General features: G+C 45.4%; 2 protein-coding genes across 2 annotated transcripts; one reads left to right on the top strand and one right to left on the bottom strand.

The window, feature by feature from the left end:
- Positions 1-23265: 23265 nt before the first annotated feature.
- LOC147423667 (uncharacterized) lies at positions 23266-136503 on the top strand. Its single transcript, XM_086501680.1, has 16 exons — positions 23266-23722; positions 90943-91047; positions 91134-91200; positions 91305-91492; positions 94037-94276; positions 94358-94441; positions 94517-94564; positions 99454-99518; positions 99663-99711; positions 99788-100031; positions 100224-100339; positions 100422-100502; positions 100616-100690; positions 135433-135596; positions 135672-135822; positions 136006-136503. Exons 1-16 carry the CDS (start codon positions 23390-23392, stop codon positions 136204-136206), a joined length of 2211 nt encoding a protein of 736 aa, XP_086357806.1. The 5' UTR covers positions 23266-23389; the 3' UTR covers positions 136207-136503.
- Positions 136504-138541: 2038 nt separating this feature from the next.
- LOC147423666 (3,9-dihydroxypterocarpan 6A-monooxygenase-like) lies at positions 138542-141668 on the bottom strand. The gene is made up of 2 exons (XM_086501895.1): positions 140771-141668; positions 138542-139197 (listed from the first exon to the last, which is right to left on the bottom strand). Exons 1-2 carry the CDS (start codon positions 141647-141649, stop codon positions 138580-138582), a joined length of 1497 nt encoding a protein of 498 aa, XP_086358021.1. The 5' UTR covers positions 141650-141668; the 3' UTR covers positions 138542-138579.
- Positions 141669-144179: the final 2511 nt, after the last annotated feature.

Below are 144179 nucleotides of genomic sequence, written 5' to 3'. Positions count from 1 at the left end.
AGGGTTACCCAATGCCTAATCCTGATAGCTCAAGCCAAGACATGCATGCCATGGGCCCACGGTCTGGGCCGAGCGTGCTTAGCCGCTTAAAGGAAACCTTTAGTAGAGCCACTCGCTCCAAACATGGAGCTAACGATGTAAATGAGGAGGGTGGGGAAGTAAATTCGCCATTCATGACCAACATAGACCCCATGGTCTTCGAGAGTGTGCACGTGAATACTCCATTCACTACACCCCCGGACTCTTGAGAGCTATTCCCCTGTGAGGTTATATTACCTGATGGTAGAAGCCTTGTCGAAGTGCAAGAGGTTGAGTGATATATCATTGCGGCTAGGGAAAAGGAAATTGAGAGCTTACGCAAGGCGGAGCAACGAAGAGAGTTAAAAGCAAAAGCCCCTATGTCAATATCATTGCTAGGAAAGCAATCAAGTGCTCCTGAATTAGCGACCACTAAGGGTCAACCCATAGAGAGCCACATTGCATCTAGTTCAAAGGACACCCAATCCTAGATGGAGTGTTCCTAAATGAGAATTGGGAGTACAAACTACAAACGGAAACTCTAACCGACCTATACACATGTCACACCTATCACGTGGGTTGGTTAGATGTCCTACAATCCACAACGGGTGCTACTAGTGGATCCACAGGCCTTCCACGGGTCTCATGAGTTTCTTGGATACAGGGAAGGATAAACAACCAATCTTATCGCAAATGGAGACTCCCTTGGTAAGTTTGATGGATCCTCCATATGTTGTTTCGCCAGGGGTCTCAGTGCAATTTGAGCCACAAGTGATAGCTTTACCTTTCCAAGTCTAGCTAATCTTTCCCTTGATGACACCACAGCTACCATGCCTACCCTAATGATGGGCATGCCAAGAAACACGCCATGGACCTCATTTGTTAATAAAGCACCGCTACATGGTAGCTCAATGCTTGCAACAGTACCTACAAGTGTGTACCAATCGTATACATCTATGGGTCCTCGTACTCATATAGTTCCTACCCCTCCCATTGTTTCAACAACCTATGCTCCACAACCACAACACCCAAGCTCTTATTTCAATGGGACCATACCGGCTAGCATTAGCATGTCACATCCGACGTCTACTATGCCTAAGGTCACACATATGAACTTTGGGCCGCCACATGTCACAACACCGTACCAAACGTGGAACTCAAGGGCTTCCTATGCGCCAAGCGCAATGCCAATACCTACTCTATATGTAGTCTTTGGAGCACCTTCACCCACGGTGCGTGCTCACTTAGGTGACTTGGCAACATTTGCTCAAGCTATTGGTCGATCTATTGCTGAGCGTAACACACCTGATAGAGAGCCTAGAAGTAAGGCAATAGAAATAGCCAAGCTCACAAAAATTTAGTGGAGACGTGGATGTGAGAAACCATATTGAAGTGTTTGAAAAACTATGCGTAAGAGTAATTCTTTAAGCCTAACCTTAATAAGTGGGAAGGCTGGGGATTGGTATAGAACCCTAAGGGTGGAAGAAAAACAATTTACCCTACTCTTAGGAGACTGTTCTTAAAAGAATACATACGAGAGGGAGTGCTTTGGGGTGTAGCATCTCAGCTCCAGAAAGCCCAACGAGAGGAAGGAGATTCGATAAGAGACTTTATTAGTCGCTTGAAGCATTTGAATTCTCGTTGTGATCCAAATGAGCGCTTCAATATTAATTAATTGCTTGATAGATTCACTAGGGGGATTACGACATGAAGATATATACAATGGCCTAGTCATTAGGGGTATCACCACTTGGGTAGCAGTCACCCACCAATGCGATTCAATTGGAGGATAATTTAATGATTCAAGGAGAAAGAGTGTCTGTTGAGCCTAAATCTACTAGCTCGCAAGCATCGAGGCATCAACCAATGACCCTAAAGCCTATTGCTAAGGAGCCAAAGATATCTGAGATGACTTTAGCAGATCTCACCAAGGCCATTCAAGAGAGTCTTAGAGACAATCGTGCTCCACAAAACAAACATATGTATCCAAGAAGGGAGCAACAATGGTGCTCAAGATGCTACGGTCCGCATAGTACCAGTGAATGCCCTACTTTTAGAGTAAAATTCAATGGGAATTGCAATGCATGTGGGAGGTATTGTCATCGAGCTAAGGATTGCATAGTATTTAAGCGTGCAATGGCCAATAGACCAACCTTAGCATGGACATACACACCTCGAGTGCCTACATTGATGTCGGACCCACCTCTTGAACAAACATCACAACACATGGTCCCTAGGGCCCAAAATGTTGTTCAAACAACACCCTTACCACCTCCAGTGCTAGGATCGCAACCACCACATTTGAGAATCACTTCTGTGAATCAAGTGGATTGTGAGTCATCTATTGCTTTTTTGGAAGGCTGTGAGGAAGATATAGACCCTAACATTGCCTATGGGATTGATGCGCTTGAAGAAAGTCCACAATACTACATGGAGGACTATTGGGGACAAGTCAAACCTATCAATCAAGTAGCTGCTCTTGCTGCAAGAGGCCAGAATATCAATTACACTGCCAAGAGACCACCTCTTCAATGCTATGAGTGTGGAGGTCCACATCGTGTGGCCGAGTGTCCTATTAGGCTACAAAAGAACGTCGCACTAATGCACCAATCAAGCGAGCACGTCTACAATGCCAATACTCATGTGTAATCGATGTGGCATAGATCATTTGATTGCTCAATGTCCGAATAATCCAAATGCGCCAAAGATCACGCCATTAAACTTGATTAAGGTTACCGAGGATCCATCACAAAGTACACATGGTACCAGTAAACGTACTCACACGATCGATGCTCCAAAAACAAAATTATATTCTTAAGGAAAGAGACACAGCATCAATTGCCCAATCTTTAAAATAAAAAAAAAACATGAACGATGTGATTGCAAAAAGCAGCAAAGTCAGGCCCGAGTTCAAAGACCAACATAGGGACTGGTGACGGCCCCGTATATATGAACGACGCTGAAGAGGATTCTGATTCAGGTGAAACCATGGAGACCAAAACAACCACTAAGAAAGAAACCAACAAGGAAGATTGTCATGAGCCACAATGGCCAGAATCCAAGAAAAAGATAAGAACTTACCCAAACCCTATAGAGGAGATCGAGCGAGTCAAGCAATTAAGGAGTTTGGTAGAAGATACCCAAAGGGATCTAGAGCCAGCACCTAGGTAGATCAAAATTACAGACACAATGTTCCCTACATAACAACAACCTCACCAAGTCCATAGACCCTTAGCCATACCTAGTGTCATCCTATAAGAAAGTGACTTAAAGTCATGGGAAAGTGGGCGTACTCACTTCTTGTTGGAAAGAATGTTTACAGAGGGACTACCTGACCCTATCAAAGAAATGGAGATCCCATCGTCCCCACGTCAAGGGACTGAAGCCCAAAAGATGCCGTTAAATATTGCCAAATTGATGGATTTCATGGCTTTAGATATTAGAACCACCATCATGTCCAAACTATATGGAGACCCTAAGCTATTCTTAGCTCTTGAAGCTTTCCTCAATGGAAAACTGAAGGTCGGGCTACCACAATTTGCATAGATGGATGGAGTATAAATACCTGTTAACAAGTTGGGACAATACTTTGAGGGTGATGAATCTAATGCAACCATACCGATCACTACCAAGGGATTAAATGTGAAGGGAATCCTTGATGGTGGCACTGGGGTTAGCATTGTGACAAAAAATTGTTGGGAAGCTATGGGAAGACCTCACCTTGGGACCACAAACATAGTAGTAAAGATGGCCAATGGGTCTATTGTTAAACCTATTGGGATGCTAGAAGATCCCAAGATCAAGGTCTTTGGACATAAAATAAGAAATACTTCATTGTTATGAATGTCTCCAAGCACACATGGCATCTGAGATTATCTTAGGACGTCCTTTCTTGAGGGAAGCAGGCTAAAATTGCTTTGCTGCGTAAAGAGCTGGAGTCGAAGATTATGCATGAGGAAGATGATATGGACACTTTCCTTGCTAGTGTCAAGGATATCAATGAGCAGCTTATTTCTGCAGGTGAAGTCATTTCGGACAGTTCCCTTGTGCAGACTGTTCTTGATGCCTTACCAGATTCCTACGAGACTTTTGCTAGTACTTGGAGACTGATGACCCAAGGAAATCCTGAAGTTGTCAAGTTTGATGCATTATGCACATTGCTGTTGCAAGAGTCACTTTCTAGAAAAAACAGGACTAGGCAGCGTGCAGTTGAACAGGCTTTTATTGCTTCTCAAAGAAAGGGTGGTAACAGTAATGCAGAAACTTCTTATGGTTCTGCTGCGAGTGGCAAAAATTCTGTTCCTAATGCTTCTGCTAGCAATATTTCGTCTGGCAATTTTGGTGATAAGGGCAAAAAGAAGATGTGTTGCCATTATTGTAAAGCCAATGATCACTTGATCAAGTCGTGTCCTAAGTTGAAGGCCAAAGAGGCTAAGAAGAAAGAGGGTGGTTCCACTGCAAATGCTGGTTCCACTACAAATGCAGCCATTGTTGAGTCTTTTGTGAAAGGAGACTGTAATGCTGATGTTGATGCAGAATGGGCTTTTAGCGCAGAGTGCACTTACAATCTTGCTGTCCATGATGCATGCTTGTCAGTTGCTGCAGATTCACATGTGTGGTATTTCGACAGTGGTGCTACAAAGCACATTACCTCACATCGTGAATTGTGTACCTCTCTTGAGTCTGTCCCTCATGGGAATTCAGTCACTTGTACCAACAACGCCTCTTATCCAATTCAGGGAGTTGGAACGATTGTGCTCACTGCTGCTAATGGCAGTTCCTTCACACTTGTTGATGCACTTTATGTACCTGGGATCAAGAAGAATCTCTTGTCTGTATCCGCACTTGCTAGACTTTAACTTGTAGTCAAATTTGTGGATGACAGATGTACAGTTCATGATCTTAGTTTTGGTGATGAAATTGTTGCATCTGGGCTTTTGTGCCGTGGGCTGTATAAGCTCACATTGTATGACAAGTGTGCACAAAATTTGCAAATGCTGTTGCAGATTCAAGGGCTATTTCAGATGCAAAACTTTGGCATGCACGTTTTGGTCATCTGAATTTTGCCAGTTTGCTGCGTTTGCAGAAATCTGATATGGTTGCTTCTTTGCCGCCTCTTGAAGCACCCGTCAAACATGTTTGTGAAGGCTGTATTTTGGGTAAGATGCAACATTCTAAATTTCCAAAGGATGGTTCAGTTCGGGCCACATGCAGGTTGCAGCTTGTGCATAGTGATGTTTGTGGGCCCATGCAAACTCCGTCCTTGGGCAATTACCTGTACTTTGTGACTTTGATTGATGATTACTCCAGGCATGCATGGGTATTTCGGCTTAAAGCGAAATCCGAAGTTTTTATGTGCTTCAAACAATTTCTGGCTATGGCTGAAAATGTCTCAAAATGTACTATAGGCACCCTCCATTCTGATCGAGGGGGGGAGTATATGTCTCATGAATTTAATGCATTTCTGGCTAGTCGTGGGATAAAACACCAATGTACAGTGCCTTATACACCTCAGCAAAATGGTGTTGCTGAGAGGAAAAACAGGTCACTGACGAAAATGGCACGATGTATGGTCAAAAGTCAAGCTTTGCCGCATTCTTTTTGGCTTGAGGCCATTATGTGTGCCACTTATGTACTTAACAGGTGTCCTACGAAAGCTTTGCAGTCTATTACTCCATATGAAGCATGGCATGATAAAAAGCCTTCTATTGAGCACATGCGTGTTTTTGGCTGTTTGGCATATGCTTTGGTGCCACAAGTGCAGCGCAGAAAATTGGATGATAAGGCTGTCAAATGTATTTTTGTTGGTTATAATGTTGAAAGCAAAGGTTACAGGTTGTATCATCCGCAAACAAAACGTATTCTGGTTTCTCGGGATGTAGTGTTTGTGGAAGATTCTTTTCAGCCCTTGCTATCATGTACCAGAGACAGTAATGTAAGCTCACATGACATTTATGACACTTTGTTGCCTCTTTTCAGTGGTGGAAATACGAATGTAAGTTCCAATGAGGCAAATGTACAGCCTATGGGGGTTTCTGAAAATGTTCTAGATCAGCCTATTACTGATGCAAATGTACATGATGTACTTGATGAGGAAAGGGCTGAAAATGAGCAGGCTAGAGGTATGCCAAAATGGCTGGTGCACACTTTGCGTGACAGTAAATTGGATGCACCTTTGTCTAGTCGTACTCGTTTAGGCTCTCGCCATGCATCAGATTGTTATGCTTTGGCTGTGTCTACTTTACATGATGTTGAGGAGCCTCTATCTTTTGATGAAGCACAGAATTCAGAAAATTGGATGGCTGCCATGTAATCAGAATATGATGCACTTATAGAGAATGACACATGGACTTTATGTGATTTGCCTCCTGGCAAAAAGGCCATTGGTACGAAGTGGGTTTACAAGTTGAAACGCAAGCCGGATGGTGAGATCGATCACCATAAGGCTCGACTTGTTGCAAAGTGTTATGCACAGCAAAAAGGCATAGATTATGAAGAGACTTTTGCTCCCACTTGTCGTATGACTACTGTGCGTTTTCTATGTGCATTGGCAGCTCATTTTGGTTGGGATGTACATCAATCAAACATTGTTACTGCTTTCTTGAATGGTGACATATTTGAGGAAGTTTATGTAACGCAGCCTCGTGGTTTTGTCATAAAAGGACAAGAGGACAAAGTGTGCAAATGTAACAAGGCTTTGTATGGGTTGAAGCAATCTCCTCGTGCTTGGTATGAGAAAGCTGACACTCATTTGGTCAAACAAGGCTTTCGTAACAGTCCAATAGAAAGCACATTGTATGTAAAGCGTGAGGGTGATGTATTTCTCATCGTGGTTCTTTATGTTGATGATTTGCTAATCACTGGACCAAATGAGAGACATATTGTTGAATTTAAGGCTGATTTGAATGCTACTTTCAAGATGAAAGATTTGGGGCTGTTGCATCATTACTTGGGTATACAGTTTAAGCAGTGTGATGGTGGTATTGCCTTGTGTCAGAAAAGCTACATAGAGACATTGCTATGTAAGTTTGGACTTAAGGATTGCAAACCTATTGTCACTCCCATGGAAACAGGTTTGAAGTTGAGTCTACATGATGTTGGTGATCCTGCTGATGTCACTCTTTACCAAACTGTTGTTGGCTGCCTCATTTATGTATGCAACACGAGGCCGGATATTCAGTTTGCAGTCTCACAGGTCAACAGATTTATGCATAGCCCAGGGTCTAAGCATTGGCAGGCTGTCAAGAGGATTTTCCGCTACCTTAGTGGCACTTTACATCTTGGCTTGTTTTATCCCAAGGGGGGATCATTGGCGCCAGACTTACATGCTTTTTCGGACTCAGATTGGGCTGGTTGTTTTGACACGAGAGTGTCCACAAGTGGTTTTTGTTTCATGCTTGGTAGTTCATGTATATCATGGCTGAGCAAGAAGCAACCTACTGTGGCCACTTCGAGTTGTGAGGCTGAGTACAGGGCAGTCTTCACAGCTACGGTTGAGTGTGTATGGCTCAGACGCCTTATGGCTGATTTGGGTGTTGGACATGACACTGCCAACACTATCTACACTGACAGTCAGAGCGCATTGGCAGTTGTGAGGAACCCAGTTTTTCATGCTCGCACAAAGCACATTGAGGTGCATTACCACTATGTCAGGGAGAGGCTCTCAGTAGGAGAGATCAGCTTGGCTTCTGTGCCAACACAGGACAACCTTGCAGATCTTTTCACAAAGGCATTGTCTCGTGAGAAGCTTGAAGCTTTCCGCAAAGCTTTGGGCTTACTCCCCTTTGTGGACTGATCCAATCCTCAGGGCATGGCACTTCCCTTTACTCATGTGCCAGCTCTCGTTCACCGCATCACTCCACGGGGGGATTTGTTACCATATACATGTGGTAGTGATGTGTGTGAACACACTAGGACCGCCGGGGCATTTTTTCCCTCTTTAGGAGGTTTTTTCCCCCGGGCATTGTATATACGCCCATCACTCTAGGGCTATCAATCTTTCCATTGCACACTAAGTAATACACTCTCTATTGTGTGCCTTGAGCTTCCTTCGTCTTCTCCAAGCTGTGTGTGTTTCTCTGCAACCCTAATTCCAACACCTTGTTCTTCTCTTTGAGTTTAGTCTATTAGTTGGCTTTAAGTAGGTATCAGGACCTTAGGCTAAACTAAGCCACTTAATTGCTGACTTTAATTCCTAAATAGTCTATTAATTGTAGTAACTTTAGTAATATTTTAGGCTATGAGGATATAGTTCTCTCTAGCTTATTCCATATAAGTGTGACTTGTGTTGTAGAGTCCATGTGTTAAGTTGCTATTTGAGACCTCGAGTCTCCCGGCTAGTTTATGCTCAAGCTGGTATTTGGGACCTCAAGTCTCCCAGCTGCTGGTATTTGAGACCTCGAGTCCCCCAATGACTTGTAGCAACTTTGACCAAAAAAAAAAAAAGAGAGAGAGAAAAGAAAAAGCAAATAGCACAAACTTCCTTGTATTTTATGTTGATCACACTTAAGTGGTATAAGTGACATGATCACTAGTCTTTAGACCCCGACGAGCATTCCTAGGGTTAACTACTCTTTAGTCGACATTTTTTAATTAACGTTGGTCAACCTAGTACTTACTTTAGCCCTAGCTCTTGTGTACTTCTCTTAGAGTCAACCTAATAGACTTTAACTTAATTGCATTTTATTCAGGTACCACGCTTGTTCTAGTTGGCAATGTTACAATTCATGAATTTGTTTTTGCATTTCCTAGAATATCATGTATGCATCTCACTTATTGCACGCCTGCACATGCTGCCTTTGAGCTTTCACAATGTTGTTTTTTTTCTGCTCCTACAGGTACTCCTATCGTGGATCTTGATGCTGCACTGTTATATTCCGAGTGCGGAATCTACATCAGGAAGAGGGGGCATGTTAACCACCGGTGTCCACTTCTAGTAGTCATGGGCCGGGCTTGCCAGTCCAATAGGAAAAGGGTAAGAGTGATCGCCGATGAGAGGTGCACTCTAACTGGAACATTCAAGGGTTAGTTGGCTAAGCATGGGCGCCCAAGTGTGAATGGGAGAGCTCATATAAAAGTCACATAAACCTAAAAATCACTCATTCTCTCATTTGTGCAATTGAAGAGTGTTCTTGCTCCATCTCCATCTTCTTCTTCATCTCCTTGTGTGTGTGTGTGTGTGTGTGTGTGTGTGTGTGAGAGAGAGAGAGAGAGAGAGAGAGAGAGAGTGATCGAACATTGTGACGGCACGCGGCGGCGAGGCGGTTGAGCGCGGCACGGTGGTAGCTCCCTTTTCTTCGCGGCGAGGAATCCTCCACGAAGGCGAGCGTAGGGCAATGAGTGACACACCCTTGGTCTCTTGAGCTTGCTAGATTACGACAAGCACACAGTGTACGACAAGTCCCTTGCTTTGACACATGCGACAGATGTGCACAAACTGCTACCACTAAATGGTTGCAAGCACACAGTGTACGACAAGTCCCTTGCTTTGACATGTGCAACAGATGTGCACAAACTGCTACCACTAACATGCCAAAAATCCTTAAAGGATTTTTTTGAGGTGCTGCAGATGGTGTTGCTTGCTATTGAAGTGGTTGCACACGCAATAAGGTTGATATGCGATGAAGTAATACATGAGGGAAGGCGGTTCTTGTAGACACAAGATGTTGGAGATGATTACGAGAAGCATTGATAAATGTTGTAAGTTGATTACATACCGAAGACTACATAGTGCAGGTCCTTTTCTTTTGTGAGTTGTAAGCTATGGATTCTTGCCTTGGTGTGGTGACTCTAGCCTTGGATGTGGTGAAACAAGAGAGTCTATGAGCTGCAATAACATGTGGCAAGATCAGGTGACAAGGATGGGCTGAAAATAATCAACAAATGACCAACACGCGGCACTATAGCTTTGTATACATCGAGAAGTGGATGATGGCGGTGTTGTAATATGGGATGCCAAGTGAGTGATGTTGAAAGTGTTAATGTCACACATCTACAATAGAAAGGTAGCCAACCGAGGTAGTGCAAGGCAAAACATACCCCCTGTCACACTAGGGCAGACAATGGTTGTCGAGGTAGCGGGCAACCATTTGCCGAGCCAAAAGTGGAGGATGGCCTTGCACCCATGTCAAAGGGATGGCCAAAGCCCCATGGGCCATTTGCAAAAGGCAACGCATGACATATTTCCAGACGCTTTGAACTCTAGCACCCAACATAGGAGTCAAATGCTCTACCACTTGGCTGTCGCTCGCTGATTTGTTGGATAAAATTGTGTTTTTTTTTTGTTATGAGCCCAATGAGATTTTGTTGTTATGACCTCAACCGAAGTGGGAGAGGGGCAGGGTGCCCTAGTGTGACAAGGGCAATCGTAGGTATGGACGTTCATAACAAACCCTTTCTCTCTCTTTGACCACCAAAAAAAAGGCTAAACTCTTATACCATATTAGAATAAAATCTCAATGTGCATGAAAGTGCACCATAGCCATTCTCAAAAGGGACGCTCACACTTTCCATTAAATTCAAGCCTCTTAAATAGGCTCCAGTAGGGGGTAACGGCTGAGATAAATTGAAAAAATGATGTATTAGTGTGCAAAGAAAAGAAGAAGGGCTTACATGCGAAAGAAAAGTGTAGGAAGATGTGAAGGAGTGGGTAGTCCAGATGGCCTCTCCTTCTATTTTCACCTCTCTCTCTCTCTCTCTCTCTCTCTCTCTCTCACACACACACACACCCATTCAACTGCGCTCATCTCTCTTCTCTCTCGGTTTGCTATCGTGAAGGCATCTCGGTCATCTCTCATACATGACCCCTGCAAGAGACAACTCTCTCTCTCTCTCTCTCTCTCTCTCTCTCTCTCTCTCTCTCTCTCTCTCTCTCTCACACACACACACACACACACACACACACACACAACCTGCTGCGCTCGCCTCTCTTCTCTCTCGGCATGCTATCATGGAGGCTTGTCGGTCATCTCCCATATGCGACCCCTGCAAGAGACAACTCTCTCTCTCTCTCTCTCTCTCTCTCTCTCTCTCTCTCTCTCTCTCTCTCTCTCTCTCTCTCTCTCTCTCTCTCTCTCTCTCCGTGCGTTCGCCTATGTCTCTCTCTATCCGTCAACTCTGTGCTGTGGCAGGGTTCAACACTGGAAAATGTTGTTGAGGGAGACGAGCTGGTGTAGGGTGGGGAGTTGAGTCGATTACACATGATGGGAGCGAATCAGGGGTTGTTGAGAGAGAGGAGGGGCCCGACCGCATGGCAGGAGCAAGGGGGACGGGAGGTGTTGCAGGCAGAGGGGCTGATCGAAGGAGCGGCAAGGGAATCTTTCAACCATCCCCCAACTAATGGGACTTTATTAAATTCTAGCATTTCTTTAGGGGGAATCTCGCAAAGATGCCCTCTGGAGATGAAAATGGAAAATCCAATGGAAGAGCAAAATTCAAAAGGGTGGGCGCACATGGATTCAATGGGGATTGCACTGGAAAAAACAAGAGAAGGCACGTGGTGGACGAGGAGACCACAAAAGGGCACAAATTGCAAGACTTAGGGAGGGTAACCAGGTGTTGCGTTGGGGAGGTGGCGGGCGAATTAAGGGGAGTGCATGTGAAGAAAAATGGAAAGCAGGCAGATATTTTGTGTGTCTCATTTCTTGACGAGTGCATGTGTCTCCACAGTGTTAAGGAGCAGGAGGCAAGAAGGCTGCAAGCAACCTTTTTTTTTTGGGGGGGGGGGGGGGGGGGGGTTGTAGGAGGAGCATCTCTCTCTCTCTCTCTATGTGTGTGTGTGTGTGTGTGTGTGTGTGTGAAGAGGGGCACATCATTCTGATTTGTAGGTTGATTGCAGAACAAAAGCACAGGGAGGGGTTGGGATGATCACAACATATAAGAGTCTTCTCATGGTAGTTTCAAACATGTAACGATAGGCTTCAGTCCCATCATGTTATGTCACATTCTCACCTAGCCATTGAGAACATTCACTAGGTTAGGGATTTTCTCCATGGTCATATAGATTTGTTAAGCATTTCTCATCAAAATGTGCGACACGCACAATAAATTTGTGAACAATATGCAAATGAAGGTGATTAGATTTTCTACAGGCTCTAAAGACTTTAAAGTTTAAAGACTGGATAATTACCCAAGTTTTCATTTGACATATTGCGAACCTTTTACATACTTAAGAAGGTACATGAAGCTACCTCCAAGTTATAGCTACTTGCTAACTCCTGGCGTTTCATGTGATTGGCTTAAGAAAATGACTTGAATGCAGTTGACAATGGTGTATTGATAGACTTTATTGAACCTCCGAATAAACCTCATGAGCTAGAACATATTTTGGTTACCATGAACGGCATACTTGACATTAAGAAACCAGTTACTTCTCAAGTGGAAGGATATACTTGAGGAAGGTTTGACTTGAAAAAACATTGAAATTTTGAAGAAGAGATTTCCCACTTCTTTACGAAATACAAAAACTCTTTCAAAAGGGGGAAAATAGTGTCAGGACATGCGTCCTATGGGAAACAACAACCTTCACAGGCGATGACTGTGGCGTTGGCCCACAGCCATTGGCAATGGCTCCACATCATGTGCCTAATTAAACTTGCATCTAGGATATATTTATCATGCTTAAAAATATGCTAAAGTGCTAATTTTGTCAAGAAATCTCCATATGTTTCTTTGTGTATAGGCCTTGACTTAAATTATATGAGAAAAACTTATCCCTTAAAAGCATGTAAAAATGTTGAAAATGAAAACAACAAAATATATAACACTATAGATTACGCTAAAATGATTTCTATGTGGCCACCAATTTTATGGAAATTGGCAAAAAACAACCCCATGATGTTTGACTCATTTGAGGTTATAAAAATCTTTTGCAAGCACAAGGTTGAAGGTGGAATCCATAACCCCAAAAAATGCCAAGTTTTAATCATCTCATAAGCCAAACTTGTGGATATCAAACACTTCAAAAGCTGGTTTTGCTTCTATTTCAATAATTCCATAGCGAAGAAAATGTTATGGAGCCTGATTTACCCCTTTGTAATTTTATGTGTAAAAAACGAACATTTATAAGGCCCCCATTATGAGGAGAAACCATCGTGCGTGAAGAAAAATCACTCGCCAGAAACCAAAATTTTCACGGCCGGAAATTTTCCTTTTTGTTGGAATATTATGGCCGGATGACAGTCAAAAAGTGGTCGGAAAACGACCGATCGTTTGGCCGGTTGGCCGGTAGCCGGTGGTCAAAAGTCAATGGCCGGTGGCCGATTTCAAAGGCGGACTTGTCTTCTCAAGGGCGGCCACACATGGACGGATTGGAGGGTCCGATTTGGACTTGTCTACACAAGGGCGGCTACACACGGGTGCCTCTCATGAAAGAGGGCAGTCCTTTTGGCCTATAAAAGGAGGCCTCTTCTACACACAAAAACGGATTGTAAAGCATTGTGGTGTAGTGTGAAGTTGATGCAACAAGTGGGTGTGAGGTGGTGAGAGTGAAGCAAGGCGGGAGCTCCAAAAGGGTATAATCCCTTTGTAATCTAGTTCTTGTTTTGAAGTACTAAAGCCATTGGGTGGTTGCTTTCGCGTGGACGTAGCCCACATTGGGTGAACCACGTATATCGTGTGTACTCTCTCTCTCTCTACTCTATAATCTCTTGTCTGTGAAAATTATCTCTCTCTATTAAGTAATCTACTCAATTATCTACTAAGCTATGCCCTATTTCATAACAAATGGTATCAAAGGAAGGTTTGCTCGTAGCTAAAGTATCTCAAGGAAAGGATTCCTTGAATTGAGTGGGATTAATGGTGGAGGAAGGGAAGCTCAAGATCGAGAAGTTCAACGGCAAAAACTACAAACATTGGAAGATGCAGATTGAAGACTATCTCTACCAAAAGGACCTCTATTTGCCACTAGGTGGTCTTGTAAAGAAGCCTGCAATGATGGCATATGAAGCATGCATTGTCCTTGATCGAAAGGCACTGGAACAATCCAATTAAGCTTGGCATCAATGGTAGCCTTCAATGTTTCGAAGATGAAGACCATGGAGGACTTGATGAAGTCACTTGACGGCCTCTACGAGAAACCATTGGCATCCAATAAGGTATTTCTCATGAAGCGCTTGTTCAATCTAAAGATGGCAGGGAATGGTTTAGTTGCAGAATACTTAAATGACTTTAACGCCAACATAAGTCAACTTCGATCGGTGAAAATCAATTTTGATGACGAAGTGCGAGCTCTCCTTATACTGTCGTCTCTATCGGATTGTTGGGTCAGCCTTGTGATGGCTATAAGTAATTATATCTCTGGCACAAATACTCTTAAGTCTGATGATGTTGTGGGTGTTCTCCTAAGTGAGGAAATGCGAAGGAGAAGCACAGGTGAATCATCAAGTGTTTCATTGTCAGTGGAAATGAGAGGAAGGCCTAAGGAGAGATTCAAAAACCAAAAGGGCCGTGATCGCTCAAGATGGAGCAAGTCACAAAGTCACTTCTTGAATGTTAGACCTGCAGAAGGTCCACGTCAAGAAGGATTGCTGGTCCAAGAAGAAGAAGGAGTCGGAGTCTCAAGATAACAAGCCAACATCGGAGGCCAATGTGGCAGGTAAAGTAGAGCAAGATGCTCTAATTCTCTCATTAGACAATGTGTCTAATTCTTGGCTAGTAGATTCTGGGGCTTCATTCCATGTGACACCACACAACCAACATTTCCAATATTACACCAAAGGTGATTTTGGGTATGTATATTTGGGAGATGATGAAGCTTGTGAAATTGTCGGCAAAGGTATACTTTGTGTCAAAACTGCTAACAAAAATGAATGGAAGTTTAAAGATGCTATGCATGTTCCTTTTCTTCTCAAGAATTTGACATCTACAGGACAATTGAACGATGAAGGTCACAAAATTGCATTCGGAAGCAAACGTGAAAGATCTCAAAGGGATCTTTGGTGGTTGCCAAAGGAGAAAATGTTGGTACATTTTACTTGTGTAGTGTTAGCTCGCAATCTTCAGCTTGTGCAGCAACTACAGAAGTCAACAGTACGGTGTGGCACTACCGGTTTGGGCATATGAGTGCCAAAGGAATGCAAATCCTTCAAACAAAGAAGCTTACCAGGTTTGAAAGAAGTGGACTTAGAGTTTTGTGAAGATTGTGTTTCTGGTAAACAAAAGAGGGTAAAATTTCAAAAATCAAAAAATGAAAGAAAAAATTAAAAAACTTGAGTGGCTCATTGTATTATGTAACATTCATAGACAATGCGACTAGGAAAACATGGGTTTATGTCATGAAGAATAAATCCGATGTGTTTTCCATATTTCAATGGTGGAAAGCCTTTGTGGAGAATGAAGTAGGTACCAAGGTTAAATGCCTTATATCCGACAATGGAGGTGAATATTACAGCCAAGCTTTTGAAAGATTTTTGTGCCAGCAATGGCATTCGAAGGCAAAAAACAACCCCAAGGACACCTCAACAAAATGGAATTTCAGAAAGGATGAATAGGACAATCATGGAGCGAGCACAAAGCATGCAGCTACATGCAAGCCTACCGCTTGAGCTTTGGGCGGAAGCTGTAAGTACGTTTGTGTACTTAATCAACCGGTCACCCTCAATGGCATTGGATGGGGGAGTTCCAGAAGAGGCATGGACAGGTAAATCGGTGAATTATGCATTTCTCAAAGTGTGTGAAGCTTTCATGCACATAGATAGAAGCCTAAGGTCAAAGCTAGATGCAAAGTCCAAATAGTGATTCTTCATTGGCTATGGAGAAGGTGACTTTGGGTATCGCTTGGAATCCTGAAGATGGTAAGATCTTTAGGAGTAGGGATGTAATTTTTAACAAACAAAATATGTACAAAGATTACTTGGAAAGAAAACAAATAAAAGAAACAGGTAATGAGTACATGGAGCTTGAGGACGGTGAAGACTCAAGGACTGCAAACAATGACAATGTGCAACAACGTCAACCAAATGAGGAGCCTCAACCTATTCCCCGAAGATCTATGACAGCAAGTAGACCTCCAGAAAGGTTTGTTCCGTCCTTCAACCATCTCTTGATCTCAGATTCTAGAGGGCTGGAATCGTATGAAGAAGCTATGTATCATGAATCCAAAGAAGAATGGATGAAGAGCATGCAAGTGGAGATGGACTCATTACATCACACTAAACATGGGAGTTGGTTGAGTTGCCTAAAGGTAAGTGGGCACTGCAGAACAAATGGGTGTATAAGCTGAAGGAAGAAGAAGGTGAGAAGAAAAAGTACAAGTCTACGCTTGTGGTAAAAGGGTTTTTTCAAAAGAAAGGTATTGACTTCAATGAAATATATTTTCCTATTGTAAAAATGAACTCCAGTAGGCTTGTCTTAAGCCTTATGGCTACTCATGATTTAAATCTTGAGCAAATGGATGTAAATATGGCATTCCCTCACGGTGACTTAGAGGAGGAATAGGCTTGTGATAAAAGGGTTTTCTCAAAAGAAAGATATTAACTTCAATGAAATATATTCTCCTATTGTAAAAATGAACTCAAGTAGGCTGGTCTTAAGCCTTATGGCTGCTCATGATTTAAATCTCGAGCAAATGGATGTAAATATGGCATTCCCTCACGATGACTTAGAGGAGGAAATCTACATGTTTCAACCAAAGGGGTATGAAGTAAAAGGTAAGGAGAAAATGGTTTGCAGATTAAAGAAGAGCTTGTATGGTTTAAAGCAAGCATTAAGACAGTGGTACTTGAATTTCGATCGATGGATGTTGGATCATGGATTCACAAGATGCAACTCAGATCACTGCATCTACACAAAGAATTTGGGAGATGGGAAGTTCATCATCCTAATGTTGTATGTTGATGACATGTTGATTTGCAAGTGCTAACATGTAGGATATCAAAGACCTAAAAGAGGAGTTATCTAAATCTTTTTTAATGAAAGATTTAGGTATTGCAAAGAGGATACTTAGTATGAAGATATCAAGGGACAGGACGAAGAAGACAATAAAGCTATCTCAAGAGGATTACATCAAGAAGGTACTAGAAAGGTTTGCAATGCAAAATGCAAAAACGATTTCTATACCTTTGGCTGGTCACTTTAAACTAACCAAGCATATGTGTCCAAAGACACAAGAAGAGATAGCATATATGTCTAAAGTTCCATATGCTGTAGCGATAGGTTCTCTTATGTATGCTATGGTCTGGACAAGGCCAGACATTGCACATGCAGTGGGAGTTGTAAGCAGGTTCATGGAAAACCCAGGTAAAGAGCACTGGCAAGCTGTGAAGTGGATACTTAGGTATCTAAAAAGGACAACAACAAATGCTTTGTAGTTTGGAGGAATTGATATTTTTCTTCAAGGGTATGCTGATGCGGATATGGCAGGTGACAAAGATACTCGAAGGAGGACTATTGGCTATGTATTCACAGTTGGAGGCACAACAATAAGCTGGGCTTCAAAGTTGCACAAAGTGCAGAAAGTGGTCTCACTTTCTACCACAGAAGCAGAGTATGTAGCAACGAAAAAGGCAAGCAAAGATTATTTGTGGCTTCACAGATTCTTAGAAGAGCTTGAATTCAAACAAGACAATTGTGTCTTGTATAGTAATAGCCAAAGTGCTATCCATCTTGCGAAGAACTCAGCCTTTCATTCAAGGACAAAGCACATTGAGGTGAGATATCACTTCATACGCACTCTTTTGGAAGAGGGACAACTAAAGCTAGGAAAGGTGCATTCAAGTGAAAATTTTGTAGACATGTTTACAAAGGTGGTCAACAAGGAGAAGTTGAGCTTTTGTTCATCTTCACTCGACATTCAAGGATAAGAAGCAAGGATGGAAAGCAGTCATAGCTTTGGTTTGGAGGTCAGTCTCCAAGTGGGAGATTGTTAAGTATGGACCCTGACTTACCCCTTGTAATTTTTTGTGTTAAAAACACACAATTGTAAGGCCCCCATTGTAAGGAGAAGCCATCGTGCGTAAAGAAAAATCACTTGCCGAAAACCAAAATTTTCACGGCCCGGAATATTCCTTTTTGCTGGAATATTATGGCCGGACGATGGTCGAAAAGTGGTCGAAAAATGGCCAGTCGTTTGGTCGGTTGGCCAGTGGCCAGTAGTCAGTGGCCAATGGTCGAAAGTCAATGGCTAGTGGCCGATGGCCAAATTCAATGGCCGGTGGCCGATTTCAAAGGTGGACTTGTCTTCTCAAGGGCCATGGGCGGATTGGAGGGTCCGATTTGGACTTGTCTACAAAAGGGTGGCTACACATGGGTGCCTCTCTTGAGAGAGGGTAGCTCTTTTGGTCTATAAAAGGAGGCCTCTTCTACACACAAAAACGGATTGTGAAGCATTGTGGTGCAGTCTGAAGTTGATGCAACAAGGTGGGTGTGAGGTGGTGAGAGTGAAGCAAGGCGGGAGCTCCAAAAGGGTATAATCCCTTTGTAATCTAGTTCTTGTTTTGAAGTACTAAAGCCATTGAGTGGTTGCTTTCCTGTGGACGTAGCCCACATTGGGTGAACCACGTATATTGTGTGTACTCTCCCTCTATCTCTACTCTATAATCTCTTGTGTGTGAAAATTATCTCTCTCCATTAAGTAATCTACTCAATTATCTACTAAGCTACGCCCTATTTCCTAACAGAAATTCTTCTTGGGAACTTGGGCCAAGGTGGGGAGCGGGAAGGATAGCAATAGTACTTGACATTCCCTTCCCTCAGTACCCAGATCTCCCCATCTTAAGAGTGCCAGGCAGAGTCCTTCGAGCTGCATGACCGTACTCTGTGCATGGTGATGATAACCTGGCTCTCTATCGATACTGACGCCCCCTGTCTTTTCCCTTCTCTCTGCCCAACTCTTTACTTCTGAGGGAACTCTAGGCTCCCCCAAGGGGGAGGTCGCCATGTCTCTTCATGAAGCTTTAGTGAACGGGATGCATGTTCTTTCCCCTGCTAGCACTTTTGTGGCTATGGAAGGCTCAAGGTTAAGCTCTCATGGTAACAATAACTAAATATAGCCTCAGACTAGCCCTATTTGTGCCCATGGAGACCTACAGACAGGATCCGTACTCACATAGTACGCAATCAACCCTATCCTGCTTCCTTCTCATCTAAGGATCTCTCCAGAAGAAGGCCTTCAACCTATTATGAGGGGATATACTCAACAAATACTGCATCCTCAGTACTTTCTATCAAGTATCAACTAGGCTCCGCATCTCATGCAAAGAGGTTCGACAACACGCTCTTTCGACCAAATTTACATGGTGATCAAGGTATGGGCTTTATGCCTTCTTTCATGCTTAGCAATTATTGGAATGTGAATACTTGTGCTAGAAACCACAACACTATTGTTTCTAGATCCATGGAGTCTGAAAATGTTGTTCCTCCCTCTTCCCCTACAAAAGACCCTTCTTCAAATGACTGTAAAACTGCTCAACAACAAACTAATCCTATAATCAAGAAGAGGCTAACCCTAATGCTCTGAATGAGGAGGAGGAATGTGTCACCATTAGCAAAAGAGAACTAGACTCATGGCATAATCAGATGGTAGATAGAGTGGTTATAGGACTCTGTCATGGACCCAGACCCTTACTAGAAGTTCTCAAAAGCTAGGTAGCTGTCAACTGGGAAAATAGAAATGTCTTCCCTCAGCAGATCCAATGACTATTATTTGTTTTTTTTAAAGGATGCTAATAGTGCTCTACAAGTCATCACTGAAGGACAATGGCTTATTCATAACACACCCATTTCCTTTTTTAAGTGGTTTAAGGGCTTCAACCCCAGAGAAGATAAACCTACTAAAGCTCATGTATGGGTGGACGTCCTTGATCTGCCGGTTGAGTTCTGCCCCTTGTTAATGAACATCGGTACTTATGTTGGCAAGGTCCTTGGACAAAAAGCCAGAGGGGGAATCAATCCCAAGTGGGACCCACAACTTCTTATTGAAGTTGATCTTTGCAAGGCCCCTAAGTTGTTTGTCCTATTAAGGATTGTGAAGGCAACTTGTTGCATGAACAGAGAGAGCTCTATAGAAATCTGCCAAATTCTTCCTTCCACTGCTTCTAGCAGGATCATCTTATAAAAGGCTGTCCTACCGCTAAGGAGAACAAACCCAATCCTCAAAAGATCTTTCAACCTGTGAATAAGAGAAATAATGATATAATACAAAGGAGAGAGGTGCTAACAATGCTAACTCTAACTACTTTGATGTACTTTTGGAAGATGTCTTTGATCCTTACTCTATCCAAGAGGTCTCTAATGTTGATGGAACAGATAAACCTACACACAAGGACAAAGGAGAAACCAACTCACCCAAGAGCCCTCACCCCACTCAAAATCCTCCAAAAAGCCCTAATGCCAATACAAGAGGACTGTCAGAATCTGATAGTGAACCTAAAGAATGTATCCAGAGCACTCAACTAAATACTATGGAAGCTTCGATGGATGTCTTGCAGTTTGCTAAAGAGCTAGATGCAAAAGACAATCTAACAAAGGTCTCCATGGCAAACTCCCCAACTCCAACTGTTGACACTGTCATGACTCAAGCAGAGGAAGAGTCCCTTCCTAATATGCAGGTAACCAAAAGCAAGAGAAAGGTAGAGAAGTCTAATGATCCCAATAGGGCTTCTGTTTCAATGGTCAAACCTAACAAAAGCAGTAAGAAATAACTTTCCCTAATCTTTCTGGTTTTTCCTTCAATTGTAAGGGCTTTCAGACCTTGCAACACCTATGGTTATCAGAAAATGGATGCAAGATCTATCATTGCATCCTGATTATATTTGTCTTCAAGAAATCAAGATTAAAGGTAAGGAGCTTGAGCACAACTTGAACAGACTTGGTTCTGGTTTTCAATGGTATTCAACTAATTATATTGCAGGCAAAGGAGGAGCAGTTATAGGAATCTCTTGCAATTGGTCTAATATGGTATCAAATGTGCAATACTCTTGGTAATGAAAAGGTACAATGGCTTGACCTGGTTGAGTACTTGAATTTTCTTGATGTATCTAAAGATGTTGGATTCACTTGGAACAACAAACAAGACGGTGAATGCTTCAAGTCAACTAGACTTGATAGAGTTTACATGTATGCCAATGTCTTACAAGATCACCGGTCAGTACAATGCAAATATGATGCTGCCATTCTTTTATCTGATCACAAGCCTCTTTTGTTTGAGTTGAGAAGAACTATAAATCTAGGTGGCCTCACCTTGATCAATCCTTGTTTGACATTGACTTCATAAAAAACAAGGTCCAAGTCATTATGAAGGAGTCCTTTTCTCTTCACCCCTCTCCTGCGAAGGCTTGGGAGACTACAATAAAAAAAAATACAGAGGGTCATGACCAAGTATACAAAAGTAGCTAAGGACATTAGGGCTCATAGAAGGATGATGATATCTAGGGAAATTCTTCAACTTGAAGAATCTCTCTCCAAAGCTGACCCTCCCCCTCCTAGGCTTTTAGAGCTTAGAGTGTCTCTCAAGCAGGAAGAGCTCCTCGATGCTAACAGTGCCCTTGCTTTCACTAGAGAGTTTTGGGAAGGTAAAATTGATAGGCCCCTAAATACATGTTTGATCTGTTGACAAAGAAACAATCTATAGATTTCATTCCTTTGTTGAGAAATAAGGATGGGATTTTGGCCAAGTCACATAAGGACAATGTCACATTGGTACATGAGTTCTTTGCTAATATTTTCTCTAGTCTTCCTAAGAGAGATAGAGCAACTCAAGAGGTTAGGTCTTTTATAGCCCAGTCCAAAAGGAAGACTATTGCCCCTCATCAAGCACACTTCCTAGACCCGCCTATTTCTCTTGAGGAAATCAAAGAAAGTATTAGCAACCTCAAGATTGGCAAAAACTCAGTATTGATGGATCATGGTATACCTAATGAGTTCTACATTCAATTCAAAGATTTTGTTGCACCTTATCTGATCCTAGTGTGGCAAGAAGCTGTCAGACTGGGAGGTCTTCCTGCTTGTGTTAACAATGGAGTTGTTAAGCTCATTCACAAAAAAAGGAGTTAGGGAAGATCTCGGTAATTGGAGACCCATTATTTGTCTGACTTCTATCTACAAGGTGTTTTCCTTGTCCTTAGCTAGGAGACCAAGTCCTCTTATGACCGGTTTCATTTTGCAAGAGCAAACGGGTTTTATTAAAGGCAGGTACATTCTAGATGCTATTATTACCCTCTGGGAGGGTATATAACATGCTATGGAAGATGATCAGGACTTCTACTTCTTCAAAGTTGATTTTGACAAGGCCTATGATAGAATGGATTGGGAATTTATTCTTCATTAATTATTTGATTTGGGATTTGGGCAAAAGGTTTATTAAGTTTGTTCATGTGTTGTTTGAAAATGCATTTGCAGAATTTTAGTAAATGGTGAACTGCCCAGATGTGGTCAAATTGATGAGGTCTATAAGGCAGGACTGCCCTCTTGCACCACTGTTTTTTGCCATTACTTCAGATGCATTGGGTTGGCTGATTAAGAGAAAAATGCAGGAAGGGAAGTTGAAGGGTATCAAAATTGATGGATCCTCTAATGATCTCTGTCTGCAAATGTTTGTAGATGATACAAATGCCTTTAATAATGCAGATTCTGACTCAACTGATTCTTTCATGGAATGCCTAAATATTTTTTGTCTTGACAGTGGATCCCAAATTAATCATCAGAAAACTGGATTCAAAGTCTCCAATGGATTTACTCCCTCTTTTGTCATTAAAGCTGGCTTCAAGGTTATTCCAGATGGACAAATTTTCAGATTGTTAGGGATACCTATGGATTTCAAGGTAACCATGGAACAAAGGTGGGAGTGACTTGTGGAAAAATTCAGAAGGAAAATCTTTATGTGGCATGCTTTTCAACCCTCTCTTGCTTCCAGGACCTTTATTTTGAATCACTTTTTTCTTCCCTTTCTGATTGATTTCCTGTCTTGTTGGAAACCTACCAGTTCCCAGCTCAAGCAGGTTGTATTTTTTATGGCTAGAAGATTTGTTTGGGGAGGATCACAGGACTCTAATAAAATTCCCAAGGTTGCTTGGAAGACTTGTTGTCTACACAAAACAAGCGGAGGACTTGGTATCTTGGATATGGACAGTACGGCTATTAAAACTGGAAGGCAAATGGATCCATAGATAGTGATATTCGTTACAATTATTCTGAAACATTGCCTGACTAAAAGGACATAGAAGTGGCCGATTGAGGCTAGAGCTAAGGCCTTTTTTTGCCTTTGAGTCAATGTGTAGGCCAAAAGCGCCCCCCCCCCCCCCCCCCCCCCCCCCCCCCCCAAATTCGGCAATATGCGGTGTTACAGCCGAAAACGGCGATTTCACAGCTAATTTTGTTTGATTATGCAGCACTACCTCCATTGCTGTCTGTAGCTTTGAGCTTCCGCTTAACTAGGGGCATGGAGCCCACTAAAGCCAGCGAGTTTAAAGAGCTTGAGTACTGGGAAAACTTCTTTAAGATTCGAGATGGAAAACCTTTTGAGTGGTATGGAGAATTTCCCGACTTTGCAGAGCTGCTTGCGAAGCATTGTGGAATGGCAGGGTATGAGTCCTTAAGGATTCTTATACCTGGCTGTGGTAACTCGGAGCTCTCTGCCTGCCTCTATGATGTCGGCTTCAAGCACATTGTAAACATAGACTTCTCCAAGAAAGTAATTGCTGAGATGCTTAAAAAGCACATGCGCCAACGTCCAGAGATGAAGTGGAGAGTTATGGACATGACTGACATGAAGGTAGCCCAATTTTCTGTTGTTAAAAGGAAGGGAATTTTTCTTTTTGCAAAGTTCATGAAACTTATGACAAAAAAATTCTTTATTGTTTTTTTCAAAAAATAAAGTAAAAAGCCCCATCAAGATCACCTACTAAGCTGGAGTAGTTTATTATTTCTTAGTGATAGGAATATTTGGCAGTTGCGTCCCTGCAGTTTAAGTGAAATGGGTGCCCATATAATTATTTGGCTACACTGAAAACACGATTTATGATGCTCGTGCATTCGAAGAGAGGACGTGGTCTACTCATTGAGTGGCAATACATAAGTCATAATCAATAACTTATCTTACCAGGTGCTTCAATCAAGGCATTTCAACCAAGGCTTACTTTTAACACCACTGCCGATGTTCCAATCACGAGTCAACCAAAGTAAACTCCCCCTCTTACTTCATTGGTATCTGATCTTCAGAGATCTCCATCTGTTGTAACGAAGGCTAGTGTTGGAGTCACTACTGAAGACTCCTCTTTTTGCAAAGGAAATTTCCTCTAGTAATGATCCTTCTGACCTTAATGATTGCAATGTCTCTGGGCTTTCAAGACTCCCCAGCTTTGCATTTGTCTTTGAAGAACTTGGCCCACTCTGTCTCACCTTCTGGTTCCCTTTGGAATCTCGAGCCAAAGCCTCGGTTGTATCTGAAGTTTTGATCTAACTTGGGATTTGAATTGCACCTCTTGGTTCAAAACCATTGGTATTTACTCCTCCCATATGATAGTAATTTAATCATTTGCTTGTAATCAATGAAGAATAGAAACCTGGTGGTAACTGGGACATCAAATAAATGGCCATGTTCTTCTTTCCCCTACAAAGGATCTCCTGTTGCAATGATTGCATCTTGTTGACGTGAAACCTCATGTCAGTAGCACGGGCTGCATCCACGTTGATCAGTGCACTTGTAAAGCAACACGGTTCATAGGATTAACATGCTCATAGGTAGACTCCCAAATGATCCCAAATCTGCTTGGTACTCATCGTTGCCTTTACAAGGTTTGTGGGATAGAATTTAAGATGAGAAAGGATCACACTCAAGTATTGACATGCTCCTAAAGCACCGCCTTTGTTGTTTAAGATGGCTTTTCAACCTTCTCGGTCACAAAGAACCCGAGATCATTGCCATCATCGTCATCCTCCATGTACTATAATTGGTACATCCAACTATAGTTGGTACCATCCAACTGACTATTAACTAATTGTCGATTAGTTGGAAAAGTTGGCAGGGTAAGTATTTTCGCCAGTTTGTCATTTGTCTCGTTGTTATACTGATTCCACATAGCACTTGACGATGATTCAACACCATCATCTTTATTACTAAGGGAGAATCTTTACAAGCACAGGAACGGGGCGAAAGCTCGTCCTCTATTCTTTCTTGGCCTTTTTCTGCTTCTAACTGAGAGAGTAGAAGAACTGCTCTCTGATTACTGAGAGGATCTATCCTCTTCTGCGAGATTTTGGGAAGCCCTTGTAGGGGAGAGTCTACCTTCCACAAAACTCATCGGAAGCTCTCACGAATGAGGGTCTATCTTCCGCTAACTGTGCCACTTTGGACGTAATCATTCTTGTAATCAACCAACCACAGAAACATGCAAAACACACACACACACACGCTTGCTGTAATTTTCTGCACATAACGAGAAATTGTTACCTGAGCGCGTTCCAATGTCAAAATGGAGGTCCTTTTCGCGATGGAAATGCTCCAAACTTGGTGTATGTGTAGAGTAGGTAGTGGGGAATGAGATTCTATTAAGACTTTGCTGAAATTCACCCTAATACAAGCGATTAGGGACTGAAAATAGGGAATTTGCAGCAGCTAGACAAGAGAGAAAGAGAGTTTTCTACTACTTTACGCGATGAAACTTCTCCCAAAGCTGCAAGCAACCATGAGAGGCCTTGTTCTAGGTGATGGGTGCTCAGAGGCTCCACATACACCACAAGGTCCTGCTCTCAAGCTTCAATGGAGAGCTTCACTGCATAGAGGATGGTCAACTTGGGGGGGGGGGGTAGTGCACTGCCAACCTGGCAAGAGGGGGAGGGGCTGCTCTCTTATAGCCTCCCAGAAGAGGGGGCGCTAGCATGAAGAGAGAGAGAGAGAGAGAGAGAGAGAGAGAGAGAGAGAGAGAGAGATTGCATGGAAAAGTGTGCCAAGTGGCACACTTACTTTAAAATTTAAAAACCATTCAACTTTTGACTTTAAAAATCCTATGCTAGTTAATGAAATGTGCAATTAAGTGCACAACTGCACACATAGATGCAACAAATGAAATCGTTAGGTGCTCCCTAACGCATTGCCGTGCCAGCAATGCTCTGGCATTACCTGTTCGCACTTGTCCGACCATTTCGTCCAACGCAAATCCTTTGAGAATACTTTTAACTAACTTATCTTAAGGTCGTAAAATAATCAGGCCTTAGGGTTAATAGTCTAAGGACCCCATCTCATTCCTGTGCTTGCACTAGCACGCGTAATTTTTTGAGCTTGAAATCTGAGGCTACTATCTACCCCTTCATTGAAGACCAGATTTCCCAATCGCTAGGGCTTCAGGGTATTTTCTGTTAGGGTCTCCCTGAGGTGCACTGGCTCAAACTTGCGCGCACCTGAGGCCCCAGAACTGATAAATATATTCTGATGTGCACACAACTAATTAGATAATTCTTTTCTCGTAAATAAATTAATTATTTACAAAGTCTGACTTAGTTACATCCCTCTTGGTTCTAAACAGTTGACCTCAACTGTAGAGCGTCAACATAACTGTGCAAGATGTCTGGGTAGTCCTTAAGATCGGACTCAGTCATCCACTTTGCATCTAAAAGAGTGTAATTCTTGAACTTGACTAAATACTTTCGATGTACACTCCTCTACTTGAGTTGTCTCTCCGAGTGGTGTATTATCTGTCCAGGTTGAAGGATTTTCTCAGTCTCTTCGACTTCTGGAGGATCTTCTTGTACTGGCGTCACTGGAGGAGGTCCAACATACGGTCGGAGGAGACTGACATGAAAAGCATTATGGATGCGCCAGTTAGAAGGCAAATCCAATCTGAAAGTTACGTCATTGACTTTCTCCGTAATTTTGAAAGGGCCGTAAAATCTATGGGAAAGTTTGACAACTTTCCCTTTGCCGACCCGCTTTTTCAATCTAGCTTTCTCAAACCGAAGCAGGACATATTGTTCTTTTTCAAGAGTGAGATTCCTTCTGTGCTTGTCTGCTTTTCTCTTTTGTTGCTCTTGAGTACGAAGAATCGCTTGCGTTACTTGTTGATGGGCAATATCAATATTGCGCACAAATTCATCTGCAGCGAAGATGTTTTCTTTGGTCACCATAATAGGAAGTAAGAGTGGCTTCCCATAAATAATTTCAAAGAGAGCTTTATCAGTTGAGGAATGTATGGTATTATTATACGCAAACTCAACGATTGATAAGTACTGTTCCCATTCGGATTGTCGTTCCGAAACATAGCACTTGAGGAGATCTAAAACAATGGCATTAGCGATTTCGCTTTGACCATCTGTTTGAGGATGATAAGTTGATAAAAAATCAAGCTTAGTTTCCAAGTTTTCGAACAATGCTTGCCAAAATAGACTAGTCATGCGGGGATCTCTATCGCTGACAATAGTCTTTGGCAATCCATGGTGTTTAAAAATCTGAGCTAGAAATATTCTAGCCATGTGATCATCTTTGATCGTCTTCTTTACTGGAAGAAAATGTGCTTGCTTACTGAATCTGTCTACTACAGTCCAGATTGCATCATTCCATTCTTGGATCTAGGAAGATCCGTAATAAAATCCATGGCAATACTTTCCCATGGTGTGTTAGGCACAGGGAGCGGCTGAAGCTTGCCATAAACTTTATGTCTGTCATATTTTACTTTTTGGCTGACTAACACTCACGTATATGTTTTTCAATGTCCGCACGGAGTGTTGGCCAAAAGAAATACCTTTCGAGGGCACTAGTGGTGGAAGCGATTCCCCGATGCCCGGCATAAGGAGAATTATGTGCTTCATCCATCACCTTCTGTCGTAAGGGCTGAGCTATGCATATTGCTTGTTGACGATAGAGTGTATTATCCCTAATGGAATAAGGTGGCCTTGAGTGACCAGCTTGAAGATCTGCCCAAATTGTGGCGAAGTCTGGATCTTGAGGATACATCTCGCTGAGAGATTCTAGTTCCTCATGATAAATTGTTGTTAGTGCATTGATCTTTGGATGCCTGGAGAGAGCATCTGCAACTGCATTCTTCGTTCCAGAAGTATGTCAAATCTGAAAATGGAACATTGAAAGAAAGTTGGCCCATCTCATCTGCTTTTCTGATAACTTTCTTTGTGTGAGAAAGTAGCGAAGACTTTGATGATCTGTCTTGATAATAAAATCAGCTCCTAACAGATAGTGTTTCCAAATGGAAAGAGCATGAATTACTGCCAATAACTCTTTCTCGTATATGGAAACATGCAACTCTGCATCTTTAAGGCGCCGACTTTCATAGGCTATTGCGTGACCCTCTTGGTTCAAAACTGCTCCCACACAATCTCCAGATGCGTCGCAGTATACCTCGAAAGGTTTGCGAAGATCAAGGACGGTGAGAATAGGTCCGTGAGACTGAGTAGATACTTAAGCTTTTCGAAAGCTTGTTTTTGTGACAAGGTCATCTCTCTCTTCCTTAAGGGATTGACGACTCTTGGCAGACTGCAGAAATGGGAGGACGCGAGATAGAGTTCTCTCTCCTTCAACAGCAGGTGGAAGAGTTGCAAAAAGCTCTCTCCCATCCAGAAGTCCAAAAGATTCTCCATACTCTTGAGAAAGGGAAGGAGAAAATGCCGATCGGGTCGGGAGGAATCCAGCAGAACCCAAAGGCGCCAGAACCAAGGAAAGATCCTTTGATTGGAACCTCCCGCATGCACGAGAGGCACAAGAACGTCATGTGCGGTTTAACCCAAAGGTTCAAGAGCAGGATCCCCCTCATTCCCCTCAGTTCTGTTTCATGAAGGATCTGGATGACATCGTTGCTCCGGAAGACATGTTTCTTGACGATGTGTCACAGCAAGAAGTGCATTCAAGGGAAAAGACTCCTGTCCATAAGGAGTCTAAGCATCATAAGAGGAAGCACCACAGGCAGAAAACATTCAAGTCGGGAGACAAAGATGTGAAATTCGACACCTACAATGGACGGCGTGATAATGACAAAGCTTTGGCTTTTATCCGCCAATTCGAAGTTGCATTTGTTGAAGGGAATTTTAAAGAAAGATCCAAGCTTTGCCAAGTTAATATGTACCTGAAAGGCACCGCCAGCAGTTGGTGGTTAACCCTTATCCTGGAAGATCGTAAACCCCAAGATTGGACTGCTTTCAAGAAGGAGTTCTACGCACAGTTCCTTCCTCCAGACTATGAGGAAGAGGTAAAGAAAGAATGGAATCGACTTTCACAGTCGGAGAACGAAACTGTTCCACGCTATGTGGATAGGTTTTGGGACGTTCTCTTGAAAGTCACTCCATTCAAGAAGATTGATGATTCGGAAAAGATGCGCAAGTTTGAAGCAGGATTGCATGAAGCTGTAACAGACTTGGACACTTCAAGTCAAGAATGAACCGCGACAGCACCAAATAACCACTTCAAAACAAGTCACAGATCACAATAGATGTACACTGGCCCGGCGGAGTTCCGTGCCTAGAGATATTGGCCCCAAAGATTGGCGCGCCTTTCGGTATTTCTTTTTATATTAATCAGATCAAAGTACAAGAGAGTGGGTCGGGATTCACTCTCAGACTCTGCATCCAGATGCTCTGAGAAGTGAAGCCCTCACCACGTATTTAATTTAGGTACAAGGGATGCCCAAAAGTAGAGCCCCAAAAGCTTTTAAAATAAAAAGGATCAGTTCTCTCTCTCTCTTAGAGAGTCTTTTCTCTTTTTTTTATAAAAAAAAAAAGCAAAATTCGCGTCGCTCATCATTTTCTTTTTTTTTTTTCCAGCCTTCGCGATTTCCGGAAATTAGGGTTTTTGGCAGAAATTAGGGTTTGCAGGAATTTTAGGGTTTCAGGCAGAAATTAGGGTTTCTGCTGTCCGCCACGTCATCACTTTGTGACATACCCCCCTCTTGAAAGCATTGTAATCGACCGCGATTACGCCTGCAAAACCGACAAAAGCCATAAACCGTCTTAGCAGACACTGACTGTGAGTACCTACATACTAGGAACACACATCTAGCACATGTACAAAATCGACAGTCACATCACACGACATCACAGGACATCACCAGACATCACAGGACATCACATGACATTCAACATTCATTCGGATCTTAGACCATGATTTATCGGCAATGTAGCTAGCAATCACATCTAGGTCCAATCGGGACCTCATCGATGTCCGATTGACTAACCCCTATTGCAACCATGTCTATTCGAGATCAATCAGACCAAAATGCTGCAGTCATTTCGGTTATCAGTTCCTGCACTCACAAGAAGTCAAGAACAAATCAGTATCATTATCAGGAATTCCATTTCATAAAGTCATCCAACAGAATACTGTCAGCTCTCAGTATCCCTGAAGCTCAAAGAGACATCAGTGACTTTAGTATCAAAATCAAGGCATCTGTTGACAAAGGAGCGGAGTAACTCCCTTGTTGTGCATCCCACTGCGCCAGATCTTCGGCCAAGCTGAATTTTTGGGTTCCGTTTGGAGTAGACTATGCTAAACCAAAACATCGAGGTAAAGTTTCACAATCCGAGGAGTATCTGCTAGGTCCTCCTCCTCCATCCACTTCGCATCAAATGCAGGAAAGTTCTTGAACTTAACCAAGGACCGCCTTCGAACTTTACCTTTCTTCGTATCGTTATGTGCCAAAATCTGTTCAGAAACAAGGATCTCCTCATTTTCTTCCACTTCGGGTTGCTCATCAGGCTCCCCATAATCAGACACATCACCCTTAACAGGTTTTAAGAGACTCACATGCAATGCAGTGTGAATCCTCCAAGTATCTGGCAGTTTCAATTAGAAGGAGACATCATTTATCTTGTCAGTGATCTGGAAAGGTCCGTAGTATCGCATACTAAGCTTTGGAAAAAGCCTCTCCTTTCCCTTTTTCTTTCATAGGCGTGCCTTCTCAAAACGTAAGAGCACCCAATCATCCTCCTTCAATTTCAAGCCGCGACGATGGCGATCCGCTGCCTTTTTCTGTTGTTCTTGAGACTCCTGCAAAGTCTTGCGAACCTTGGCAAAAGCCGTATCCAAATCTCGCGAATATTCATCCGCTTCAAATATCTAATCTTTCGTGCTTAGAAAGGATGAAACCTTCGCAGCACTTTCAACAATCGCACATGGCGTCTTCCCCGTCGAAGAGTGTATCGTGTTATTGTAGGCAAATTCCACCAAAGGTAAGTTCTTTTCCCATTGAGTCTTCTGATCCGACATACAAGACTTCAATAAATCTAGAATCACTGAATTGGCAATCTCAGATTGCCCGTCAGTCTGCAAGTGGAACGATGACGAGAACTGCAACCGCGTGCCAATGTTCTCCCAAATTGCCTTCCAAAACAAACTCATAAATCTGGGGTCTCTGTCGGAGACAATTGTCTCAGACGTGCCATGTAATCGGAAAATCATCGTGATCATTCTGTGTTCTCGGAAGATCAAAAAAATGAAATCCATTTCAATATTTTCCCAGGGGGCGGGTGGGTATGGGTAAAGGCTGTAACAATCCCTGTGCCTTATGCCTGTCAAACTTGACCTTCTGGCATACCAAGCAACTGCGCACAAACTCTTCCACATCCTTCTTGAGTCTCCGCCAAAAGAAATATCTCTCTACCCCTTTCATGGTGGTAGCAATGCCGCGGTGACCCGTAAAAGGTGGACAATGGCATTTAGTCATAACCTTTTCCCTCAACGGCTGTGTAACGCACAACATAGTCTTTTTCATCAAGTAGCCTTCTCGAAGGGAGTATCCAGCTACCGTCTCCCCATCTCGTATTCGTGTGAAAATATCTGCAAAGCCTGTATCTGTGGCATACTGATCGACCATATCCTCAAAGCTCCTATGATGTATCGCGGAAATAGCGAGAACCAACGGTTTCCGAGACAAAGTTTCTGCCACCACATTCTTCTGTCCCTACACATGGACAATCTGGAAGTGAAACTGTGACAAGATGTTCGCCCACCGCATCTGCTTTTCCGAAAGCTGCTTCTGTGACAAGAAGTAGCGCAAACTCTGATGGTCTGTAAAGACAGTAAAATCCGCTCCGAGTAGGTAATGCCGCCACTGAGTAAGAGCATGGATAACCACCAAAAGATCTTTCTCATAAATCTGTGCTGTCATCTCCGGCCTAGAGAACAATCGGCTCTCGTAAGCAATGACATGGCCTTCCTTCATCAAGACCGCACCCAGACTATGACCACAAGCATCACAATATACTTCAAATGACTTTTGCAAGTCCGGCAAAGTCAAAATAGGTCCCGTAGTCAATTTCTCTTTCAATGTCCAAAAGGTAGTCACCTTTGTGGGTCCCCACGAGAAAGGTACTCCTTTTAAAGTCAAGGTATGCAAAGGGAAAGCAACCTCTGCAAACTTTCGTATGAACCGCTTGTAGTACGAACATAGTCCCAAGAAGCTTCTAACTTCATGGACATTCCTCAAGTCGGGCCAATCACGGATAGTCTCTATCTTGGCCGGATCCATTTGCACTCCTGCTGCTGACACAATGTGTCCCAAAAAGTGTATCTCTGGTAGGAAAAATTCACTTTTCTTTGCATTAATCACTAACTTGTGATCTCGTAATGCCTGAAAGACCTGAAACAGATGATCTCTGTGTTCTGCCTCATTCTCGGAGAAAACAATGATGTCGTCAAAGAAAGTGCCAACAAATAGCCTGTACTCTCGAAAAATCCTATCCATCATCCGGTTAAATGTTGCAGGAGCATTGGTTAGCCAAAAGGCATCACCAAAAACTCAAATAACCCAAAAGTCGTCCGAAAAGCTGTCTTGTAGACATCCCCTGGCGCTATCCTGATCTGATGATATCCACTTTTCAAGTCAATCCTGCTAAAGCACGAGGATGGTAACCTGTCGAATATATCATCGATCCTAGGAATCGGAAATCTGTTCTTGATGGTGATTTCGTTGAGAGTGCTATTATCGATGCACATTCTCCAAGATCTGTCTTTCTTCAAAACCAACAACACTGGAGAGCAATACGGTGAAGTACTAGGCTGGACAAGACCCTTTTCCAAGAGGTCTTTCACTGGGTTCATAATCTTTTCATTCTGTACTCGGCTCACACGGTAAGGTGGCCGATTCGGTGGCGTGCTTCCAGGTATCAGATCAATGGTTTGATCTTCAAGTCCTCTGAAAAGCAATCGGCATGAGTGTGGAGAAAAATCTTGGCGTTCTTTTGTTCAGGTCAAAACATATTCAACCTTTATCCATCGTTCCGTTCTCTCCTAAAAGAATGAGTAAGAAACTGAAGTTCATCAAGTACAATCTGTAAGCCCTTCATTTATCAAAGTCGCTTTCTCGGCCCGGTAGTCAACCACGGCGTAGTTCCAAGGGATCCTGAGTAGAACGTCACTCGCGTGCCCTGAACACCCCTGTCATTGCCAACGAAGTTTGCCAATGCTCGGTGTAATGGCAACATCCCATCCGGGTGCCAGTCGAACTACCTCCGCTTGTGGCGTCAGTCTGTCGGGCGTAATTCCAAATCGAGCCGCCAATTCCAAGTGAAAAGAAGTTGGCCTTGGCTCCTTCAAACGAGCTTCTTGATCCTTCACTTTGCCCCAAAAAGCGGCAAAGTTTGTACTTTCATTCATTTGATTCGGTGCAAGTCCCACGCCATGTGGTACCAGTTCTGCTTTTCTATCTGCCTTTTCTGCCACGTTCCTCAGCTGCTCTCTAACTCTAAGGCCTGTCGTCGTTCTTATCATTATGTTCTTTCTGTGCCTTTTTAGGGCACTTCGCGGAGATATGTCCATGTTCCCTGCATCCAAAGCACTTCCCCTCTCTGATGAAGCGAGGTCTCTCCTCAGGAGTAAGCTTGGGTCGTGTATCCTTTTTCTCTGGGTTGCTCTTTTTCTTTCTACTTTCATTCCCAGAAGTCTGTTCGGCTCGTTGTGTCATGGCCTTATCTGTGGGGTAGGTCAAAGTGCCAGAGTCAATGGCAAAGCCCCGCTTCGCATGACTCATCAACTCCTAAATAGAAGCTGACTTCTATTCCAAGCAGTGATCTCGGATCTCTGTTGGTAGACCCAAGGTAAACCGCTCAATCTGTTCTCTGAACGAGATCTTCTTGAATGAAGAGGCGGGTAGAAAAGAGCTCCAGAATCTTTCACAGTAAGCATTGATTGTATCTTTCTTGGTCATCCGAAGATGGTTCCAAGCAGCTCGTATATCTCATTCATATTCTTGCGTCAACCAAGAAGAAATAAAAAGCTTAAATTTTAGCCATTGAATCGGCGCAGTCTTGTTGAAAAGAAGCGTGGACCACCAAGTACGAGCATTCCTCTTAAAGTAAGAGGCAGCTCTCCGAATCTTGGAGTGCTTTGAATAGCGTCCTCCCGCGAAAGCGATGTCAAACTGCTGTATAAAAGACAAAGCCTTCGAAGCATCTGAGTATCCTGAAAAAGTATCAAACCTGATCGAGTGGCCTCCTTCCTTAAACTCTCGGACTTTATTGCTTTTATCTTCGAGAAAGTCGTACTGGTTGGCTTTGTAAAAATTCTTCTTGTTCGCATAAAAGTTTCCGTTGTCAGAGTTTGAACTGTCCGTAGACGAGTCCTCTGTAGAAGTGTCACTCACCGGGCGAGACTTAGACTTCCTTGCCTTTTTCTTGCCCTTTCCGAAGCGTTGTTTTTTGCTTCGCTTTTTGCTTTTCCTGTCTTCTTCGCTCGAGTCTGAAGAGCTAGAAGAACTGTCAGAAGAAGAAGAAGAAGAACTGGGTAGGTCTTCAAACTTGACGCTCTTCTTCAATTTCTTTGCCTTGTCAAATGTCGACCGACGACCCAAATATCCCGGGAAGCTTGTGCCTTTCTTTTGCTTTTTGCTGTGCTTTTTGCCTTTCTTTTGCACGTCGAAAAGCTGAGCAATCCGTGCATTAACCACGTTCTCCAGTTCTTTCTCCGTATATTTCTTGGAGGCAGAAGGTTTCTTGAGAGCGGGTTTCGGGAGTGGTGTTGTGGTTCTCTGCCACTCCGTCTCTACCTCTTCCAAAGAGGTCTTGTTCATATATTTTGCAATTTTCGGGTCCTTGGCAAAATTGAGCATCATCTTCGTTGCATCGCCGATCAATTGATGACGCGTCATCTCTCTTTGCTCTGCCTGAGTAGGCTGAGGCGGGCCATACTCTCTGCCAGAATCTTCGTTGTGATCCTAGCCCGCATCTCCAGATGCAGAGGGAGTCGACTGATCCTTGCGTGAAGCCCTAGGTGCCGCGGAAAAAAAATTGGGGATCGGATTTCCCGTAGAAGAGAAATCGGCCGTGCTCTGATACCACTGTAACAGACATGGACACTCCAAGTCAAGAATCAACCCGCGACAACACCAAATAACCACTTCAAAACAAGTCACAGATCACAATAGATGTACACTGGCCCGGCGGAGTTCCGTGCCTAGAGATATTGGCCCCAAAGACTGGCGCCCCTTTCGGTATTTCTTTTTATATTAATCAGATCAAAGTACAAGAGAGCGGGTCGGGATTCACTCTCAGACTCTGCGTCCAGATGCTCTGAGAAGTGAAGCCCTCACCACGTATTTAAAGGTACAAGGGATGCCCAAAAGCAGAGCCCCAAAAGCTTTTAAAATAAAAAGCATAAGTTCTCTCTCTCTCTTAGAGTCTTTTCTCTTTTTTTTATAAAAAAAAAAAACAAAATTCGCGTCGCTCATCATTTTCAATTTTTTTTTCCAGCCTCCGCAATTTCCGGAAATTAGGGTTTTTGGTGATAGAAACTCAGCTCGTTGGTTTTGTAGAGTACGTTCAAAGCATGAATGACCTCTATATAAACCTGCACCTACTCTTGGGCACTGACGACGTGAGTAGGGATGTCATAGCTGTTGTCCAAGCTATGCATGATAAAGGTGATAATCTTATTCTTCCTGTTTGGACAAGCAGTGAAGTTGAGATCACATATTGTCAAGTTTGGTTCTTTGCTCTTCGTAGGTTTGTAGTAGTATTCATTTTTCGATTTCATATTTAGCTTACCTGAGGACTTAAGAATGTGTTCCGTTATAAGTTGTTGTGTGAAGTTTGATTTCTAGGATTAAGTTTTTAAGATGTCTTATTCTTTTTTTTTTGCTTAAAGTTGAGTACTTGTTTTAAGCTAAGTAAGTTGCGTCAACTTATTTTACACATGCCTTTTCTAAAAACATTTTTAAGTTAATAATGTTTTGTTTTATCTAGTTTTGTTTCGAAGCAAACAAAGTGATTTAGTTTGTTTGTTTGTTTGTTTTTGTTTTTCTCTTCTTTTCGTGTGTCCCTTGCTTTTATAGTTTTATGAGTGCTTTATTCCCTCTTATAATTCGTGAGTTCAGACTATTCTGAACTTATGAAGGTATATTTTTGGCAAAAATTAGGGTTTGCAGGAATTTTAGGGTTTCTGGCAGAAATTAGGGTTTTTGCTGTCCACCACGTCATCACTTTGTGACAGAAGCCTTGCAAAAGGCTATGAAGCTTTACCCTCGAGGTAACTTGCAGATACTTATGGAATCAGCCCGCATAGCTGATGGAATACATGACAAGGGTACTCCCAGGAAGATGGAGCAAAGCACTTACCATGCCAAGCAGAAGGCTCTCCGTGAGCAACCCACCTCTACTTCTTCTTCTCAAAAGAACAAAAGAACCACCTCCGAAGCAAAAGCAAAGCCAAATCACCCCAAGAAAGGGAGATATCTCTCTCCTGCTGAGTTGCGAATCTACATTAGTGAAGGAAGATACTTCAAGTGCGGACAAGTTGATCATATGAAGGGTGATTATCCTACCAAACCTCCACAACCACCCTCTTCCAATGCAGTCCCAGATGTACAGGTAAATACAACCAAGGATGGAAAAGAAGGAGCTCTTCTTAAAGCATGGGGTACCATCAACAACCAACGGGCTCTCATTTTGTTTGACCCTGGTAGTACAAACAACTTCATCTCTACCAAGCTAGCTGATGACGTGAACTTGTAGCCCAATCGTTTTGGAGTTTCTATTCAAGCACAATCTGCTTTCAAAGGGCAGAACTCAAACTCTACTCCAATCATAGGGAAGTTGAATCTAAAGGTCGACGACTACAAGGATCAAGAGTCTTTCTTACTAGCTTCACTTGAAGGATGCAATGTTATCTTGGGAATGCCTTGGCACTACAAGATGCATCCCATTCCTGACTATGTTCAGAAAACCTTATCCTTTGCTCATAAAGGAAAGGAGTATCTTGTACTTGCAGATGCAGGTGATTGGCGTATCCCTATTGCCAATCACATTGCCATCAAGAAAGTAATGAAAAAGTGTGTTTCAGCGTACTTGATTTTTGCAAGAGAGAGAGATGTGTCTGTTTCACAACTTTCTTCCTCTTTAGAGCAAAAAAGACTTAAGTTATTAGAAAGTTATAAAGATTGTTTTGCAGATGAACTTCCAAATGAACTCCCACCTCCTCGACCTGAGGATCATACAATTGATTTGATCCCAGGAAGTTCTCCCTCCAAATTAGCCCCCTTATCGAGTTAGTCTAATGCAGCAAGAGGAAATTCTCAAGCAGGTTAACGAACTTTTGGAGAAGGGCTTAATAAGGCCTAGTACTTCTCCATATTGTTCACCTGTCTTGCTAGTACAGAAAAAAGATGGCACATTTTGCATGTGCATAGACTATAGATCTCTAAACAAGATCACAATCAAGAATCGATTTCCAATCCCTCGGATTGACGACATTCTTGACAAGTTACAAGGAGCAAGTGTTTTTAGTCGTATAGACTTGAAGAGCGGTTATCATCAAATCCGCATAGCTCCTCAGGATGTGCATAAGACTTCATTTAGAACGACCTTCGGGTTGTATGAATTCTTAGTGATGCCTTTTGGACTCACTAATGCACCAGCCACATTTAACAGAATGATGGATAGAATCTTCCACTCATATAGAAGCTTCACAGGCGTTTTCTTTGATGACGTCTTAACCTTCTCAGAGACGGAAGACGAACACTATAAGCATCTCGCCTTAGTGTTTGAAGAATTACGCAAACACAAATTATTTGTGAATGCTAAGAAGAGTGAGTTCTTTCTAAAAGAAATCCACTATTTGGGGCCATATAGTATCTCACAATCAGGTGAGAATGGACCCTGATAAGATTCAAGCAGTTGTAGAATGGCCTACGCCAACTACAGTACATGATGTACAAAGTTTCCTTGGCCTCTGTTCTGATTATCGGCGTTTCATTCGAGCTTTTGCCATGATAGCAGGTCCCCTCCATGACCTGACAAAGAAGCGGATTCCATTCCATTGGGGGTCTGGACAAAAACAAGCTTTCGAAAAGCTTAAGTATCTACTCAGTCACGGACCTGTTCTCACCGTCCTTGATCTTCGCAAACCTTTCGAGGTATACTGCAACGCATCTGGAGATTGTGTAGGAGCAGTTTTGAACCAAGAGGGTCACGCGATAGCCTATGAAAGTCGGCGCCTTAAAGATGCAGAGTTGCATGTTTCCATATACGAGAGAGTTATTGGTAGTAATTCATGCTCTTTCCATTTGGAAACACTATCTGTTAGGAGCTGATTTTATTATCAAGACAGATCATCAAAGTCTTCGCTACTTTCTGAGACAGAGAAAGTTATCAGAAAAGCAGATGAGATGGGCTAACTTTCTTTCAATGTTCCATTTTCAGATTTTACATACTTCTGGAACGAAGAATACAGTTGCAGATGCTCTCTCCAGGCGTCCAAAGATCAATGCACTAACAACAATTTATCATGAGGAATTAGAATCTCTCAGCGAGATGTATCCTCAAGATCCAGACTTCGCCACAATTTGGGCAGATCTTCAAGCTGGTCACTCAAGGCCACCTTATTCCATTAGGGATAATACACTCTATCGTCAACAAGCAATATGCATAGCTCAGCCCTTACGACAGAAGGTGATGGATGTAGCACATAATTCTCCTTATGCTGGGCATCGGGGAATCGCTTCCACCACTAGTGCCCTCAAAAGGTATTTCTTTTGGCCAACACTCCGTGCGGACATTGAAAAACATGTGCGTGAGTGTTTAGTCTGCCAAAAAGTAAAATATGACAGACATAAAGTTTATGGAAAGCTTCAGCCGCTCCTTGTGCCTAACACGCCATGGGAAAGTATTGCCATGGATTTTATTACGGATCTTCCTAGATCCAAGAATGGAAATGATGCAATCTGGACTATAGTAGACAGATTCAGTAAGCAAGCACATTTTCTTCCAGTAAAGAAGACGATCAAAGCTGATCACATGGCTAGAATATTTCTAGCTCAGATTTTTATACACCATGGATTGCCAAAAGACTATTGTCAGCGATAGAGATCCCCGCATGACTAGTCTATTTTGGCAGGCATTGTTCGAAAACTTGGGAACTAAGCTTGATTTTTCATCAACTTATCATCCTCAAACAGATGGTCAAAGCGAAATCGCTAATGCCACTGTTTTAGGTCTCCTCAAGTGCTATGTTTCAGAACGACAATCCGAATGGGAACAGTACTTACCAATAGTTGAGTTTGCGTATAATAATCAGAGTTACCCGGAACGCGGAACGGGAACGGCGACGGGCCTCCCTGCGGAATGGGGGAACAGGAATGGGCCCGGAACGGGAACGGCAGGCTAAAAAAACACCCAAATATTATTCTTTTTAGCGTTATGTGTTTGAATACAAGTAGTATTAGAGTCCTTTGACTCTAATACCCACAAAAAACACGATTCGAAGACCATTTAGCCTTATTATGACTTGATTGGGATGTGAGGCGCCCAGAGTACATAGCCAGATGAACAACATAGCCAGATGAACAACAATGAGCAAACACAATGCCCATAGTACATACACAATGCTCTCAAATAATTGCAAGAGTAGTAGTCAGAGATAACACTTTGGAATTAATTATGGCTAACATAGTAACAAGCCTCAAGGGCCGCCAGCGGCCAAGGTGCTACAAAAAAACCAAAGGGGGGCAAAGTTCAAACCAGACTTCAGTGACCACAATACCAAAAGATTGAAGGTGACAAATACCATAAAGATGCTAGTAGCTACAAATGGCAAAGAGGGCAAGGCTCATGCAGCCATACAAAAAGGTGGATAAATGGCAAAGACTCAAGACTCAAGAGCCACTAGCCTGAGAGGCCTCCCAATCCGTAGTAGCCGGATGTAAATCATGCACATCCCCCCATTCCTCATCATCGAGGTCTAGGTCCGGCTCGATCTCAGCCACAGATGAAGTACCTGGTGTTGGTGGATGTGCATCTCCACCCGCCTGAGAAGCCTCTTGCTCCATCTCCCACTGTGTAAAAGGATTTGTCTGTTTGTCTGTACTCTTGCAAAGCATTTTCAAATTTGCGCTGACGAAGACAAGATCATTAGCCTTCTCCACTCCAAGACGATTCCTCTTCTTGGAAGCAATGTGGCTAAAGGTACTCCACAATTGCTCCAAGCATGAGGTACTAACTGACTGGCTGAGAATACGGATCGCCAATCTCTGAAGCTCAGGGCCATCATAGCCATAGTCCTCCCACCAAAGCACTGAACCTATTTTCCTGCGATCAATCTGAGCATCTGGACTGCCAAATGACCCTCGCATCTCTCTGTACTGTCTCAGCTGATCTCTGACAATGCGTCGCCCATCTCTGTCTAGAACCATCTTGTTTAAGATCTCTGTAAATTGGTTCATGACTTCCCTATCTGTCTCTTGCCCTGCACCTTGGAACTCTGGATCCACCATGTACGCTGCCCCGTGTAAAGGAGAGGCATATGAATTCCACCTCGAGCTGCAAAGCGCATGGATCTCCTCATATCGCTCTGCGTTCGGCTCAAGCTGTGCAAGCTGCTTAATCATGCGGTCCATTGCCTCATAAATCTTGCCAATGCAAGGATCCATGCCATCCAGAACTCGAAGCAAATGAACCACCGGTTTTACCTGTGCATCTAGACTCTTGAGCTCCTTCCAGAACTCAAGATCCTCTGCCTTATCCTTGCACAAAATCCCTGCAACTGTCTTTGCATAGGGGGAGGTGGTGAACTCATCACTGATGAAGACCTGTCGGACCGCATTTTGACATTCAGACAGCCTGCGTACAAGAAGAAAGTTGAATGCGAAGCGGGTATCTGAATACTTTAGAAGCACTTTGCCGCCCGACCTCTTGAGATACTCACTCCGAACCAAGTTGTGATTGTTGATGAAAGTAACCATCTTCACTGCATCAGCAATGACTGGAGCAATCCAGTCTAGCTTGCCGATGTCTTTCAGAAGGTTGTTCAAGCAGTGTGCCATGCAAAAGCACACTGTCACATGCGGATAGTGGCCCTCTATGATAGCTGCTGCTGCCCTGTTTGATGCCTCCCCATCTGTGACAAAGGCCACCACGTGTTGCTCACCGATGGTTTCTATGGCCGCTATCCACTCTGCAGAGAGGACATCGGCGGACTTGCCACTCTCAGTGGCATCATGAGAGTGCACAAAGTACATCTCTCCACTGGAGTATGCGACGAGACCATGGATAGATCTCTTCCTTGTATCGCTCCACCCGTCAGCAATGAGGGAAACGCCATGTTTTGCCCAAAGACGCTGAATGTTGAGGGTTGCTTGCTCCACGATAGCCTTCTCTCGATCGAGCAAGGTGGTTCGGAGAGCCTCTGAAGATGGCGGCACATAGCCGGTGCCATACTCTCCTATCCGTTGCACCATGACTTTCCAATACTCCGACCTATTTCGATCAAACATAGAAGAGGTTAGTATCAAAAAAGTGGAAACGACGATAAAGGAAGAAATGAGAGAGAAGATTGATGAATCATAAAACAATGTACATACCTCGCTGCGACAAATGGGATATGGTCGTGATAGAAGAATCGGGCCACGGCCGCATCCACCTCTTCTTTCTTCTTTGGGTCCCAAGAGGTGGTAAGAGTCTTTTGGCGACGAATTGGACCTTTTGAAGATGCACCAACACCTACACCGGGTAGAGAGGAAGAAGGGAAAATGAGGGTCTTTGGATCAATACCTTTGCGTGCCGGCTTGGCTTTATGGTTGAATTGCCGATCCTTTTCCTCGAGCTCCTTCCTCTTCTCGATGGTTACGTTGGCACAAAATTTCACCTCATGTCCCGGCACTCGAAGAAAGTGTGCCCTCACTTTGTCATGCCCCCCTTTCCGCGTGTAAGAGCATAGCTTGCATCCCCATGCACGAGAACCTCCCGCCGCCGACAAGGTGCCCTCCGAGGTCACTTCATCCCACCACGACCATTCCTTCGCCTTTTGAGTGTTGCCCGCATGAACGGAGGGGGTTGAACGAGAAGAAGAGGCCATGGATGATGGAATCTGGATTATCCGTGAAAGAGAGAGCTTGATCTTGAACTTTGAGAGAGAGAGAGGCTTGCCGCTTGATTCCGTGAGAGCTTGAGCCTTGAGCCTTGAAAGTTGAGGGTTAGAACTTAGAAGTTAGCCCAAGAGAGAGAGAGGTTGAGAGCTTGAGCCTTGAGGCATGCCGCGGCGCCACACTATGGCTTGAGAGTTGAGAGCAAGCTAGGGAGAATGAGCTTGGCTTGAGAGTTGAGAGCAAGGCTCAAGCAAGGGAGAATGGGCCTTGAGGCTTGATGAGTGTGTGAAGAATGGGGGAGGAGGGGGGCATTATATACTTTTTTGACTACTGAAAATGGCCGTTGGCTGCCTAACAGTCATTTTTTTCAATTTCAAAAACTGCCGTTTATGGCCGTTGGGGCCGTTCCAGCCGTTCCGGTCCGTTCCGTCCCGTTCCAGCCCGTTCCGGTCGTCCCGTTCCGGTGACAGTTTCCAGCCGGAACGCCGTTCCGTTCCGACGCGTTCCAGAAAATCCCAGCCGGCCGGAACGCCGGTGTTCCGGCGTTCCAAGGCCCGAAATGTCCGTTCCCTGGTAACATTGATAATAATACCATACATTCCTCAACTGGTAAAGCTCCCTTCGAAATTATTTATGGGAAGCCACTCTTACTTCCTATTATGATTACCAAAGAAAACATCTTCGCCGCAGATGAATTTGTCGCAATATTGATATTGCCCATCAACAAGTAACGCAAGCGATTCTTCGTACTCAAGAGCAACAGAAGAGAAAAGCAGACAAGCACAGAAGGAATCTCAATCTAGAAAAAGGACAATATGTCCTGCTTCGGTTTGAGAAAGCTAGATTGAAAAAGCGGGTCGGAAAAAGGAAAGTTGTCAAACTTTCCCATAGATTTTACGGCCCTTTTAAAATTACAGATAAAGTCAATGACGTGACTTTCAGATTGGATTTGTCTTCTCACTGGCGCATCCATAATGCTTTTCATGTCAGTCTCCTCCGACCATATGTTGGACCTCCTCCAGTGGCGCCATTACAAGAAGATCCTCCAGAAGTCGAAGAGACTGAGGAAATCTTTCAACCTGAACAGATAATACACCACTCGGAGAGACAACTCAAGTTGGGGAGTCTACAACGAAAGTATTTAGTCAAGTTCAAGAATTACACTCCTTTAGATGCAAAGTGGATGACTGAGTCCGATCTTAAGGACTACCCAGACATCTTGCACAGTTATGTTGACGCTCTACAGTTGAGGTCAACTGTTTAGAACCAAGAGGGATGTAACCATGTCAGACTTTGTAAATAATTAATTTATTTACGAGAAAAGAATTATCTAATTAGTTGTGTGTACATCAGAATATCTAGCAGTTTCTGGGGCCTCAGGTGCGCCCAAGTTTGGGCCAAAGCACCTCAGGAAGACCCTAGCAGAAAATACCGTTAAGCCCTAGCGATTGGGAAATCGGGTCTTTAATGAAGGGGTAGATAATAGTAGCTTCAGATTTCAAGCTCAGAAAATTACGCGCGCTAGTGCAATCACATGAATGATATGGGGTCCTTAGACTATTAACCCTAAGGCTTGATTATTTTACGGCCTTAGGATAAGTTAGTTAAAAGTATTCTTAAATGATTTGCGCTGGACCAAATGGCCGGACAAGTGCGAACAGGTAATGCCAGAGCATTGCTGGCACGGCAATGCGCTAGGGAGCAGCTAACGTTTTCATTTGTTGCATCTATGTGTGCAGTTGGGCACTTAATTGCACATTTCATTAACTAGCATAGGATTTTTAAAGTCAAAAGTTGAATGGTTTTTAAATTTTAAAGTAAGTGTGCCACTTGGCACACTTTCCCATGCAATCTCTCTCTCTCTCTCTCTCACTCCCTCTCTTCATGCTAGCACCCCCTCTTTTGGGAGGGTATAAGAGAGCAGCCCCTCCCCCTCTTGCCAGGTTGGCAGTGCACTACCTCCCCCAAGTTGACCATCCTCTACGCAGTGAAGCTCTCCATTGAAGCTTGAGAGCAGCACCTTGTGGTGTATGTGGGCACCCATCACCTAGAACAAAGCCTCTCATGGTTGCTTGCAGCTTTGGGAGAAGTTTCATCGTGTAAAGTAGTAGAAAACTCTCTTTCTCCCTTGTCTAGCTGCTGCAAATTCCCTGTTTTCAGTCCCTAATCACTTGTATTAGGGTGAATTTCAGCAAAGTCTTAATAGAATCTCATTCCCCACTACCTACTCTACACATACACCAAGTTTGGAGCATTTCTATCGCGAAAAGGACCTCCAATTTGGCATTGGAACACACTCAGGTAACAATTTCTTTTTATGTGCAGAAAATTACAGCAAGCGTATTTGTGTGTGTTTTACATGTTTCTGTGGTTGGTTAATTGCAGGAATGATTACGTCCAAAGTGGCAGTTAGCGGAAGATAGACCCTCAGTCATGAGAGCTTCCGATGAGTTTTGTGGAAGGTAGACTCTCCCCTACGAGAGCTTCCCAAAATCTCGCAGAAGAGGATAGATCCTCTCAGTAGTCAGAGTGCAGGTCTTCTACTCTCTCAGTCAGAAGCAGAAAAAGGCCAAGAAAGAGTAGAGGACGGGCTTTCGCCCCGTTCCCGTGCTTGTAAAGATTCTCCCTTAGTAATAAAGACATTCTCTTTATGGGGAGGGACCAGCCCATCTTCTGGTCCTCAATGAAGTGTCAAGCTTTCTCTCTCTCTCTAATTCTCTTGAGTATTTGAAGTCCAAATAAACGTCAGTTTATGCTTCTCCAGATGCGTCGCAATATACCTCGAAAGGTTTGCGAAGATTAGGGACGGTGAAAACAGGTCCGTGACTGAGTAGATACTTAAGCTTTTCGAAAACTTGTTTATGTCCAGATCCCCAATGGAATGGAATCCGCTTCTTTGTCAGGTCATGGAGGGGACCTGCTATCGCGGCAAAAGCTCGAATGAAACGCCGATAATAGGAGCAAAGGCCAAGGAAACTTCGTACATCGGTACTGTAGTTGGCGTAGCCCATTCTACAACTGCTTGAATCTTATCAGGGTCCATTCTCACCTGATTGTGAGATACTATATGGCCCAAATAGTGGATTTCTTTTAGAAAGAACTCACTCTTCTTAGCATTCACAAATAATTTGTGTTTGCGTAATTCTTCAAACACTAAGGCGAGATGCTTATAGTGTTCGTCTTCCGTCTCTGAGAAGATTAAGACGTCATCAAAGAAAACGCCTGTGAAGCTTCTATATGAGTGGAAGATTCTATCCATCATTCTGTTGAATATGGCTGATGCATTAGTGAGTCCAGAAGGCATCACTAAGAATTCATACAACCCGAAGGTTGTTCTAAATGAAGTCTTATGCACATCCTGAGGAGCTATGCGGATTTGATGATAACCGCTCTTCAAGTCTATACGACTAAAGACACTTGCTCCTTGTAACTTGTGAAGAATGTCGTCAATCCGAGGGATTGGAAATCGATTCTTGATTGTGATCTTGTTTAGAGATCTATAGTCTATGCACATGCGGAATGTGCCATCCTTTTTTTGTACTAGCAAGACAGGTGAACAATATGGAGAAGTACTAGGCCTTATTAAGCCCTTCTCCAAAAGTTCGTTAACCTGCTTGAGAAGTTTCTCTTGTTGCATTAGACTAACTCGATAAGGGGGCTGATTTGGAGGAGAACTTCCTGGGATCAAATCAATTGTATGATCCTCAGGTCGCGAAGGTGGGAGTTCATTTGGAAGTTCATCTGCAAAACAATCTTTATAACTTTCTAATAACTTAAGTCTTTCTTTCTCTAAAGAGGAAGAAAGTTGTGAAACAGACACATCTCTCTTTCTTGCAAAAATCAAGTACGCTGAAACACACTTTTTCATTACTTTCTTGATGGAAATGTGATTGGCGATAGGGATACGCCAATCACCTGCATCTGCAAGTACAAGATACTCGTTTCCTTTATGAGCAAAGGATAAGGTTTTCTGAACATAGTCAAGAATGGGATGCATCTTGTAGTGCCAAGGCATTCCCAAGATAACATTGCATCCTTTAAGTGAAGCTAGTAAGAAAGACTCTTGATCCTTGTAGTCGTCGACCTTTAGATTCAACTTCCCTATGATTGGAGTAGAGTTTGAGTTCTGCCCTTTGAAAGCAGATTGTGCTTGAATAGAAACTCCAAAACGATTGGGCTGCAAGTTCAGGTCATCAGCTAGCTTGGTAGAGATGAAGTTGTCTGTACTACCATGGTCAAACAAAATAAGAGCCCGTTGGTTGTTGATACTACTCCATGCTTTGAGAAGAGCTCTTTCTTTTCCATCCTTGGTTGTATTTCCCTGTACATCTGGGACTGCATTGGAAGAGGGTGGTTGCGGAGGTTTGGTAGGACAATCACCAATCACCCTTCATATGACCAACTTGTCCGCACTTGAAGCATCTTCCTTCACTAATGTAGGTTCGCAACTCAACAGGAGAGAGATATCTCCCTTTCTTGGGGTGATTTGGCTTTGCTTTTGCTTCATAGGCGGTTCTTTTCTTCTTTTGCGAAGAAGAAGTAGAGGTAGGTTGCTCATGGAGAGCCTTCTTCTTGGCATGGTAAGTGCTTTGCTCCATCTTCTTGGGAGTACCCTTGTCATGTATTCCATGAGCTATGCGGGCTGATTCCATAAGTATCTGCAAGTTACCTCGAGGGTAAAGCTTCATAGCCTTTTGCAAGGCTTCATGCAAACCTGCTTCAAACTCGCGCATCTTTTCCGAATCGTCAATCTTCTTGAATGGAGTGACTCTCAAGAGAACGTCCCAAACCTATCCACATAGCGTGGAACAGTTTCGTTCTCCGACTGTGAAAGTCGATCCCATTCTTTCTTTACCTCTTCCTCATAGTCTGGAGGAAGGAACTGTTCGTAGAACTCCTCCTTGAAAGCAGTCCAATCTTGGGGTTTATGATCTTCTAGGATAAGGGTTAACCACCAACTGCTGGCGGTGCCTTTCAAGTACATACTAACATGGCGAAGCTTGGATCTTTCTTTAAAATTCCCTTCAGCAAATGCAACTTCGAATTGGCGGATGAAAGCCAACACTTTGTCATTATCACGCCGCCCATTGTATGTGTCGAATTTCACATCTTTGTCTCCCGACTTGAATGTTTTCTGCCTGTGGTGCTTCTTCTTATGGTGCTCCTTCTTTCTATGCTTAGACTCCTTATGGACAGGAGTCTTTTCCCTTGAATGCACTTCTTGCTGCGACGGATCGTCAAGAAACATGTCTTCCGGAGCAACGATGTCATTCAGATCCTTCATGAAAGAGAACTGAGGGGAATCAGGGGGATCCTGCTCTTGAAACTTTGGGTTAAACCGCACATGACGTTCTGGAGGTTTCTTGTGCCTCTCGTGCATGCGGGAGGTTCCAATCAAAGGATCTTTCCTTGGTTCTGGCACCTTTGGGTTCTGCGGGATTTCTCTCGACCCCATCGGCATTTTCTCCTTCCCTTTCTCAAGAGTATGGAGAATCTTTTGGGCTTCTGGATGGAGAGCTCTTTTTGCAACTCTTCCACCTGCTGTTGAAGGAGAGAGAACTCTATCTCGCGTCCTCCCATTTCTGCAATCTGCCAAGAGTCGTCAATCCCTTAAGGAAGAGAGAGAATACCTTGCTTTGATACCACTGTCACAAAAATACGGAAGCGTAAACTGACTTTTAATTGTACTTCAAATACTCAAGAGAATTGGAGAGAGAGAGAGAGAGAAAAAGCTTGACACTTCATTGGGAACCAGAAGATGGGCTAGTCCCTCCCCCATAAAGAGAATATCTTTATTACTAAGGGAGAATCTTTACAAGCACAGGAACGGGGCGAAAGCCAGTCCTCTATTCTTTCTTGGCCTTTTTCTGCTTCTGACTGAGAGAGTAGAAGAAGTGCTCTTTGACTATCGAGAGGATCTATCCTCTTCTGCGAGATCTAGGGAAGCCCTCGTAGGGGAGAGTCTACCTTCCACAAAACTCATCGGAAGCTCTCACGAATGAGGGTCTATCTTCCGCTAACTGTGCCACTTTGGACGTAATCATTCTTGTAATCAACCAACCACAGAAACATGCAAAACACACACACAGACGCTTGCTGTAATTTTCTGCATACGCGTTCCAATGCCAAAATGGAGGTCCTTTTCGCGATGGAAATGCTCCAAACTTGGTGTATGTGTAGAGTAGGTAGTGGGGAATGAGATTCTATTAAGACTTTGCTGAAATTCACCCTAATACAAGCGATTAGGGGCTGAAAACAGGGAATTTGCAGCAGCTAGACAAGAGAGAAAGAGAGTTTTCTACTACTTTACGCGATGAAACTTCTCCCAAAGCTGCAAGCAACCATGAGAGGCCTTGTTCTAGGTGATGGGTGCTCAGAGGCTCCACATACACCACAAGGTGCTGCTCTCAAGCTTCAATGGAGAGCTTCACTGCGTAGAGGATGGTCAACTTGGGGGGGGGTAGTGCACTGCCAACCTGGCAAGAGGGGGAGGGGTTGCTCTCTTATAGCCTCCCAGAAGAGGGGGCGCTAGCATGAAGAGAGGGAGTGAGGGAGAGAGAGAGAGAGAGAGAGATTGCATGGGAAAGTGTGCCAAGTGGCACACTTACTTTAAAATTTAAACTATAGCCTCCCAGAAGAGGGGGCGCTAGCATGAAGAGAGGGAGTGAGGGAGAGAGAGAGAGAGAGAGATTGCATGGGAAAGTGTGCCAAGTGGCACACTTACTTTAAAATTTAAAAACCATTCAACTTTTGACTTTAAAAATCCTATTCTAGTTAATGAAATGTGCAATTAAGTGCACAACTGCACACATAGATGCAACAAATGAAATCGTTAGCTGCTCCCTAGCGCATTGCCGTGCCAACAATGCTTTGGCATTATCTGTTCGCACTTGTCCGGCCATTTGGTCCAGCGCAAATCATTTAAGAATACCTTTTAACTAACTTATCCTAAGGCCGTAAAATAATCAGGCCTTAGGGTTAATAGTCTGAGGAACCCATCTCATTCCTGTGCTTGCACTAGCACGTGTAATTTTTTGAGCCTGAAATCTGAGGCTACTATCTACCCTTTCATTGAAGACCCGATTTCCCAATCGCTAGGGCTTCAGGGTATTTTCTGCTAGGGTCTCCCTGAGGTGCTCTGGCCCAAACTTGGGCGCACGTGAGGCCCCAGAACTGCTAAATCTATTCTGATGTGCACACAACTAATTAAATAATTTTTTGTCGTAAATAAATTAATTATTTACAAAGTCTGACTTAGTTACAGGAAGAGTATGTAGTATGAGGAGGATAGGCTCGGGTACTTAGAAGAAACCCTCCAAATCAGCCCGCATTGTTAGGTGCAGCGGAAGTGATTGATGGTGATAGAGTGCTCAGTACTTACACAAGGTTTCTTTACTCTAATGAGAGAGCTATGCAATAGACATAGAGAGAGAAGAGAGAACGAGTATCGTGAGTGAAGGTTTTGTGAGTGATAGAGAGAGAGAAGACTAACACTTTACAGGGTCCAAACCCGCTTTAGATTGCACAAATGCTGATTCAATGGATCTAAATGCTGAGATGCTCCGTGAATGAATGCTTGGATCTGAGAGGTTAAGGGCTGAAAATGGAAAACACTATGCCATCTAACGTGGATCTGGCAGTGTCTGCAATTGCGACGAGGCTATGGCTAATGCCATTGTCAATGGTGCTGATGACGATGATGATGATGGATTGAAATCTGAAAACGCTGGCTGATCTGATGCAAAATGCTGGTGACGATTTGCTATTGATGGCAGGGATTACTAATGCTAGGGATGCTGAGAGGTGGTGGCTGAAAACACTGATGATGCTTGATGGCGAGGAGGTGGAAACGCTGGAGATGGTGGAGGTCTTGCTGAGGTATTGGCTACCCATCGGGTACTAGAATGCAAGCGGTGACCCCTTGATAGTCTGAGAATGCTGGGTCGAGGAGAAGTGTTAGATGATGCCCCACGACTTGGCTCATAAATGTCACTTATTAATAATGTTGACTTATTATCATTAAGAGGTGCTTCACATGTAGTGAACTACCTAAGCCATTTTAAAGCTAAAGTCCTATAATGCGGCCACTCCCCAGAGCCCACACCTAGCAGAAAGTGACAGTGATCATGTGCAATTAGAGGGTATGCAACTATTCTAAAGTGCTTATACATGTGCGTCTTGCGTATAGGCTTAGCAAGGTGCCAAAACACTTCCTAGGCTGTTCTAAACCCTAGAGCTAGAAGTTAGCTTGTCCACATGACATAGGGTTGGATGTGCTCGTGACATTCCTCCCTTTTCAAGGTGAGGTACTAGTACCGAGTTGCATGGAGTCCTTGTAGTCTGTCAACAACTATGGTAATCTGTGAAGAAACCTTCGTCGGCCCACACTGCTTCGTGGGTTCTGCGATCCTTGCACTTCAAGCTTCTTTAAGCTGTGCCGAAAGCAATGCATTAGAATTCGCTCCGGCTCAATGACTTCAGCTTCGTCTACAATATCGGGTTCATCCTCTTCAAGAATCTCCTTTGGGGGATCTCCTTGAAACTTTTGCCAAGAAATATGGACAACGTAGTGCACAAACCTTGAGTTAAGCAACCGCAATGTCATAGACACATCATTTACCTTTTCAATGACTGGGAAAGGACCGTCGGATGAAATGCGTATGAAAAATTTGACTGAGTGCCAAAAGTTTCAAAGAGGGCTTGCAAACCACAAATGGAATACCAATGCTTATGTAAGGTGCATCAGAAGTGATTGATGGTGAATGCTCAGGATGAGTGCTTAGTGCGTAATCAAGGCTCCTTTTGCTTCACGAGAGATGTGCAAAGATTAGAGAGAAAAGAGAGAATGATACTGTGAATGAAGGTTCTGTGAGTGAAAAGAGAGAGAGAAAGGAGATTGACACCAGATGGGGTCCCAACCCCCCCTCTCTATCGCTAAAGATGTTGCTAAATGATGATACAATGGTCCTAGATGCTCAGATGCTGATGGGATCTTGCAGTAGATGCTTGGATTTGCGAGGCTAAGGACTGGAAACTGAAAACGCTAGGGCTGATGTGGCGTGGAACCACGATGTGACAATGAGGCTAGGGCTGAAATCTGAAAACGTTAGGCTGGTTCTATTGTTGATGCTGGCGATGGGTTGATGGTTGAAAAATGCTGAAGATCCTTGTGCTGCGGGTACTGGATGTCTAGAGAGGTGACCCCTATGGCCTCCTATATAGGTGCAAAGTCTTGGTGGAGCAGTGTTAGATTGAGCCCCACGACTTTATAAAATGATTTTAAAATGTCACTTATTAATAAGTTGATGAACTACTAATAAGAGGTCTTCGTATGCAATTATTACGTGCTCTATGGGAACACTCCCTAATGCCTACATCTAGTAGACAATGGTTGTGCTCATGTGCAATCAGAGGGTATGCAGCTACTCTAAAGTGTCTGGACATGCACATCCTGTTACAGGTTCACAAGGGTGTCATAACACTTCCTAGGCTGTTTTAAATCCTAGAAATAGGAGTTACAGCTTGTCCACATGCACATAGGGTTAGATGTGCACATGACATCCCCCCCTTTTTATGGTGAAGTAATAGTACAGAGCTGCATGGCTTCCTTGTAGTCTGCCAATAACTTAGGGTAATCTGTGAAGAAGCCTTCGTCCACCCACCCTGCTTCGTAGGTTCCGTGATCCTTGAACGTTAAAAAGTAATGTCGTGCTTGATTCTTTGAGCCGAGTTGAAAACGATGCAGCAAAATCTGCTTCGGCTCCATGACTTCAGCTTTATCTATGATCTCGGGTTTGTCCTCTTTAGAAATGTCCTTTGGGGGATCTCCGTGAAATAACTTCAACCAAGAAACATGGAAAACGTTGTGCAGTGATCATGATTTAGGTAACCTCAATTTCATAGACACTTCATTTATCTTTTTAATGACTGGAAATGGACCTTACATCTGAAAAGACTACTTTGGACACTTCTTTCCTACTTGCTTAAGACGTTGCTTCATGATTCTAAGATAAACCCAATCCCGTTCCTTGATAGTATCATTTTGACGATGCTTATTAGCCTGGCGTGAATAAGATTCCTGAGCCTTGCTTAGTCGAAGCTTCACACTCTCAGTAATCTCGTCCAAGGACTGGCTCTCAGCATTGGCGTCAGGCAACTGATTGATTGATCTAGTTAACAACGACCGGAACGTAAGGCCAAATGCTGCCTCATACGGAGTTCCACCAATGACGCTAGAATAAGAGTAATGTAGATCTCACCTTGACCATCAGATTCTGGATGAAATGCAGATGAAAAATTCAACTTAGTGCCAAAATTTTCATAGAGTGCTTGTGATGTAAACTTGACATCTCTATTTGATACTCTCGACTTTGGCTAACCACAAAGGGGATATTAATGCTTAATGAACAAACGTGCCACATATTGTGTTGTACTGTGCCTTACAAGGAATTAACATGCATAACTTGCTGAAACGATCAATGATTATTAAACACTGTGTATTTCTTGAATGCAAACTAGGTGGAAGATTATTCACAAAATCCATGGAAATTTCTTGAAAAGGTATCAAATCTTATCGCTTGTCCGTCCTCCTTGAATTCTTTGGTCTTCTTGCTCTTATCTTCGAGAGTCGTATTGATTGGCTCTATAGAAGTGCTTCCTCTTAGAATAAAACATAGTCATCAATGTACAAACTTTTAGAAGAGAAAGAATCCTCCTCAAAACTGTCAGAAAATTTCCGCGATTTACGGTGGGATTTGCTCTTCTTGGCCTTCTTCTTGTTCTTTCCATGTCCCTGATTCTTCCATCGTTTCTTGCCCTTTTTGTCCTTGTCACTGGACTCAGAAGAGGAAGAGTGTCACGTGACACATCCAGCCCTATGTGTCCGTGGACAAGCTACAGCATGACCAGGGTTTAGTTCCGTCAAGTTAGTCTAGAATAGGAAGTGATCTGGCACTTTTGTGAGTCTGTTCGCAAACCGTGCATGACCAGTTACTTAGATTAGATGCATATCCTCCGGTTGCACACAGCATGATCATCAGCATTCCCATCATAATCCATCAGGGGAATTTTCCAGTGCATTAAACCTATTTTCCCTATTTTTTGATATTTTTCACTTATTTATTAAGTGACTTTTGTTGGGAACTAGGTAGGGCAATTTTGCTAAGATAATATATAAGCAAACCAAAGCTAGCACTTTCTGGCAAAGGAGGTAGCATGTTAGGTGCAGCGGAATGAATGTTTGGGCTTTGCTCAAGATGAGTGCTCCGAACTGTGCTCAAGGTTCCTTTTGTTCTTATGGAAGGTAGAGCCTTCCGTTCTTAATGAGAGAATGATATGATCATAAACAAAGTGAATGGACACTGTGCGTGCAAGTGTATGAGACTGAGAGAGAGAGAGAGAAGAGAGGTACGACACTAGAGACGTTTGTAAAACCCTCCTCCGAAGGTCCCACTCTCGTTGGTGAGAATGGTCTACTTATGATTGCCCAATCTGGTACAAACTGAATGCATGTGACTAATGCAAATCTAGGCTATGTCGACGATGACGACGGTGATGACGAAGTCGACCTAAGGGCTGAAATCTGCAATCTTTCTACTGCTGTCCCAAAATGCTATGGGCTGAAATCTGCAAATCTTCTATCTGCTGAATTCTGACTCTATGTCGATGACGACGATGCGACGACGACGCGCTGAAAACGCTGATGGTACTTGACTTTCCGTCGCGATGATCTGCAAAAAACGCTGAGGTGGTGCTGCAAATAAAAAACGCTAGGGGCTGAAATTGGTGTTTCTGTCGCCGGGATTCTGCAAATGCAAAAACGCTAGGCTGATCTGCGCCGTGGCTTTGCAAATGCAAAACGCTGGCTGATCTGCGGTGGTCTTGTCCAAAAACGCTAGCCAAGTTGCTGTGGAGCAAAAACGCTAGAAGTCCTTGGGGTCCTGCTGAGAAGGTGCCTGTTGAGCATGTGCTCCTGCTGCCTCTTCTGCCATTGAGTGCTAACTTGGGTTTGCTTATATATTAACTTAGCAAAATTGCCCTACCTACTTTTGTTGGGAAGTCACTTAAATTAATAAGTGAAAAATGCCAAAAATAGGCTAAATGCACTGGAAAATTCCCCTGATGGATTCTTGTGGGGATACTGATGATCATGCTGTGTGCAACCAAAGGATATGCATCTACACTAGGTGACTGGGCATGCACGGTCTACGAATAGACTCACAAAAGTGCCAGATCACTTCTAAATCTAGACTGACTGGATTGATTGAACCCTTGCTATGCTGTAGCTTGTCCACGGACACATAGGGTTGGATGTGTCATGTGACATCCCCTCCTTTTCAAAGTGAGGTACTGGTACCGAACTGTATGGCGTCGAGGGAGATCGCCAATAGCATCCGGAATCCAGGAAGGGACTCTTCGCCGGCCCACTCGGATGTGTGGGTCGTACAGTACTTGAACTTCATAAAGGTCTGCAATGCCTTTTTCTTTGGGCCGCGCCGAAAGCGACACAAAGTCTTTTGTGGCTCCTTATTGTAAGGTGTAGCGGAATGAATGTTGTATTTTCTCAAGATTGGTGATCTTTATTTGCTCAAGGTTCCTTTTAGTTCTTAGGGAAGGAGAGAGCCTTTCGTCTTTATGGAGAGTGGTATGATCACGAACAAAGTGAGTGGATATTGTGCGTGCAAGTGAATGAGACTGAGAGAAGGAGAGAGAAGAGATACGACACCGAGAGGTTGTAAAACCCTCCTCCGAAGGCCCCACTCTCGTCGGCGAGAGTGGTCTACTTTGATTGCACAAAGGTGTACAATGCGAATGCAATGGATTGATGCAATGGGACTATGCCGATGACGACAACGGTGGTGACGATGACGACTTGATGGCTGAAATTTGAGATCTTCTAATCGCTGAATTTCGGGACTGTTTCGGTGGCTGAAAATGACTGTTTTGGCTGCGTTTTCTTGGGCTAAAGATGGGGGGACTTCTGCAACCAATCTGGGTCGGTTCTGCTGCGATTTATCTGCTGAAAACTTACGTTTTTCCAAGGCTGAATTCTGCTGCAAAAACGCTACCAAAGCTGATGTCTGCTGGCATTTTGGCTGATATCGCTAGGGCTTTGCTGAGGTTGAAAAACGTTGGCTATGGCAGTGAGAAAACGCTAGGGCTGAAAGGCGCTGGGGGCGATCCCGCAAGGGATGGGGGATCTGGACCTATGGCGATGTAGCCATGCTAGAAAATGCCAGGGAAGGTGAGGGGTGGCGATGGTACTGCTTGAAAAACGCTAGGGGATGCTGAGGGGGGTATTGCTGAGAAGTTGCCTGTTGAACGGGAAGCTCTTGCTGCCTCTTCTGCCAATTACTGCTAACTTGGGTTTGCTTATATATTAACTTAGCAAAATTGCCCTACCTACTTTTGTTGGAAAGTCACTTAAAAATAATAAGTGAAAATAACCAATAAATAGGAAAATAGGCTAAATGCACTGGAAAATTCCCCTAACTAATGCTAATGGATTCTGATGGGAATTCCGATGATCATGCTGTGTGCAACCGGAGGATATGCATCTATGGTAAGTGACTGGGCATGGACGGTCTACGAATAGACTCACAAAAGTGCCAGATCACTGCTAATCTAAACTGACTGAACTGACTGAACCCTGCTGTGGTGTAGCTTTGTCCACGGACACATAGGGTTGGGATGTGTCACGTGACATCCCCTCCTTTTCAAAGTGAGGTACTGGTACCGACTTGTATGGCGTCGAGGGAGATCGCCAATAGCATCCGAAATCCTGGAAGGGACTCTTCGCCGGCCCACTTTGATGTGTAGGTCATGCGGTACTTGAACTTCATAAAGGTCTGCAACGCTTGCTTCTTGGGCCGCGCCGAAAGCGACACAAAGTCTTCTGTGGCTCCTTTGATGCTTCAACTTCGTCTTGAGTCCTGCTTCTTTCGTCTTCAAGAATCTCCATGGCTGAAAATTCTTGAAACCATCTCCAACACAAAACCATGAACATACCCATTCCATGTAAAGTGAAGGAAAAAATTCTTGTCTTCTCTAAAGACCGTGTATGCAATGTAGTTGAACATAGAGACGGAGTGACAAACCGTTCATCAAACACATGCAAACAATGCGCTCGAATCTTTTCTGTTTGATCGAAATCAATCAACTGTGGCAAATCACAATGGAAATGCCTATGCTTGGTGCTCATACTGTCATATGCTCGTGCGGAAATTGTGTCATGCCAAGGAAGAGACAGGGAATGCGACTTCCTTACATACAAACTTTTCAGCCAATCCGCATACATTCGTGCTCATCCATGAGAAAAACGTGCTCAACATACAATATGTCATGCCTAGGAAAAGGGATCACATAACGATGCAAACTAAAATACAGGAAACGATCACGAATGAAACATTCGAACAATGCGTGCGTATCAATCATGCGAACACATAGTACTTCCTGTGAGGGTTCTTTGGACCAAGGCTCGAGAGCCAAGATCTCTTCTTCTGGATCTATCGAATCTTCTTGTGGGGGATGTAACCGGCCTGTTAACTTCAAAAAGGGCGGTAGACTTTACTTCAAACCTTGATTTAGCTTTCACCCATTATTAGTCGTCTATTCTACCTGTGCTATAATGACACAAGAGAGGGGAATGGGATACAGATGCTAGAATGCATCTGTATGCGAGACTGACACCATATTGGCCCCTAAATAGGCGCCCCTTTCGGTATTTCTTTATTCTTTAAAAGAGGGAATAAAAGCTGTGGTTCCCTACAAGCTGCCCCGCACAACCTTTGCTGAATTTCAACTGTTATGGCCTGATTTCGGCAGCGTAACTGTACTAGGACCCTTAACAGTCAGTATTCCCACGCATTGGATGACTTTCCCGATGCATACGGACACTTTGCAAAACCTGGCGAGAATCTGCAGTACGCTGAATTCTCTGTTTTCTGCCCCGAAAATGCGCCAGATCACCTGCACACCGGTCCCCTTGCGTCCCCGAACCTCTTGGGGGTATTAGGGTCCGTTTAGGGCCAAAACCCTAAACCTGCAAAAATACACAGCAGGCTGTAATTCCCTGTTTTGGGCTCCGTTTCGCGTGCCGGTCGCATTTGTAGCAAGTCCTCGAGCTCCCGCACTTGTAGGGCTACTTGCCCTTTGAATCGGACAGGATTTCGCACGTGAAACCTCTCCGAATCCACCTGTACCTGCGGGGAATTAGCCGCTAGCTAATCCAGTACCTGTGCAAGAGGCTCTTGCCTCGGCAATCGCGCATGAACCCACACAATTGTACATTGGTCAATCTGATGAGCCCACTAGAGGGGCATAACCATAAAGAATAGGGGAGAGAGAGAGCAGTGAGAGGTGTGCAGGTCATGACATCCTGCACCTCACTGTACATAGAGGGTAAGCCAGCACTCCATTGAAGCTCTCCCACGTGTGACAGCACTCAAAAACGAGCTCACAGCTGAAAATCACGTTTTTGCCTTCTCTTTAAGTAGTAAACTTGTCTTAGATTGCCAAGTGTCACTCATTTGTGCATTTTCCCGCTTTAGACCCTCGGGTCTACAAATATCTCACGTGCAGCCTATGTTGACTTGGCCACAGAGTAACAAAATGATCCCCATGTCAAACTGCACGTAATGACGCGAAGACATTTTGCCGTCCAAAAATAGCAGTCCCTAAAATTTAGGAGTTTCTTCCATTACATTCTTCTAGGTCATCTGACCCTCTTTGTACACTGCAGCCACACCCAGAACTGAAATGTAGCCTATGTAGCAAAGGATTCCGCTTTGGCTGGCCAATGACCCCACTTTGGCTAACCATAGTCCTTGTCCAACCTTAGTGCTCTTTAGCCCTCAGGCCTGGACTCTCTTTGAACAGTTCCACACTGGCTATGCAATGCAGGGCAGTTAGATTTCCAGAGGGGTGTTTCCAAAAGATAAAACAAACGAAATTCCCCAAAGAAAGAGAAAATAAACAAAAATGGAATTGCCACTGGCTAGTGACATACCCCCCTCTTGAAATCTCAAACGTCCTCGTTTGCACCTATGTCGTACATGCTTACAGTCAACACTCGGGTGTATTCAACACCTGTCGACACATGCACGACACATACATGCTCATTGTCAACCCTGGTGTATTCAACACCTCGTCGACACATGTATTGCCTGCGTGTGAACCTTGTCCCAATGACATAGTGGAAGCGTCACACTCTGCCATTGCTTTGAGTCCATAACTTTCCAATGACAAAATGGAAGCGTCACATTTTGTCACTGTCTTTTAGTGCACGTTGGATCCAGTAACCTTTCGAGCATACCCAAACCGACAGTTTAAGAATGCATTTACACATGTACTCATCAATAGAAATAATTGATGTACTCTTGACAAACTGACAAGAAATACTCACTTCTATAGCACTAAACAAACTTTTGGACATTCCATAAGAGCAATTGCCAAACTGACAATCTGTACAGCTCTAACATTCATGTAACATGCACTTCATTTGAGCTCATTGTAAGTAACATGTACATCATTTCTTTCAGAAGCCATTGTCACACTGACAATCCATGTAGCTCTGAATCTCAAGGGGTCAAGGTAGGTTGCAAACCAAGGTTTTAAGTTCCCATACTTTTAGTGACTCTACAAGTTCACTTTTTTCCATCCACTTGACATCCAGAGGTGAATAGCTTTTGAACTTTACCAAACAGCACCTTGCAACCTTGCCTTTTCTTTTCGTTCTTTTTGTGCCAAAATCTGTTCCGGGACCAAGATCTCGTCAAGTTCCTCGACTTCCGGCTGATCTTCAGCTGGCATATCTTCTGGCACATCACCCACATAGGGTCTGAGAAGACTCGCGTGAAAGGCATTGTCAATCTTCCAACTCTCATGCAATTTCAGCCTTTATGCAATATCACTGATTTGCATACTGAGCATCGAAAACAATCTTTCTCTGCTCTTCATCTTGATCTTTGGAGATTAACCTGTGATCTACCCTTATGCTGTCACTTTTATTGGGCTGAGAATTCTCTTTTTGACCCAATTTTGGCAGCATAACTGTAGTAGAAACCTTCACAACGAAAAATCCACATATCCAAGTGATTATCCACACATAATAGAGCACTTTTGCAAACCTGTCCTGGAAATTCAGCACGCTGAATTCTCTGTTTTTAGCTCCTAAAATGCTCCAGATCACTTGTGTTACTGTTCTCTAGCTTCCCCGAAGCTCTTGGGACAAAAAGGCATCAAATAGGGTCAAAACCCTAAATCTGCAAAAAAATACAGCAAGCTGTATTTTCTTCTTTCGGGCTCTGTTTTGCGTGCCAATCGCACCAATTCGTAGCCTTTGATCTTCTGCATCAGTAGGACTACTTGCCCTTTGATTTACACGAGATTTTTCGCGAAAACTGTTGTCCTCTCATCAAAGCCATTGAATGTGTCAATGGACTCACTGATCATCTTCTTTGTATGGCTTTAGCTTATCCATTGACTCCAAATTGTCAAAAGAGACAGTTTGCATAATGGGTACACCTGTGGGAGCCATTTGTACTCCCTGGCCAGTAACATGTTGATGTCCAGGTGTCATATTCACTGATGGGATTGAAAAACCAGCCATACCCAAGTTGCCTTGTGACACCCCAAACTGACCTTGTGTGCCCTGAAATCTTGGGTGCAAACCAATGTTTGCATACATGGGGTTGGGCACAATGCCTTGCATACCCCTAAACACTATTCCTGGCATGCCAAAACTGCCTTGAACTTGATGTGCTATTGATGAAGATTGTATGAACTCCATAAATCTTGGATTCTCCATCAATTGCTTGAACATGGTCACAGCAATAACAACCTGCAAAGTTTTCTCTGCTTGGCCTGAACTCTCGCCAATTTCATGTGCAGTTGGAATAGGCTGTCTATCCTCTGAAGAGGAACCCTCTTCCTTGTTGCCATCCATCCTGTATCCAAAGAAAGACTCGTAGCTTTTCTCACTTGTATCCAAAGAAAGACTCTCGTAGCCTTTCTCACCTGTAAATCCAAAGAAAGACTTGTAGCCTTTCTCACCTATATCCAAAGAAAGACTCTCGTAGCCTTTCTCACCTGTAAATCCACTCGATCTACTTTCAAACTCTCTGTGTTTTCAAGGTCATCCCAAACTCTCTCTGTGTCTTTAACCAAACTGACCAAGGCTCACTTTTTGAGAAAAAAGTGATTTAATCCCGTCGATGGAACCATGTAACCGCCCTGTTAACTTCAAAAAGGGCGGTAGACTTTACTTCAAACCTTGATTTAGCTTTCACCCATTATTAGTCGTCTATTCTACCTGTGCTATAATGACACAAGAGAGGGGAATGGGATACAGATGCTAGAATGCATCTGTATGCGAGACAGACACCATATTGGCCCCTAAATAGGCGCCCCTTTCGGTATTTCTTTATTCTTTAAAAGAGGGAATAAAAGCTGTGGTTCCCTACAAGCTGCCCCGCACAACCTTGGCTGGATTTCAACTGTTATGGTCTGATTTTGGCAGCATAACTGTACTAGGACCCTTCATAGTCAGTATTCCCACGCATTGGATGACTTTCCCGATGCATACGGACACTTTGCAAAACCTGGCGAGAATCTGCAGCACGCTGAATTCTCTGTTTTTTGCCCCGAAAATGCGCCAGATCATCTGTACAACGGTCCCCTTGCGTCCCCGAACCTCCTGGGGGTATTAGGGTCCGTTTAGGGCCAAAACCCTAAACCTGCAAAAATACATAGCAGGCTGTAATTCCCTGTTTTGGGCTCCGTTTCGCGTGCCGGTCGCACTTGTAGCAAGTCCTCGAGCTCCCGCACCTGTAGGGCTACTTGCCCTTTGAATCGGATAGGATTTCGCACGTGAAACCTCTCCGAATTCACCTGTACCTGCGGAGAATTAGCCGCTAGCTAATCCAGTACCTGTGCAAGAGGCTCTTGCCTCGGCAATCGCGCATGAACCCACACAATTGTACATTGGTCAATCTGATGAGCCCACTAGAGGGGCATAACCATAAAGAATAGGGGAGAGAGAGAGCAGTGAGAGGTGTGCAGGTCATGACATCCTGCATGAAACCGGCCCGTAGGGCGGTAGGCGTTGGCTTTCACCCGAAATTCTTTACTTTATACACACACACAGAGCACTTTGCAAAGAGAACCTGTGACGAGAGTTAACACTTAAACACACACACGGCTCGGAAGCTAGAATGCTCCGAGCAGACGCCGACAACCTGTAGGCCCCAAAATTGGCGCCCCTTTCGGTATTTCTTTATTCTTTAGGAGGGTAAATTACAAGGTAAGGTCCTGGGAATCCTTCACGTGTATCCACCTAGATACCATTTGATTTGGCCAAATTTCAGCAGCATAACAGCCCCAAAACTTGCGCGGAACTAATTCCCCGGCTGGAACTCGCTTGCACTGACGTATACCCTCTGATTCCTGTCTAAAAACAGTAAATTCAGCACGCTGTATTTACTGGTTTTTGCCCTGTTTTCAGCCCCAAACAGTCCCCTAACTGTCCTTTGCCAGTGGGGCACGATTCCCAATGATCCTGGCGTCCGTATGGCTGAAAAACAGTCAAATTACAGCGCATACACAGCGCTGATTTTGCACCTGTACGGTGAGGTTATGACCCTCACCAGTGCCTGCTTTGGAGCAGCAGTTAGCTACCCCTGTTCCTGCTCAAGGAGGCTCTTGCCTCAGCACAAAAGCATGAACCCACACAACTGTACATCAGTCAAATGAGTAGCCCTCTTGTGGGGCATCACATAACTGCACGTAGGGGAGAAAGAGAGCAGTATGTAGCGTGCGGGGCATCACTCCCGTCACCATACTGTGCATAGAGGGCAAGGTAAGCATTCCATAGCTTCTGTACCTGTTGCAATCCGCCTGTGGCTGAAAATGGCGCCCCCTTTGATGATATGCAGCTCGTTTTTGCCTCCCAGAGTGGCAGAATCGCTCACAAGCTGACACGTCGCCCAGTTTCCGAGTTTGGGCTTTCCCTGCTAAAAATATCTCAACAGGTGCGTCAGTTGACTTCGCGGCAGAGTTGTAAAGTGTTCCCCTAGTCATACCGAAGGTAATGACGCGAACACATTTCGTGGCCCAAAATAGCAGTTCCCTAAATTTTAGGAGATGCTTCCGTTGGGCTCCCACTGGTCTTCTGACCATCTATCCTCATTGGGACCGCATCCAAAAATGCAATGTGGCCCAACTGTCGGATACTTTTTGTTGGTAGTCCCACCTTGACTTTACGCCTTAATTGAGTTCACTTCCTAGTATCCACCAACTTGCTAAGTGCGACGGGGGGACCTATATGATCTTGCTCTGAGCCTAGACATCCTCTTACCATACGAATTCCAGTGCCGACCACTTCCCGTCTGCAGGTGAATCTACCGTTCACATTGGCCATACAATGTCCGACCGTTTGCTACTTCAAAAAGAGGGTCTCAAAATAAATAAAATAAACCCCATTGGAAAGAAACCAACAACCAAGGTTAGCAGTTGCCACATCTCTGTGACATGGTTAATAACTGCCACGTCCTCGTGACACTGCACCTCACTGTACATAGAGGGTAAGCCAACACTCCATTGAAGCTCTCCCACGTGTGACAGCACTCAAAAACGAGCTCACAGCTGAAAATCACGTTTTTGCCTTCTCTTTAAGTAGTAAACTTGCCTTAAATTGCCAAGTGTCACTCATTTGTGCATTTTCCCGCTTTAGACCCTCGGGTCTAAAAATATCTCACGTGCAGCCTCTGTTGACTTGGCCACAGAGTAACAAAACGATCCCCATGTCAAACTGCACATAATGACGCGAAGACATTTTGCCGTCCAAAAATAGCAGGCCCTAAAATTTAGGAGTTTCTTCCATTACATTCTTCTAGGTCATCTGACCCTCTTTGTACATTGCAGCCACACCCAGAACTGAAATGTAGCCTATGTAGCAAAGGATTCTGCTTTGGCTGGCCAATGACCCCACTTTGGCTAACCATAGTCCTTGTCCAACCTTAGTGCTCTTTAGCCCTCAGGCTTGGACTCTCTCTGAACAGTTCCACACTGGCTATGCAATGCAGGGCAGTTAGATTTCCAGAGGGGTGTTTCCAAAAGGTAAAACAAACGAAATTCCCCAAAGAAAGAGAAAATAAACAAAAATGGAATTGCCATTGGTTGGTGACAGGGGATCTGTGGACCTTGACTCGAAAGCCAAGATCAATTCTTGGTGATTGATCGAATCTATAACGAGGTTAGCTTCGCTAGAAAAAGCATCAACTAACACATCATTCTTGTGAACAATCACATCTTCTTCATGCAACTCATCATGCTTGTGAGAAATCACATCTTGATCATGCAAATCATCATGCTTATCTTTGTCATCCAAATCATCATGCAAATCATTATCATTCAATTCATCATGCTTCTCATAATCATGCAAATTCTGTGTGTCATGCTTTGGAGAAGAAGAGACTGTGAGAGTCTCCTTTTCCCGATTTTGTTGCATCTGTGCCTGAACTTGAGAAAAGAGTCGCAAGAACTCTTGCATGCTTGCTTTCTTCTTGCGAACAAATCTTGCTTCTCTTTCTTTGGTTTCCAAGTCGTATCTACGCTGTATGGCTGTCATTCCTTCTCTGTAGTCGCGATCTATGGCTACCCTTTGTTCTTCGTAGGCTTTTCTTTCTGCTTCTCTTTCTTTGCGTTCTAACTTCCTTTCCATCATCCTTTGGTCGAAAGCCTCCATAGGAGTTAGTGCAAACCTTGCCGTAGATGAGGAAGGGTCGGAAAAACCTCATGGTGGGGAAAATTCTTCTTCGCCTCTCTCATGCTCATCACCTCTAAGCGAAGTATCCATTCCGCTTCGAGTGATGACCATTCTGCAATCGTGGGTTCTTGTGGGTTCTTAAGTTCACGAGGAACTTGGGTTCTTGGGGGTCTTGAGTTCTTGAGGTTCTTGATTCGTGAGAATCTTGGGTTCTTGAGGTTTTCTTTCGCTTGCAAATCGCGTTGGAGAAGGATCTTCTCTTCACCCGAGTTCTACTCCTTTCTGCGGGCGCACCCCTTGGCGGCCTTGCGCTCACACCAAGGTTGCTTTTTTCCACCTCACGTCGATTGGCCGGCCGCTAAGTGCACGGTCCGCTCTCAATGAGTGAAAAGAGACACAAGGTGTAAGATGCAATGGAATGAATGTTGTATTAGTGATCTTTATTGCTCAAGGTTCCTTTTAGTTCTTAGGGAAAGAGAGAGCTTTCCGTCTTATGGAGAGTGCTATGATCACGAACAAAGTGAGTGGCTATTGTGCGTGCAAGTGAATGAGACTGAGAGAAGGAGAGAGAAGAGATACGACACCCGAGAGGTTGTAAAACCCTCCTCCGAAGGCTCCACTCTCGTCGGCGAGAGTGGTCTACTTTGATTGCACAAAGGTGTACAATGCGTATGCAATGGACTGATGCAATGGGACTATGCCGATGACGACGACGGTGATGACGACGGCGACTTGATGGCTGAAATCTGAGATCTTCTAATCGCTGAATTTCGGGACTGTTTCGGTGGCTGAAAATGACTGTTTTGGCTGCGTTTTTATGGCTGAAAATGGGGAGAGTGGTCTACTTTGATTGCACAAAGGTGTACAATGCATATGCAATGGGACTATACCGATGACGACGACGGCGACTTGATGGCTGAAATCTGAGATCTTCTAATCGCTGAATTTCGGGACTGTTTTGGTGGCTGAAAATGACTGTTTTGGTTGCGTTTTTATGGCTGAAAATGGGGGAGCATTTGCAACCGATCTGGGGGCTGATCTGCTTCGGTGTCTAAGGCTGAATTCCTGCGTTTTGTCACTGCTGAAACTGCAGGTATCCTAGCGTTAGTGTTGGGGCTGAAAACGCTGGAAAAGCTGAGGTCTAGGCTGGCGTTTTGCATGAAAAACGCTGGCTGAAGGTGTGGCGTTTTGGCATTGAAAACGTTGGGCTGAATGGCTGTGGGAAGACGCCAGGCAATGCAACTTGATGGCGATGCTGAATGCTGTGGGGGAAACCCCAGAGATGGGGTGAAGGTGGCGATGGTACTGCTTGGAAAACGCTAGGGGATGCTGAGGATGGGGTACTGCTGAGAAGTTGCTTGTTGAGCGGGAAGCTCCTGCTGCCTCTTCTGCCAGAAAGTGCCAACTTGGGTTTGCTTATATATTAACTTAGCAAAATTGCCCTACCTACTTTTGTTGGAAAGTCACTTAAAAATAATAAGTGAAAATAACCAAAAATAGGAAAATAGACTAAATGCACTGGAAAATTTCCCTAACTGATGCTAATGGATTCTGATGGGAATTCCGATGATCATGTTGTGTGCAACCGGAGGATATGCATCTATGCTAAGTGACTGGGCATGCACGGTCTACGAATAGACTCACAAAAGTGCCAGATCACTGCTAATCTAAACTGACTGGACTCACTGAACCCTGCTGTGGTATAGCTTGTCCACGGACACATAGGGTTGGGATGTGTCACGTGACACAAGGGGAGGCTGGACAACCCTTCTTTCTTGGGATTCCTGTCACTCTTCAACAAAACACGATTAGGAATCGCCACGCCCAAGTAAACTTGGGTTCGTGCGATTGCAACAAGCAAAAAAAATTCTTGTGGTTCTTTCCTTGAGTAATGCAGAACACTTCCAAAGCTCGGATACCAATGTAAGGTGCAGCGGAATGAATGTTGTATTTTCTCAAGATTAGTGATCTTTATTTGCTCAAGGTTCCTTTTAGTTCTTAGGGAAGGAGAGAGCCTTCCGTCTTTCTGGAGAGTGCTATGATCAAGAACAAAGTGAGTGGATATTGTGCGTGCAAGTGAATGAGATTGAGAGAAGGAGAGAGAAGAGATACGACACCGAGAGGTTGTAAAACCCTCCTCCGAAGGGCCCACTCTCGTCGGCGAGAGTGGTCTACTTTGATTGCACAAAGGTGTACAATGCGAATGCAATGGACTGATGCAATGGGACTATGCCGATGACGAAGACGGTGGTGACGACGACGACTTGATGGCTGAAATTTGACATCTTCTAATCGCTGAATTTCGGGACTGTTTCGGTGGCTGAAAATGACTGTTTTGGCTGCGTTTTCTTGGGCTAAAGATGGGGGGACTTCTGCAACCAATCTGGGTCGGTTCTGCTGCGATTTATCTGCTGAAAACTTGCGTTTTTCCAAGGCTGAAATTCTGCTGCAAAACGCTACCAAAGCTGATGTCTGCTGGCGTTTTTGGCTGATATCGCTAGGGCTCTGTTGAGGTTGAAAAACGTTGGCTATGGAAGTGAGAAAACGCCAGGGCTGAAAGGTGCTGGGGGCGATCCTGCAAGGGATGGGGGATTTGGACCTATGGCGATGTAGCCATGCTAGAAAACGCCAGGGAAGGTGAGGGGTGGCGATGGTACTGCTTGAAAAACGCTAGGGGATGCTGAGGTTGAAAAACGTTGGCTATGGCAGTGAGAAAATGCCAGGGCTGAAAGGTGCTGGGGGCGATCCTGCAAGGGATGGGGGATCTGGACCTATGGCGATGTAGCCATGCTAGAAAACGCCAGGGAAGGTGAGGGGTGGTGATGGTACTGCTTGAAAAACGCTAGGGGATGCTGAGGGGGGTACTGCTGAGAAGTTGCCTGTTGAGCGGGAAGCTCCTGCTGCCTCTTCTGCCAATTACTGCTAACTTGGGCTTGCTTATATATTAACTTAGCAAAATTGCCCTACCTACTTTTGTTGGAAAGTCACTTAAAAATAATAAGTGAAAATAACCAATAAATAGGAAAATAGGCTAAATGCACTGGAAAATTCCCCTAACTAATGCTAATGGATTCTGATGGGAATTCCGATGATCATGCTGTGTGCAACCGGAGGATATGCATGTTGGGTTAAAGGCCTAAATAACCCCTTTTTGTACATTTTTATACTTTGTTCAGGTTCATATTGAACTTGGACACATTTTTTAAAGGTCACTTATAATAAAAGTGGGAAAACCCAAAACTCAATTATTGAGTTTTCCCCAAAAACGTGAGCTCTCTCTCTCTCCCTCTTCGTTCTGCTAGCACTTCCTCTCCTGCTGGCTTTCGCCACCTCTCTCTGCACACACTGCACTTCCTCACGTGCTCTTTCACTTGCACACACCGCCGCGCGCTCAACAACTGGTATCAGAGCCAGATTAGGGTTTCAGAAGCTTTGCGCAGGAGGCTTGACATCAGGCGAAAGGCTTCTCTCGCGTCAAATTTCCGCTTTCATCGCGAAGCCCCTTGCTTCCGGTGTCACCTAGGGTGACTAGGGTTTCCAAAACAGCCTAAAACAGGCTGAAATTAGATCAAAACAGGTAAAAACCAGAAAATTACAGGTCAAAACAGCAAAATGCAGGTGTTCTAAATCGATTCCTGTGAATGCCCCTTGCTTTTTCCACTCAAAACAGGTCCATTTGATGCAAATTGATGCGCCAAAACAGTAAATTTGCAAAAAATTCAGAATTGGACTGTTTTTATGTACACAAATTGAGGTTTATGTACGCCTTTTGTGGGTTTATGCAATTGCTGAAATTTTCAGCACATTGTATGCAACGTGCGGTACATTGTGATCACTGAAAATTTTCAAATTTTGTGTAGACACTTTCTGTTGCATTTTTATCCGTGCAAATGGCCTCTACTTCCTCGTCCTCTGATGCCAAGAGCTTGATGGAAATCAAGCGATTTGACGGTACAGGTTTCGACCTATGGCAGGACAGGATGCAGGGGATTTTGTTCCTCAAGGATTGTGAGGACGCCCTTTTGGCTGTAAAGCTTGAGGATATGCCGGATGAGGATTGGGCCAAGCTCAACAAGAGGGCAAAGGCCTATATCAAAATGGCTGTGACCGATGACATTCTGGTGGACATAAAGGGCTTGGACGCTGCACATGCAATTTGGCATAAGTTGAAGGCCACTTATGAGAATGCCACCCCTGTGAATCAGGTGCATTTGATGCGCAAACTGGTGAACATGATGCTTGACGACGTTAGTGGGGATGTCGTGGTATTTAGTCAATACTATGCATGATGGAGCTGATGGTTATATCGTCTTGTGGGTGACTACCATGGGTCTATATCTTGCACTTTCCTTCAAGGGTGAATCTGGGCTTATCCTAGATTCATCTAGGTATATTTTTTAGTCATATAGCGGACATGCAGACTTCACATTGTGAAGTTTTCGTCCGAGTTACGACCAGTTGATATTGTGCTAATTCTTTCTATCTTTTGTGGTGCGTATGCCCTATCAACTACCTCATTTGTGCTAATTTTTTCGATTTCATGCTTCTTTTAGTGCTAGGCTTCATTATGGCTGAGTCTGCCCTTGATCTTCGGAGTCATGACAGAAACTCAGTATGCTGAACTTTGTGTCGATGTATGCTCATGTGTGTGTGCGTGTGGTGTGTGTTGTGTTGGGGAGCATATGTTAGTTGTAACCGGCCTGTTAACTTCAAAAAGGGCGGTAGACTTTACTTCAAACCTTGATTTAGCTTTCACCATTATTAGTCGTCTATTCTACCTGTGCTATAATGACACAAGAGAGGGGAATGGGATACAGATGCTAGAATGCATCTATTCTAATATCTGTATGCGAGTCAGACACCAGATTGGCCCCTAAATAGGCGCCCCTTTCGGTATTTCTTTATTCTTTAAAAGAGGGAATAAAAGCTGTGGTTCCCTACAAGCTGCCCCGCACAATCTGGGCTGAATTTCTTCTGTTCTGGCCCGATTTCAGCAGCATAACTGTACTAGGACCCTTCACAGTCAGTATCCCCATGCATTAGATGACTTTCCCGACACATACAGACACTTTGCAAAACCTAGCGAGAATCTGCAGCACACTGAATTCTCTGTTTTCTGCCGTGAAAATGCGCCAGATCACCTGTACAGCGGTCCCCTTGCGTCCCCGAACCTCCTGGGGGTATTAGGGTCCGTTTAGGGCCAAGTCCCTAAACCTGCAAAAATACACAGCAGACTGTAATTCACTGTTTCGGGCTCTGTTTCGCGTGCCCGTCGCATCCGTAGCAAGTCCTCCAGCTCCCGCACGTGTAGGGCTACTTGCCCTTTGAATCGGACAGGATTTCGCACGTGAAACCTCTCTGAATTCACCTGTACCTGCGGGGGATTAGCCGCTAGCTAATCCAGTACCTGTGCAAGAGGCTCTTGCCTCGGCAATCGCGCATGAACCCACACAACTGTACATTGGTCAAATGAAAAGCCCACTAGAGGGGCATAACCATAAAGAATAGGGGAGAGAGAGAGCAGTGAGAGGTGTGTAGGTCATGACATCCTGCACCTCACTGTACATAGAGGGAAAGCCAGCACTCCATTGAAGCTCTCCCACCTGTGACAGCACTCCAAAACGAGCTCCCAGTTGAAAATCACGTTTTTGCCTTCTCTTTAAGTAGTAAACTGGCCTCAGAGTGCCAAGTGTCACTCATTTGTGCATTTTTCCGCTTTAGACCCTCGGGTCTAAAAATATCTCACCTGCAGCCTTGTTGACTTGGCCACAGAGTAACAAAATGATCCCCATGTCAAACTGTACGTAATGACGCGAAGACATTTTGCCGTCCAAAAATAGCAGTCCCTAAAATTTAGGAGTTTCTTCCATTACATTCTTCTAGGTCATCTGACCCTCTTTGTACACTGCAGCCACACCCAGAATTGAAATGTAGCCTATGTAGCAAAGGATTCCGCTTTGGCTGGCCAATGACCCCACTTTGGCTAACCATAGTCCTTGTCCAACCTTAGTGCTCTTTAGCCCTCAGGCTTGGACTCTCTCTGAACAGTTCCACACTGGCTATGCAATGCAGGGCAGTTAGATTTCAAGAGGGGTGTTTCCAAAAGGTAAAACAAACAAAATTCCCCAAAGAAAGAGAAAATAAACAAAAATGGAATTGCCTCTGGCTGGTGACATTAGTACCTAGTTCTACATCCACTATTGGACACTAACGACGTTAGTGGGGATGTCGTGGTATTTAGTCAATACTATGCATGATGGAGCTGATGGTTATATCGTCTTGTGGGTGACTACCATGGGTCTATACCTTGCACTTTCCTTCAAGGGTGAATCTGGGCTTATCCTGGATTCATCTAGGTATATATATGATGCTTGACAAAGCCAAGTCGGCTTCTGAGCACTTAAGTGCTTTCACCAGTGTTATGAGTGAGCTATAGGATATTGGGCTTCAACCTTTTGAGGACAAGTTGAAAGCCATATTTTTGTTGATGACTTTGCCAGACTCTTGGGAAACGCTTGTGGTTTCTTTGAGTAATAGCCCCAACCTCACATATGATGGAGTGTGAAGCTCCATCTTAGATGAGGAAATTAGACGCAAGTCTAGTGGTGGGGAAGGTGGCAGTTCTGCTTACAATACGAGAGGCAGAAGTCAGAAGCAAAATACAGGTACCAAGACTCAAAACAAGAGCAAAAGCAAGTCTAGGGATAAGGATGTGACTTGTTATCAGTGTGGTAGAAAAGGCCATAAGAAGCCAGATTGCAGGTATTTCAAGAAAGAGCAGGAAAGAAAGAAGGAATCACAGGAGAAGAAGAAGACAGAGGATCAGAAAGGGGAAAAATCAGCAGGTACCTCCTCCAAGGATTCGGAGACTGTCAATGTATCCTCTAGTGTGGTTATCACAGAGTTATCCGACAGTGAGGAGATCTTGGTTGCAGCTTCATGCCCCTCAGATTTTGTTGTAGCAAATGCAGAAGACATGCTTATCTCACGTAGAGATGTCATTGATGCATTGCTAAGTGCGAATGATGGCCTTACACAGTCTTGGATAGTAGACTCGGGTGCCTCATTTTATGTGACTCCATCTGTGGAGTGTTTTGCTTCTTATCATGCAGGTAAGTATGGCAAGGTTTACCTTGGGGATAACCATGCTTGTGACATTGAAGGAATGGGCACTGTGCGCTTGGCATTAAACAATGGCCAAGAGTTTATGCTTAAAGATGTAAGGTATGTACCAGGCATCAAGAAGAGTCTATTGTCTGTTGGCCAGATGGATGCACAGGGTTATACAACCATTTTTGCTGGGGGTTCATGGAAGTTGCTTAAGGGATCAATGCTCATTGTCAAGGGATGCAAGAGTGGTACATTGTACTATTTACATGGCAAAGCTTTGCCTGGCAAGTTTCTTGCAGTGGCCGAAGTTGCTTCTCATTTGGAGTTGTGGCACAAAAGACTTGGCCATATGAGCCAGAAGGGACTTGATGTGCTCTCCTCTTTGAAGAGGGTTGATGTAAAGGGCACCAAGTTAGATTTTTGTAATGACTGTTTGTATGGTAAACAAAAGAAGTCTTCTTATTATTGTGGTGTCTCGCGCAAAGCTAATGCTCTTGATTTAATTCACTCCGATGTATGTTCAATGCTTGTTAAGTTTTTTGGTGGTGCATCATACTATGTTACATTCATTGATGATTGCACTAGGAAAGGCTGGGCATATTTGTTAAAGCATAAGAGTGAGACATTTAATGCATTTAAGAGGTTTCATGCTTTTGTGAGCACGCAAAAGGGTAGTAAGCTTATGTCTGAGATCTGACAATGGGGGGGAGTACACGTCTGCTGAATTTCAGCGTTATTGCGAAGAATATGGGATTAAAAGGGAGTTGTCAGCCCCTTATAATCCATCTTCTAATGGTGTGGCTGAGAGGTATAACCGTACTTTATGTGAGAGAGTGCGTTGCATGTTGTCCACGGCTAATCTCCCTCATGGGTTTTGGGGAGAGGCTTTGAAAACTGCAGTTCATGTATGCAATCGCTCTCCTAACAGTACGTTGAAAAATGACATTCTAGAGGAGGTTTGGTCTGGCAAACCTACCTCTTATGATCATTTGAGAGTGTTTGGCTGCGATTCTTTTGTCCATGTTCGTAATGACTTGAGACAAAGCTAGATGCCAAGTCCATCCAAGGACTCTTCCTAGGTTATGGGGAAGAGGGTGAAATAGGCTACAGGATATGGTTGCCTCAGTTTAAGAGGGTTGTACGCATCCCAGATGTAGTGTTCAATGAGGCTAAATTGCTGAAAAATGCTACATCCTATGAAATTGACAAGAAATCGGTCAAATTTCAGTCTCTCTTGCCACCTATTGATGTTGAAAAGGAGCCTTAGGATGCATTACCGCAAGCTGAAATTGATAATCAGCCGGTTAACCTTGAGCCATAAGATGTAGGACATGATTTAGATGCTCCAAATGAGGATGGACAGCCACCTGTCATGGTTGAAAATGATTTTCAGCAGCATGAGCATGTTGAAAATGAGTTGCCTCCTCCTGATGTAGAACCTGTGCCTGAGAATGTAGATCATTGGGTACGCAGGTCTACTCGTGTCAGAAGGTTGATACAGCGCTTTGAGCCCTCTTTGCATCATGTTATGTTGACAGATGAGGGAGAGCCTCTTACATATAAAGAGGCAAAATCATGTGAGTTAAGCAGTAAGTGGGAGCTTGCGATGCAAGAGGAAATCAAATCTTTGCATGCAAACAATACTTGGGATCTTGTGCCATTGCCTAAAGGAAGAAAGGCTCTTCCTAACAAATGGGTTTACAAGGTCAAATGTGTCGATGGAAAACCCAAGTATAAAGCAAGGTTAGTTGCCAAAGGGTATGCACAGAAAGAGGGGATTGACTTTCAAGAGATCTTTTCTCCTGTTGTAAAGCTTACGACATTGCGTGTCCTTTTTGCTCTCGCTGCAGTGCTTGACTTAGAATTGAATCAAATGGATGTAAAAACAGCTTTTCTTCATGGTGACATTGATGAAGATATCTACATGAAGCAACCTGAGGGTTTTGTAGTTCCTAATAGAAAGGAACTTGTATGCAAACTAAGAAGGGCACTGTATGGTTTGAGGCAGTCATCACGTCAGTGGTACAAAAAGTTTGATACTATTACGCTGTCTCAAGGCTTTAAACGCAGCCATTCAGACCATTGTTTGTATACAAAGAAGGATAATGATGGAAGTCCTATAATCCTTGTGCTATATGTAGATGATATGTTGATTGCTGGGAAGCATAAGTCTACCATTGATGCTCTTAAACGTCAGCTGAATTCAGCTTTTGCAATGAAGGATTTAGGTGATGCTGAGCACATCTTGGGCATGAGAATCAAGAGAGATAGAAAGCTGAAATTGCTCTCTTATCTCAAGAAAAGTACATTGCTAAAGTACTTGACAGGTTTAACATGGCTGAAGCTAAGTCACTTGGAGTACCTTTATCTCCACACACAAAACTTAGCAAAGCCGATTGCCCAAAGGATGACGTGGCAGTGAATGCTATGAAGGGAATCCCTTATGCATCAGCTTGTGGTTCTCTTATGTATGCTATGGTTGCCACTCGTCCTGACATTGCCCATGCGGTGGGAGTTGTTAGTAGATACATGTCCAATCTCGGCAAAGCACATTGGGAAGCTGTGAAATGCATTCTGAGATACTTGTCAGGTACACAATCGAGGTGTATATGTTATGGCAAAAGTGACCTGAAGTTGCAAGGCTATTGTGATGCAGATATGGCAGGTGACTTGGATACCAGGAAGTCCACTAGTGGCTATGTGTTTGCTATTGTTGGTGGTGTTGTCTCTTGGTGTTCACGACTGCAGAAAATTGTGGCATTGAGTACTACTGAGGCTGAATATTTTTCAGCCACTGAGGCTTCTAAAGAGGCCATATGGTTGGGCAGATATGTGATGGAGGGCTATTGTGATGCAGATATGGCAGGTGACTTGGATACCAAGAAGTCCACTAGTGGCTATGTGTTTGCTATTGCTGGTGGTGCTGTCTCTTGGTATTCACGATTGCAGAAAATTGTGGCATTGAGTACTACTGAGGCTGAATATATTTCAGCCACTGAGGCTTCTAAAGAGGCCATATGGTTGGGCAGACTTGTCAAAGAGCTTGGTATGCCTGCTAGTACTCCTGTCTTGGGATGTGATAGCCAGAGTGCTGTCTATTTGGCCAAGAATGCCATGTTTCATGCACGGACAAAGCACATTGATGTGCGATACCACTTCATACGACAGGTATTGGAGGATGGTCTAGTCACCTTGACTAAGATTCACTCACAGAATAACCCTGCAGATGTTCTCACCAAGAGTCTTGCTAAGGCTCAACATGAGCATTGCATACAGTTGGTGGGAGTTGGTTAACTTAAAGGCGTCATTTATGCCTTCAAGTGGGAGGTTGTTGGGTTAAAGGCCTAAATAACCCCTTTTTGTACATTTTTATACTTTGTCCAGGTTCATATTGAACCTGACACATTTTTTAAAGGTCACTTATAATAAAAGTGGGAAAACCCAAAACTCAATTATTGAGTTTTCCCCAAAAACGTGAGCTATCTCTCTCTCCCTCTTCGTTCTGCTAGCGCTTCCTCTCCTGCTGGCTTTCGCCACCCCTCTTTGCACACACACTGCACTTCCTCGCGTGCTCTTTCACTTGCACACACCGCCACGCGCTCAACAATGCATCTATGCTAAGTGATTGGGCATGCACGGTCTACGAATAGACTCACAAAAGTGTCAGATCACTGCTAATCTAAATTGACTGAACTGACTGAACCCTGCTGTGGTGTAGCTTTGTCCACGGACACATAGGGTTGGGATGTGTCACGTGACGTTGATGCTTCAACTTCGTCTAGAGTCATGCTTCTTTCTTCTTCAAGAATCTCCATGGCTAAAAATTCCTTAAACCACTTCCAACACAAAACCATGAACACACCCATTCCATGTAAAGTGAATGGAAAAAATCTTGTCTTCTCTAAAGACTGTGTATGCAATGTAAATGAACCAATAGACGGAATGCCAAACCGTTCACCACATACACGCAAACAATGAGATCGAATCTTTCTCCTATGATCTAGAGCAATCAACTGTGGCAAAACACAATGGAAATGCCCACGATTGGTGCTCATACTTTGATGTGCTCTTTCTACAACTGTGTCGTGCTAAGGAAGAGACATGGAATGTGACTTCCTTGAATGCATACTTTTTAGCTTTTCATGAAAAATCCGTATACATTCGTGCTCATTCATGAGAGAAACGTGCTCAACATACAATATGTCATGCCTAGGAAAAGGGATCACATAACGATGTTGACTAAAATACAGGAAACGATCACGAATGAAACATTCGAACAATGCGTGCGTATCGATCATGCGAACACATAATACTTCCTGTGAGGGTTCCTTGGACTTAGGCTCGAGAGCCAAGATCGCTTCTTCTTGAGGGGGTTCTGTGGACCTTGGCTCGAGAGCCAAGATCGATCCGTCGTGATCGATCGAATCTGCAACAAGGTTAGCTTTGCTAGAAAAAGCATCAACTAACACATCATCCTTGTGAACAATCACATCTTCTGCATGCAAATCATCATGCTTGTGAGAAATCACATCTTGATCATGAGAAATCACATGTTGATCATGCAAATCATCATGCTTGTCATTGGCATCCAAATCATCATGCTTACAATATCATTCAAATCATCATGCTTATCATCATCATTCAAATCATCATGCTTCTCACAATCATGCAAATCCTCTGTGTCATGCTTTGGAGAAGAAGAGACTGAGAGAGTCTCCTTTTCTTGATTCTCTTGCATCTGTGCCTGAACTTGAGAAAAGAGTCGCAAGAACTCTTGCATTCTTACTTTGTTCTCGCGATCAAATCTTGCTTCTCTTTCTTTGGTCTCGCGATCAAATTTTGCTTCTCTTGCTTTGGCTTCCAAGCGTGCTTGCTCGCTCTCACGCGCTATGGCTGCCATTCTCTCTTGGTATTTGCGCTCTATGGCTGCTATTTTTTCTTCGCTTTCTAACTTCCTGTCCATCATCCTCTTGTCGAAAGCCTCCATAGGAGTTAGTGCAATCCTTGTCGTAGATGGGAAAGGGGGAGGGTCGGAAAAACCTCCTGGTGGGAAAAAGTCTTCTTCGCCTCTCTCATGCTCATCACCTCCAAGCGAAGTATCCATTCCACTTCGAGTGATGACCATTCTGAAGTCGTTGGTTCTTGTGGGTTCTTAAGTTCACGAGGAACTTGGGTTCTTGAGGGTTTCTTTTGCTTGCAAACCGCGTTTGAGAAGGATCTTCTCTTCATTCGAGTTCTACTCTTTTCCACGGGCGCACCCCTTGGCGGCCTTGCGCTCACACCAAGGTTGCTTTTTCCCACCTCACGTCGATTGGCCGGCCGCTAAGTGCACGGTCCGCTCTCAATGAGTGAAAAGAGACACAAGGGGAGGCTAGACAAGCCCTTCTTTCTTGGGATTCCTGTCACTTTTCAAAAACACGATTAGGAATCGACATGCCCAAGCGAACTTGGGTTCGTGCGACCGCAACAAGCAAAAAAATTCTTGTGATTCTTGTGGTTCTTTCCTTGAGTGATACAGAACACTGCCAAAGCTCTGATACCAATGTTAGGTGCAGCGGAATGAATGTTTGCTCTTTGCTCAAGATGAGTGCTCCGAATTGTGCTCAAGGTTCCTTTTGTTCTTACAGAAGGTAGAGCCTTCCGTTCTTAATGAGAGAATGATATGATCATAAACAAAGTGAATGGACACTGTGCGTGCAAGTGTATGAGACTGAGAGATAGAGAGAGAAGAGAGATACGACGCCAGAGACGTTTGTAAAACCCTCCTCCGAAGGCCCCACTCTCGTTGGCGAGAATGGTCTACTTATGATTGCACAATCTGGTACAAACTGAATACATGTGACTAATGCAAGTCTAGGCTATGTCGACGACGACGACGGTGATGACGAAGTCGACCTAAGGGCTGAAATCTGCAATCTTTCTATTGCTGTCCAAAAACGCTATGGGCTGAAATCTGCAAATCTTCTATCTGCTGAATTCTGACTCTATGTCGATGACGACGATGCGACGACGACGCGCTGAAAACTGAAAACGCTGATGGTACTTGACTTTCCGTCGCGATGATCTGCAAAAACGCTGAGGTGGTGCTGCAAATAAAAAACACTAGGGACTGAAATTGGTGTTTCTGTCGCCGGGATTCTGCAAATGCAAAAACGCTAGGCTGATCTGCGCCGTGGCTCTGCAAATGCAAAACGCTGGCTAATCTGCGGTGGTCTTGTCCAAAAACGCTAGCCAATTTGCTGTGGAGCAAAAACGCTAGAAGTCCTTGGGGTCCTGCTGAGAAGGTGCCTGTTGAGCATGTGCTCCTGCTGCCTCTTCTGCCATTGAGTGCTAACTTGGGTTTGCTTATATATTAACTTAGCAAAATTGCCCTACCTACTTTTGTTGGGAAGTCACTTAAATTAATAAGTGAAAAATGCCAAAAATAGGCTAAATGCACTGGAAAATTCCCCTGATGGATTCTGGTGGGGATACTGATGATCATGCTGTGTGCAACCAGAGGATATGCATCTACACTAAGTGACTGGGCATGCACGGTCTACGAATAGACTCACAAAAGTGCCAGATCACTTCTAAATCTAGACTGAGTGGACTGACTGAACCCTTGCTATGATGTAGCTTGTCCACGAACACATAGGGTTGGATGTGTCACGTGACACAACAGGAGCAGTGCTCAACAGGCCAATTCTCAACAAGAACAAGATCCCCTCTCAGCAAGACAACCCCCCCTTCATGCTAGCATTTTCAGCCCTTGGCGAATTTCAGCAAGAGGACTCTAGCGTTTTGGATCAGCTCCTGCAATGTGCGTTTTCAGCCAGCCAGTAGCGTTTTTTGTCAACAGCAGTAGGGCGATGTCACGTGACACATCCAACCCTATGTGTCTGTGGACAAGATACAGCATGACCAAGGTTAAGTTCAGTCAAGTCAGTCTAGAATAGGAAGTGATATGGCACTTTTGTGAATCTGTTCGCAGACCGTGCATGTCCACACACTTAGATTAGATGCATATCCTCCGGTTGCACACAGCATGATCATCAGCATTACCATCAGAATTCATCAGAATCCATTAGGGGAATTTTCTAGTGCATTAAACCTATTTTCCCTATTTTTGACATTTTTCACTTATTATTTTTAACTGACTTTTGTTGGAAACTAGGTAGGGCAAATTTACTAAGTTGTATATAAGAAAATCTAGCGCTAGTACTTTTTGGCAGAAGAGGCTGCAGGAGCACACGCTTAACAGGCAACTTCTCAGCAGAACCCCCAAGAGGCCTAGTGTTTTTGCATCACAACAGAAGGCTGGCGTTTTTGGACCAGATCAGCTAGCGTTTTTGCATTGGCAACAGCATGGCGACAGCAAAGAGCAGAAGACTCCCAGCGTTAGCAGATTATCCACAGCCAGACCATTTTCAGCCCTAGCGTTTTTGCATCTGCAAGGCATTTCAGCGTTTTGCAGATCTACCGCGATGGAACCAACACAAGCACCAGCATTTTCAGTTTTCAGCAGTTAGACATCGTAGAACAAGTCCCGAACCTCGCAGATCTTACCTTCTCGCAGTAGATCCTCGCCGCACGGTCAGATCTCGCAAAGTTCGTAGTTTCAGCCCGCAAAATGCAGATTTCAGCATCTGCGTTTTCAGCGCGTCGTCGTCGTACCAGCATCTTTGATCCTCGTACCGCATGACTTTGGAGAATGGTTCAAAGCCCTCTTTGAACAAGCAATGGAAGCAGCCTCGTATCTCGTAGTAGACGGGGCAGTGGCATGTGTAGTGCAACTCTGTCTCAGGCTCGATGTCACACAAGGGGCATGTCCTGGCCTCTGCTGGTACTCCGCTGTATCCTCTAGTCTCGATCCGTAGCTGGTGTGAAGATGTGCGTATCTGGCCAATAGCACATCGTATCCGATGAGACAAGTGGGTGTCCATGTATCTGGGCCTCGTCACAAAACCATCCACCGTAAGCTGGAGGAGATGCTCTCTGTAGAAAGCCATCTTTGTGCCCAGCTGCTGTGCTAGCTGTATCCATGTCCTCCCGGTGTCTAGCCGAGTCAAGTCCTGGTGGATGAGCCTGGTGATCTCGGACTGTGTAAGAGTCAGAGAGGGTGCATCCAGTGAGTACTGGAAGGGAGGCAATCTGTCTATGCTGAACCCATGCGCCTGAAACCATGATGTCATCTCCTCATACCAGCATGCTGTATCTCCTTGCATGGCTAACTGTCGAGAGGACTCAAGTGCAAGGCGGGCATATCTGTCTCTGGGAAGTTCCCACATGCGGTGTATGAAGGAGACAGATTTGGTGAGCGCCTCAACCACTAGTCGGGGGGCAGCTAGCTCTGCTCGGACAATAGCACGTGGTACTAAAGCCTTGGCTGTAATGAGCCGCGAGATCATAGAGACCAGAGGCTTCTCCATGTCCCCCCATCCATCACTGCGGCGTGTCCTCCCGTGATGATCCAATGAAGGTCCCCAAATCTGAGCTCCATAAAGCAATGCAGAAGCCACCAAAGTGTCAAAGAGCGAGAGCTTCGTCCGAGGCTCCTGAAACTAAACCTGTGAACACATCCTTTCCAATCTACCCAATGCTGCATGGGCTCTGGTCAATCTAGTCTCTGCTGCCCTCAATGAAAATGCTGGCCCACTGAAAACCACTCCGAGGTAAGTGTAAGCATCTGTATACTCCACTGTCTCCTGGCCGTATGTGAATGCTGGCACTGACCTCCTGATCCACTGTGGGGTGGTATTAAATACCATGACCTTGGTTTTACCAAGGTTGACGGACAACTTTTCTGAGCAAACCTATGCAAAGCATCGAAGTGACGTTGCATCCCCTCCAGAGAGTCGGAGATCAACACAATATCATCAGCATATAACAATAGTGGAATCCATGTCCCTGCCAGCTGTGCACCTCTATCACCATCTCTCTCAATGTAGTCAGAAACCTCATCCACATACATACCAAATAGAGTAGGAGAGAGCGGGCAACCATGCCTCACCTCAATAGTGGAGTGAATCGGTGTGGATAGACCCTCTGAGGTGTGTACATGCCCCACTACTGACCTGTATAATGCCATGACCCCCCAAATGAGCTCTGTGGGTACTCCCATCTGCTGTAATCTGCGCATCAATCTAGCTTTGGGCAGTGTGTCAAATGCTTTGCGGAAATCCACAAAGCTACAATAGATCCATCTCCCACGTGATCTGCCCTCCTCAATGATGGCTCTGAGTGTCAAGATATGGTCAAGAATAGAAAAACCTCTCCTGAACCCTGCCTGCCCGGCTGCGCGTATCCCCTCCCTCGCTGCCCATCTACTCAACTGCTTCTCAAGAATAGATGCGTACAATCGTGTCAATGTGTGTCCAATCATGATAGTGCGATAATTCCCAGGCTCCATAGGGTCTCCTGACTTGAAGATAGGTACAATAGTAGATAGGCTCCAAGTATCAGGCAAACCCTCGGCACGGTTAAACATAACTGCTAGAAGCTTTGCTAGTAGATCTCTTGCATGCGTGAAATTCTCAGCCACTAAGCCATCATGATCGTATGCTCTTCCAGTCCTCATCCTGTCAATGGCCTTCCTCACCATCTCCGCGGTGAAAAAAGCACATGTGTGTGGGCATGGATCGGGGGGGTCGGGAAGGGGGGGCTGCTCAGGAACTGTGTACAAAGATGATGCATACTGGCCCCAGTCCTCTGTAGAAGTGATGGCGGGGGGGGGGGAGTGCTCCTGAAAGAGCCGCCATGCCTCACGTGAGTCCTGACTCAAGAATAGCCGGTATAGATCCTGCTCTAGGCGAGCCAAAAATGCCCTCTTCTTCCGCCACACTAGGCGTCGGAAGTCAATTTGTGACTGTCTGTGAGTGATGTCCCCCAAAAGCACCTCTCTCTAAAGTCTAGCTCTAGTGTCCCGGCATTCCTCATCATACCAACTGTTCTTGGACATGCTCCCCGAGCGGCATCTCTGCTCAGGCTGGGTATGTGGGTATGCCTCTGGTGCTGCATCATGTAGTGTCTGTGTCAATATAGTAGTAAGCTCCTCCAGAGGTCACCCTGGCTCCTCTGTGCATAAGCGTCTGTAGATCCCAATCTATGTATACAAAGTCGGTCTCCCGTGTGAAGGTGTAGCGAGTAGGGGCTGTTGTCCGTAGCATGTGTGCTACAGTAAACTGAAAAGAGATGGTCAACGACACAAGAGCATGATCCACTGCCACACCAACATGTCTAGGTCCAACGGTGAGATCCTGGATACTAGAGATGAGGCTCGGCTGTGCCATGACATAATCCACTGTGCTGGCTCCATGTCTGTGTGGAAAGCATGTAAAACCCCTCGAAGCGGGAAATCTCCGTAGGCCATTCAAGATGGCCAATCCATGTGCAGTCCCCATGTCTATCAAGTGTTGTCCATACTCAGTGTGTTCTCCATCTTGTGATAGTCTGGATAGGCTTGTCTCTGCAACATCCAGCTCTCTCGGCATCTCCTCTGAAGTATCATAAAATACTGTCTGATGATGGGCATTACTAGCATTGAAATCCCCTAGAATGATGATGTCACCATCTCTAGAGAACTCCCATATGTCATCATCCAAAATAGAAAAGGGGGATTGTGCTCTGGGTGCTGCATACACTGACGTGCTCGGGGGAAAGTAGCAAATAGCAATGTAAAGATATTTGTCTGTCTCTGCTCTCAATCTCACCCACATGTACCTAGCTTGCTCATCCCTGCGGGCTATATGTATCAATGGCTGCAACTCCTCCCTGAATAACACTGCCACTCCTCTTGAACCCCGCCCTCTGTGCTCTGATCATGTCTCCTGTCTACAGGCTGTCTCCCATCTATATCCACTAATGTGAGGCATAGACTGCCGACGGGCCGGATGTGTCTCAGAGTAGAAGACGATGTCTCTTCCCGTGAAACTATCCTCAAAAGCGCCCACATCAAGTCGCATAGATCCATTACAATTCCAAGTGGCAACTTTGAGTGTGGTCCCATGGGTCTCGCACCGTCATGTGGAGCGCCGCTCTACAATCACCACCCGGCCATCTCTGTAGAAGGCCGTCTTTCCCTTCTCCCTTGCCGCTTGAATCTCTGGTATTACCTCTCTATGCGCAAGCTGTGTGAGAGTGAGGTTATCTCCAAGGAATATGCCCATTTTCTTTAGTGTAGGGCGCTTCTTCAAGAAGTCCTTCTTTGCCTCCATGGATGGGAAACGGATGATTATATCTCTCCCTTTTGAAGTCTCCCCATTGCCCTGTGTCTTCTTCCCCACCCTCCATGCCTTTGTATGAGTAGCCTCACTACCCATCATGTAGAGAAGTTCTTCAACTTCCCCTTCCACATCATCTCGGTCTTTTAGACCGGTTACTCTTATATGCAAAGCTCTAGTTTTCCTTCGCTGCTCTTCTTCTAGAGTGATGTTGATGATTATAGGAGTGGGGACAGATGTGGTTTCTTTCCCTTTCCCTTTCTTAGCGACTTCTATCCATTTCTCGGCCTCATCCGCCTTCTTTTGCGTCTTCGTGATCACATCCATCCACAAAGACGTCTTTACCACCTTCTGTTTCTCCTCTTCTTTGATCATCCGTACCTGCTCCTTGATGACCTCGATTTCCTCTATCACCGAAGGTTGGAATTCCCCTTCCTCTAGTCCACTGCTTGCTCTATCAGCAAGTTCTTGCTTGAGGGCTGAGACCTCTTCTTTAAGTCCTTTGGAGTCCGCCTTAAGTGCTTGTAGCTCTGTGTGCAGGTCCTCTTTCTCTTTCTTCCACTGTGCGCCTTCGTTGAGAAACATTTGAAGAAGGTTGGCCTTCTCTTTCCACTATCCCTCCCTATCTGCTTTCTAGTCTTTCATCTCCCTTTCCATTTGTGTTATCTGCTTGTTTGTAAGCACAAAGGTTGCCTTCGGATGGGGCTTACACACTGGCGAAGCGCTCATGACCTCCATAAAAAACACAATCTGCACTTCTGCCAGGCCAACCCACTATGTCCACATCACACATACATCCATGTCCTGCATAATGCATACATATGTTTTCCCCATATCAATCATACGTTCTTGATATTTGATTTTCTGATTTTCTGCTAGTTTTTGTCAAAGCTGTTCTGTGTTTGTAAATCTGTAGGTCCTTGCAATTTTTGCCAAAAAAAATCCTTGCAATTTCTGCCTTTTGTAAACCTGCAGGTCCTTGCAATTTCTTTCAAAATTCTCCAATCTGAATTTTTTTGGAATTTCCTGTTTTCCCTGTAATTCTGAATTTTTGCTTGTGGGGGGGGGTGATTTCTGACGGACAGACACTTTACCTGTTGGGTGGGGACGGGGGGGGTTTGGGGGCGGGGGTGGTGTGGCGGGGCTGACTGGGCGAGAGGGTGTTGGGGATGAACAATGCAGGCAGCAGGAGGCAGCGTGTGAGCAATGCAGGCAGCAGCAGCGCGAGCAGCAACAACATGGGTGGTAGCAGGAGGCAGGGCGTGAGCAACGCAGGCAGCCGGAGAGAGAGAGAGAGAGAGAGAGAGAGAGAGAGAGAGAGAGAGAGAGAGAGAGAGAGAGAGAAATGAAATGTTATATTAACGTCTTCAAAAGGCCAAAGTGACCTATGAGACCAGAAAGTTACAATGTGGTGGATCTGATACAAAGTCAGAGTAACAAGATGACAAAAATGAAATGACAAATGTCAATAAAATACTATGGAATCCTAAACTACTAGGTGTGAACTAAGCAGCTAGCTGGGATAGCTAGATCACAAGAGATCCAGCATCGGTCGCTGGCGGATCTCATCAATCTCCTCCATGGTCAGTAGTCTGACCAGGCGTCGTGCATGTCGAGCCAAAGTGATCCGAATCCTCTGATGCAGCCTCCGCCGATGCTGTGTAGTCCTTCGCAGTCGTGGGCGTCTGGATCTCCCCAGCTCAGTCGCTCGGTCGATCAATGTGCCTCTGGTGTGAGACGACGAGCTTTGCTGTGGTAGTAACTCCTCCGGGTGTCCAGTGGTGGCAGCTCTAAAGAAATCTGTGATCTGTCTCTGAGATTGGCTAGCCTCTCCTCTCATCAGAGCCTCTCTGTGTCTGCGTAGCTCGAGAAAAAACAAACCCAAGCATCTCTGATCCTCGTACTGCAGGACTCTAGAGAATGGTCCAAAGCCCTCTCTGAACAAGCAATGGAAGCGGCCTCGTATCTCGTACTACACGGGGCAGTGGCATGCGTAGTGCAACTCTGTCTCAGGCTCGATGTCACACAGGGGGCATGTCCTGGCCTCTGCTGGTACTCCGCTGTATCTCCCAGTCTCGATCCGAAGCTGGTGTGAAGATGTGCGTATCTGGCCGATAGCACATCGTACCCCATGAGACAAGTGGGTGTCCATGTATCTGGGCCTCGTCACAAAGCCATCAACCGTAAGCTGGAGGAGATGCTCTCTGTAAAAAGCCATCTTCGTGCCCAGCTCTTGTGCTGGCTGTATCCATGTCCTCCTGGTGTCTAGCTGAGTCAAGTCCTGGAGGATGAGCTTGGTGATCTCTGACTGTGTAAGGTCAGAGAGGGTGCATCCAGTGAGTACTGGAAGGGAGGCAATCTGTCTATGCTGAACCCATGCGCCTGAAACCATGATGTCATCTACCCATACCAGCATGCTGTATCTCCCTGCATGGCTAATTGTCGAGAGGACTCAAGTGCAAGGTGGGAATATCTGTCTCTGGGAAGTTCGCACATGCGGTGTATGAAGGAGATAGATCTGGTGAGCGCCTCAACCACTAGTGGGGGGGCCGCTAGCTCTGCTCGAACAATAGCACGTGGTACTGAGGCCTTGGCTCTAATGAGCCGCGAGATCATAGAGACCAGAGGCTTCTCCATGTCCCCCCATCCATCAGTGCGGCCTGTCCTCCCGTGATGATCCAATGAAGGTCCCCAAATCTCAGCTCCATAAAGCAATGCAGAAGCCACCAGAGTGTCAAAGAGCGAGAGCTTCGTCCGAGGCTCCTGAAACTGAACCTGTGAACAAAGAGAGAGAGAGAGAGAGAGAGAGAGAGAGAGAGAGAGAGAGAGAGAAGAATACGACACTAGACGGTTCTCAAACCCTCCTCCAAGGGCCCCCCTCTCTGTGGCGAGAGAGGTCTATGCTATTGATTGCACAAATCTGGTACAATGGTCTAGATGCAATGGACTTGCCGACGATGTCGACCACAATGATTACGAGGATGAGGACGGGCTGAAATCTGAAAATGCTAGGGCTGAAATCTGCAAATGCTGACTTTTTGCTGAATTCTAACATTGTGTCGGCGATGGCGACGACGCGACGACGATGCGCTGAAAACGCAGATGCTGAAAACTGCGGACAGCGTGCTGAATCTGAAAACGCTGGCTGATCTGACGGTACGGCGAGGATCTACTGCGGGTAAGTGAGATCTGCGAGGCTAGGGGCTGAATCTGCGGTGTCTAAGTGTTGAAAACTGAAAACACTGATGCACTGGGGCTGATCCGACGCCGGAATCCGCAAACGCTAGGCTAAGTGCTGCAAACTAAAAACGCCAGTTGATCTGTAGAAGAAACGCCAAGGCTGATCTGCTAACTGCTGAAAACGCTATCTGAATCTGTAGCAGAGAACGCTAGGCTGATCTGTAGCCAAAAACGCTATCTGCTCCGCTGCTGGCTGCCGGTCTTGCTGAGAAGGTGCACTGCAAGTTGCTGGAACTTCTGCTGCCTCTTCTGCCAAAAAGTGCTAGTGCTAGGTTTTATTTATAGTAGCTTAGCATACTGATTGTGATGCTGATGATCATGCTGTGTGCAACTAGAGGATATGCAACTTCTCTAAGTGCCTGGACATGCACGGCCTGCGCACAGGCTCACAAAGGTGCCAGAACAGTTCCTAAGCTGACCTGAACCCTAGACCTGAAGTAGCTTGTCCACATGCACAATGACATCCCCTCCTTTTTCAGGCAGTCATAAAGGATTATGGTTCGTGGTACATGTACCAATTGAGAAATAAAGTGCAGGAAGATAAGGCGACCTGTCAAGCCTTGGGAAGTCTTGTAGGTACTAGAAGGCTTACTGATTTAGAACAAGAGGAATTATGTGCAGCTAAAACCTCGTTGAGACATAATGATAAGAGAAAACTTGAAAAATGGAAAATTAGATCTAGGCAATACGCTTTTATGGATAAAAGTTGTTCATTGAAACAATTTTTTAAGCACTTGCATCATTCGAGGACTTCTGCCTCTATCAAAAGGGTTAAAGACGAGGCTGAGCAATGGACGACCACGAAAGGTCAATTGGCAGACTCAATGGGGGATCATTTTTGCCAAGCCTGACGCTCCCTCGAGTGAGGTTTTGCAAGCTAGAGAGTTATTGTCGTCTTATGTACATCCTATATTGACAATGAATGATGTAGCTACCCTTGAGACCCGTTTTACTGAGGATGAGTTGCACTACAGTTTGTTACATCTTGGTCGTTAGAAATCGCATGGACGAGATGGGCTTACGGTTGAATTTTTCCTTCGCTTTTGGGAATCCCTTAAGTAGCCTCTCCTTTTCATGATAAATCATGCATGGACCACGCAATTATTGCCACAATCGTGGAAAGAAGGGCCGGTGAAATTGTTGCCTAAGCAAGCATTGTGTGAATCCTTCTTACATTGGCGTCCAATAACGCTTATGCCGTCGTTTACAAATTGTTGTCGAAAATGATAGCTACACGTGTTGCTGACCATTTGTTTTCCGGCATACATCCGGCTCAGTATGGATTTATCCCTCGCTGGCAAATTATGGATAATATTGCGACCGCTTTTATTGGAATTGAGTATGCAAAATACACTGGACAAGGTGTGCTTATCATGCAGAGAAAGCATTTGACGTTGTTCATTGGGACTTCATTGCTCAAATGACGGCTTTGGGCTTTGGGTCCAAGATACGTCGAGTAGTCTATTTTCTTTATGAAAACAGTCAATCTGTCGGAATACTTGATGGTGAGCTGACTCGGTTATGGGATCTTGGTCGATCGGTCAGGCAAGGATGCCCTTTGAGTGCCATGTTGTATGCTATTTCTACACATCCTTTGTTGTTGTATCTGGACTCCTTAACAGCTTCTGGTCGGCTACATGGATTGCAACTGCGAGCTCATGATCATTTTGTGGCACAAGCGTATGCGGATGACTCCATGTTTTGGCCTAGAAATCAACCTGAGGATGTTTGTTGTGTTATGGAAGCACTACATGTTTATGGGTTGGCTGTAGGTCTGCAAGTGAATCTCTGAAAATCTAAATTATTGCCGTTGCATCAAATAGATTGGCATGCTATGTTATGGCCAAGTGAAATAGTGAAGCCTGATCAAATTGTGAGGCATCTTGGTTATCCGTTGGCTTGGTCGGTTAATAATGTGAAGTTGTTGCAATGGGTTGAGAATAAACTGAGGTCTAAATTGCATTATTGGAAATTGTCTACCTGGCCGCTCCATGTAAGAATTAGAATAGTGCAGTTTATTTAGGTGGCATACATGCAATTTTTCTTGTCATTGTTGCATTGGCCACCCCGTCGTCTTCGGGATTTCATGTCTCGGATTCTGGAGCACTTCTGGTCCACTTCCTCTCACAAAAAAGGCTTGCGATTGCTTGCGATGGATAAGCTTTGTACTCCAAAACGTTGTGGTGGCTTGAATATCCTTCATTTGTGTTCTCATGGTACAACAAGGAAGGCTACTTTGTTGTTGATGCAAGTTGAGCAAAAACAGCCTTGGACGCAGATGCTTGCGTTTTTGTGCTCTCATGCGGCTTCCACGCCAGCTTTCGGCCATTGGCAGCCGTCATATTGGGATGTGGCTTTTGGAAAAATTGAAGCTACAATTCTGGGATGTCCCTTTGCTTCTGGAAATTCACTTCGATTGGAGAGTTTGCATTGGAGTAGAGCTTTTGCTCAGACTCTTGTTCAACACTCTCCTAGACAGGATTACTTTCTCTCCCGCAAAGGTATTGACATGATAATAGATGTGATAGACACTGAAGGACGGGTGCTCTTGTTCAGACAGGCTGCTCTTACCTTTGGACTTGGGTTACACTATAGGCGCATGTGGGACACCATTAAGGAGTTGGTCGACTCTATATCTCCCATCCCGCCACTGGTTGAAGACAATCGAATTTGCGATTGGCTCTATGCTGGTTCTTCGATTGGTTCGATATCTGCAAAGAAAGTGTACTTTCATTTGCAGTCATCTTGCTGGATCCAAGAACACCGTAACAAGGTATGGAATATGAATAAGAGTGTTACTTGGTGGCGGAGTGAAGTTATGAAAGTGTCGCATGCTAAGCTACCTCTCAAGAAGCGTTTGTTCATGTGGAGATGTATTGTTGGGGTTCTCCCCACTGGCAAATTATTGTGCTCTAGGAGATTGGCCTCTTCGTGATGCGTTCGTTGTGCTGCTTGAGAATGTTCCACATCTGCTGTGGTCTTGTTCTTGTACGCGACAATTTGTGGATAGCATCTCTTCAGCTATTCGCTCGCGTTTTCCTCGGTCACAATTTGGTAAATTTTTCTGGATCTTTGGAGTGCTTTCGCCTTTGCTTCGGTTGTATGCATACTTTTTTGGCCGGGTTAGATTCTGGGTACTATGGACAGTGTGGAGAGCAGGAATTCTCTCATGTTTCAGCAGATTCAAGTGGAATATGTTTCTTTCTTCAAGATATCTCTTAGACAGTCTCTTCAAGTTGCCTATGACTTGGACGAGCTCCTTGTTAGCTGTTACCAGCTCTACTTTGATTGTTTTTGAGTTATAGTTTGTAATACTTTCTATGGGTTTCCTCGCCTTGAGGTTTCCCATTTGTAATTCAATGTGACATTAGAAAAAAAAAAGTGTGTGTGTGTGTGTGTGTGAAACCCTAATGGTCACCTTGAAATACGTTTCGACGTGTTCGAATGGATGAATTGTTTAAGACATGAAACATTTTAGTGATCAAGTGAAACACGTGCCAGTTGCTATTGATTCTGGCTTGAGTGTCAAAGCAGGTTACATGGCATGGCCACAGGTATGATCGATGCATTCATTGAGCAAGAATACATTATAGTGTCACATGAACAGTGCAGAGTGGATTCGGGGACGTGTGCCCAACCACTTGGTGAAAACCGTCATGACGGATGCAAGTGTTAAGCTGGGTCTATGTAACCCTTGCAAGAGGTCTGGAGACTATGCTTGGTGGCTATGCAGGGTTTGATGTATGTGTCCGGGGACACTCGAACTGTTTAACCAACCATTACTATGGGTTTTGGGACGCTGTCCGACCATATTGCCAATTTCCAACAAGTCCAAACAAGCTCAAACAAGTTCAGACAGATTTCAAGAGATTCAAACAAGGTCAAACAGGTCTAATCAAGATCGAACAAGACACGTCTCCACTTTTCCATAGAAGTGGATGTTGATCTCCACATACTGATGAATCCATCTTTCTTGGTCCAAGAACAGCCCGCTATGTGGTTTTTTGTGAATAAACAACAAGAATATCGATAAATATCATCAGGACACATGTTTGAAATTTTCTGCAAAACCTTTATTTTTGTTTTTGTTTAAACCCTTGCTAGGACCTACATAATTGTTTTGTTGCCTTCTTAGGAGAGTCACCTCTAAGTGGTCTTGATTGCCACATGTTTGATATCCCCTGCCATTATTCTGCTACTTGTTTCTGCAAAATTTCAGCCTTGTCGACTCCCCCTACCTCAAAAATTTCCTCCTCCACCTGTATTTTTCTGCTGATTGTTGTGATTCTTTAGTCCAAGGTGAGAAAGCTGTCATCCTCTCTCTTTATTCCTCGTAGGAGAGGTTCTTTTTTTGGTTTCCGGAGTGGGTGCTTCTCAAGAACTCTTTGTACTTTCTGAAAACACCTCATCTGGCATACACGTAGTACCAAGAATGATGTTTTGTTTCAACATCCCCTGACTAACAATATCAACGTGAATTATGTTGCCCATATGGGTGTTCTGCACAGTGCCACATGCCTTCAAGATGCAAGCATAGGTGATTGCATCTGAATAAATATCCTCGTTTAGCATCCGGTTGAAAACAGCCCAGAGATTTTTGGCCCTGTCCTTGTTGAGTATATCTTGCAATCAGTGTGTTCCTACACATTGTGGTACACTTCTTTGCTGACACGCAGAGCCCACCATGCTAGAGGACTCTTGGACAGAGGAGGTAGCCCTACGGACGGCACGCTCTTCTTGGGCCTGGGTTGGACAATCTTTACAGTCGCGCCTATCTCGGGGTTGCTTGGATGCAGAATACTCCCCATCCAAGCCGGCCTCGAAGATAGCGAGGTTAGCTATTGTTGCAACATCGGTTCTTGCTCGAACCCCATGAGGATTGTCTCATGGAATGTGCAGGGATTAGGAGAACCCCAATTTCAGCGCCAGCGGGGTCGATTGCGTCAGGAGCTTCAGCGATGCCTTGTGGGTGGTGAGATTGATATTCTTATGCTACAGGAGCATCATCTTTGTGAGAGCCGCATTAGACGATGTGGTCAGATTTTGCGTGGTCGCTATAAGACATTTTGGTTAGTTGCATTTGGACCTGGTGATATCCAGGGAGGGATACGTATCACTATTGCGGACTCATGGCACCAGGATAGAAAATAGCTTTTTGTTGTTGCAAAATCAAAGATTTAAATGAAGAGCTGCCCCCTGTGATTGCATGTGCGTGTGCATTTGAGAGAGGTTGTCCACTGTCCAATTCCAAGAGGGTGTTTGCATCCATTTGCCGCGATTTTATGTGACTAGGTTTTACTTAATGGACACATGTTCTCTGCGTGTGCTAAACTAGAGGTGAGATTTGAGGAGCTGAGTTATTGCAGTTTAACCCTCAATGTTAGGTGGCCTCCAGTTTTCAGATGCTGCATTTGATGTCATTATTGACAAAGGAGGTTTGGATGCACTTCTTGGGGATCCAGGTCAAGAAACCATTCAAGGAACTCGTTTTCTTGTTGAGGTACCTTGAGAGATTTATAAGGTGTGGAGTGTGGGATTTTGAAATACATTTTGAATTCAATTATATCATCTTAATTTGATGGGCAGGTTGGCAGGCTGCTGGGTGATGGAGGCAAGTATGCTTGCATAACATTGGGACAATCTCATGTGATTGGTATGCACACATCTGTCTTGATATTTTTCTTTTCCCTCCCTCATTACATTGTTGTGTGGAATCTAACATGCATATATGTTTTTTCATGGTCTTTGTGGTAACAGAGTTCATGTTTTCTACTTTAAGACATGGCTGGGCCATCAGTATTCATCGAGTGTCCCAGTCATCTTCAGACTCTGGTTCCAAACTGCAGCCTTTCTTTGTGGTGGCAAAGAAAAGTGTTTCAGTTTCATGCTCTTTGGTTTCACTCTCATTTGATGGAACAGAGGGTTTTTTTAATTATGAGGAGCAGGTTAGTAAAGGAAGTTCATTAAAGTTATGTTGTGATTTTTGATTTTAATTGCTTCTCTGAATTGCAGTTATCAGTAGAAACCATGCACTTCTTTAGGCTATGAAATCTGTCGGTTCAAGATGTCCAACATCTCATAAACTTGAGAAACTGTTATAGAAATGTTCATTATGGACAATTGTCAAGTGATTAGAGCTTATTTGATGTTTATGAAGAAATTAGATTTATTATCCTCATTTATAATGGATGACAGAGCTAGTAAGTTGCCATGAATGCCGTTTCGTTTGTGGGAATTGTTAGCGTTAAGCCAAACAATCTGTTGCTAATTCTATTTCAGAGCATTGTTATTCATGACTCAAAAGAGATTGAATTTAGACTCATTTCATTTGTGTGAGAGTTTGCAGTGATTATTCAGTTCAAAATGGTGAAGCTAAACCAAGTAGCTCTAGTTTTATTATTTATATTGGTATTTTTTCAAAAAAGTGTTCTGTTTTTTACATGATTTTTGTGTGCCTTTTGACTTTGGATTATCAACTGAGTTCATTCTTACAAAGACATAATTTTTGTATTTGTCGTATTTTATCTTTGTCTTATCTTCTCATGGTGTCTATGTCTAGATCTGTCTCACCTTATGGTGCTTTGTAAATTGTCTTCGCCTTATGTAAGTTGCAAAGAAGAGGCATTTTAGAGTTTATGCTGATAATAAGCTTGAGAGAGATAGTGAATGTGAGCTTCAGAGAGATGGAGAGGACGAACAGAAAGGAGATACATTGTAATTGAGTGTAGGCCGGCAAGCCTATGACATGGACGCACCAGATTTGAATGCAATTTTTCAAGCAGTTACGTGGAACGGGGAAGGATGAAGATACTGGTATGGGGAATGATGGGTCGAGAACGAGGGTCAATTATAAGGGACAAAAAACACATACTTCGTTGGCATTATAGTTATTTATTCTAGACAATATGGCCAATGTGGCAGGTAGCAACAGTTACATAATACTGCACGTAATACTGCCTATACATATTACATACTTAATAGGTTATTTATACATTCATAAAGAGAATGTAGATTCTAGAGTCTAGTCATGACTTGTTAGAACTTAGGACACCAGCATCCAGAGTACATATGTTCTGTAACAAAATCCAAAATCAGGTGAAACCCCAGCATAGCTCTTTATTGAGGCCACTTATCCTTATATAAGCATACTGCCAGAGCTACCTGGAACTGGAACAGGGAACATGAATGGGAGGGTCTGGAATGGGACAGGAACGGGAACGGGAATGGGGCCGGAACGGTAGACTAAAGAAACACTTGAATTGCCTTCCTTCAGCTTAGCTTAAATCTGCTCCCAAACAACCCCAAAGCGGCCTCCAAATCTGCCCCCAAACCTGCCCTTAAACAGCCCCACATCTGCCCCCATACAGCCCCAAACAGCCCCATTTGCCCATTCCGCCCCCCCATTCCGCCGTTCTATATCGTGTTGCCCCCCCACCCGCCCCCCCAAAATTCCAGTTACACCCCGTTCGTTCCGTCCCCGACCCCGATCAGGGAGCCTGGACCCGTCCGGAACGCCGTTTTGGAACGTTTAGACCACGTTCCGCCCGTTCCCTGCTACACTGGTGCTGCACCTCCACCAAAACATTGCTTAAGTAATCTGCTCACTTTTAACCCCCTTAGGGTCTTACACAAAAAGCATCTGTGATGCTGCCATGTCAGCCAAAACATTGTTACAGTCGTCCATATTACTGCCGCGTCAACTGTGCAACGGGTTCGTACTGTCTACTCCTAGCACGTTCATACAACCCAATGCAGTAAAGCCTGCTGCCACATCATCAATTTGTTAGATATCCCCTCTTAAAGAAAGTAATCATCCTTGCCCACCAAAACCAAACTCAAGAAACTATATGAGCAGACACTGACATCAGGCAAGGATGCTTAGAATACATAAGGCATACATACCACACGAAAGATTCAATTGTCATCTCATCCTGGTCTGACATTTCACATCAAACTCATCCAGATGTTTCAGATGCACCAGTTCAACAGAGATAGAACTGCTGTAGGCACTCATCCCTCAGCTCATGTAAACCTTGAGACTTAAAGGAGTCGTCCTCATGGGCATCCAAGTTTTTATGAGCTCACATTGTTTCTACGGATTTTACATAGACATATACTCACAATAGATACAACACAGTTGCTCATAGCTAGCTGGATTAACAAAGTTCGACAACCATTGGCTTTTGACGTACCAAAGCCTATGGTCAAGATGAGCCTTGTCCAAGCTATCCTCAATGATACGTATTTCTCTAATATTGGCATTGCTCCTTATGAAGCAGCTTTTCGTAAGGGTTTTCTTCTGTGCTGACACGAGTTGTTTCTCCTTCCATCAAGGCTGACAGCAAAGCTGTGCAATCTTGAATGTTAATTTTCTGAAGGCTCTGCTCCATATTTCTTGCAAATGTTCTTCATCCCTTTTCAGCAGCAAAAAGCAGTTAAAGATGTTTTTGATTGCCCTCTTATTGTTTCTCTTGTTTCTTTTATACCAGATTTCCTCCCTACAAAAGGCTGTCAAGAGAGAAAATCTGATCCGCACAATGATCATAGAAGCCAAGGACAATCCTACATCAGAAGCAAGTGTGTTAGAGGACATATTACCAGGCCAAAGAGTGCCAAAACTTCTGGTTGGGGAAGGTGTTTCACGGTCCACCTATTCTTGTGTGGTGCTAGATGCACCCGAAGATTCAAAAACTTGTCAGTATAAATGTGCCGTGTTTTTGGTGCCGAAGGTATGCTTTGATGGCTTATTTGATAAATTTTCTGAATCCGTTGTAGAAAATGTCACCAGTTCTATTTTGTTTTGTTTGCAGGGAAGGAGGCATGAATGGCTTTTCTCCTCTGAAGAGGGACAGTGGCAGGTTGTAGAAAGTGCCAAGGCGAGTCGTCTTATTATGGTGAGTTGACAAACTTGATTCTTTGCCAAATCTAGTCTTCTAGGTTTGAAGCAAAAGTTGTCTTGGTTTGAACAGGTCTTCCTTGATACGGACTTCTATTCTGGAAGCATGGAAGTTATTCAGGTTGACAATGTGTATGGATTCTTATTTCTTCAGAACAATCATATCATATAAATTATAATCTTGTGACAAGAGGTGTATCAATGTTTTGTGAGAGGAACTGTAAAAAAATGCCCCTAGCCATGTTCAGCGTCTAAGATTGCCTGCCTTTTGCATCTCTCTTTCTCTCTCATACTTTGTATATGTATAGCATGCTAGGACTAAGATGCATGGGATTTGGGACTCGGCTACAGAGCCATCGCATTGGTATACAGTGTATGTTTTTTTTTGCTTGTTTCATCCACGATACAATTGTACATGGACACTGTTGTACATCGTTGTCTCATAGGCCATTATGGTCTTCAGCAGCTGTCAGTAAACCAGGTCTATTTCTATCTCTCTTTTGTCATAACGGAAGTGCAGGTCAAGCAAGCATAACAGTCACGAGACAGCCGAGGGGACGACCGTGTGGATTGCATATTGAGTTCACCTCACTCCAGCACAAGAACAGATCATTGAAATTAACTCAATTTGGTGAAGGCAGGAAGAGGGAACGCGAGCAATCTACACAGGAGGGAACACAATTATTAGAGTCTTCATCACGATACCCCTCAAAGCAATAATACATCTCCCTTTTATTTTTTGTAATCCATGATACCTCCCCCCTTAACTAATAGCTTACACGGTTGGAGAGCCTTGGAATCATGTTTAATTTTTTTTGTCTTTTTTATCATATGCCAGACATGGCACCCATTGAACTGAAACGTATAAGAGAGCGACCATGCCCTCCATAAAAGTTTCCCAGAGTTGGTTTTTCTACCGAAACTCTTGCAAAATGATGTATCTTTTCTGTTCTATATAGTTCAGGTTCTGCCTCCAAAGGATGTTAGTATGATCTTCTTTCTTTCTTTCTCTCTTTAGGAATCATATATTAATTAAAGATTCCAAGGGTAGATACCCCAAGATAAAATAAACAAGAGTGGCTGATCACATTAGAGGAGTAATCTCAAAAAAGCCATACAAAACAAGGTGTCCGAGGACGAGTGGTGCTGCCGGAGGATAGATGAGAAGAGAGGAGAATCAGATTGTATGAGCCTGAAGGCTGGCCATAACAAATTTTGTAGAGGGCGAAACCAAAATACCTCTGGTATGATACAAGGCCGCTCTAACTGGAAAACAGTCTGATAATATATTGATCTTTGTGCATCACTCAATTCTCCGTGCCTCTGCTCTTCTTCTAATTCTTGCTTCAGCACAACCGTTCTCCTTCATAACTTTTTCCAAGTGCCGTCCAACAGCTTTGTCATACTTTGAAACTGAGCTTTGAGCCATTCAACCAGCATTGGAAGCTTGAGCCTGCAACTGCTGCGAACGACAGGCCTCCAAATTCTTACAACTTTCCTCTGTCTTCCTTCAGCTTAACCTTCTGAGCATGAAGGTGCAGTCGGTAAACTGGTGCCGATCCAGTATGAGAGATGGAGTGCATCCAGTACGACCTCGGAAAAGCCATAAGGAGACCGAAATGGGCACCCCCTCCTTCCGTCTCTTTCTCTTGCCTGCAGACAGTGAACACGCTGCAGAACATATGTAAGGAAGTTGGCCTCTCCTAAAAGTCTCAGTTTCCAAATAGCATTCAAAAAAGAGGGCCACGCTTATAAAAAGAGAATCGATGCATTAGCAATGCCTCCGGCAGTGCCAACAGCTAGAAAGATATTCACTAGGTTTTAACCTCTCAGCTTTTCTACATACATAGGTGGAAAAACCCCTCTTACTGTGTCAGCAACATAGCAAGAAGAATATTGTCTGTGTCACTACTGCATAAAGGAGTGCAAGCAAGGGCAAACCCTCAATTACTTTATGCTTTCTCAGTTGGATGTGTCTTCTTTTCTTTGCCTCTCTTCTCCTTACTTTTTCTAATCGCTGCAGAAAGGGGGGGGGGGGCATGATTTTTTGGCGGGCGGTTATTTCCGCCTTGCTATTTAAAAAAAAAAAGAAAGTTTGTCACCATTCAATTCTGCAAATTGAAAGAGCATTTATCACTGGGAGCACTACCTTAAATTCCACACGAAAACGACTCCACGATTAGGTCTCCCCAAGCTCAGATAATTAAAATCCTATCAAAATATTTCTAGTGCATAAGTGAAGGGTGAGTTTAGGAAATGAAAAGACCATGGAGGTGGAAAGTCAAAAGACCATGGAGGTGGAAAGTCAAAAGACTTTTTGTGTTCATATAAATAGAATAAAATTAAATGAAAGGATTTCGTAATGGCTCTAAAAAAATTAAAAGTGTTTCCTAAACACCTAACGGCTCTAATGGCTTGAAAACGCTAGAGGAAAGAAAAATCAAGAAGAAAATCATTTCTTTACTAAAGTACCTGTATCTAAAGACTCTTGAGGTTACTTGGTCATCTGTTTGCTGTCTCTACTCCTGACGCATGGATTAATGGGTGTCCGTAAAACAGTGGCCAATGAAGAAAACCCTCTCATAGTGGGGTGAGAGATATAGCGAGGCGGATCCTTCACTGGAGAGCGGTGGATAAGCCTAAGATTGGGGTTTGGCCACCATCAGATGGTCGATTTCCCTTGCCCTTTCACAAAATAACTTTAAAGCTTCTCCTACTCTGTGACAGATGGGCTTATACTCTGGGAGAAGCCAGGCAGTCCCACTATAACAGCAAGACCCTTCCCCAGGCAAGAAAGGTCTCTCTCTGCCTGGAAAGGACACTCCCCTAGACAAAAAAGATGTCTCCAATTGTAATGGAGCGAGATAGAAAAATACTGTGTCACAATCCAAAGTCTCTGGTTTGATGTCTTACTGTAACAGGAGGGCACCACGTGCCAACGGAAAAGAACAGACTGAACAGACTTTAGACACATAGGTCACACGTGCAAACCATCGACGATATCCCATAATTCTTTTTCACAAAAACAGGAGCCGCTGGACTCAATTCTGAAGTAGGGTCCACCACTAGAACACCTGCTGCAAGTTCCTTAGGCTGAGCCTTGAACTCAACCTCATCGGGCTGCTTTTCTTCATCTTGATTGGCTTCTTGATCTTTTGCTTCTCTGTTAGATTCCCCTGCTTTATCCTTAGATTCTCTATCAGAATCTCTCTCTTCAACTTGAGTGTCATTGTTGTGTTCTGTATCGAATTCTCAGTGAGAATCCATGCATGTGCTGCAAAAAATTGGATTGGATCCTCAGTAGGAGAAGAATCAGCTGAAGCTCTGATACCACTGTAACTGGCAAGCCACTGACGAGGTGGCGAATCCACAAAAACACATGACTGAACTTAGAAAAACTCGAAGTGGCTGAGTTCAACCTTCATGCGTTGGCCCCCAAGCCACACGCCCCTTATGATACTTCTTTTACTTTGATAAGAGTACGATTGCCAGCGAGCCACTCTGCAATTATGCAACCATGCTCTTGATACCACTGTAACCTGCAAGCCAATGGCAAGGCAGTGAATCCATACCAAACACATGTCTGAACTTGAAAAATTGTTAACACTTACCGTGCTTTACGTGGATCTGGGATCAGGCTTGGGTCTTTTGATTCGGCCTGGCTCCTGCTCATTGCTCCTCGCATATGATTGAGACAGTCATAGAGCATCACTTTGTGAAAGTTGCTTCCATGTGTGTGGTGTGTGTGAGTTGGATGTTATGCATGTGTCTGTTATTGCATGCTATGTTATTAGTTTTTCTTTGTATGGTGGATGTTGCTGCAAATTTGGTGGCGGCATCTCGTCTTACTTCATCAATGATCTTCATGCGAGCTCCCTCTCCATCGGCTTGTCCTGCTACCTTGAAGATATTTTTGCGAGCTTGGTGGTCTCTCTGTGCATCGACGTATCTTGCCTGCTTTGATGACTTTTTTGTGAGGTTGGTGTTTTATGCGAGGTCCCTTTCCGCTTGCTTGCCCATCATCTTGGGCTCTTCTCTCTTGGTCTTTGAGAGGTGGAGGCTAGAGTATGGTTTCGAGGAGTTTAGCTGAGGATTTCGGTCACCCTCTCCTTTCCTCATTCGAGATTACCCTGAACCACTTCATTATGCACCTAGTGATTCATTGCTGCATGATTATTCGAGGATCTCATAGCAAGTATTGACAAAGAGGGTGATAGAGGTGCATTGGATACCCTTGCTGCTTTATTTGGATGATGATGTTCTCATTGCTGACTCACGAGAGGGCTACAAAGACAATCGGATGCATTATGGAGTTATGGACAGAATAGAGATTTTCCTGTGAACTTGGCAAGATGAAGGTGCTGATCTTTAACACCACAACACAGTGGGCGATCGCATCAGCACCAACGTGTACTTAATGGTCAGAAAGTGGTGGAGTATGTCAAGTCCTACACATATCTGGGAGTCCTTTTTACAGGAACCTCTTTCTCTTGGGGGGGGGGGGGGGGGGCAGCCCATTGAGGAGATCAGGCTTTGTGAGATAGGCCACGAGCTGGGCTGTAGCAAAACTTGTGCAAGCAAAGATCAAGGCCTTCTTGGCAAGTCAACTATGTTCCTGCCCAGGGTCTGCCTAAAAAGAGTAATCTAATAATAGCATATGACATATGCACATCCTGTAAACGGCTACATTTCAGCGCTTTCAAGCGAGAGATGCTGACTGAAAAAATACTGCTTGAAAGACTATAAGCATCTTACAGACGAACATACTGTTGAATCCAGCACCGATTCTGTATGGTGATTGTAGTAATTTTAGTACATGTGCTTGTAGAATGATGTTTGTAGCATCTCAAGTGCTAGGCAATGGTTTCTTATGCATGCGTCACAACAAAATAAAGTGTGTGAGGTGTTCAGACGGCTCTTTGGAGTAGATGATTTGTGGAGTTTCCGAGCATTGTTCATGTTGGATATCATCAAGGCAGTTTGTGAGGCTTAGTACTTGTTTTGTCTCAGAATGATCTTTCGCCTCTTGTTCAAGAATTGCTACCAAACAACTGTAAAGCTGGCGTAAGCGTACCGTAAGTAATGGCATACTGCCAAATTTCTGCAGGATTCACTATTTCAAATAGTTTTTATCATGCCATTAGCTAAGTACTGCAGCATCCTAAAATGGGAGCAAGGTCTGCTTAGCTCATTCTTTCAAATTTTTTTGATGATTGCAGATATTTGATGTGCAGTGATGGGGTTCTGAAGAGGGAAATACTGGAGGAGGTACAGAAAGAGTATGTAAGAGGAGATGGCTTGTAGCTCTATGGTTAACTTTTCACTGCTTACATGCTCCATACAGGTGGAATCTTCTCTAACAGGTGCCATTCTTGTGGAGAACGTGGTTCTTATGAATGAAAACATGGATGGTTCTAGTCATGAAAGATATTTTCGTCGACTTGCGTTCCGACGTAACCCAAATATGATACAGTCAGAGGCCCTACTTATAAAGGTTGCCCGTAAAAGCCACAGGAGGAGCAAAGCTGGTGGCAAGGGAAACAAGTTAGTCAAAACAAAGGCTGACAAGGATGAAGTTTCTATAAATAGTAATCTCTGTACCACCTATTCCGTCCTGTTGCATAGGGAGTAAAATCTGGCTGATAGTTATTTTTGTACCCACTAGCAAAGGGCCTCTATTAATGTATCTCAGAACGTTTATATTTATTTCAGCTAAGAGTGTCTGACAAAGGAGCCCTATATCATTGTCCTGTCGTGCTTAATGTGTTGGGTATGTTTAGGTGACGACTTTCAAGTGGATCATAGTTATTTGGCTAGTCCTTATCATGCTGTAATGATAGCTGGGCTATCACTGATCGCATCAAATTTGACAAATTGGATCTCGTCGCATGTTTTGGTGCCCCCTCACTACCTTGCTCATCTTTTCTTTCAAAGTCTAGCTGCTTCATAATTTCAGCCATTCCTTTTGTCCTGTGCAGGTGAGAGTTGCCATTGTCGGGCTTGGAGCAGGACTGCTTCCCATGTTTTTACATAAACACATGCCTTTTGGAAAGATTGAGGTAGGCTTTCAATGCAACTGCTAATATTATAGCTCTGTATCAAACTGTATTTGCACGAAGACTGGAGTTTCTCATCTTATACCATGGGTTCTTAATAATAATTTCACAAGCAGGTCATGGAGTTGGATTCCATAATAGGCGGTCTTGCAAAACGGTATTTCGGCTTCATTGAAGATGAACGTATGAAAGTGAGTGCAAACAGCAACCTTAGATATGCTACTTTAATTTTTTTTCTTGACCTTACCTAAAGATGTGTCTACATCAATTCTCAAATTGTTGTTCCCCTTTGTCATTTTGTTTTCAGCGTCCTTATTTCGGGTGTCTTCCAGATTATCTGCCACTACCTCCTCACATTACATACCCGCTATACATTTACACCAAAACTGACTCTCTATTGATACAGAGGAGATCTATAGTCATCTATGTACAACAGTCAGGCTAGGACTCTCTGTGGAGGAGATCACCACTTTACTGACTGAGATGTTGCATGATGCAGCAGTAGAGGCATACCTACACACTCAGTCTGATCAGAGACGTCGTTCTAAGAGCATGCCTTTAAACAGTTGGTATGACAAGGAGTGTAGAGAGACGAGAGCACAGCTTTAGAGGGCTTCTCCTAGGGTTCATCAATCACAGACAGTCTCGGATAGCCTCCAGCACCTTATGCGACGGAAGAAGCGAGCATTTCTAGCTCGGATGGAGGGAGCCTTATACCAGTTGTTCTTGAGTAGAGACTTACGAGAGGCATGGCGTTTCTTTTTTGAGCACTCCCCTCCCCCAATGATTACTTCTCCCGATGTGTGGGGTCATTATGTAACATCCTTATATACGGTCCCTAGACAAACACCAGATCCTCTTGAGCCATTCCCATCTACGAGTACCTTCTTTACCACTGAGATGGTAAAGACGACCATTGACAGGATGAAGACCAGGTGGGCATATGGTCTAGCAGCAGAGCACGTTATACATGCTAGAGATATGCTGGCAGAGGTTCTTGCAATTCTGTTCAATCATGTCATGTGTGAGGGTTTACCTGAGACTTGGAGAGTATCTACTATTGTGCCTTTCTTCAAGGCAAGTGATCCTACGGAGCGTGGAAACTACCGTACTATTATGATTGGACAACCAATGGCACGGTTGTATGCATCCGTCCTTGAGCAGCAGTTGAGCAGATGGGCAGAGAGTGAGGGCATACGGGCAATAGGACATACTGGTTTCAGGAGAGGCTTCTCCTCTCTTGATCATATTCTGACACTCAGAGGCATCATTGAGGAGGGTAGGGCACATGGGAGATGGATTTATTGTAGCTTTGTGGATTTCCGCAAATCATTTGACATGGTACCTAGAGCCAGATTTATGCGCAAACTACAAGAGATGGGTGCCCATTAAGTTGATTTGGGGATCATGGCTCTATTCAGATCAGTGGTGGGACATGTATGTTTCCGATTACATTCACAGAGAGGGTGACAGAGGTGCCCAGCTGGCAGGGACATGAATTCCATTGTTGTTATATGTTGATGATATTGTGTTGATCTCTGATTCATTAGAGGGTATGCAACAACATTTGGATGCATTACATAGCTTTGCCAAGGATAGTGGATTGTCTGTAAAACTTGGTAAAACCAAGGTTATGGTGTTTGACACCACACCATAGTTGATCAGGAGATCAACACCTACATTCTCTTATGGTCATGAGATTGTGGAGTACACAGATGCAAACACTTATCTTGGGGTAGCCTTCACTAGGCCAAGGTTTTCTTTGAAAAGAGAAGCAGAGGCTAGATTGATCAGAGCGTATGCAGGCTTGGGAGGATTGGAGAGGATGTGTTTGCATGTTTAATTCCAAGAACCCGGAACAAAGCTCTGGCTCTTTGATACCTTGGGAGCTTCATCTATGCTCTATGGGGTTCGGGTTTGGGGACCCTCTGTGGGTCAGGATGGGTGGAGAGGCCCTTGGTATCTATGATCTCTCGGCTAATTAGAGCGAAGGCCTCCGTGCCACAGGAGATCATTAGAGCAGAGTTAGCAGCCCCCCCTCTGGAGATAGAGGCGCTTACCAGATCAGTCTCCTTTATGCACAGCTTGGGATACTACCAGAGACAGATATGCCAGATTGGCCCTTGAGTCCTCCAAACAGTTAGCTTTACAGGGGGACACCATGCTAGTATGTGCAAATGTCATCATGGTTCCAGATGTTAACGTTATAGTCACCTTAGCAAATTGCCCTACCCAGACTTTGACCAATAAGTAAAATAAATACCTAAAAGCCAAAATAAATATTGGGATCACATTGGGCAGTTCACTTGAGATGCCATAACTTTAACATCCTCTCTGCAGCTCATAGTGGACATAAATAGTGAGACCAAGGTGATAAAGAAGCTACCATGGACACCCCAGAAGAGGCCTGCAAATAGGTACACCTCGGTTATGTTACCCTTAACTTTTTACCTTAGAAGAATGCCATCGTGAGCATTGGTTTCCTTTTAGAAAATTGAATTGTAGACCACACTACGCCCAAGAATCCCCATTCGTGAACTGTGAACACAATACGAGACAATGAACTTTGAAACACATTCTGTCCATAGTCCGACCAACAACAATGGATTGGTGTGCACTTATCCATAGTGTTTTAGATACGTCTGATTGGTTCCCTGCCAGATGCATGTGCCTTGAACTTTGATCCACGGGTTCAAACACCAATATCTTGAATTCCAATACAAGGATCCAAATTATTTACAAGGAGCATTGCTTGCCTCTCTCTGCCACTCACAAGCCTCTCTCTGGTTGAAGCTAGTGGAAGCAACAGCCTTTTGACTAGAAATCTGGTGCCATGGCCACTGTGGTCGCCACCATTGTCCAGCTTGCCCTTGCCTTTGTCTCTTTGTGAGTTCTTGCTTTTCTCTTTGGCTTTAAACTCCCGAGCCAAACAAAGCATTGTATCACATTTATAACATTGGTTGTCGGACCTTGCCTTTGTCTCTTTGTGAGTTCTTGCTTTTGTCTTTGGCTTCAAACTCCCGAGCCAAACAAAGCAAATGTATTACATTTATAACATTGGTTGTTGGACCTCGTGGGTACCGAGGCAGCTAATTGAGTACTGGTACTGCCGTCCTTGTCAAGCTTGCCTTTGCCTTTGTCCTCTAGCAAACTCGTCCATTTGCTTTTGGCTTCACAATCCTGAGCCAAACAAATCTACGGATTCCTTGAGAATTACATTTGAGCATAGGTTGCTAACTGGGCATCAGCTGATGCGCTTTCCATAGCCAATGGTTGGTGTTGGTCCTTCATATCCGTTGGAGACAATCGTGGGAACAAACTCCTAGGGCTTAAGATGATAGCATTAACAAAACGCAATCAAACTATCAAGCACCTTTGCTGTTGTATACACTTCCTTTGGTGGCCCATTGTAGCCACCTCAGAACTACATCTCAGCACAAGCCGTCTTAACAAACGCCGATAGTGCCACTTCCCCTATGCATTTTGTTTAAACGCTAGGGAAAAAAATGCTAGTCACCCCTCACCGCTTCTTCTTCTGGTGCTAGTCCTCGATCATGGAGCCTTTACTATGATACCATGTCAAAGTCGACGATGCGGAAGCGTAGAGCAACACGGAGAATACACGAGAGAGAGAGAGAGAGAGAGAGAGAGAGAGAGAGAGAGAGAGAGAGAGAGAGAGAGAGAGAGAGAGAGAGAGAGAGAGAGAGAGAGAGAGAGAGAGAGAGAGAGAGAAATGAAGTGAAATGTTATATTAACGTCTTCAAAAGGCCAAAATGACCTATGAGACCAAAAAGTTACAATTGGTGAATCTGATACCATGTCTGAGTACAGAAATTACAAAGTTACCAAGTTACAGAGAACTAACACTAAAACACTAAGGAGAAAGGAAAGGAAATAAGGGGGGGGGGGAGGGGGGGTTTGTGGGTTCAGATGAAATCTCTCATCGGTCGCTGTCGGATCTCATCGACCTCTTCCATGGTCAGAACTCTGGTTGGGCGTCTTGCATGTCGAGCTAGAGTGATCTGTATTTTTGTTGCAACCTTCGTCGGTAGTGGGAGACCCCCCGAGGTCGTGGATGTCTGGATCTTCCAAGTTCAGTGGCTCTGTCAAGCAGTGTACCTCTAGTATGAGTAGGCTGTAATGACTGCTCCGTTTGCTCTCCTCTGTCTGGTGTAAAGAACTCTGTGATTCGTCTCTGAGATTGTCTTTCCCGTGATGTCCTCAGCAAGCTCTCCCTAAGTCTGCGCAACTCTAGCAGGAACAATCCGAGACACTTCTGATCCTTATATCTCATGACTCTAGAAAAAGGTCCGAACCCTTCTCTGAACAGGCAGTGGAAGCGTGCGCGTATCTCATAGTATGCCGAGCAGTGGCATGTGTAGTGCAACTCTGTCTCTGGCTCTAAGTTACATAGGTGACATATCCTGGCTCCTGCCGGCACCCCTTAAAATCGGCCAGTCTCGATCTGGAGCTGATGTGAGGATGTGCGTATCTGTCCAATAGCGCATCTTATCCCATGAGATAAGTGTGTATCCATGTATGCTGGCCTAGTCACAAAGCCATCCTCCGTGAGTTGGAGAAGATGCTCTCTGTAGAAGGCCATCTTCGTGCCCAACTCCTGTGTATTTAGCTGAATCAGATCTTGACGTATGAGCCTGGTGATCTCTGTCCGTGTGAGGGACAAGGAGGGTGCATCCAAGGAGTATTGAAGCGGAGGTAATCTGTCCATGTTGAGACCATGCGATTGGAACCATGATGCCATCTGTCCATACCAACATGCTGTATCACCTTGTAGAGCTAGTTGTCGAGATGACTCCAGGGCAAGCCGAGCGTATCTGTCTCTGGGGAGATCCCATAGACCGTGCATAAAGGAAACTGATCTCGTCAGTGCCTCCACCACGAGAGGGGGGGCGGCTAGCTCGGCTCGGATAATCTCATGTGGTACTGAGGCCTTAGCTCGAATAATCCGAGCGATCATAGAGACCAGAGGCCTCTCCATACATCTCCATCCATCTGTGTTGCCAGATCTCCCATAGTGGTCCACTGAGTGTCCCCATACCTGAACTCCATAGAGCATAGTTGGAGTCACTAGAGTGTCAAAGAGCCAAAGCTTATGTTCGCGGTTCCTGAAACTGAACCTGCGAACACATTCTCTCCAGTCCTCCCAAAGCTGCATATGCTCTCGTTAGTCTAGTCTCTGATGCTCTCCTTAGTGAAATACCGGTCCACCGAATGCTACCCCAAGATAGGTATATGCATTTGTGTACTCCACAGTCTCCTGGCCATACATAAATGTGGGTGCCCACCTCCTGACCCACTGTTGTGTGGTGTTGAACACCATAACCTTGGTTTTCCCCAGATTGACCGACAGTCCACTGTCACGAGCAAATGTATGCAGACCATCCAAATGATGCTACATCCCCTCTGGGGAGTCTGAAATCAGCACAATATCATCAGCATATAGTAACAGCGGAATCCATGTCCCTGCTAGTTGAGCCCCCCTGTCCCCCTGCCGCTCTACATAGTTTGAAAACTCATCCACATACATCCCAAAAAGAGTCGGGGATAGTGGGCATCCCTGCTTTACTCCAATAGTGGAGTGGACCATGTCAGACATTCCCTCAGTGGTGCGTACCCGCCCCATCACTGTCCTGTATAGAGCCAAAATACCCCATATCAGCTCTGTAGGCACACCCATGTCCTGTAGTCTGTGTATAAGTCTCGCTCTCGGCACTGTGTCAAAAGCTTTGCGGAAATCCACAAAGCTACAATAGATTCTCTTGCCATGGTGTCTACCCTCCTCAATAATAGCTCTGAGTGTCAGAATTTGGTCAAGAGTGGAGAAACCTCTCCTGAAACCTGCTTGCCCTGGTGCTTTTTGTCACCAGCGTGTGACTACTATCTATCCTTTTTGTTGATTTCTTTCTTATTATCTATTTACTTTCACTTTTTGGAAACACCCCTCGGGAAATCTAACTGCCCTGCATTGCATAGCTAGTGTGGAACTGTCCAGAGGGAGTCCAGGCTTGAGGGCAAGAGAGCACTAAGGTTGGACAAAGACTATGGTTAGCCAAAGTGGGGTCATTGACTAGCCAAAGTGGAATCCTTTGCTACAGAGGCTACATTTCAATTCTGGGTGTGGCCACAGTGTACAAAGAGGGTCGGATGACCTAGAAAGATACAATGGCAGCATCTCCTAAAATTTAGGGAACTGCTATTTTGGGACCTGAAAATGTGTTGACGTCATTACCTCCGGAATGACAAGGGGAACATTTTCTTACTCTGCCGTGAAGTCAACTGGGCAACCGGTTGGGATATTTTTAGACGGCAACCCCGAAACGGGAAAATGCTTATAAATGTGCCAAGTGGCACCTTCTGGTGCACTTGCCTCATGCAACAAGAGTTGGCGCTGAATTTAGGAGGGGGAGAGCCTCATTTTCAGTTTTGTCACAGGTTAAGAGCTATGGAGTGCTTGCTTTCCCTCTTATGCACAGTGCGGTGCCAGGAGTGATGCCCTGCACGCTACGCACTGCGTCCTCTCTCCCCTTTGGCAGTATGTTATGCCCCTCTAGTGGGCTCTTCATTTGACCAATGTACAGTTGTGTGGGTTCATGCGCGATTGCCGAGGCAAGAGCCTCTTGTACAGGTACTGGACTAGCTAGCGGCTAATCCCCCCGCAGGTACAGGTGAATTCGGAGAGGTTTCACGCCAGAAATCTCGTCCGATTCAAAGGGCAAGTAGCCCTACAGGTGCGGGAGCTCGAGGACTTGCTACGGATGCGACCGGCACGCGAAACGAAGCCCGAAACAGTGAATTACAGCCTGCTGTGTATTTTTGCAGGTTTAGGGTTTTGGCCCTAAACGGACCCTAATACCCCTAGGAGGTTCGGGGACGCAAGGGGACCGCTGTACATGTGATCTGGCGCATTTTCAGGGCTGAAAACAGAGAATTCAGCGTGCTGCAGATTCTCGTCAGGTTTTGCAAAGTGCCCGTATGCGTCGGGAAAGTCAGTCAATGCGTGGGAATACTGACTGTGAAGTGTCCTAGTACAGTTATGCTACCGAAATCAGGCCGGAACAGTGGAAATTCAGCCGAGTTTGTGCGGGGCAGCTTGTAGGGATCCACAGCGTTTATTCCCTCTTTTGAACAATAAAGAAATACCGAAAGGGGCGCCTAAGTTAGGGGCCAATCTGGTGTCGGTCTACTCATACAGGTGCAATCTAGCAGCCTGTATCCCTCTCCCCTTTGTTGTGTCTTGAAAGTACAGGTAAAATAGACGACTAATAATGGGTGAAAGCTAAATCAAGGTTTAAAGTAAAGTCTACTGCCCTTTTTGGATTGAACAGGCCGGTTTCACTTTTATTCCCTCTCGCTCTGCCCATCTACTCAGCTCCTGCTCAAGAACGGATGCACACAACCTAGCTAATGTGTGGCCAACCATGATGGTGCGATAATTCGCGGGAATCATGGGATCTCCTGACTTGAAAATAGGCACAATCGTAGACATACTCCAGGTCTCCGGGAAGCCTTCATACATGGCTCGATTAAACATCATAGCCAAGAGCTCTGCAAGCATATCCCTGGCATGGATGAAGTGCTCTGCTACCAGATCATCATGATCGTGCGCTCTCCTTGTCTTCATCCTGTCAATGGCTTTCCTTACCCTCTCGGCAATAAAGAAAGAACATGTCTCTGGGCATGTCTCTAGTGGGTTCAGCAGAGGTGGTTGCCCTGATGCTGTGTAGAGAGATGTGGCATATTCCCCCCATGTCTCAGTGGAGGTGACCGCGGGCGGTGGTGAATGCTCGTGGAACAGCCTCCATGCTTCGCCTGAGTCCTGACTTATAAATAGCTGATATAGATCCCGCTCTAGCTGAGATAGATAGGCCCTTTTCTTTCGTCGCACTAGGCGGCGAAAGATAATCCATGATTGTCTATGTGTGGTAATACCCGTGAGCACTTCCCTCTGTAGTTTGATCCTCGTTTCTCTGCACTCCTCATCATACCAACTGTTCTGGGGCATGTTCCCAGATCGTCTCCATGTGGGCTGGCTGTGGGGGTATGCCTCTGATGCTGCATCATGGAGCGTCTGTCAATATCTGAGTGAGTTCATCTAGTGGCTGTCCCGGCTCCTGGGTGCATAGCTACCTGTATATCTCATCCATATACACAGAATCCGTCTCCCTCATGAAGGTATACCGAGTGTGTGTGGGGACCTCTCGTAACGGAGCTGTGCTGAACTGAAAGGTCAGGGTGAAAGACACGATAGCATGATCAACTGCTACTCCAACTGGCCTAGTGCCTACCATGAAATCCTGAAAGAATGGAATGAGACCTGGCTGGGCCATGACATAATCCACTGTGTTGGCACCATGTCGGTGTGGAAAGCAAGTAAAACCTCCAGCTGTCGAAAATCTTTGTAGGCCATTCACAATGGCCAACCTGTGTGCGGTTCCCATATCTATCAAGTATCTGCCATATTCAGTGTATTCCTCATCTTGTAATAGTCTGGATAGACCCATCTCTGTGACGCTCCCTGAGCATCTCTTCGGAAGTATCATAAAACATTGTTTGGTGGTGGGCAATCCTAGCATTGAAATCCCCTAGTATGATAATGTCGCCATCCTTGGAAAACTCCCATATGTCATTATCCAAAATAGCAAAGGGGGATTGTCCTCTAGGTGATGCATATACTGACGTACTAGGAGGAAAGTAACAAATAGCAATGTAGAGGTATTTGCCCGTCTTTGCCCTGAGCCTCACCCACATGTACCTAGCCTGTTCATCCTTGCATGCTATATATATCATTGGCTACAGTTCCTCCTTGAACAGAACTGCCATTCCCCCTGAGCCCCGTCCTCGATGCTCCGATCTGGTCTCCTGTCTGCAGGCTATCTCCCATCTATATCCGCTCACCTGTGGCATGGATTGTCCTGGTGCTTGATGCGTCTCAGAGTAGAAAATGATGTCTCTCCCCGTGAAGCTATCCTCAAAGGCCCCTACATCAAGACGGAGTGACCCGTTACAATTCCAGGTTTCCATCTTTAGTGTGGTCCGATAGGTCTCGCACCGTCATGCGGGGCGTCGTTCCAGTATCACCACCTTTCCATCCCTGTAAAAAGCAATCTTCCCCTTTTCCCTTGCTGCTCTTATTTCCGGCATTACTTCTTGCATATGAGCAATCTGCGAGAGGGTGAGGTCATCTCCAAGAAAGATGCCCGTCTTCTTTAGAGTCGCTCTCTTCTTCAAGAAGTCTTTCTTCGCTTCCATGGAGGGGAAGCGGAGAATGAGTGCCCTTTCCTTCGAGGTTTCTCCGTTGCTCCCACTTTTCTTAGTGCCCACTCTCCAAGCCCTCGTATGCGTCTGCTTGTTGGCCCCCACCAAGGTCATGAGTTCTTTCACCTCTTTGTCTACATTATCTTGGTCTCTGAGGCCACATATCCTTACGTGTAGGGCCCGCACACGTCTCCTTTGCTCCTCTTCTAGTGTCAAGTTGATGATGGTTGGTGTGGGGGTGGGAGTTATTTCCTTGCCTTTCCCTTTCTTGACAATCTCGATCCATTTTTCGGCCTTTTCTGCTTTTTGCTGGGTCTTTGTGATGACATCTACCCACGAGGTTGTCATTTCTTTTTGTTGCTCCCCACCTTCTTTGATGGCCGGTACTTGTTCCTTAATCTTGTTAAGCTCTTCGATGACAGAGGGTTGAAGTTTTCCGTCTTCGAGGACATTCTGTGATCGCACCTCTGCAAGCTCTTTCTTGAGTCGTGCGATTCCCTCATCTTGGGCCTTCACGCGGTCTTCGAGTGTACGTATCGTGCTTTCCTGTGTTGCCACGCGTGCATCGAGGCCGTTAATAGTACCTAAGAGGTGGCGGTTGATCTTGCTGATGGACTCGCCCAGTTCTTCTTTGCATTTTTGGATGGCATCCTCCACCGGGTCATCCTTGCTATTCGGCTTTCTCATGATTGAGAGGCCACTACAGAAAAAGGGGGGGGGGGGGGGGGGGGGGGGGGGGGGGTAGGGGGTATCGGAGAGAGGAAGAGTGATTTTTTTTTTTCCCTCTACGTGGACAGAGATCGGTTTTCTCTCTCTACGTGAGCTTTTTTTTTTTTCTTCTCTCTCTCTCTCTCTCTCTCTCTCTCTCTCTCTCCACGCTCCTTTTTAACCCCTCTCTACGCCTGAAAACTCTCCCTCTCTCTCTCTCTACGCCTGAAAACTCTCTCCCTCTCTCTCTCTCTACCCTACCTTTCTCTCTCTCTCTCTCTCTCTCTACGCCGACAAGGGGCTTAGGGTTGGGGGGGGTGGGTGTTTAGGGTTCAAGAGGGCGGTGGGCGGGTTGCAGAGAGGAGGGGGGAAGGAGGCGGGGGGGCATGGTGCAGAGAGAGCGGGCAGGGCACGAGGGGGCGTGGGCAGTGCGAGGGGCTGGGCAGCGCGCGCGCGCGAGAGAGAGAGAAATGAAATGAAATGTTATATTAACGTCTTCAAAAGGCCATAATGACCTATGAGACCCGAAAGTTACAAAGTGGTGGATCTGATACAAAGTCAGAGTAACAAAATAACCTAACAACAGTACAAAACAAAGATATATACTATGGGGTCCTAAGTTGATCGATGTGAACCAAGCAAAAGACTAAGCAAAAAAATGGGCGGCTTGTTGGGATAGCTGAATCACAAGAGATCTAGCATCGGTCGTTGGCGAATCTCATCAATTTCCTCCATGGTCAGTAGTCTGACCGGGCGTCGTGCATGCCTGGCCAGCGTGCTCCGAATTTTCTGTCGTAGCCTCCGTCGATGCTGTGTAGTTCTTCGCAGTCGCGGGCGCTTGGATTTCCCTAGTTTAATCGCTCGATCAATCAGTGTGCCTCTGGTGTGAGACGAGGGGGAGCTCTGGTGTGGGAGTGGCCCTTGCGGCTGTCCCGTGTCTGCTCTGAAGAAGTCTGTGATCCGTCGTTGAGACTGGCTAGCCTCGCCATTCATCAGGCTATCTCTTTGTCTGCACAGCTCGAGCAAGAACAAACCCAGACATCTCTGATCTTCGTATCCCATGACTCTTGAGAGTGGTCCAAAACCTTCTCTGAACAAGCAATGGAAGCGGCCTCGTATCTCGTAGTAGACAGGGCAGCGACATGTATAGTGTAGCTCTGTCTCAGGTTCCATGTTACACAAGGGGCATGTCCTGTCCTCTACTGGTACTCTGCTGTATCTCCCAGTCTCAATCCGCAACTAGTGAGAAGATGTGCGTAACTGGCCAATAGCACATCGTATCCCATGGGACAAGTGGGTATCCATGTATCTGGGTCTCGCCACAAAATCATCTTCCGTAAGCTGGAGAAGGTGGTCTTTGTAGAAAGCCATCTTCGTGCCCAATTCCTGTGCTGGTTGTATCCATGTCCTTCTGGTGTCTAGCTGGGTTAGGTCTTGGCGTATGAGCTTGGTGATCTCTGATTGTGTAAGGGTGAGAGATGGTGCATCCAATGAGTAATGGAATGGTGGCAGCCAGTCTATGCTGAACCCATGTGCCTGAAACCATGATGTCATCTCCCCATACCAGCATGTTGTATCTCCTTGTATTGCTAACTGTCGAGAGGATTCAAGTGCTATGCGAGCATATCTATCTCTAGGAAGTTCCCATGTGCGGTTTATGAAGGAGACTGATCTGGTGAGCGCCTCCACCACAAGTGGGGGCGCCGCTAGCTCTGCTCGGATAATGGCCCGTGGTACTGATGCCTTGGCTCTAATGAGCCGCGAGATCATAGAGACGAGAGGTTTCTCCATGTTCCCCCATCCGTCTGAGCGACCCGTCCTCCCGTGGTGTCCCAGTGAAGGTCCCCATATCTCGGTTCCATAGAGCAATGCTGAAGCCACCAAGGTGTCAAAGAGCCAGAGCTTCGTTCGGGGCTCCTGAAACTGAACCTGCGAACACATCCTCTCCAATCTACCCAATGCTACGTGGGCTCTAGTAAGTCTGGTTTCTGCTGCTCTTCTGAGTGAGAATGTAGGTCCGCTAAAAACCACTCCAAGGTAAGTGTAAGCGTCTGTGTACTCCACCGTCTCCTGGCCGTATGTGAGTGTAGGTGCTGACCTCCTGATCCACTGTGGGGTGGTATTAAACACCATAACCTTGGTTTTACCCAGGTTGACAGACAAACCACTTTCGTGGGCAAACGTATGCAGAGCATCCAATTGACGTTGCATTCCCTCTGGGGATTCGGAGATCAACACTATGTCATCAGCATATAACAAAAGTGGAATCCATGTCCCTTCCAACTGAGCACCTTTATCTCCATCGCTGTCAATGTAGTCAGAAATCTCATCCACATACATACCGAAAAGAGTGGTAGAGAGCGGGCAGCCTTGCTTCACCCCAATAGTGGAGTGAACCGGTGTAGAAAGTCCCTCCGGGGTGCGTACATGCCCTACTACTGATCTGTACAATGCCATGATCCCCCAAATGAGTTCTATGGGTACTCCCATTTCCTGTAATCTGCACATCAGTCTAGCTCTGGGTATCGTGTCGAAAGCTTTGCGGAAGTCCACAAAGCTACAATAGATCTGTCTCCCATGAGATCTGCCTTCCTCGATGATGGCCCTGAGTGTTATGATGTGGTCGAGAGTAGAGAAGCCTCTCCTGAATCCTGCCTGCCCAGTTGCACGTATTCCTTCCCTCTCTGCCCATCTACTCAGCTGTTGCTCAAGAATGGATGCATACAACCGTGCCAGTGTGTGCCCAATCATAATAGTGCGATAATTCCCAGGCTCCATGGGGTCTCCTGATTTGAAGATAGGTACGATTGTAGATAGGCTCCAAGTGTCCGGTAGGCCCTCACACATGGCACGGTTAAACATAACTGCTAGAAGCTCTGCTAGTAGGTCTTTGGCATGCATGAAATGCTCAGCTACTAGGCCCTCATGATCATATGCTCTCCCAGTCTTCATCCTATCAATGGCTTTCTTCACCATCTCGGCAGTGAAAAAGACACATGTATGTGGGCATGGGTCGGGGGGGTTGGGGAAGAGCGGCTGTCCAGGTACTGTGTACAAAGATGATGCGTACTGTCCCTAGGTCTCTGTGGAGGAAATAGCGGGGGGGGGGACTGCTCATGAAAAAGCGGCCACGCTTCACGCGAGTCTTGACTCAAGAATAGCTGATATAGATCCTTTTTTTTTTCCAAGACAAAGATCCTTCTATTAGTTAATGAAAACTGCCCATAGGGCTACATCCACCTCTGCAAGAGAGGGCTACTACAAGCATGATGGGGAGACTCTCCCAATGAAAAAACAGCATATATACAATGGGGCTAAATCAAGAGATGGGAGGAGGGAAAAGCCACACAGGTGGACAGTAGTGCCATTTGAGCACCCCCTGGACCATGGTGTAGAAAGGCCCAGGGCGCCAGAGTCGAAGGAAAGCCTCGCGGCGCTCCCGCATGCTGTCGGAGCTGCCCTGTAGTCCCTCAAGCTGTCCACTGAGAGTATGGATCAGCTCCAGCCAAAAGTCACGAACAGTCTTTGCTGGTGGCACAGGGCGAGCCTCAAAGATGCGGAAACAACGGGCCCGCCAGATGAACCAGAGAGCTAGGCCGTTGATGAGCTCCCAACACTCATCTCTTTCACTGCACCACTCCTGTGGAGTAAGGTCTGTAGCAGGCTGGAGTGTAGGTCGTCCCCCCTGTATCACTATCATCCTGCTGGTGGAAGATAGCTCAAACTGAAGTGCCGGGCCCGTGAGGGTGGACCAAGCCGCTGTCCCCCAAGTGTACTGTCGAGCCGTGGAGAGGGCAGGCATCAGCCGAAGAAATCGTAGCCACACTTGCTGGGCCGAGGGACAGTCCCAAAGACAGTGTCGCTGACTCTCCACCAACTGGTCATAGGTTGTACATGCGGCCGAGAGACCACTATGCACAAGCCAGCTCCCTACTGCTGTGGCTCTGTGTGCAACCAACCACCGGAACAAAGTGACGCGCCTCGGCTGTCTGGAGTCCCACAGCCTCTGCCAAAAAGCTGCCAAGAACTCAACTGTGAGGCCCTCCTCCTGCCAATGACGTGCTGCAGCGGGGCGGGCCTCTCTCTGTGCTGCAAGTATATGACGTCCAAGCCGAACAGTGTACTGAAAGAAAGGGACTCCTGGGCGGTCTGCAGAAGAGAGGGGGTCCCTCCAAAGCCACTCACCAAGATCCCACTGTACTCGTGCCAGTGGACAGCACTCCCAAGCCCATAGCCTCCAGTGTCCAGTCTCAAGAGCTGCTGGGTCAGGGTCTATGACGCAAGTCCTCCCACAGATGCCCACAACTCGGATGCTCTGGAAACAGAGCTGATATAGATCCTGCTCGAGTCTAGCCAAAAAAGCCCTCTTCTTCCGCCGCACCAGTCGTCGGAAGTCCATCTGTGACTTTCTATGAGTGACGCCCCCCAACAGCACTTCCCTCTGAAGTCTGGCTCTAGTCTGGCGGCACTCCTCATCGTACCAGCTGTTCTGAGGCATGCTCCCAAATCGGTGGCTCTGCTCAGGCTGGGTGTGTGGGTATGCTTCAGCTGCTGCCTCATGTAATGTCTGTGTCGGTATAGTAGTTAGCTCCTCCAGAGGTCGCCCCGGGTCCTCAGTGCATAAGCGTCTGTAGATTCCGTCCATGTATACCGAGTCCGTCTCCCTTGTGAATGTGTAGCAAGTAGGGGCTGCTACTCGTGGCCTGTGTGCTGCACTGAAATGGAAGGAGATGGTCATTGACACCAGAGCATGATCCACCGCCACCCCGACCGGTCTGGGCCCAACTGTGAGATCCTCGATACTAGAGATGAGATTCGGTTGTGCCATGACATAGTCCACCGTGCTGGCCCCATGTCTGTGTGGGAAGCATGTAAAACCTCCCCCAACAGGAAATCTCTGTAGGCCATTCAAGATGGCCAATCCATGTGCAGTGCCCATGTCTATCAGGTGTCGCCCATACTCAGTATATTCCATATCGTGTGATAGTCTGGAAAGGCCCGTCTCTGCCACATCTATCTCTCTTAACATCTCCTCTGAAGTATCATAAAACACTGCCTGGTGATGGGCAGTCCTAGCATTGAAGTCCCCAAGGATGATAATGTCACCGTCCCTAGAGAACTCCCATATGTCATCATCCAAAATAGAGAAAGGGGACTGTCCTCTGGGTGGTGCATAAACTGATGTACTCGGGGGAAAGTAACAAATAGCTAGATAGAGGTATCTGCCTGTCTCTGCTTTCAGTCTCACCCACATGTACCTAGCCTGCTCGTCCCTGCGGGCTATATGTATCAGTGGCTGCAGATCCTCTCTAAATAACACTGCCACTCCTCCCGAGCCCCGCCCTCTGTGCTCTGAGCGTGTCTCCTGTCTGTAGGCTGTCTCCCACCTATATCCACTGATGTGAGGCATGGATTGCCCAGGGGCCTGGTGTGTCTCAGAGTAGAAGATGATGTCTCTTCCAGTAAAGCTATCCTCAAAAGCACCCACATCAAGACGCATAGATCCATTGCAGTTCCAGGCAGCTACTTTGAGTGTCGTCCCATAAGTCTCGCACCGTCATGTGGAGCGTCGCTCGAGTATTACCACTTTTCCGTCTCGGTAAAAAGCGATCTTACCTTTTCCCCTTGCCGCTCTAATCTCTGGCATTACTTCCTGCATATGAGCGATCTGCGAGAGGGTGAGATCGTCCCCAAGAAAGATGCCAGTCTCTTTAAGAGTTGGTCTTTTCTTCAAGAATGACTTCTTTGCTTCCATGGAGGGAAAACGGAGGATGAGTGCTCTTTCTTTTGAGGTTTCTCCACTGTCTCCATTTTTCTTTATGTTGCCCACTCTCCATGTCCTTGTGTGTGTCGGCTCATGAATCCCCATCAAGGCTGTGAGTTCTTTTATTTCTTCGTCCACACTGCCTTTGTCTTTAAGACCGCAAATTCTCACATGTAAAGCGCGCACCCTTCTCCTCTGCTCCTCCTCTAGTGTTTGGTTAATGATGGTGTTGGGTGTGGACGTGGGCGTTATCTCCTTGTCTTTTCCTTTCTTGGCCACCTTGATCCATTTCTCGGCTTCGTCCGCCTTCTGTTGGGTTTTGGTAAGAACATCCACCCAAGAAGTCGTCATTTCTTTGTGCTGTTCTTCTCCCTCTTTGATGGCCCGTACTTGTTCCTTGATCGTGTTGATTTCTTCAATTACTGAGGGTTGCAGTTCGCCCTCTTCCAGTGTGTTTCTTGATCGGGTTTCGGCGAGTTCTTTGTTGAGTGACGTGATCTCTTCCTCTTGGGTCGTCACTCGGTCTTCCAGCATGCTTATCTTGTTCTCTTGGATCAGCACACGTTCTTCGAGAATGTTTATTGTGCCCCAGAGATTGCGGTTCATCTTGGTGATGGTCTCCGTCATTTCCTCTTTGCATTTTCGAATGGCATCCTCTAGGGGGTCGGCTTTTTCGTTCGTCTTCCTCATGCTTGATCGCCGTCCGCAAGGGGGTTAGATGCGCGTGTGCACCCACCCTAGCAGCGGGCACGGCAATTGGGCGAGTGGAGGAGTCGTCCTGTGCACCCCCACTAGCGACGGTCTCGGCGAGTGGTGGAGCGCGAGGCGGTATGGCCTGGGGGGGAAGCGATAGCTATAGGTTGGAGAGAGAGAGAGAGAGAGAGAGAGAGAGAGAGAGAGAGAGAGAGGAGAGAGAGAGAGAGAGAAGAGGGGGGGGAAGTAGATAGGGTGGGGGGGAGGGGGGCGGGCCAAAAAAAAATAAAAAATTCTCCCTACGCGTAGAGGATGGACGTCCTACGCGTGAGAGAAAAAATGAGGGGGGGGGGGGGGGGGGGGGAATTATTATGCGTAGGAGAGGGGGGGGAGACATACTACGCGTAGGAGATGGGGGGGGGGCTAGGGCAACGGGCGCGGGGGGTGCACAGCAGGGTGCCACAGGTGCAGCGAGCGGGGGGTGCACAGCAGGGTGCCACAGGTGCAGCGAGCGGGGGGGGGGGGGGGGGGGGGGGGGGGGGGGGGGGGCAGGGCGACGTGCGCGCGAGGGCGGGCGGCGTGGGCGCGATGGTGCAGCGGGGGCAGTGAGAGGGGGGGGGGGGGACGCAAGTCAGGCGACAGCAGCACAACAGCACAACAGCGCGAGGGGCAGCGCAAGCAGCAGCACAGCAGCGCGAGCCAGGCAGAGAGAGAGAGAGAGAGAGAGAGGAGAGAGAGGAGAGAGAGAGAGAGAGAGAGAGAGAGAGAGAGAGAGAGAGAGAGAGAGCACAGCAGGGCACGAGGTTGCGGGAGCAGAGCATGGCAGGGCGCGCGAGCAGGTTCGGGGGGCAGGATAGAGAGAGAGAGAGAGAGAGAGAGAGAGAGAGAGAGAGAGAGAGAGAGAGAGAGAGAGAGAGAGAGAGAGAGCACAGCAGGGCACGAGGTTGCGGGAGCAGAGCATGGCAGGGCGCGCGAGCAGGTTCGGGGGGCAGGATAGAGAGAGAGAGAGAGAGAGAGAGAGAGAGAGAGAGAGAGAGAGAGAGAGAGAGAGACTTTACTGAACCAACCCACCTTGGCAATAAATTGATACTTATTCAATGGAGGCAAGATGTATTTATATAGTCACCTTAGTAGATTGCCCTACCCAGACTTTGACAAATAAGTACAAAAAATACCTGAAAGATATAATAAATATTGGGATCACATTGGGCAGCTCACTTGAGGACCATAACTTTAACACCAGATACTTGGCTTCAGCATGGACAGCTTTCCTCCCTATCAATACTCCCTTGATGCACCATCACTATCTCTTACTTGGGTGGAGATTACTAGACTCATTCGAAAGGACCCGACCCAATTGGACATCAGGAGGACATGGATAGAGTTGACACAGGAATTGGGCACGAAGATGGCTTTCTATAGAGAGCATTTTCTCCAACTCACAGGGGATGGGTTTGTGATTTGATCTAGCTATATGAATACACATCGATCTCGTGGGTTACGGTGTGCCATTGGTCAGATACGGACATCTTCACACCAGCTTGATAGATTCAGAGGGATACCAGCAACTAGCAAGACATGCCGCCTATGCCATACAAAGCCAGAGATGGAGATGCATTATATATGTCAGTGCACAGTGTAGTACGAGATACGGGTCGCTTCCAATCTATTCAGAGAGGGCTTTGGACCCTTCTTTGGAGTCATGAGCTATCAAGACCAGAGATGTCTTGGACTGTATCTATGCAGAGATGGTGACCGATGAGACAGAGAGACAATCTCGAAGACAAATTACTGATTTCTTCACACTAGACATTTGATAGATAGAGGAGCAGCCACCACTGCGAAGCTCAGCTCATACTCATACCCGCGGTACTCTCATTGACCGAGCATTGGATCTAGGGAGATCGAAACGCCCACGACTGAGGAGAGGTGTCACAAAGTCATGACATGGCATGGCCTAAAGAATAGCGCCCGGACCAACTTAAAGAAGCAGAAGTTTTACCAACATACAGATATGACCAATAGGCCCGGAAGGGGTTAGGATTAAAAACCTTACCCCTTTCAACTTATGGGACCCGGCCAAGGGACCTAAAACCTTGTAAATAAAGCAGGACCACATTGTTGCTTAAAAGAAGTGATACGTGGCAGACTTTCATCATGGAGGACATTGATACGATCATGCACCGATCGATGCGAGCCATCTCTAGGTTTTGATACACACATATCCACCATTTTTTATCTGTTCTCTGAGATACACACCCACCTTTTGTATATGTACCCCTCAAGCTCTTGATACCCACCTTTTACAGCTTTAGTCGTGTTTCTGTTCAGTTAGTTTCTTTCTTTTTATCCAGACCTTGTATTAGCTTCACTCTTTGGTCTCATAGGTTATTTTGGCCTTTAGAAGACGTTGTATTTCATTTCATCTCTCTCTCTCTCTCTCTCTCTCTCTCTCTCTCTCTCTCTCTCTCTCTCTCTCTCTCTCTCTCTCTCTCTCTCGCTAGGTGTCAGACAAATGTAAATAACATTTCATTTCATCTCTCTCTCATGGGATAGTTTCCTACAACGTTAAAATTCTCTTCTTCTCTCTCTCTCTCTCTCTCTCTCTCTCTCTCTCTCTCTCTCTCTCTCTCTCTCTCTCCCTGGTATCTATGATCTCTCGACTGATTAGAGCCAAGGCTTCCGTACCGCATGATATCATTCGAGCGGAATTAGCTGCTCCCCCTATGGTGATTGAGGCACTTACTAGATCAGTCTCCTTTGTTCACAGTCTGTGGGATACTACCAGAGACAAATATGCCAGGGTGGCTCTAGAGTCCTCCAGACAATTAGCTCTTAATGGGGATACATCATGCTGGTATGCACAGATGGCATCATGGTTTCAGACACATGGTTTCACCATGGACAAGTTGCCTCCTTTTCAATACTCTCTACAGGCACCCTTGAGGTCTTTGACACAGGTAGAGATTAATAGACTCATTCGTCAGGATCTGATTCAGCTGGACACGAGGAGGACATGGATAGAGCCGATACAGGAGTTGGGCACAAAGACGGCTTTCTATAGAGAGCATTTTCTCCACCTCACGGAGGATGGGTTTGTGATTCGACCTAGCTATATGGATAGGCATCTTTCTCATGGTGTCAGATGAGCCATTGGCCAGATACGCACGTCCTCACATCAGCTCGAGATTGAGACTGGCAGATTCAGAGGGACACCAGCAGATAGCAGGATATGCCGCTTATGCCATCTAGAGCCAGAGACAGAGGTACACTACATATGTTATTGCACAGTGTACTATGAGATACGAGGCCGTTTTCATTGTCTATTCAGAGAAGGTTTCGGGCCACTATCTAGGGTCATGAGTTATGAGGATCATAGATGTCTTGGGCTATATCTACTTGAGCTACACAGGCATAGAGAAACTTTACTGAGGAGAGCTGAAGAGAGACAACCCCAGGTACAGATCACAGATTTCTTTACACTAGATACTGTACACCCAGAAGAACAGACAGAGGAGCAACCAACAGTAGAGAGGTCTACCCGCACTACTGGCATTCTAATAGACCGTGCATTGGAGCTAGGGAGATCTAGACGACCCCGATGGAGAAGAGGAGCTACACAGTTTCGAAGGAGGCTACAGCAAAGGATTCGAGCCATACTTTTTCGTCGTCCATAGTGCAGATGAAGATGGATCTCTATGCAGATAGATTTCTACTTACCTCCCAAATTGTCTACACATTGTATAGCTCAGTTCACACGATTCACGCCTTTCGCCTTTCACACCTATCCGCTTAGTTTAGGATTCCACAGTATTTATATCTTGTTATCCCTAGTTTAATTTATTTTGTTAATGTGACTTGATATCAGATACACCGCATTGTAACTTCCTGGTCTCATAGGTCACTTTGGCCTTTTGAAGACGTTAATATAACATTTCATTTCGTTTCATTTCTCTCTCTCTCTCTCTCTCTCTCTCTCTCTCTCTCTCTCTCTCTCTCTCTCTCTCTCTCTCTCTCTCCGCCTCCGCGAGATCATATAGACGAGAGGTTTCTCCATGTTCCCCCATCCATCTGTGCGACCCGGCCTCCCATGGTGATCCAATGAAGGTCCCCATATCTCAGCTCCATAGAGCAATGCTGAAGCCACCAAAGTGTCAAAGAGCCAAGGCATCAGTACCACGGGCCATTATCCGAGCAGAGCTAGCGGCCCCCCCACTAGTGGTTGAGGCGCTCACCAGATCAGTCTCCTTCATAAACCGCACATGGGAACTTCCTAGAGACAGATATGCTCGCATTGCACTTGAGTCCTCTCGACAGTTAGCCATGCAAGGAGATACAACATGCTGGTATGGGGAGATGGCATCATGGTTTCAGGCGCATGGGTTCAACATAGACAGGCTGCCACCATTCCAGTACTCATTGGATGCACCATCTCTCACTCTTACACAGTCAGAGATCACCAAGCTCATCCGCCAAGACCTGACCCAGCTAGACACCAGGAGGACATGGATACAGTCAACACTTGAATTGGGCACGAAGATGGCTTTCTATAGAGACCATCTTCTCCAGCTTACGGAGGATGGTTTTGTGACGAGATCCAGATACATGGACACCCACTTGTCTCATGGGATACGATGTGCTATTGGCCAGTTACGCACATCTTCTTACCAGCTGCGGATTGAGACTGGGAGATACAGCGGAGTACCAGCAGAGGCCAGGACATGCCCCTTGTGTGACATGGAGCCTGAGACAGAGTTGCATTATACATGCCGCTGCCCCGTCTACTACGAGATACGAGGCCGCTTCCATTGCTTGTTCAGAGAGGGTTTTGGACCACTCTCAAGAGTCATGGGATACGAGGATCAGAAATGCCTGGGTTTGTTCTTGCTCGAGCTGCGCAGACACAGAGATAGCCTGATGAGTGGCGAGGCTAGCCAGTCTCAAAGACGGATCACAGACTTCTTCAGAGCAGACACGGGACAGCCGCAAGAGCCACTCCCACAACAGAGCTCCCCCTTGTCTCACACGAGAGGCACACTGATCGACCGAGCGACTGAAGTGGGGAAATCTAGGCGCCCACGACTGCGGAGGACTACACAGCATCGATGGAGGCTACGTCAGAAGATTTGGAGCACTCTGGCCAGGCATGCACGACGCCCGGTCAGACTACTAACCATGGAGGAGATTGATGAGATCCGCCAACGACCGAAGCTAGATCTCCTGTGATTCAGCTATCCCAGCAAGCCGCCCATTTTTTGCTTAGTTCACATCAACCAGTCTAGGATCCCATAGTATATATCTTTGTTTTGTACTGTTGTTATTTTGTTACTCTGACTTTGTATCAGATCCACCACCTTCTAACTTTCTGGTCTCATAGGTCACTATGGCCTTTTGATGACGTTAATATAACATTTCATTTCTCTCTCTCTCTCTCTCTCTCTCTCTCTCTCTCTCTCTCTCTCTCTCTCTCTCTCTCTCTCTCTCTCTCTCTCTCTGGTGCCGCCCCTTGCTGCCCTGCGTGTCCGCGCGCTGCCCACCCCCAGCTGTAGCAGTTCGCGGCACAGCCGCTGCTGCAGCCCCACCTGCCACTGCCGCCCCTGCCGCCGCTGCCATTCGCTGCCGACTCCCCCTGTTGCGTCGCTCCCGCCATTGCCCCCGCCTGCTGTTGCCGCCTGCTGCTGAACTGCCCCCAGCCTCCCCCTCACACAGCCATCTCTCTCTCTCTCTCTCTCTCTCTCTCTCTCTCTCTCTCTCTCTCTCTCACACACACACACACACACACACACACGGTTACATACCCACACACACACTACACACATACACGCATACATACACGTACTCCCCTTCTCCCCTCTTCTTCACAATATGAAGAGAGGGTAGCTCCGAATACAACTATGTCTTCCCCCATCATCAAGACGCCGAAATCAACAATGAAGACAACCTTCATGCTCACGAACAAGAGGCTTGCACAATTGGAGAAGGACATGAAAGAATGGTGGATGGAGAGAGAGATATGGAGGGAGGAGAAAGCCACCTTCATCAAGCTATGGAACGAAGAAAAAGAGGACATGAGAGCGGAAATCCAAAACCTCAAAGAGGAGAAGGAGAGAAGGGCACGGGAGAACGAGAAGGAGAGGGAGAGATGGAGGAAAGAGCAAGAAGAGATGAAGGCACAAATCGACCTCCTTCATGCTTCCATCACATCCCTCACCCCCGAGGAAGGAGAGATTAAAGAGGAGGCTAAGGAAGCCCTCAAGGAGGAGATCACCAAAGCCCTCACCGCAAGCATTGAGGACAAATTAGAAGCCACCAAAGAAGGATGGGTCGAAGTGGTCAAAAAGAATATCAAGAAGGTAGCAAGAGAGGAAGCCCAAAAAGATGAGGTACTCATCGTACACACAACCATCGAGGAGGAGAAAATGCGACAAGCTCGCCGTCTCAATGTGCGAGTGACCGGCATCAAAGAAGAAGAAGGGTCCACACCCGAGAGCGATGGGAAAGCCTTATGCAAGAAAGTGGGATACAAGGAAGAAGAGATCCCTTTCTCCAAAGTTTGGAGAGCCGGCAAAGATCCAAAGAAGAGAGCTCTCATCCTCCAATTCGCCTCCGAGGAGTCTCGAACTTCTTTCCTCCGAAAGAGGGTCATCTTGAGAGGGCTAGAGGGCCCCCCGATTTATCTTGATGATGACCTCACAAAGATGCAACAAGATCACCGCCGCACGTGCATGCCTAGAGTCCACCAGGCCCGCAAAGAAGGGAAGAAGGCAGTATATCGAGATGGTAGGGTTATCATTGATGGCAAGACCATCGCATAGGGACTCGCGGCCTGTGGGACACACGAGGAGATTCATGCCACGGTTTGGAATTGCAATGGAGACCTATGGACACACCCAGAGAGACTTGAGGAGGTGATGAGAGGTCGAGACATCATTCTACTTACAGAGACACACGAGAGCCCAGAGAGAGGGTTACCACGGATACATGGTTTCCAATGGGAGTCTCTACATCGGGGATGTATGCGCCAGCACACCACTCGCGGTTCAGGAGGAGTGGCTATACTTTTTAGACAGGGGCTTCACAGCAGACTACAGATTGTTGCCCGGGACCCACAGGCCCGATACATGTGGATTCGCCTCGAGCTATCACGAGACAGGATCGTCTACATTGCCCTTTGCTACTTTGCTCCCACAGGCTCCAGATTCGCCCCTATTGAGCAGGAGTCACCGTACGCATGCCTCACGGAGGAGATTATGGAGTACTCCACACTGGGTGAAGTCTTCCTTATGGGAGACTTCAATGCTCGTACGCGCAGTGAGCAGTGTGAGACATATGACCACGAGGACCCAGAGGCACTACACACTTTAGATGAGGAGGCTACTATGAGAGATACAGCAGACAGAGCTCCAGTCACAGCCTACGGACGACACCTACTTCGACTTGGCTCCCAGCACCGTTTCGTTATTTATAACGGGATGGCCCAGTGGCCCACCTCAGGGGGCCTGACTTGTATGCCACATGGAGTTACAGAGGGAGGGGGGAGTACAGTCGACTATATTCTGGGACCCAGGGAGGCTACACACCTTATCACATCCTTCACCATTCCACCCATACCCATCGGAGCCGACCACACATACCTCTCTTTCTCCATCACCGGAGATACCATCCCACATAGCTCCACAGCACACACTCCACACACCACCATCCATTTCACACATGAGCTAGCCTCTCTTTACTCAGCCGAGGTCGAGCATGGCCTATGCCTCCTCCACCCATCCACACCACTCTCAGTTCTCACATCACATATCTCTTCCGTTCTCCACACTTCAGCTATTAGCTCTTTTCCACACACCACTCACACAGGACGCACTCCCCCCCCCGGGACTATGCCTCAGAACCGCTGGTATGATGATGAGTGCAGAGAGTTATACCGACGCCTCCGTGCACGGCGAGCCTTAGGAGAGATCACAGAGAGAGAGGCCATACGAGATATGAAGACGCTGACACGCCAAAAGCGGCGAGCATTCGAAGAGGCACAGGAGCTTGAGCTATACCGCCTATTCATGAGCATAGATAGCGCGACGGCATGGCGCACCCTGCGCGAGCCACGTCCGACCACAGCTATTGAGGATCCACAGATATGGCATGACTATGCAGAGCGCCTCTATGAGGTGCCAGGGCAGCCTCCTATCCCACAGCCACATGAGCCACGCCCCACGTGCTCCTCCTTCTTTACAGCAGAGATGGTAGAGAGGGCCATACGCCGCATGCAGCACAGACGATCAGCTGACCACACTGGATTACAGAGTGAGCACATCATTTATGCGGCCTCCACTATAGCCCCGTTGATTGCACATGTCTTCAACCGGGCTATAGGGGAGGGCTTCCCAGAGGAGTGGACACAGCACACCATAGTGCCTATCCACAAATCTGGCGACACCCTGGACCCAGGGAACTACAGGACTATCATGATTGGCCACACGATGGCCAAGCTATATGGAGCAGTACTTGAGGCACAGCTTAGCTGCTACGCAGAGACCGAGGGTTTACGAGCTCCAGGCCAGGCAGGTTTCAGACGAGCTTTCTCCACCACTGACCACATCTTCGTTCTGCGCTGCCTCATTGATGGGGCAAAGGCGCGGAAGAAGAGGCTTTACTGCTGCTTTGTGGATTTCCGCAAGGCCTTTGACACAGTCCCACGCGAGAGACTCTTCCAGCGCCTTCACAGCATTGGGGTACCGACAGAGATGATTTGGGCCATATATACTCTCTACGAGAGGGTGACGGGTCGAGTTCGTTGCCCAGGCGGCTTTTCAGAGACCATTGCTAGCACCATTGGTGTTAAGCAAGGATGCCCACTCTCCCCGACACTCTTTGGGCTCTACATCGACGAGATCTCCGACTACATACTACGAGCAGGGGGAGAGGGGAGCGACTTGGCAGGTACTCCGGTCCACATCATGTTATATGCTGATGATATTGTGTTGATTTCAGAGTCACCTGAGGGCTTGCAACGCCATCTTGAGGCCTTGGACGAATTCAACACACACAAGGGGTTGACTGTGAACCTTGGCAAAACCAAGGTCATGATCTTTCACACATCCAGTGCAGTGAGGAGCGCTGCCACCTTCACAGCAGCAGGAGGACAGGTTGATGTAGTCACCTCCTATGTCTATCTTGGCATCACATTCACCAGCCTACCAGGACCCTTCACTATGAGGCAGGCTGCTGCTGACAGGCTCACCCGAGGATATGCAGCTCTGACCATGCTAGAGCGGAGATGCCACCAGGCACACTTTCAGGAGCCCCGCACGAAGGGCTGGCTTTTTGACACCTTAGTCACCCCGGCCCTGATGTACTTGGCGGCAGTATGGGCACCAGGATTGACAGATGACCAGTGGACACAGCTTGAGAGGCCACAGGTATGTATGATCTCACGCTTGCTCCGCAGCAAGAAGACAGTGCCACATGACATTATTAGAGCCGAGCTCGCCACACCACCTATGGTTGTAGAGGCATTATTCCAGACAGTCTGCTTCATCCAGAGGATGAGAGAGGTACCTCCTGACAGACTTACTCGTAGAGCATTTGAGGCAGCTATACAGCTATCAGAGAGTGGGCATGCGAGAGCTTGGTACTCACAGGTCAGAGCATGGTTTGAGGGACACGGTCTTGACATGGAGAGCCTACCACCATTCCAGTACGACCCCCACTCACCATCTGTTCACCTCTCTCGCAGTGAGAGAAACTTGGTATTGAGACAGGATCTGTGGCAGCTATACACTAGGAGAGTCTGGGAGTCACCTGGCTTGGGGACGAGGATGTCAGATTACAGAGACCAGTTTCTCACCATATTGTCTGGGGGGTTCATACAGAGACCACGCTATATGGACACATATATGCCACATAGCTCACGGGTGGCGATTGGTCAGCTGAGAGTGGCTTCACACAGGTTAGAGATTGAGATCGGGAGACATACTGGTGTTCCCAGGGAGGAGCGAGTCTGCAGAGCCTGCACAGAGGAGGTGGAGAGTGAGGAGCACTTTGTATGTAGATGCAGAGCATACACTGAGATCAGAGGCAGGTATGAGGCCTTATTCAGAGGACAGCCCACTCTCCGAGAGATCATGGACTCTCGAGATCAGAGACAGCTCGGACGTTTCTTACTAGAGATACAGAGCCATCGGGACACACTACTACAGCCACGCACAGCTACACAGACAGAGGGGAGACAGTCGCAGCTCACAGACTTCTTTCAGAGGATTGCCACCCCTACCTCACCAGATACTCAGAGAGGAGTGACACTCCCACAGGCGGAGGTGAACCGAGCTAGACGACGACCACGAGTCACAGGCTACAGAGGCGTGAGCTCCCACCACCGACAGATCGAGGAGATCCGAACCCGGGAGCGCCGTGCCACTGAGGAGCGAGTAGCTCAGATGAGGGCCGACCCGACAGCTTTCATCCGGGTAGCCTTGGCACCAGCCCCGCCCATGTACCACATCTTACATCCCCCCATTTGTACAGGATGGAGCTAGAGAGCTTGATGCATTCTCATGATTGTACTACCTTGAGCATATAGACATGCATATACCCCTAGAGATAGAGCCCCATCCCTCCTCAGATACTCCATTACCTACATTCAGTTCAGTTTTGTATCAGTTTTGTTTCATTTGTCTTTCCGATAGACGGATGACATACACGCCATGTACATTTGATTTGTCTCATAGGCCGATTTCGGCCTGACATAGACGTTAAAAATCTTTCTTTCTTTCTTTCTTTCTTTCTCTCTCTCTCTCTCTCTCTCTCTCTCTTTCTCTCTCTCTCTCTCTCTCTCTCTCTCTAGGTGTCAGACAAATGTAAATAACATTTTATTTCATCTCTCTCATGGGATAGTTTCCTACAATGTTAAAATTCTCTTCTTCTTCTTCTTCTCTCTCTCTCTCTCTCTCTCTCTCTCTCTCTCTCTCTCTCTCTCTCTAGAGGACATGAGTACAGCCAACATAGGAGCTGGGTGCGAAGATGGCTTTCTACAGAGAGCATCTTCTCCCACGGCGGACGGTTTTGTGACGAGGCCCAAATACATGGACACCCACCTGTCTCATGGGATACGGTGTGCCATTGGCCAGATACGCACATCCTCACACCCGCTGCGGATCAAGACTGGGAGATACAGCGGAGTGCCAACAGAGGCCAGGGCATGCACCCTGTGTGACATGGAGCTTGAGACAGAGTTACACTACACATGCCACTCCCCGTCTACTACGAGATACGAGGCTGCTTCCACTTCTTGTTCAGAGAGGGCTTTGGACCACTCTCCAGAGTCATGAGGTACGAGGATCAGAGATGCCTGGGTTTGTTCCTGCTCGAGTTGCGTAGACACAGAGAAAGCCTGATGAGAGGAGAGGCTAGCTAGTCTCAGAGACACATCACAGACTTCTTTAGAGCAGACACTGGACACCAAAGGAGCTACTACCACAGCAGATCTTGTCGCCTCACACCAGAGGCACATTGATCGATCGAGCGACTGAGCTGGGGAGATCTAGACGCCCATGACTGCGGAGGACTACACATCATCGACGGAGGCTACATCAGAGGATTCGGATCACTTTGGCCCGACATGGACGACGCCCGGTCAGACTACTGTCCATGGAGGAGATTGATGAGATCCGCCAACGACCGATGCTGGATTTCTTGTGACTTGTGATTTAGCTATCCCAGCTAGCTGCTTAGTTCACACCTACCAGTTTAGGATCCCATAGTACTTTTATTTTATCATTTTATCATTTTGTCATTTCATTTTGTTACTCTGACTTTGTATCAGATTCACCACATTGTAACGCTTTGGTCTCATAGGTCATTTTGGCCTTTTGAAGACGTTAATATAACATTTCATTTCATTTTCATTTCTCTCTCCCCCTGTTGCCCTGTTGCAGCCCCGCCCCCTCCTCGCGCTCTCCCTTGCTACCCCGCTCTCTCTCTCTCTCTCTCTCTCTCTCTCTCTCTCTCTCTCTCTCTCTCTCTCTCTCTCTCTCTCTCTCTCTCTCCTCCCCCTGCTGCCCCCTCGCGCCCTTCTTTGCTGCCCTGCACCCTCGTGCTCACCTCCCCTTGCTGCCCCCTCGCGCCCTCCCCTGCTGCCCTGCACCCTTGTGCTCACCTCCCCCCTCCTCGCGCTCTCCCCTGCTGCACTGCCCCCTCCTTGTGCTTCCCCTGCTACCCTGCACACACCCCCCCCCCCCCCTGCCCCCCTGCTGCCCCGCCCCCCTCGCACTCTCCCTCTGCAGCCCTGTCCCCCCTTGCTGTCCCGTACGTAGAGAGAGAAATCGAGGAAAAAAGAGCAGAGAGAGAGAGAGAGAGAGAGAGAGAGAGAGAGAGAGAGAGAGAGAGAGAGAGAGAGAGAGAGAGAGAATGTGGAAAGAAAGTACGTAGAGAGAAAATGTAGAGAGAGAGAGAGAACCGATTTTTTCTCTCTTCAATTATGTGAGTGCGGGTTTTTATCCACCCAGCTCCCCATTTCCCCCCCCTCCCCTCCCCTCCCCCTCCCCCCTCCCTTTTCACACTTTGTCTTTTTCTTCACTTCATTCAATTTCTCTCCCTTTCCTTTTTGCGGCCTTCAATCATGAGGAAACAAAATGGCAAGGATGACCCGATGGAGGATGCCATTCAAAAATGCAAAGAAGAAATGAGCGAGTCCATCAACAAGATCAACCACCACCTCCTAGGTACTATTAAGGCACTCAACGAGTGCGTGTCGGCACAGGAAAGCACGATACATACACTTGAAGATCGTGTGAAGGCCCAAGATGAGGAAACGCACTACTCAAGAAAGAGCTTGTAGAGGTGCGATTGCATAATGTCCTCGAAGAGGGAGAGCTTCAACCCTCAGTGATCGAAGAAGCTTAACACGATTAAAGAACAAGTGCGGGCCATCAAAGAAGGTGAGGAGCAACAAAAAGAAATGACAACCTCGTGGGTAGATGTCATTACAAAGACCCAACAAAAAGCAGAAGACAACCATCATTAACCTGACTAGTGAGGAGCAAAGGAGACGTGTGCGGGCCTTACACGTAAGGATATGTGTCCTCAGAGACCAAGATAATGTGGATGAAGAGGTGAAAGAACTCATAACTTTGGTGGGGGTTAACGAGCATACGCATACGAGGGCTTGGAGAGTGGGCAATAAGAAAAGTGGGAGCAACGGGGAAACCTCGAAGGAAAGGGCACTCATCCTCCAATTCCCCTCCCTCCATGGAAGCGAAGGACTACTTGAAGAAGAGACCAACTCTAAAGAAGACATGCATCTTTCTTGGAGATGACCTCACCCTCTCGTAGATTGCTCATATGCAAGAGGTAATGCCGGAAATTAGAGCAGCAAGGGAGAAAGGGAAGATTGCTTTTTACAGGGATGGAAGGGTGGCGTTATTGGGGCGGCGCTCCGCATGACGGTGTGAGACCTATGGGACCACACTAAAGATGGCAACCTGGAATTGTAATGGGCCACTCTATCTTGATGTAGGTGCCTTTGAGGATGGTTTCACTGGGAGAGACATCATTTTCTATTCTGAGACGCATCAAGCTCGTGGGCAATTCATGCCACAGGTGAGCGAATATAGATGGGAGACAGCTTGCAGACAGGAGACCAGATCGGAGCATCGAGGACGGGGCTTAGGGGGAGTGGCAGTTTTATTCAGGGAGGAGTTGCAGCCATTGATATGTATAGCGTGCAAGGATGAGTAGGCTAGGTAAATGTGGGTAAGGTAAGGGCAGAGACAGGCAGATACCTCTACATTGCTATTTGTTACTTTCCTCCTAATACGTCAGTATATGCATGACCTAGAGGACAGTCCCCTTTGCTATTTTGGATGATGACATATGGGAGTTTTCCAAGGACGGTGACATTATCACATTAGGGGACTTCAATGCTAGGACTGCCCATCACTAGACAATTTTATGATACTTCCGATGAGTGCTTAGGGAGCTGGACGTTACAGAGATGGGCCTATCCAAACTATCACAAGATGAGGAGTACACTGAGTATGGCATATGGGAACTGCACATAGATTTGCCATTTTGAATGGCCTACAAAGATTTTCGACAGCTGAAGGTTTTATATGCTTCCCACATCAACATGGTGCTAGTACAGTGGATTATGTTATGGCCCAACCAGGTCTGATTCCATTCTTTCAGGATTTCATGGTGGGCACTAGGCCAGTTGGAGTAGCAGTTGATCATGCTATCTTGTCTTTCACTCTTACGTTCCAGTTCAGCACAACTCCATTAGGAGAGGTCCTTATACCTTCATGAGGGAGACGGATTCTGTGTATATGGATGCGATATACAGGCAAGTATGCACTCAGGAGCCGGGACGGCCACTAGATGAACTCACTCAAATATTGATAGAGACGCTCCATGATACTCTTGACCAGATTCTAACACTCAGAGCTATTATTGAGGGGGGTAGACACCATGGCAAGAGGATCTACTGTAGCTTTGTGGATTTCCGCAAAGCTTTTGACACAGTGCCAAGAGCAAGACTTATACGCAGACTACAGGACATGCGTGTGCCTATAGAGCTGATATGGGGTATTCTGGCTTTATATAGGACATTGATGGGGCGGGTACGCATTATTGAGGGAATGTCTGACATGGTCCACTCCACTATTGGAGTGAAGCAGGGATGCCCCCTATCTCCAACTCTTTTTGGGATGTATGTGGATGAGTTTTCAGACTATGTAGAGCGTTAGGGAGATAGAGGAGCTCAGCTAGCAAGGACATGGATTCCGTTGTTACTATATGCTGATGATATTGTGTTGATTTCTGACTCTCCAGAGGGGATGCAACGTCATTTAGATGCTTTGCATACATTTGCTCGTGACAGTGGATTGTCTGTCAACCTTGGGAAAACCAAGGTTATGGTGCTCAACACCACACCACAGTGGGTCAGGAGGTCAGCACCCACATTTACGTATGGCCAGGAGACTGTGGAGTACACAGATACATATATACCTATCTTGGTAGTTTTCGGTGGACCGGTGTTTTCACTGAGGAGAGCATCAGAGACTAGACTGACGAGAGCATTTGCAGCCTTGGGAGGACTGGAGAGGATGTGTTCAGGTTCAGTTCCAGGGACCGTGAACAAGCTCTGGCTTTTTGACACTCTAGTGACCTCAGCTATGCTCTACGGAGTTCAGGTATAAGGACCCTCAGTAGATCATCATGAGAAATTTGGCAACACAGATGGATGGAGATATATGGAGAGGCCTCTGGTCTCTATGATCGCTCGGATGATTCGGGCTAGGCCTTAGTGCCGCATGAGATTATGCGAGCCGAGCTAGCCACCGCGCCCCCCCCCCCCCCCCCGCCCCCCTCGTGGTTGAGGCATTGACTAGATCAGTATCCTTTATCAACAGTTTATGGGATCTCCCAAGGGACAGATATGCTGTTGCCCTGGAGTCATCTCAACAACTAGCACTACAAGGCGATAGAGCATGTCGGTATGGACAGATGACAGCATGGTTCCAGTTACATAGTTTCAGCATGGACAGATTGCCTCCGTTTCAATACTCCCTGGATGCACCCTCCCTATCTCTCACAGAGACTAGACTGTCCAGAGCCTATGCAGCATTGGGAGGGCTACAGAGGATGTGTTCGCAGGTTCAGTTTTGAGAACCATGAACAAAGCTATGGCTCTTTGATACTTTGGTTGCTTCAGCTATGCTTTATGGGGTCCAGGTTTGGGGACCATCTGTGAATCATGACAGTTGGAGGAACATGGAGAGACCCTTGGTATTTATGATATCCCAGATGATTAGAGCCAAGGCCTCCGTACCACATGCGATTATTCGAGCGGAGGTAGCCGCCCCTCCTATAGAGATTGAGGCTCTTACCACATCAGTGTCCTTTATGCACAGTCTATGGGATACACATAGAGGCAGATATACTAGATTGGCTCTTGAGTCCTCTAGACAGTTAGCAATGCAGGGAGACGCATCATGTTGGTATGCGCAGATGACCTCATGGTTTTAGAGGCATGGTCTCAGCATGGATGGATTGCCTCCTTTTCAGTATTCCCTGGATGCACCCTCCCTGCCAGTCACACGGACGGAGATCACTAGACTCATTCGTCAGGATCTTATATAGTTGGACACCAGGAGGACATGGGTAGAGCCGATGCAGGAGTTGGGCACGAAGATGGCTTTCTACAAAGAGCACCTTCTCCAACTTTCGGGAGATGGGTTTGTGACTCGTCCGAGCTACATGGACACTCATTTGTCTCATGGTCTACAATGTGCTATTGGTCAGATTCGCACATCTTCACACCAGCTTGAGATTGAGACGGGTAGATTCAGAGGGATACCACCGGAGTCTAGGATATGTCAACTCTGCGGTAGAGAGCCAGAGACAGAGCTACACTACATATGCCACTGCATTGTGTATTATGAGATACGAGGGCGCTTCCATTGCTTATTCAGGGAGGGTTTTGGACCCCTAGATAGAGTCATGAGGTATCGGGATCAGAGATGCCTTGGCTTATATCTACTTGAGCTACACCGACATAGAGATAGTCTGTTGAGGAGACATGGAGTACGACAGTCGTAGAGACAGATCACAGACTTCTTTGGATCGAGGGAGCCAAGAGACCAACCACCAGCACAGGGTTGTACCCGCATTCGTACCAGAGGCACCCTCATTGACAGGGCGACTGAGCTCGGGAGATCGAGACGACCACGACTGAGACACAGGAGCACACTCCATCGACGGAGACTCCAGCAGAGGATCAGAGACACGGCACCCAGATTGTCATTGAGGGCCTACTCTACATTTTCACATTTCACACTTCATTTCCAGTTTTCATTTTTTACTTTCAGTACTTTTTGTACTTGTACTTCAGACATTGTATTAGATTCACCACTTTGTATCTGATGGTCTCATAGGTCATTTTGGCCTTTTGAAGACGTTAATATATCATTTCATTTCACACGGACAAAGATCACCGGACTCATACGCCAGGATCTGATTCAGCTAGATACCAAGAGCACATGGATACAGCCTACACAGGGCCTTTTACAGAGAGCATCTTCTCCAACTCACGGAGGACGGTTTTGTGACTAGGCCTGCATACATGGATATGCACTTATCTCATGGGATACGATGTGCTATTGGGCAAATACGCACATCCTCACATCAGCTCCAGATCGAGATTGGCTGATTTCGAGGGGTACCAGCAGGGACCAGGATATGTCACCTGTGTCACTTAGAACCAGAGACGGAGCTGCACTACACATCATTGCCCGGCGTACTATGAGATACGTGGCCGCTTCCATTGTCTGTTCAGAGAGGGTTTCGGACCATTTTCTAGATTTATGAGATACGAGGATTAGAGATGTCTCGGATTGTTCCTGCTAGAGCTACGCAGGCTTAGGGAGAGCTTGCTGAGGACATCAGGGACAGACAGTCTCGGAGACGAATCACAGATTTCTTTACACAAGCCAGGGGAGAGGCAGAGGAGCAGTCACCACAACAAATCTCAGAGCCCACCCACACTAGAGGTACGTTGATTGACCGAGCCATTGAGCTAGGCAGATCCAAACGCCCACGACCTCGAGGGGTCTCCTACCATCGACGAAGGCTGCAGCAGAAGATACAGATCACTCAAGTTCGACATGCAAGACGCCCAACCAGAGTACTGACCATGGAGGATGTTGATGAGATTCGACAGCGACCGATGAGAGATTTCATTTGAACCCACAACCCCCCCCCCCCGAAAATCTCGTTTCAATTCCGAATCAGCTTTAGATTCGTTTCCTTAATATTTTTAGTGTTAGTTTTTTGTACTTTCCATACTCAGACATGATATCAGATTCACCAATTGTAACTTTGATCTCATAGGTCATTTTGGCCTTTCGGAGACGTTAATATAACATTTCATTTCATTTCATCTCTCTCTCTCTCTCTCTCTCTCTCTCTCTCTCTCTCATTCACTTCACCCCCTACCCCCGGGCCCCTACCCATATCCTACACAAGCCCAGCTAGCTGCTTAGCTCACATCTAGCAACTTAGGATTCTACAGTATTTTTATTTTGTTAATCATACTTTGTATCAGATCCACCACATTGTAACTTTTTGGTTTTATAGGTCACTTTGGCCTTTTGAAGACGTTAATATAACATTTCATTTCATCTCTCTCTCCCCCCCCCCCCCCTCCCCGATCTGACTTTGTATCAGATACACCGCATTGTAACTTTCTGGTCTCATAGGTCACTTTGGCCTTTTGAAGACGTTAATATAACATTTCATTTCTCTCTCTCTCTCTCTCTCTCTCTCTCTCTCTCTCTCTCTCTCTCTCTCTCTCTCTCGCATGGATGGGTGCGCATGGAAGTCGGTGTGTCAAGAACTGGCCTCTCAAGCCTAACAAATGTCATTTGTATGATTATGTTGATGTCAGAAATTTGTTACAGGACCTTACATCTTACATATTGTTTGTGTGTTCTGTAGCTTCATATAAGTGATGGGCTCACTGTTGTTGAGGGGAGGATGAAGGCAAGTGATACAAATGGTCACGTATCATCCAATGCTCTCAATGAAAGCAAGGAAGACAATTTGAATACCGAAGGCAACCTTCACGTTCTCATTGTTGATGCAGATTCAGATGATTCTAGGTAATAAAAGGCTACACCTAATAGATTTTTTAGGTCTCTCAAGATTGGATTGATAAGTTGTTTTCTGGTTGCTAGCTCTGGCATGAGCTGCCCGCCCATGGAGTTTTTGGAAGAGTCCTTTCTATCAGCTGCAAGGAAAAGGTTGTGTGAAGGTGGAATGTTGGTGATTAATCTTGTGGCTAGGGCTACAGCTCCCCATACAACTGTACCAGAGAAGTTAAAGAAGGTATTGATATTTCTTGCGTTTGTCGAATATATGTGCTCTCTTTTGTGTATATGCATCCTAATTTTTGCATTTGTGTATGTGGGTTTATGTGCATTTTCTTGTGCATGAGCAGTTGTGGAGTATATATTATGGTTGCATGGGCGGCGCTGTGCATGCATTCATGAACTCGTCCTCTGATTGCAGGTATTTGCTGAAGTATACTCTGTAGAAGTTGATGAGGATGTGAACCGGGTCTTGTTTGCTTTACCCCATCCAAGTGGTATTAACAATGAGGAGGGTATTTTGGACTCGGCTGGCAAGTTGCAACAATTAGCTTTGGATTTTGCCTCATGGGGCAGTGGCCCCAACATACAAGAGCTTGCTGTTAAATTGAGTCGATGTTGAGGACTTGCAACTCTCTCTCTCTCTCTCTCTCTCTCTCTCTCTCTCTCTAGAGTAGGGTTTTAAGAAATAGTGGAGGAGGTGTTTCTAGAGTAACTGGGTTGAGCTTTTATGTCTCCCATGTAGATTGTAATCACCTTTGAAGGAAGCTATGCTGATAAGTGCTATGTTTTTTTTAAATCCACGAAAAATGCTCGCATCTCTTGATTTTCCTTGTTGAAATAGCTAGCCTCAAAAGTAAAGGCAAAAAAAGAATTGATATTTGCAATGTTCACAAGGAAGCCTAGTAGTTGTGGGTGATGTGAAGGTTTCATGAAGAAGAGGAATTTCTGTAAAGGGGTCCATGCCACTTCGTTGAGGATCAAAAACCTCCTTGTACTTTAGGTGTTTCACATGTATAAAAGTGTCTTGGCCTTGTAAGCATCATAAATGTATAAGGCAAACAATAGGACTCCCATCTTTCTGTCATAAACTGTCACGTTTTTATCAAATTTGTGTGTTACTCTCGAGGAGGTTCAGTTTCCCTACTGCAAAGGAAAGCTTGACGAGCTTAACAGGAGAAATGTAGCCAAACCTTACAAAAACTTGTTGCTAGTAAAGCTCTACACTTGGCTACATATCAGTTGGATGCACTCACATTGTAGATTGATTCACCTATCCTTGTAACCACAATGGGATTGCATCCTCCTGACCGGAACATTGCCTCATCTTTATTCCTCAAGTAAATTGGTTGATCCTGGTAAGAGCACCAAGATAATCTTTGATGGGCTCTTCTAATGATATTGATACAAGCAAGTTTTCTTAATCAATTCTTCTATTTTAGGCCTTATGAGCGAAGGCATTTAGCAAACAAAGGAGGATATTGCAGACTTCCCAAAAGAAACCAAGGGACACTTCTTAGAGGCATTCATCTGCAATAATTAGCTATGTGAGAGAGCTTATCAAACCCTTATTCTCCCAATTTTCTCAAGTATGTTTTTTGACTTGGGTCGATAACTCCACACGACAGGTGTTCTTTCAAGATTTGGGAAAGTACTCATTCTTCTCAGTGGGCTTTTTTCACATTTGAAGAGTCCTTGATTAAGATTAATCTTCTTATGTGAAATTTGTAATAAAGGAAATAATTTGTCCCGAGTCTCCCACAATGGATGCATTGCTACATTTTGTCAAACATACCATTGAGCTTATACCATGAGCCTTGGAATATTTATTAGATTTCAATAAACTCTTAAAGCATATCTATAACAACTTATTTGGAATAGCCGATAATTTTGTCTAAGATAGAATTGATACAGATAGCGTCACATTTTTCTTATTCTACGTAGCTATTATTGAAGTTTTCATAGCTACGCACCAAGAAGGCACTTGTGAAATGTTTTAAGAATAGAATTGGTTCTCTATCACCATATGAAAAACTTGTAAAGTATCAAACTAATCAAGAAGTGCCAAAAGAACTCGACACTACTATGAAATCCTAATACTGCGCATATAAAACCTCGCGTACTCTGAACTAGGACTTCATGTTTAAATAGTTATATAACATATGGTCTAGCATGACTATTGCTTGTATAAATGTGCAACAAACATCCTACATTAGTGCAATTGTGATGCAAACAAGTTTGTGACATTAACATTTGTAGATTTGCTAACATCTCAATATCCTTGACTAATTTATGGAATTGCCAATGGCTTTTACAAGTTTGCATACTGAGCATTAGGTGATTAATCTCTTTTTTTCCATGTGCCTTACATTTGACCATGGTCATCCTTCCCCTGCACTCATGGATTGTTTTTAAAAAAAAAGAATACTGTCACAGTGCACCAACTTGTAAGCCAAATAAAGAAAGGCTCATTTCGGTCTCCATTTCCACTACAAGCAGTATTGCACAGGCTATTTTGTCATTTTGTGCAATCTTCTATGGTTTGTGCTATATAGCACAAGTTGTTCCCGCTTTGTTTCTCCTTTTTTTGGACAACTTTCACATCAGGTACAGCATTTACCATGGATGACAACAACATAGATGTGTTCAAGATGTTTGCTACTGAGGACAGATTGGATGGAGACAATTACCCTACACTTTCCGACAATTTATGCATCTGCCATAACAATCTATGTTATAAACAATTTCAACTTTTTCCTTCATGAATCGCTTCTGTAACTGGGGCATTCAAAGCAGTGCATAGGAGTATTAATGGAGGAATTCCACACCGGGTGGAACTTGTCAAGTGCACCCGTTGTTCAAACTACACAAGCCAATACTTGCTTGCCTAGAACAAACAAGTAGAAAAAATACAATAGAGATAATCGAAATAAGACATCATGGGCACCATACTACAATAATAGGAACTTTCTTTGTGCGGGTTGTTTTTCTGGTATTATAAGAGTTGAGAAGACACCCTCAACGTAGCTAGAGCACAAAGAGGATTTGCCATGGTAACTGTGATCCCAGTTTTCTCTGACATGTCAATGCAATGTAAGTTAGAGGGGACCGACCACGTAAATGCTTGGACAAGGGTGGCTAGCATGAGGTGAACATTGAGCGAAGCCAGTCCCAGTCCAGGACACCCTCTTCGTCCCGACCCAAATGGTAAAAATTCAAACTGTTGGCCTCGGAAGTCCATATTCGAATGAAGAAAACGTTTTGGCCAAAAGTCAAGCGGCCTTTCCCATATGGCAGGGTCCCTCCCAATGGCCCAGACATTGACAAATACTCGTGTTTTGGCAGGAATAGTGTAGCCTCCAAGTTGGGATTCTTGAATGGTCTCTCGCGGGATAAGTAACGGTACGGGAGGGTGTAGCCTGAAAATCTCCTTCACTATAGCGTTGAGGTAAGGAAGATTTGGTATGTCCTCGTCTTCAACGAGGCGATCTCTTCCCACTACCTTATCCAACTCTTCTTGCACCATTGTCATCTCTTTTGGATTATTAAGGAGCTCCGCCAAGGCCCACTCGACAGTGCTAGCTGATGTCTCTGATCCTCCTATGAAAAGGTCCTATAAAACAAAATTTAAACCAGATGAGTTTCTGACAAAGAACCGGCAGAATCATTAGCCAATATGAGAAGCGCTTAAATTGTAGAATGCTTGTAAGCCTACTGTCTATATGTTATATACTTTCATAAGGTCAGAAGAGTCTGAACTTACAAATTATGAGAAGAGGCTAGACACTCACAAAAATACAAAAGTAACCGACACAAGAAAATAGACTAGACAAAAACAAACCATCATTTACTTGAAATGCTTTTAGGAAAGGCATTCGCAAAATAAGTTAAAAGCGGCTTACTTGACTAAAACCTGAAACAAGCACTCATCTTTAAACAAACAAGGATAAGACATCAGAAAGACTTAATCCTAGAATTCAGACTCCACCCTACAACTTCTAAAAGAACAAATTCAAAAATCCTACTGTTTTTTCTATTTTCCTCTTACAATACACTATCATCATGTGCTTTGATTCGAGTTTTTTTTTCATAAAATGGACATGAAAGATTACAAAGTCCAATATTAACGCCATAATGCAGAATACCCCAAGCCCCTCTTAAGAAACCATAGCTCATTAGCAAGTCAGATGCATAATGATCATGGCTAGAGATGGGTGTGGTACTTACATAATTTATCCCGCCTGTTCTCGACCATTTGTAGCCAATTAATCTCATTTTAAACATCAACAGCCCCCATTACTTATGAAACTTAATGTGCCTTTGATGGATGAGAAAAAGTAAAGTTATAGGCTTTAGGTTTGTCGTCCTTCAAAGATAGAGCCTTTGCTTATTTCCATGTCATTTCTGAATGAAGTTTCTTTTATTTAAAGAGATCTTCGGCAAGCTACCTGAAATCAATGCAGCCACCTCTAAATATATTCTTGGAGATCGCACTATCACACCATTCTCACAGAGGACAAGTTCCTTGGTTTAAGACTAGTTGAACGAATTAATATGGTCTGCTTTGGGAACTTCAGCATTTGTGGTCCTGCTATTGGGGTCTCACTCGGCCATCCTAGCCCCACTTGTGGGAAATTATGGCCCAATAGATCAAAAACTTAAGACCTCCTAGTACAATAATTTTTTGTACTTATAAAGTTATATGGTACATTTACCATACTTGCATATCAATATGATACAGTACATAATCTACGGGACAAGATGCAACATAATCTAAGTTGTAGTATGGCATGCCTAGGTGGCTAGGGAGTGACGAGTCCCCATAGTGTAGTAGCACGTGCCAGGGTTTGAGAAAGCCTGCTCTATATCCCTCCTGCTCATTCGTAGTTGAATCTCTCGGATGACCCCATGATACTGGATGGAGCTGGCTAGGCTTTGCATTGTACAGCCCCACACATATTGAGTTAGAGCTCCATCCTCGTCATCCCACATGTTTACACATCTACAGGTCAATCAAATTTAGTAGCAGGTTTCTTTTCTGCACTATTGCCAAAGGATACCCAGAACACGTGTACATCGTTCTACCTCATAGGCTGACTTCGGCCTCTAAAGGATGTTCATAAAACACTCTCTCTCTCTCTCTCTCTCTCTCTCTCTCTCAAACTTTTAAGTTTAGGAGGGCTCACCATTAAGATGGCCTGGATGTTGTTATCCGAGATAAGCTTGTTGGTTGCAGAGACATCGAGAAGAACGTCAAGCAGGTCGTTGCATGGTGGTGGGTCACTCTCTTCTCTTGCTTTGCGCCTGTTAACCATCACCTCTTGCAAGATGGTCGACCAACTCTCTCCCGCGGCCTTCATGCGCTTCACATAGCCCTGTAAATCTAGCCATCTCAACCAAGGTATGAAGTCGCCCACATTGAACACACCCAGCAGGTACATAACGTCATCAATGAGATGCAGCAGATCAATCTGATGTGTAGATGAAAGCTCTGTAATCCTGCTTCCAAGAGCCATCCTGCAATTGATGCGATTCGTGGCCGCAAGCAAAGTCGGGCGCAGCTTCACTGCCTTCTCGCTGCATAAGCCCCTGTCCAGAAGCTCGCATGCGATTCCCCGAATCTCATCCACCCTTATGTGCTTGAACCCTTCCAGCCGCTTGGCGGTGAAGAGCTCCGTTGCGCAGATTTGCCGCATGAGCCTCCAGCTGGGGCCGAGGGGTGCAAAGGCGATGTTGCTGCAGTCAAGCACCATGTGGATTGCTGCGTCAAAGCGAGGGCGAGAGGCGAAGGAGGAATCATGGGTTTGCAAGATCTTCCTGGCGAAGTCAGGGGAGGAGGCCACGATGGTGGGAACAGAGCCCAGGCGAAGGCCCAGGAGGGGGCCATAGCTGCGGGAGAGCTTGCAGAGGGACTGGTGAGGGAGCTCGCCAACAAGGTGAAGGTGCCCGATGAGGGGCAGTGGAAAGGGGCCGGGCGGCCAAGATCCCCTTGATAAAAACTTGATACAAACGTACGTTATTAGCCCAAGTATCACTAACACTACCACCCCCCCTAATGTTGACATATCTCACCAGGACTTGTAGGAAGAGGCACCGGCCTTTGATATTTAAGGGCAACAGGAAAATGATTTTATGGAGCCGGCCATATTTAAAAAGGACAAAAATTCTGTATAGAATTGAACTTTTCAACTAAAACTCTTGAAGTTTGAGCCGACCACGAAGCTTGCTTGCGAGAAATTGAGGCGGCCATATTTTTTCTTTTACCAGGTTTTGAACCTACCTTTGTTCAAGCCTTGCTATGAACACTATTGTTATTCTGTTGTCGACAAAAATCCAACTCGTTGTCACTTTCAATACTCACATATCTGTGTTTGTAGCGTAAATATCCCTGCTCTAGCCACTGCTCAAATTAACCTTTTTCTAAACCCCATGGAAAACCTACACAAGCAAGAGGTAATTTGACTTTTTACATGAAATTTCTCACAATTGCCTATTGATCAAGCCGTTTCTAACAACAATTAGGTCTGCAGTGATGAAGTTAAGTTTCCAAACAAGGACTTACATTTTGCCAACTGGGTTTTACATCTGGGTTTTGCGAAGTCGAATTCGAATAAAAATATGCCTAAAAGGTTACAAACATGCATAACAAAAGGTATTGTGGCGACAACAAAATCAATCTCTCAAGCTCTTGGCACATGATGCTTATGGCACACACTCCTAGAGAGACATTACCCATGAAAGTGCGCAATGCTACTACTATTCGCAACTACCAATGGTAAGAATAAAAGAATCGATTAATAACTTCCCTTTACGTGCTTGCGCTCCCTCCGCCTGCCTTCTTCTCTTGCACTCCCCCTTGCCAAGAGGAGGAGCATGCTGATGAGGATGAGATCGAGCGAAGAGCTGATGCGAAGCCACCGAGTAGCAACAATGGCCCAAATGAGGACACAAAAGCCAAGGAAGCTCAATGCTGAACTGCGATTATCCCTCTTGGGGCCGCTTCTTTCTCTCTCTCTCTCTCTCTCTCTCTCTCTCTCTCTCTCTCTCTCACACACACACACACACACACACACACACACACAAATATGCAGAGTTGCAACTCCCTATTCATGCATGGAAATGCAAAGGCGCATGAAGTAAATCCTCTGCTGTCGGTAGAAGAAATCCCGCCTTTGCAGTCACGTGGTTGGGGAGAGAGAGAGAGAGAGAGAGAGAATCCCCCAAGATTCTCCATCTTTTATTTTTCTTAGAAGGGTATTACCTTATAATATTAATACTAAGGATACTCCAACATGAGGAGGGGGTAACTGTTTTGAGTTACCCCCTCCTCCCTACAAATAACATTACTTCAAAGCGGTGTAGTTAGAGTATACAAAGGTTACCCCCCCTTCCATTGCATGCAGGGCACAAGAAAATGATTTTATGGAGCCAGCTTGAAATCCCTTTCACCCCCTTTTTGGGAACGTGAAAACCATATTTGAGAAAGAAAAATTCCATGTAAAATTGAACTTCTCAACTAAAAATCTTGAGATTTGAGCCGACCCCAAAGCATGCTTGCGAAAAATTGAGGCAGCCATATTTTGAGTTCAACAGGTTTTGAATAAAGAGATCCTACCTTTTTTTGAAGCCCTAACATACATCAAATCAAATGCATAACTAAACTTATGATTACCGCCCTTCGTGTGGGGGGCACCTAACTTTTTATATATCTTTGACTAATCACTTCTAGCATACATGGATGGTTCTATTTGGGTCAGAATCCAGATCTTCTACTGTCGTCTATCCTCAGGACTAAGTGACACAGAGCATTTAAGGGGGGTGGGAGGGGAGATCAATCGATGAGAACTCCACGCACGATCGTCGAGGCGATCTGCACCATAGATGGCTTGTTAAAACTAAACCCAGTCAAGAATTAAACTAAGACATGGGATATGTCCGGGTTTAGTTCTAGGTCACTCCAGGTTTATCATTTATAACACCATGTAAAATTGCATTCCTTTCACATGCGCACGGACGGGCGACGTGGTTAGCTCAAGCCTCAAAAGGCGATAGGCCACGAGGTCGTGGCTTCCAATCCGGGCTCCTCACCTACGTCACCATTTTTTGGGGGGTCATGCCCACCTCGAGATGCTTGCCACTCTCCTCCACCATCGATCCCCTTATCCACACCCACATGCACCCCCGTGCCACTTAGTGTCGTATATCATCCATGGCTAGAAAATTCCAATTGTAAACTTTTGAATCAGATTGATAATGATGCAAACCTCAAGGAAGTGCATCATGTGCATTGAGTTTGTTGCAATCTCCATCAGACGTTACGCTCCAAGATATGAAAACGAAACAATTGCTAAAGAAGTATATAAGAAAATACGAAGTCTTGTTTAGTAAACACATGGCATTGCAAGAGGTATATTTCCAAACTATTAAATGCCAAAGTTTGCAAGTAAAACTAGTCGAAGAAACATGAAGAGAGCATTTTCGTCTTGTTTAGTAAACGCATGGCATTGCAAGAGGTATAAAAATTAAAAGGTATTTTCAATAGCTTCAAAAAAAATTAAAAGGTATTCTTAATGGCTTCAAAAAATTGAAAGGTAT

This window comes from Adiantum capillus-veneris, chromosome 26 (genome assembly GCF_014529385.1).
Source record: "Adiantum capillus-veneris isolate H3 chromosome 26, ASM1452938v2, whole genome shotgun sequence".
NCBI classification, from domain to species: domain Eukaryota; kingdom Viridiplantae; phylum Streptophyta; class Polypodiopsida; order Polypodiales; family Pteridaceae; genus Adiantum; species Adiantum capillus-veneris.
The sequence above is the reverse complement of the archived record's forward strand: the minus strand, read 5'-3'. Positions and strand labels throughout refer to the sequence as shown.

What these genes read in the sequence shown, in the direction of transcription:
- LOC147423666 (XM_086501895.1), bottom strand. Translation starts at nt 141,649, where the DNA reads ATGTCAACATTAGGGGGGGTGGTAGTGTTAGTGATACTTGGGCTAATA. An exon ending in ACATCCAGGCCATCTTAATG is followed by an intron (nt 139,198 to 140,770) that starts GTGAGCCCTCCT and finishes TTTGTTTTATAG; the next exon opens with GACCTTTTCATAGGAGGATC.
- LOC147423667 (XM_086501680.1), top strand. Translation starts at nt 23,390, where the DNA reads ATGGAGCCCACTAAAGCCAGCGAGTTTAAAGAGCTTGAGTACTGGGAA. An exon ending in AAAGCTGGCGTAAGCGTACC is followed by an intron (nt 99,519 to 99,662) that starts GTAAGTAATGGC and finishes TGATGATTGCAG; the next exon opens with ATATTTGATGTGCAGTGATG. An exon ending in TTGAAGATGAACGTATGAAA is followed by an intron (nt 100,691 to 135,432) that starts GTGAGTGCAAAC and finishes TGTGTTCTGTAG; the next exon opens with CTTCATATAAGTGATGGGCT.